Here is a 116,336-nt window from a genome sequence, read left to right as displayed (position 1 = left end):
CTAAAAATATAAAATTTCTAAATTAATTTTAGGCTTAAGTTTTTATTTTATTTTTTTTTTTTTTCGGTCTAAATCTAAAAAGCACGTTTTTATTCCATGTCAACAACATTGGGGACGGAATCTCGTCAACTCGCTCGCCTCCATTTATGGGTCGGAATTAGCTACAAGGAACATTAGTCCTTCAGGCTAAACTCTGCCTGTTTTTAATTCAGGGGTATGCATTTTTATTAATGGTTTTCAATTATAGAACTCTAAATTATATTTGAATATATTTCTTTTTAAATGTAGGTTAACTGTAGTTACAAGTAATATATTTTTTACTGATCTGTATTGTTTTAGTAATTTTTGTCAATTTTAAAATACTGACTTAAAGGGGTGTTGAGGCATAACATTTTCTCAAATCTGACATTGAACAACATAATTTATAACTCAATTTAATTAATATATAAATTTATGTTTTTCTCAATATAAAGTGATTATTGTGGAAGGAATATGAGAATTTTAGCAATTTTTGTGAAAGTTGGGCGGTTTTTCCCCTGCCTTTTTTCATTTTTGGTGGAAATGGTGAAGGACGATTTTAAAGAAAAAACATGTATATACTTGTTATACCTATTAGAAAAAAGTTGGGTCTTTAATTGATCCTCTCTTATTGGAATTAATTTAGAGAATACTTTCTGCTTTCATAGTTTTTGAGACAGTTGGGTCTTCATTAGGAAATTTTTTTTTTTTTTAACAGTTTCTTAAGCGCTATCTTTCTTAAGCATTAAACTTTATTTCCTACACACATAAAATTGGTATCCACATTCTTAGAATCATAGAACTATGCAGAAAATACAAAGTCATTATGTGACTAATTTGAAAAATAAGTTTGGAGTACATGGTAATTGATAAAGTAACATGTCAATTAAGAGACTGATTACACCACTTGATAAAAAAAATTATTACCACCATTTTTTTTAAGCAAAAAATTTTTAACAAGTAATACATGAAGTGGCTGATATTCAAAACTTCTTTTTAAAAATTAGGATTGGCTCACTACTTGCATTTTGGTTGTCATGGAATCCTAAAAAAAAATAACCTCAGCTATTTTTTAAGTTTTTGTACTTTCGAAAATGCTAAGGCTTTTTTATTTATGCACTTATAGCAAATAAATAATACTCTGCTTATTTATCAGTATAGGTTAATACTTTTGTCACAACTTTTAGAATTCCACAGTCTGAAAAATTGCACTCGTATTAGTAAGGGAAAGTTTTAAAATTTGCATACTTTTTTCTATAAAAGATATCTCAATTCATTCATGACTTAAGTTTTTTTTATTACATCAAGTACAAATGCTGGGCATTGTATCATTATTTTAAAAATTAGTAGGCCTACTAGTCTTAAAATAAATAAGAGACCAACAGCATAAAATAATCATTCCTGTGTTAATTGTAAAGCCATAGAAATCTTTTGGTATTTCACTTCATGGTGTCATAAAAATTGTATTTTGAACACATTAAAAATAATTTCTCATTGAAGTTATTTCTTAATCCAAAAATGGACAAAGCATAATAGTGTTTGAATATATCTGTGAGGTATGATACTCGCCCCAACTACTCTGTCGTTTTATGTATACCAAAAGGTCTTGTTTTCTTTTGCACTTCCAAGAACTATTTGATTTCAGATTTCAATTCAAAAACACGATTTACATTTTGTTTGACAGCCAGTGTACTGTAGAAAAGCAGACCCTCGTGATCTATATTAATGTCGTTGCTCAGTTAGTTTAAGGCTCCGGATTAAATTTAATTTAGGGCTTTTTACTAGCAATGGAGTCGGAAGAGTCTTGATGGCGAGGGCATACTGGTGAATTATGCGGTGTTTAGGGAGCTAAATCTTTTCTGTTTTCTGAAAGCCCGATTTTGACAGAAACATAGCGCACCATCCGTACGAACCCCCCACAGCCGTTTTAACCCATTTTAATCATCCCGTTTCAAAAAAACGTATTTATTTTCTCCATGCTATCTTCACAAAATAGCAACTTTTCTTTGCTATCATCTGAATGAATATAGAAAAAGATAAACCGGGAGTGTTTTCCCCTAAACTTTCTCGAATATTCTAATATAAAACTACGAGGGATGGCAACTCAGGACATAGACAATAGGCCTATTTGTAATCTATTTTTAATTACTTAAACTTTTTATAATAGAATAGAATCTCGTAAAAAAAAAAGAATTGCACACCAAGTGAACGCCTAATAAAATGTGCATAATAGTGCGAAATATTATTAGTATTTATAAATTTACATGCGTTTTTTTTTTTTTTAGAAATCGGAAATAGCGTTAATTAGTACTTCCGGTCAACGGAAATTACTCAAAATTTGACAGAAGGTAGAGAATTAGATCTTTTACTTAGATGTGAAATTTCATTTATCGATCTGAAATAGTACTCAAGTTATAGGCTTTTGAAAAATTCAAAGTAGAAAAAGTACCACTTCCGTTAATCGGAAATCGCTCCAAAGTTTATCAGGATCTACGATTTTGATAAAATACTTATATATGAAATTTCATCAACCTTGCTGTAACAGTACTCAAGTTATCGTGGTTACACACAGACACACACACATACGGACAAGATTGCAAAATTATGTTTTTCCGTATCAGTGAGGTGTAAACGTCGAGATTTGTAAAAATCTCGATTATTATTTTTTAAATTATTTTTTTTTTGCACGATTACAAGACTTTCTCTATACTTCTTATATACGAGAAAGTAACAAGCAACTGGGAATATCGAACTGACGTCTGTTGATGTATCAGCTTGAAAAACAAACAATGGTGAAAACTTGATTTCATTAAAAATGTCTTATTTAACATCTACGGACGTGTCTGCTATAATCTGCTGAATAGTATTATTAGGCTGAGATATTTGTTGCATCTTTACTGCACTGGAATCCCCAAAAAGTAACTTCACCATCTTCAACATGCAGGGTTTGATGAGATTTTCTCCTATTGTTTTTGGTTTTTTTTTTGCTTGGTGTTTTCTATCTATTTGATGCTTGCACTAATGCTGTGTTTCCATGGTGAAAACTTCCTGTTCAATCAAATCTCTGACGTTTGCAATTAGCTTCACGTGGACAAAAGAGCTCCTTATCATTTTTGGAGTGTTCCAAATGACTTGTCTCAAATGATGTTTTAGTTTTGAAGATTTCATTGACTCATGACTGAGAACAACTTTGTACAGTACGCATTGGTTCTTCTCTATTCCATTTCCAGTGATGTTAGTAAAGCCGAATATTAGATATTCTTCTAAATATTTGTTTTGTTTTTCATTGCTAAGGTTTAGTATACCAGTTGGCGACCCACCAGAAAGCCCTTTGCGACCCCCAAGGGGTCGCGACCCCCAGTTTGGGAACCCGTGGTATAAGTAATGGAAAAATATAACAACATGGAATTTAATTAATATTTAGTTAAAAAATTTTTTTTAATTTACAAGATTTTAAAATATAAAAATAACAATTTTAGACATTAAAATCCTAGCAGTAATAGCAGTAACATGCACGTATGGAATTACACTACAGTTGAAAATATGTCATTTAATACAGTGGGTATATAAGAGCAGAAGTAAGAATTGAATATTTTATATGCAGAGGCATTTAAGTTTCTCTAAATATATTGCAATTTTCAGCCCAAAACAAATTTCATACCTCTAACCAATATTGGTTTAAAAAAAAGGGTCACACTTTCCTCAATCCACATTAAAATTTAGTGGATGCAACTGATTACCTGTAGATGTAAAAGTTGAAAACATCAAAATTTATTTTGCAGTTGACTTATAGTTTTACTAATCCTGGTGTTTTTCCATTTCTAGTTTTTCTATTAAGTATATTAGGTTTTTTATATTTAAAAAAAAAAATCGTTCCTTAATGTGTAATTAAAAAAACATTTGTAGGCTGATTGTATATTGCTTTTTACTTGCCTATTTTATACTATTAGATCTGCTGTTTTAAATTTATTTTTTAACATGTATTTTGTTTTATAACATTACACAAATAATCATAAGTTTTTTTGTTAAGATCTTAAAAGAGCTGTCAATGGTTGATTGCCACTTTTATGTGTGTATACTCAAATTTGTATGTTGTTTTTAAATATGCTATATGTTTATTTTAAGATATCTGTTGACCTTTTTAAAAGTAAAAGGCTTTTTTGTTCACTCAGTATGTATCAGTGATGAAAATTGAACATAGGTCTGATCAATGAACTCTCTTTAATTTTTAGTCATACCATTATAATATAATTATATAGTTTTAGTAAGCTTAGACGTAGACCAAATTTAAAAATGTTATACTTTTTAGTTAATTTTTTTTTTTGTGATTTATGATGAATATAATAAAAGCCTTTTTCCTTTTAAATTTTTATGTGAGAAATACTTTATTTTGTTGGTTAATATCTTATGTAAAATGTAATCATTTTATGTTTCTTTTTAACTATTACTGTTATATTGAAACGCTTTAAGTATGTTTTTGTTAAATGTGAAGACCCAGTAGCCTTGTAACTTGCCTTAGTGTTTTGTTGTTCTAAAGTCATGTGTGTCTGGAAACCATTCTCCCGGAATTATCTTTGGCCACTACTAATTTCTGGTGGGTCTATGAGTGTGGATGGTCAATAAATCTTTAGCTTCTTAAAATTACTGTTGTATGGAAATTTAAAGGTTTACTGTAATAATAATTTTTTTGACTAAGCTTTTGATCTACTTTCAATTTAAAAATAAATAGTTAACGTATCGATTTAATTTTCACTTTTTTGTGCCATTTGTTTAGTTTCCAGTTAAATGTCAGGGTCAAAGTTCCAACTCTGGTTTAAATTCAGTTAAAAATTTCTGGGTTCTGATTTTTTTCAATTTTGGGGTTGAAACAATTTCTGTTCTGATAAGTTTTGATGCTGTTAATTTGTCATATCTGGTTATGTGTCCAGTTCCCAAATAAATTTCCAGCCTGGGATAAAGTTATCCTTCCAGTCTAATTGTCATTTTCTGTTTAATTGTTTCTAGGTAATTTTGATATTTTTGTTTAGAGAAAGAAAATGCACTATTAACCTAGCACCATTGTATTTCCCCTTAACAGGCTATGTCTCATTATAAAATTTGCTAAAGAAGAGAAATATTTCTTTTTTCCTTAAGTCCTACTTTAATTTTTTTTAATATTGAGTTTCTTATGGAAATTTTAAACTTAGTTTCACTTGAATAAAACGTACATTGATTAGCTAAATTGAATAACTGTTTTAATTTATGTAAACACTTGGCATAACTACTGTTATTGATTAAATCATCATGCTTTTTGGTAATGCATTATAATTTTGGAATCACTGTTAGTAGTACATTATCTTATGGCCATATAAAAAAGCTAATTATGATGGGGGTTCATTTAGCTACTGGAAAATTTTTTTATACAGAAAGGTCCAATCAAGTCATACAAGAGCCACACTTATTCTCATTTAAAAATAAAGCATATGTTTTTTAAGAATTTGAGTCCAGCCCAGCTATCATTACTAAGACACCAATTATAGTGTTTGATTGTGTGTTCATGCTACCTTACAAAGCAGAATCGTGTTGTATCTGTTTCTATTGTTGTCCAAGTGAAAAGGAGAGGTTTAGGATAAACCACAGATTGGAGTCTGCAGCAGTGTTTGAAACTGAACTGTAGAAGAAAAAATTCTATATTGTTATAGCAGCTACTATATTTTAAAAGCCCTGTTAGAAATTTCAGTTTCTGTCGCCAATTTGAACTATTTATCTAGATCTATATAACATGCTAAGGGGCTAAATTATTTAACCTAGGATTATATGCAATAAAACAGTTAAAGGAACATGTAAAAGTTATCTTAAATGTCTAAGAGAAGGCAGCATCTTACCTATTATTCATGTACTTTGTTGTTATTCATTACTTTTTAAATTTTTGCAATGAAAGAGTTGTGTTGTCTAATGCAATTTTGAACCAATAATTTTCATCAAACAACACTTAAAACTTTGTATACTGCAAAATAACTGTGTTTAAGTTTAAGTAGTTTAGAAACTTCAAATTATTGGACACATTTTAATGTACTTTCACTATATGTGACTATTATATTGGTGCTTTGTAAATGTAATTTTTTTGTTTACGATTGTCAACATATTTAATCTTTTCTGTACCCTGATAACTCATATTTAGCAACAATAAAAATAATAGTTTCTTACGTATGTTCAAAAAGTGTGATTTGTCACTCTTATTTGTTTGGCGTGAATGAAACCCCCTCAATAAATGGGTACACCAAGACAATTTTTAAATGTATCACACTTATATTTTAAACAAAATTTTATTATTATTTTTTTAAGCATAATCAGAAAGATTCACAGTATTTAAACAAGTTAATTAAAAAAGTCTAGTGACATTTATGCGCAATTTCCTTATGTTATCTAAAAATAGCTCTGACGTAAATTGCTGGGGTGCGTTCAAGCTAGAAGAAGGATCGGTTTGTAGGTGTTTATGTAATTTTAAAATTTGTGACCGAACGAGAGGATATTTTTGAAAACTTTCTTCGGCAATATTGTTCTAAATTATGGCAGGAATCGATTGGTACATGTTTCAAGTCGCTAAGTGGTCTGGTTGCCGAGATATGGGCCAAAAACTGCATTTTTTTCCGTGGTTTTTTTGGCTTTTCCGTGAAATACATGAAAGAAACCCGGAATTTTTATGGCCTATGCTCATTCTCGTAACTTGTTTAACATAATTGCTTTTGGAACTAGTCATCGATATTGCTTCGTTGAGGAGGAGATACGACTTAAAGCCCGGACACACATTCATCCATACATTCATTCATCCATCCATCCATTCCCAGAAATGACGAGTTAATAAACGCAATTCTCCAGAATGGAAATTGCGCTAAAAATTGTGTCAACCATACCTGGTGGATTTTAATAGGCATGACAAACGGCCGTGGGGCGAAAAAAACGCCGTTGTAGCCCAAATATATATTTCAAATATTTGCTTTTCACTTCATATTTTCTATGATATAAAATCTCGTAAACCTATTAATACTAATAGTTTCGCTGTCTGTCTATCTATCTATCTGACAAGAACGCTCTAGAGAAAACACAAGGAAAATAAAAACATGCACAGTAATTCGAAAAACGAAGTATGACGTCGACACATTTAGCGCACAGAGTAGAAAATAATCTCAAACCCAGAGAGTGCTCAAAGTTATATGACGTCATTGATTTTCGCGTTAACATTGAATAAAAAGGAAATGTTGTCTAATCTTAATGGTTTGCGTGAAGAGTTTCTTGCATACAATTCTTCGGGTAGGGGCGAAGCCCCACCCCCCGCGTAAGAATGTCTGAGCCCCCCCCCCTCGGGGAGGGGGCGGACACTGGAAAAAGTATATAATTATATTTCGTTGAATGGGACGGTAGACATGTTTTTTTTTGGGGGGGGGGGGGGTGGGGGGGTGGGGGGGTGGGGGGTGTGGTGTGTGTGGGGGGTGGGGGGTGGTGTGTGTGGGGGGTGGGGTGGTTTTAGTTTAGACTTTTTCCTCCCCAGAGAGGGGTGGGGGTACTTGAAATTTTCGGGGGCGGGGGTAGAATTTTCGGGGAAGGGGCGGACACTTGAAAAAGTATATTATTATATTTCGTTGAATGGGACGGTAGGCATGTTTTTTTTTGGGGGGGGGGGGGTGGAGGGGTGGGGGGGTGGTGTGTGTGGGGGGGGCGGTGTGTGGAGGGGGCGGTGTGTGTGGGGGGTGGGGGGTGGGGGTGGGGGGTGGTGTGTGGGGGTGGGGTGGGGGTGGTGTGTGTGGGGGGGGGTGGGTTTGTTTTAGTTTAGAGAAAAGAGACAGCACTATCAAGCTAGCGCCCGGTGTATCCTTCCTCAACGGGCCATTTTTCTCGTCTATAATAATAGTTTCGCTGTCTCTCTATCTATCTATCTATCTGTCTGACAAGAACGCTCTAGAGAAAAGACAAGCAATTTAAAAACATGCACAGTAATTCGAAAAACGAAGTATGACGTCGACACATTTAGCACAGAGTAGAAAATAATCTCAAACCCAGAGAGTGCTCACAGTTATATGACGTCATTGATTTTCGCGTTAACATTGAATAAAAAGGAAATGTTGTCTAATCTTAATGGTTTGCGTGAAGAGTTTCTTGCATACAATTCTTCGGGTAGGGGCGAAGCCCCACCCCCCGCGTAAGAACGTCTGAGCCCCCCCCCCCCCCTCCCCAACTCAAAAGAAATTTCTTCATCGATACTCTATAATAAAATTACCGCCTAATTAATGTGTCTAATCTAAAAAGTGGTTTTCTTGCAATTTCTTTAATGCAATTCTTCGGGTAGTGGCTAAGCGCGACACCAGTGTTTCTTTCAGATTTTTCCTCCCCGGAGAGGGGTGGGGGTAATTGAAATTTTCGAGGGCGGGGTTAGAATTTACGGGGAGGGGGGGCGGACACTGGAAAAAGTATATAATTATATTTCGTTGAATGGGACGGTAGACATGTTTTTTTTGGGAGTGGGGGGGGGGGGGGGGTGGGGGGGGGGGGGGTGGGGGGGGGGAGTGGGGGGTGGGGGGGAGGTGGGAGTGGGGGGGTGGGGGGGCGGTGGTTTCCTCATCGATACTCTATAATAAAATTACCGCCTAATTAATGTGTCTAATCTAAAAAGTGGTTTTCTCGCAATTTCTTTAATGCAATTCTTCGCGTAGTGGCTAAGCGCGACACCAGTGTTTCTTTCAGACTTTTTCCTCCCCGGAGAGCGGTGGGGGGTACTTGAAATTTTCGGGGGCGGGGGTAAAATTTTCGGGGAGGGGGCGGACACTGGAAAAAGTATATAATTATATTTCGTTGAATGTGACGGTAGACATGTTTTTTGGGGGGTGGGGGTGGGGTGGGGGTGGGTGGCGGTGGGTGGGGTGGGGGGGGGGCTGGTGTGTGGGGTGGGTGTGGGGTGGGGGGTGGGGGGGTGGTGTGTGTGTGGGGGGGGGGTGGGTTGGTTTTAGTTTAGAGAAAAGAGACAGCACTATCAACCTAGCGCCCGGTGTATCCTTCCTCAACGGGCCATTTTTCTCGTCTATAATAATAGTTTCGCTGTCTCTCTATCTATCTATCTATCTATCTGTCTGACAAGAACGCTCTAGAGAAAAGACAAGCATTTTAAAAACATGCACAGTAATTCGAAAAACGAAGTATGACGTCGACACATTTAGCGCACAGAGTTGAAAATAATCTCAAACCCAGAGAGTGCTCACAGTTATATGACGTCATTGATTTTCGCGTTAACATTGAATAAAAAGGAAATGTTGTCTAATCTTAATGGTTTGCGTGAAGTTTCTTGCATACAATTCTTCGGGTAGGGGCGAAGCCCCACCCCCCGCGTAAGAACGTCTGAGCCCCCCCCCTCCCCAACTCAAAAGAAATTTCTTCATCGATACTCTATAACAAAATTACCGCCTAATTAATGTGTCTAATCTAAAAAGTGGTTTTCTTGCAATTTCTTTAATGCAATTCTTCGGGTAGTGGCTAAGCGCGACACCAGTGTTTCTTTCAGACTTTTTCCTCCCCGGAGAGGGGTGGGGGTAATTGAAATTTTCGAGGGCGGGGTTAGAATTTTCGGGGAGGGGGGGCGGACACTGGAAAAAGTATATAATTATATTTCGTTGAATGGGACGGTAGACATGTTTTTTTTGGGAGTGGGGGGGTGGGGGTGGGGAGTGGGGGGGGTGGGGGGGGAGGTGTGAGTGGGGGGGTGGGTGGTGCGGTGGTTTCCTCATCGATACTCTATAATAAAATTACCGCCTAATTAATGTGTCTAATCTAAAAAGTGGTTTTCTCGCAATTTCTTTAATGCAATTCTTCGCGTAGTGGCTAAGCGCGACACCAGTGTTTCTTTCAGACTTTTTCCTCCCCGGAAAGGGGTGGGGGTAATTGAAATTTTCGGGGGCGGGGGTAGAATTTTCGGGGAGGGGGGCGGACACTGGAAAAAGTATATAATTATATTTCGTTGAATGGGACGGTAGACATGATTTTTTTGAGAGTGGGGGGTGGGGTGTGGGAGGTGGGGGGTGGCGGGGGGGGGGGGGGTGGGGGGGGGGTGGGGGTGGGGGTGGGGGGTGGTGTGTGGTGTGTGGGGGGTGGGGGTGGGGGTGGTGTGTGTGGGAGTGGGGGTGGGTGGTGTGTGGAGGTGTGTGTGTGGGGGTGGGGTGGGGTGGGGTGGTTTCCTCATCGATACTCTATAATAAAATTACCACCTAATTAATGTGTCTAATCTAAAAAGTGGTTTTCTCGCAATTTCTTTAATGCAATTCTTCGCGTAGTGGCTAAGCGCGACACCAGTGTTTCTTTCAGACTTTTTCCTCCCCGGAGAGGGGTGGGGGTACTTGAGGTTTTCGGGGGCGGGGGTAGAATTTTCGGGAAGGGGGCGGACACTGAAAAAAGTATATAATTATATTTCGTTGAATGGGACGGTAGACATGTTTTTTTTGGGGGGTGGGGTGGGTGGGTGGGGGTGGGTGGGGGGTGGGGGGTGGGGGTGGTGTGTGTGGGGGTGGGGGTGGGTGGTGTGTGGGGGTGGAGGTGTGTGTGGGGGGTGGGGGTGGGGGTGGGGGTGGTGTGTGTGGGGGTGGGGGTGGGGGTGTGTGTGGGGGGGTGGGATGGTTTTAGTTTAGAGAAAAGAGACAGCACTATCAGCCTAGCGCCCGTTGTACCCTTCCTCAACGGGCCATTTATCTAGTCTATAATAATAGTTTCGCTGTCTGTCTATGAATGCCTATCTATCTGACAAGAACGCTGTAGAGAAAACACAAGCAAAATAAAAACTTTTATAGTGAAACGAAACATAACGTCACATTGAGCATATAGTAGGAAATAGAAAAGAAAGGTGGTTTCACCTGAAAATCACTTCCGGTTTTACTAAGGCTAGAAATATTCAAACACAAAATTACTAATGCTATAATAGTAATTTATCAAACATTTTTATTTGGATTAGTATGGTCAGGGTGTTGTGGTGATTGGGGATGTTATATTATTTAATATCTATAAAGTACTAGGCTATATTCCATTGTAATAATAAGTAAATCGTAATTAATATCAAGATTTTAATATAGGCCTAATCAATCTAGATCGACCTCTGACTATGGGGCCATCTATTAACGATGTCACATTTTCTCCCCACGCCCCCTGCCCACTCTCTGTCATTACCAAAAGCCAGACCTCCCCCAAGAAAGTAAAACCTAAAGCCCCCCCCCCCCCCCCACTGCTATTTTCTTTTTAAAGCAGCGATTTTTAGAAAATATTTAAACCTATGGGCTTTTCCAACATTTAATGTAGACATATTGATGAATTATTTTATAACAATTTATAAAACAACTTTTAATGCAAATAAAGGCTTAAATTCAGTTTCTTAACATGAGTGTTTGTTGAACATGGAAAAGTGTCATCTTACTTTCTGAACCCCTCCCCCTTGACACAAAGGTCCAAATCTCCCCCACCACCTCAAAGTCTTTTATGGACGACCACTACAGCATTTTGCTATTATTTATAGCAGGGGTCTCCAAACTACGGCCCGCGGGCCGGATGCGGCCCGCGAAGTCCTCTCATCCGGCCCGCGGAGATCTTTTTGTCCAAGGAAAAATCGTTTGTTGGTGATGATGAGGAACTTTGCGCAGAAAAATCAAAGACATGCCTGGAAGAAACTGGCCCCCGAACTGAAATTTGATAGTTAATGCGGCCCTCGGACTGAAAAGTTTGGAGATCCCTGATTTATAGGATATTCATTAATTAGTCATACAAATCCAATTACATTTGTTGTTGTGATGGTATCTCTGTCATTACAATTATTAAATAGTTTATCTTAACTCAACATTTCCCCTAACCTCATTTGCTATAGCTGCCTATCCTTATAGAAAACATCTTTTCCTCAAATATCTGGAATGCATCTGATCAGCAACAGTCTTTTTCTTTTGTAATATATAAACAATTACAAAATGTTCATAAACTTGCACAGCCAGAAAACAGGCAGTGATTATAGTTTGCTGTATTTGTGGTTGATGGTTAGTTATCAGCCATGTTTCTCTAAGCTTGGTCTACATTTATATGCTGGTATGGCTAGAATTGACAAAAACCCATATTCTTGATTCTTCCCTTATCATTATGTTTTACAGCTATGATAGATATAGTACTGTTTTATTTTTAACATTGTAGAAAATTTAAGTAATAGTTACAAAATACCAAAGTTGAAGGTTAAACCATAACATAAGATATTTTAATAATTGTTTGTTTTGAATGAGATATAATACAAAGTTGAAAATTCTAAATAAAAAAATTAATGTATAATTGTTTGCAGACATTGCCCTTTTATTATTATTTGTATAACTATAAGCAAGCTGTCTTATGGGAAATTTTCATTCCTTATTTTCTTCTTGTAATACAATGGGTTTCATATTAGCATGTAGCTTTGGACTAGGAATAACATTAGCAAATGATATATTATATATTCAAATATACTAAAATGTAAATAATATGCAAATGAAAGACTTATAGTGGGGCTACATATTTGTGAAAACATTTGCTAAAGCAAAAGTTCTTGAGTTTAAATCTTAATCCTTTAGGTTGTCTCTGATTCAAATTGAAAGCAGCTTTAACTGGTACCTGACTGGTTATGGACAGTAAAAGCTGTTTGACATTTTCCTGACCATACAATTTATTTATATGGAGAGTGTAATATAGTGAGACTTGTGAAGTCAAGGGAACTCACTCTTCTTGTATTAGTATTATATTTATACTGTTATCTTGAGTGATGCCCCTTATATGTTTATATATATGTTTGACTCTCGTGACTTCCGCTCTCTCTCGTTACCATCATGTAGTTGGAGGCCAATAAACGTTTTATATACAATCACATGCTTCTATCGTCAATCTATTACATCTGGCGACGAGGATAGATAATCCACTAGAAAGAGCATATGCTTACTTAAAAAGGAGCTTGCTAGAGCATATTGGCTAAGTATTTCTAGAATAATGGCGCTATATGGCCAAATAAAAGAATTTGATTCGAATGATGAAACCATTCATGATTATCTAGATAGGTTAAGCTTTTACCTTGAAGCTAACGACGTGATGATAGAAGCCAAAAAGAGAGCTGTTTTGTTAACAGTCATAGGGCCTCAACAATTTAGGCTACTAAAGGACTTATGCGCACCAGCTAGTCTAACTACCAAGAGCTTTAACGAGCTGAGCAAATTGCTAACAGACCACCATGCGCCTGTACCATCAAAGTTTCTATGTAGAGCTAGATTTGACGGTAGGACTCGTCAACCAAACGAGTCAATATCAGAATATGTTGCTGCTTTACGTCATTTAAGTAAATTTTGTGAATTCGGAGACACGCTGTCTGACAGACTATGTGAAAAGTTTGTGACAGGTGTAAATAGCCCTGATGTTCAAAGAAAGTTGCTGCTCGAGTCAGATCTAACATTAGAAAAAGCAATACAACTTGCAACTTCATTCCAGCAGTCATCTGAGGCAGCAAAATCTCTAACGCCTTCAGAGATCCATGCAGTAAACAGCAGGTTAGTCAACAAACACCAACCCCATCAGAGCATTTCAACTTATGCTAAACAGCCTGCACGTTCAAATCCTAGATCTAAATCTAGTAATAATTATCACAAATGTCATCGATGCAAAGGTCCCCATGCATCTCATCGATGCAAGTTCAAGTCAGCAACTTGTTATAAGTGCAGTAGGCAAGGTCACATTGCCAAGGCCTGCTTTGCAAAGTCTTCGCCTGTTGCTAAATCTAGCCAGTCAAGACAGTACCGCAACCAAAGGCAGCACTATGTTAACTCTCACCAAGACTACCTAACCCAACCAATGAACCACTCTACCTGTGAAAATGCTCAAACTGATTCGCAGCCGGATTTCAACCTGTTCTCTGTGAAATCAATAAGTCATGCTCCCATCAATGTACTAGTTAATATCAACGGTAAGAGCATCAGCTTCCAACTTGACACTGGAGCATCTCTAACAGTCATCACAAAGAAGGAATTTGACGCTGTCACAGGAGGATCAGTGCCTCTACAACCATGTCACAAGTGTCTAACAACATACACTGGTGACAATGTTCCGGTAATAGGAGAGTGTATGGTTCATGTAAGTTATAATGGTCAAAGTGTTAAACTTCCTCTTCTTGTGGTTGAAGGAAATGGACCACCATTACTAGGTAGGAACTGGTTAAGTGATCTTAAGTTAAATTGGGAGAGTATATTTTCAGTGATCAAAGCAAGAGAATCTAGTTTTACTTCAATAGATAAAGTTATATCTGAAAATGAAAGTGTTTTTGGTAATTCAGGATTACTAAATGATAGAACAGTGAAGATAAGCATTAAAGACACAAATCCAAGATACTGCAAAGCTAGAGTTCCACCTTATGCAATGAGGAATAAAATTGAAAATGAGCTAAGTAGATTGGAATCTAATGGCATCATAAAGAAGGTAGACTATTCCGATTGGGCAACGCCCATTGTGCCAGTGTTAAAGAAGGATGGTTCTGTAAGAATTTGTGGAGACTATAAAGCTACACTGAATAAGCAAATAGAGCTAAATAGGTACCCTATTCCTAACATTGAGGAAATTTCTTTGAATTTGGCAGGAGGAGACAAATTCACTGAATTAGACTTTAGTCATGCTTACACTCAACTAGAACTGCATCCAGATTCAAAAGTCTATACGACAATAAACACACATAAAGGACTCTACCCATATGAAAGACTATGTTTTGGTATATCATCCAGCCCTGGAATTTTCCAGGCTGTCATGGACAGTATTTTTAAGGATATTCCAAATGTTTGTGTTTACTTTGACAATGTGTACATAACTGGTAAGAATGACACTGCACATCTTAAAACACTTGATAAAGTCTTGAAAATAGTTGGTGAAAAAGGTTTAAAGATAAACAAAGATAAATGTCAATTCATGCTGACAGAAATTAGTTTTCTTGGTTATATATTAAGCAAGCAAGGTATCAGACCTCAACCTGAGAAAACAAAAGCCATTAAAGAAGCACCCAAACCTGAAAATACCCAACAACTAAGAGCTTTTTTGGGCTTAATAAATTACTATGCGAAGTTCATAGGGAATCTGTCTGGTAAACTATCACCACTGTACAAGCTGCTGCAGAAAAATGCAACTTGGCACTGGGGTAAACAACAAGAAGCTGCTTTTAATACAGCAAAAGAAGCTTTGTCTTCTGACACCTTACTAACTCACTATGACCCAGGGAAAAGACTTATATTAACATGTGATGCTTCACCAGATGGTGTAGGAGCAGTCTTGTCCCACATGGATGAAAAGGGTGACAGACCCATTGCTTTTGCCAGTAGATCTTTGAACCAGGCTGAGAAAAATTATTCTCAGTTAGATAGGGAAGGCTTAGGCATCATTTTTGGTGTTAAGAAATTTCACAAGTTTCTGTTTGGTAAAGAGTTCACCATCTTTACAGATCATAAACCATTGCTAGGTTTATTTGGAGAAAACAAACCCCTACCTGAGCATGCCTCACCAAGAATTCAAAGATGGGCTATCACACTAACTGCATACAATTATGAATTGAAATACAAACCTGGATCTGAGAATAGTGCAGATAGTCTTAGTCGATTACCTTTAAAAAACCAAAGCCTTAGCTATGTACCAGAAGATGTATTTGTTCTTTTCACTATCATGGATAACTCCAATATAAATGTGAATGATGTTAATGTGAATGATGTTAAAAGAGAAACACAAAAGATGAGTGCTTAATAAAAGTATATGAGTACTGTAAGTATGGTTGGCCTGAAGAGTCAGTGAATGAGGACTTAAAGCCATATAAAATAAGAAAAATGGAATTAAGTCTAAAAGATGGAGAAGATGCAGTCCATTATCAGTCAGAGTTGCCTAAACAAAGTATTTGTAACTTAATAAATGATTATGGTGATATGGCAATTTCAAATGCTTTTAAAAGAGAATACATTAGTAAGAAGGAATGTGATCATCAAACAACTTTGCTAACATCATTAGCATTTACAGAAACTAAAAGGGTAACATCAAAAGAAAAAAGATTTTTGCCATTTAATACACCCACTTCAAATACTGGATCACAGTTGCAAATTGATATGGTCCAGGATATTACTTTTAAACAGTATTTTTGGTTACCAAAAAGCACTATCAGATTACCTGAGAAAATTGATCAATCAAAGAAATCTATGTCAGTTAAGGATCTGAATAACAGCATAATACTTTCAGATGCCAATTCAAAAATAGTTCCATTAAATCATGACAAAACATGCATTGAAAGAGAATTTGGTGTTAATGAGAATGTGTATCTGAGAAATTATGGGAGAAGGGAAAAATGGATACCAGGTCAAATTGTTCAATGTACAGGACCTGTGTCTTATAAAGTAAAAACAAATGATGGACTTATTGTCCGTAGACATGCAGACCAGTTAAAAATAACTTGTGCAGATAATAAGTGTGAATCTGTCAATCCCACCAAATCTGATAAGTTCACACCAACTCAGTTTGTTCCACAACCGAGTTCTGTTGATATGAGTGAACCAAGTACTCTAGAGTCAGAAAATGTAAATTCTGGAATTAATGATTTAGATCCTAGACCTCCTGAGATAGAGAATCCATATGGTCAGAATCTTGAGTCACCAAATCAAAAGCCACTGAGAAGGTCAAGCAGGACAATCAAAGTCCCAAATAAGTTAGACCTATGATTTTAAAGGTCAAAAGGACTTTGACATCATTGTTTTGTATTTTAATTATGTTGTAACATATTGTGCATTGTTTGTAAGGATGTAATCTACCATAATGTTCATGTTACAATATATTTGGTGATTTAAGGATACTGTAAATTGTTCTATTGAGAGATGTGTTGTGTTTACTAAGGGTAAAGGGATGTAATATAGTGAGACTTGTGAAGTCAAGGGAACTCACTCTTCTTGTATTAGTATTATATTTATACTGTTATCTTGAGTGATGTCCCTTATATGTTTATATATATGTTTGACTCTCGTGACTTCCGCTCTCTCTCGTTACCATCATGTAGTTGGAGGCCAATAAACGTTTTATATACAATCACATGCTTCTATCGTCAATCTATTACAGAGAGGTAACAAAACTAGGTGAAATCTACTTCAGCACCATATTCTTAAAAACTATTTATAGTGCACCAGTTAAAGTTAATTATTAAATTAAGGTAGCAATAATTAGTTTCCGCATACACCAGCAGACACAACCAGTGCTGAAAAAAATAAACATAACAACGTTTATAATTTTCTGTTTTTAATTACCAAAATGATTCAGAACTAATTTTTAAAAAGTTGTTCACTATGAACAAGTTTTCTTGGGTCCAACATGTATCCTTGTATCAGTTTTAAATTGAACTTAATCTTGACTTTTGTCTTCTCTGTATGCAATTGTATAATCCACAGTATCTAAAAAAAACTGTTATATTAAACTCATTATGTTTGCATACTTTCAACTCTTAACTGTATAAATAAAAATATTTGTCTGTCGTATAAAAATCATAAATTAAATCAAAGTTAATCGTGCGACAGGCCGTTAGATATTAAGACGACTTTTTCTTCTTTGTAGCATTGATTAGGAGCCCACAATCCATTGTGATTGTATAATGTAAAATGTTCGTTTGTTGTATTGGTAGAACTACTATCTTGTACTATTTCAGTTTTATGTACATTTACTTCTTTTTGTTTTACATACCAATACGATATTAAACGTGTATAATTTAAATTATCTCCATTGAGTCTTCACAATAGGCTTTAGGAAAAGTAGTAGAACTAAATATTTCTTTGTCAGAAAACATTATCACGACATATTGGAACACATCATCTCTACACTCCAGCAGAACACATCATCTTTACACTCTAATGGAACACATCATCTCTACACTCTAGTGGAACACATAATCTCTACACTCTAATAGAACACACCATCTCTACACTCTAGTAGAAAACATCATCACTATACTCTAGTGGAACACATCAACACTACATTCACTACACTCTGGTGGAACACATCATCTCTACACTCTAGTAGAACACATCGTCACTACACTCCAGTAGAAAACATCATCACTACCTTCTAGTGGAACACATCATCACTACACTTCCAGTGGAATACATCATCTTCACAGGATGATTGAATAAAAAGTTCGTACATTAAGACCTGTGTGGAGATAAAAGAAAGTTATTTAATATTGTATTTTACCTTACCAAATGATATATTACCCTACTTTCTTTTACATAATGAATATGTAGATTGTTCTAAACAATTGTAGTTGGCAGAAAACGTAAGTCTTTGGGACAGAGGATAAAATGAACAGATATGTGAATGTCAATGTTTACTAAAAGCCAAATAATACATGTTGTCTTAGGGGGCGCCAAAACGGGTTGGAAAAATAAATTGAAAGGTTGAGGGGGGGGGGGGGGGTGCAAATCAAAATGTCGAGGGGGGGGGGGTGCAAATCGAAATCTCGAGGGGGAGGTGCAAATTGAAAGTTTGAGGGGGGGGGGTGATAATCAAAATCTCGAGGGGGGGGGGTGCAAATCGAAAAGTTTGTCCCCGGGCGCCGGGAAGGGTCGCAACGCCTCTGACTTACCTACCTACCTACCTACCTACCTACCTTCCTGCCTGCCTACCTACCTACCTATCTACCTGCCTACCTACCTGTCTGCCTGCCTACTTGCCTACCTGCCTGCCTGCCTACCTGCCTGCCTGCCCGGTTTCTCATTTTGCTAGCTTAGTAACAGTGTTACAAAACTCGAAATTTCAAACTGGTTTGGCTTAAGGTTAGTTCATTGATCCTGTTGAGCCCTACATTACATAGTTAATCAGTTTAACAATGTAGATGCCATTGGAGTAGGTGTAAGTCAAAGCCTGATGTTATTATACAACTTCATCTCTCTTTGTTTCTTTATAAAAAGGTTATGGAAGGTTTTTTAAGGTAATTTTCTGAAATGTTTACCGGACGAATGCAAAATGATAAACAACCATAGCTCTTCTGTTATATAGGCTCAATGCAGTGTTTCTTCCAGACTTTTATTACGGGTGGGGGGAGGGAGGGATTTTCGGGGGAGGGTCAACATTTGGGGGGGGGGGGGGGCGCGGAAACTTGTAAAAGTGTATGTTTACTTTATAAATTCCATTTCGTTCGGAGGGGGGGGGGGGCGGTAAAAGAGATGCCTGGTAGAAACTCTGGCTACATGCAGCCTTTTATGCTGTTCAGTGCATGTTTTGGTTGGGGTTAGGATTGTTACATATAAGTATTCGCATAGATTTAGAGTAGCGTCCCTTTTGTTAACATGTTTTTATTACCCTTCAAACAAAAGTCTTTTTAGCGCAATTTCCATTATCATAAGGTTGTCGCAAAATGTAACATATATGTAACATATGTCAATGATGTCAATGAATTTTCATTAAAAAAAAAAAGATGTCTAGTACAGTTTACGACACTAACGATCTTCGCCGATACTTTTTTGGTGGGTAAGTGGGTAGGCGGGTAGGTTGGTAAGTGGGTAGGTGGGTAGTGGGTAGATGGGTAGGTAGGTAGGTTAACATGTGTTTCGACTTGCATATCATGTTTTAAAATGTGTTACGGCTGTCAAATAATGTGTTAACATTTGTTACGGCTGTCATATCATGTGTTAACATGTGTTAAGACTGTAATATGATGTCTAAACATGAGTTATGTCTGTCAGATGATGTGTTAACATGCGTTACGACTGTCAAGTCATGTGCTAACATGTGTTACGGCTGTCTTACAATGTGTTAACATCTGTTATGACTGTCATATGATGTGTTAACATGTGTTAAAACTGTCATATCATGTGTTAACATGTGTTACGACTTTCATATCATGTGTTAAAATGTGCTACGACATTCATATGATGTGTTAACATGTGTTACGGCTGTCAAATCATGTGTTAGCATGTGTTACGACTTTCATATCATGTGTTAACATGTGTTATGCTTGTCATTTGATGTGTTAACATTTGTTACCGCTGTCATATCATGTGTTAACAAGTGTTACGACTGTGATAGCCTGTGTCAACATGTGTTACGACTTTCATATTATGTGTTAACATGTGTTACGGCTGTGATGTCATGTGTTAACATGTGTTACGGCTGTCAAATAATGTGTTAACATGTGTTACGACTGTTATATGATGTGTTAACATGTATTACGGCTGTCATACCAAGTGTTGACATGTGTTAAGACTTTCATATAAAGTGTTAACATGTGTTACGGCTGTCATATGATGTGTTAACATGTGTTAAGACTGTCATATCATGTGTAAATATGTGTAATGACTTTCATATCAAGTGTTAACATGTGTTTCGACTTTCATATCATGTTTTAAAATGATTTACGGCTGTCAAATTATGTGTTAACAAGTGTTACGACTGTGATATCATGTGTCAACATGTGTTACGGCTGTCATATGATGAGTTAACATGTGTTAAGACTGACACATCATGTGTTAACATGTGTTACGACTTTCATATGTGTTAACATGTGTTACGACTTTTATATCATGTGATAACATGTGCTAGGGCTGTCATATCATGTGGAAACATGTGTTACGGCTGTCAAATAATGTGTTAACGAGTCATGGCTGTAAAATCATGTGCTAACATTTGTTACGGCTTATATATCTTGTGTTAACATGTGTTATGACTGTCATATGATGTGTTAACATGTGTTAACACTGTCATATCTTGTGTTAACATTTGTTACGACTTTCATATCATGTGTTAACATGTGTTACGGCTGTCATACTTTGTGTTAACATTTGTTACGACTTTCATTTCATGTGTTAACATGTGTTTCGACTTTCATATCATGTATTAACATGTGTTACAACTGTTATATCACGTGTTAATATGTGTTACGTCTGTCAAATAATGTGTTAACATGTGTTACGACTGTTATATGATGTGTTAAGATGTGTTACGACTGTTATATGATGTGTTAACATGTTTTACGGCTGTCATATCATGTGTTAACATGTGTTACGACTGTCATATGATGTGTAAACATGTGTTACGGCTGTCCTATGATGAGTTAACATGTGTTAAGACTGCCACATCAAGTGTTAACATGTGTTACGACTGTAAAATGATGTGTTAACATGTGTTATGACTGTTACATCATGTGTTAACATGTGTTACGACTTTCATATCATGTGTTAACATGTGTTATAAGTGTCAAATGATGTGTTAACATGTGTTAAGACTGTAATATCTTGTGTTAACGTGTGTTACTACTGTCATATCAGGTGTTAACTTGTGTTACGGCTGTCATACAATGTGTTAACATATGATACGACTTTCAAATAATGTGTTAACATGTGTTACGGCTGTCATATGATGTGTTATCATGTGTTATTACTGTCAGATGATGTGTTAACATGCGATACGACTGTAAAATCATGTAATAACATGTGTGACGGCTGTCCTACAATGTGTTTACATGTGTTTCGACTTTCATATCATGTTTTAAAATGTTTTACGGCTGTTAAATAAAGTGTTATCATGTGTTCCGACTGTCATATGATGTGTTAACATGTGTAACGACTGTCATATAATTTTTAAACATGTGTTATGACTGTCAGATAATGTGTCAACATATGTTACGAAGTCATATGATATGTTAACATGTGTTACGGCTGTCATATCATGTTTTAACATGTGACACGGCTTTAAAATCATGTGTTAACATTTGTTACAGCTTTCATATAATGTGTTAACATGTAATACGACTGTCATTTGATGTGTTAACATGTGTTATGACTGTCATATCATGTGTTAACAAGTGTTACGACTTTCATTTCGTTTGTTACGACATGCATATGATTTGTTAACATGTGTTACGGCTGTCATATCATGTGTTAACATGTGTTACTGCTGTTATATGATGTGTTAACATGCGTCACAGCTGTAAAATCATGTGTTAACCTTCGTTACGGCTATCATATTATGTGTTAACATGTGTTACGTCTGTGATATGATGTGTTAACATGTGTTATGACTGTCATATCAAGTGTTTACATGTGTTACGACATTCATATCATGTATTAACATGTTTTACGACTGACATACACTGTGTTAAATTGTGATACGACTTTCATATGATGTGTCAACATGTCGTATTACTGTCAGATGATGTGTTAACATGTGTTACGACTGTTATATGATGTGTTAACATGTGTTATGACTATTATATCATGTGTTAACATTTGTTACGACTTTCATATCATGTGTTAACTTGTGTTACGGTTGTCATACTTTTTGTTAACATGTATTACGACTTTCATTGCATGTGTTAACATGTGTTAGGCCTGTCATTTGATGTGTTAACATTTGTTACGGCTGTCATATCGTGTTTACATGTGTTATGACTTTCATATCATGTGTTAACATGTGTTACGGCTGTAATACAATGTGTTAACATATGTTACGGCTGTCATATGATGAGGTAACATGTGTTAAGACATTCAGATCATGTGTTATCATATGTTATGACTGTCAAATGATGTGTTAACATGTAAAATGACTGTCAAATGATGTGTTAACATGAGTTAAGACTGTCATCTCATGTGTTAAAATGTGTAACGGCTGTCATATCATGTGTTAACATGTGTTAACATGTGTTACGACTGTCATATGATGAGTTAACATGTGTAATGACTGTCATATGATATGTTAACATGTGTTAAGACTGCCACATCATGTGTTAACATATGTTACGAAGTCATATGATATGTTAACATGTGTTACGGCTTTCATATCATGTTTTAACATGTGTCACGGCTGTAAAATCATGTGTTAACATTTGTTACGGCTTACATATAATGTGTTAACATGTATTACGACTTTCATTTCATGTGTTAACATGTGTTAGGCCTGTCATTTGATGTGTTAACATGTGTTACGACTTTCATATCATGTGTTAACTTGTGTTACGGTTGTCATACTTTGTGTTAACATGTATTACGACTTTAATTTCATGTGTTAACATGTGTTAGGCCTGTCATTTGATGTGTTAACATTTGTTACTGCTGTCATATCATGTGTTAACATGTGTTATGACTTTCATATCATGTGTTAACATGTGTTACGGCTGTAATACAATGTGTTAACATATGTTACGGCTGTCATATGATGAGGTAACATGTGTTAAGACTTTCAGATCATGTGTTATCATATGTTATGACTGTCTAGTGATGTGTTAACATGTGTAACGACTGTCAAATGATGTGTTAACATATGTTATAACTGTCATATGATGTGTAAACATGAGTTAAGACTGTCATCTCTTGTGTTAATATGTGTAACGACTTTCAGATCATGTGTTAACATGTATTTCGACTTTAATAAAGGTTTCAAAATGTTTTACTGCTGTCAAAAATGTGTTAACATGTGTTACGACTGTCATGTGATGTGCTAACATGTGTTACGGCTGTCATATCATGTGTTAACATGTACTACGACATTCATATGATGTGTTAACATGTGTTACGGCTGTCAAATCATGTGTTAGCATGTGTTACGACTTTCATATCATGTGTTAACATGTGTTATGCCTGTCATTTGATGGGTTAACATTTTTTACCGCTGTCAAATCATGTGTTAACAAGTGTTACGACTGTGATAGCTAGTGTCAACATGTGTTACGACTTTCATATTATGTGTTAACATGTGTTACGGCTGTGATGTCATGTGTTAACATGTGTTACGGCTGTCATATGATGTGTTAACATGTATTACGGCTGTCATACCAAGTGTTGACATGTGTTAAGACTTTCATATAATGTGTTAACATGTGTTACGGCTGTCATATGATGTGTTAACATGTGTTAAGACTGTCATATCATGTGTTAATATGTGTAATGACTTTCATATCATGTGTTAACATGTGTTTCGACTTTCATATCATGTTTTAAAATGATTTACGGCTGTCAAATTATGTGTTAACAAGTGTTACGACTGTCATATCATGTGTCAACATGTGTTACGGCTGTCATATGATGAGTTAACATGTGTTAAGACTGACACATCATGTGTTAACATGTGTTACGACTTTCATATGTGTTAACATGTGTTACGACTTTTATATCATGTGATAACATGTGCTAGGGCTGTCATATCATGTGGTAACATGTGTTACGGCTGTCAAATAATGTGTTAACATGAGTCATGGCTGTAAAATCATGTGCTAACATTTGTTACGGCTTTCATATCTTGTGTTAACATGTGTTATGACTGTCATATGATGTGTTTACATGTGTTAAGACTGTCATATCTTGTGTTAACATGTGTTACGACTTTCATATCATGTACTAACATGTGTTACGGCTGTCATACTTTGTGTTAACATGTGTTACGACTTTCATTTCATGTGTTAACATGTGTTTCGACTTTCATATCATGTTTTAAAATGTTTCACGGCTGTCAAATTATGTGTAAACATGTGTTACGACTTTCATATCATGTGTTAACATGTGTTACAGCTGTTATATCACGTGTTAATATGTGTTACGTCTGTCAAATAATGTGTTAACATGTGTTACGACTGTTATATTATGTGTTAAGATGTGTTACGACTGTTATATGATGTGTTAACATGTTTTACGGCTGTCATATCATATGTTAACATGTGTTACGACTATCATATCATGTGTTAACATGTGTTACGACTGCCATATGATGTGTAAACATGTGTTACGGATGTCAAATAATGTGTTTACATGTGTTATGACTGTTATATGATATGTTAACATGTGTTATGGCTTTTTTATATCATGTTTTAAAATGTGTTACAGCTGTCAAATAATGTGTTAACATGTGTTACGACTGTCATATGATGTGTTAACATGTGTTAAGACTGTCATATCTTGTGTTAACATGTGTTACGACTTTCATTTCATGTGTTAACATGTGTTTCGACTTTCATATCATGTTTTAAAATGTTTCACGGCTGTCAAATTATGTGTTAACATGTGTCACGTCTGTCAAATAATGTGTTAACATGTGTTACGACGTTATATGATGTGTTAACAAGTTTTACGACTGTTATATGATGTGTAAACATGTGTTACGGATGTCAAATAATGTGTTAACATGTGTTATGACTGTTATATGATATGTTAACATGTGTTACGGCTTTTTTTATCATGTTTTAAAATGTGTTACGGCTGTCAAATAATGTGTTAACATATGTTACGACTGTCATATGATGTGTTAACATGTGTTATAACTGTTATATGATATGTTAACATATGTTACGACTGTCATATGATGTGTTAACATGTGCTTAGACTGTCATATCATGTGTTAATATGTGTAATGTCTTTCATAACATGTGCTAACATGTGTTTCGACTTTCATATCATGTTTTAAAATGATTTACGGCTGTCAAATTATATGTTAACATGTGTTACGACTGTCATATCATGTGTCAACATGTGTTACGAATGTCATATGATGTGTTAACATGTGTTATGACTGTCATATGATGTTTTAACATGTGTTATGACTTTTACATCATGTGTTAACATGTGTTACGACTTTCATATCATGTGTTTACATGTGTTATAAGTGTCAAATGATGTGTTAACATGTGTTAAGACTGTAATATCTTGTGTTAACGTGTGTTACTACTGTCATATAAGGTGTTAACTTGTGTTACGGCTGTCATACAAAGTGTTAACATATGATACGACTTTCAAATGATGTGTTAACATGTGTTACGGCTGTCATATGATGTGTTATCATGTGTTATTACTGTCAGATGATGTGTTAACATGCGATACGACTGTAAAATCATCTAATAACATGTGTGACGGCTGTCTTACAATGTGTTTACATGTGTTTCGACTTTTATATCATGTTTTAAAATGTTTCACGGCTGTCAAATTATGTGTAAACATGTGTTACGACTTTCATATCATGTGTTAACATGTGTTACGGCTTTTTTTCTGTTATTTTTCCTGTGACTTTTTTCCTACAATCATTTTAAAGGGATGGTTAAAATAGATCTAGAGATCTAGATCTAGATCTCTAAGTATTAGTATACGAATAAAATTTATGAACTAAAAAATTCGTTTTGTTAATGGATGTGTTTAATTGGTTTTGTCCTGTTCCCAAGCAGTGTTTCTTCCAGACTTTTTTCTCCTGGGGGGGGGGGGGGGGGGCACTTGAAAGTTTCGGGGGGGGGGGCGGACACTGTTAAAAGTATATATTTTCTATATCATCATCATCACTCCTTTATGGCCCCTGGGGAGCAAAGGGCTGCAACCACACATCTCCAGCGGACTCGGTTTTGGGCTGCTCCTCTGATCTGTGCCCATGAGAGCCCAGCTGTTTTTGCCTCTTCCTCAACCGTTCTCTTCCATGTTTTCTTTGGCCGGCCCACCCTCCTTTTCCCCTGGGGATTCCAGTCCAATGCATGTTTTGCGATGTTTTCTTTTCTTAACGTGTGTCCGATCCATCCCCATTTTCGGGCCTTAATATCTTTCTCTATTGGCCGTTGCTTTAAAATTTGCCACAGGTCTTTGTTTGATATTTTGTCTGGCCATCTTATTTTGAGTATATGACGTAGGCCAGTGGTTCCCAACCTTTTTCGAGTGGCGACCCCCTTTTATAAAAAGTAAGTGACCCGCGACCCCCATAGAAATAAAAAAGTGGAAATTAATAAGCACTAAAATAAGTTGTGTTGAAAATCCCAATTTTGCTCCGGAGTGACAGGGCCGTGGACCTCCACATCGGGCGCAGCGAGTTGAAGGCACGTCTAGCCTTGTTGATACGGCATTTTATGTCCTCGTCTGCTCCCCCGTCCTTATCAATAATATTGATCACGCTTCCCAGATATGTGAATGTGTTTGTTTCTCGTAAATCTTCTCCATTTAGCTTTATCGGCAGGTCCTGGCTGTTATTGATTCTGATGACCTCTGTTTTGTTTTTATTGATTTTTAGTCCAATTTTGAAGGCTATATTTTCTATATAAAATATATAAATTTCATTTCGTTCGGGGGGGGGGGGCGGTAAAAAAAATTTCCTGGAAGAAACTCTGTTCCCAAGCTTGTAGATCTACATTAAAAAAAAGATAACAGTGGCGAAGCACGCTTATGCAGCTAGTTCTATAGATTTATAACAATCCGGTGAATATACATAGATCTATTATTAGGCCTACATAGAATCTAACTGGTGGGGTTCGGTAAGGCTGCGTTTACACTACACGTCGGCAGACCGAATTTCTGTTTCTGGCAACAAGGCCGAACAACTGGAAAGCAAACAAAAAGTATAATCCAGTACTGTTGGTTACACTAGATCCGAACTCATCGTCCGAGTCTTCAGGCACCTGATGATGAACTTAAAATTTTGTTTCTGTTCTGACGGAAAACACATTCTGATGAAAATTTATCTGGCAGGGATAAACAAAAAAGAAAATGGAGGGCTTCAGTACAAATAACGTTGTTGTGGTACTTGACACGGAGAAGCTTATTTTACTAGTTCAAGAGAGAACGCCACTATGGGATACATCGAACCCATGCTACCACAATAGAGACATCTCAAAAAAATTATGGTCTGAAATAGCTGATGAACTCGGATGTACAAGTTAAGTAACAAATTAAGTCATTGTTGTGATGTGATTCTAGATCTAGATCTAGATCTAGATTCTATATTCTATTCTAAATTTCTATACTAATACTTAACTAACTTAACTGCTTAACTACTAGAATTACTAGATCTAGATTCTTGCTTACTTTAGTTTAGACTTTTAGTAGACTAGCTTTAGACTTTAGCGGCTTAGCCCCACTTTTACTAGATTCTAGATCTAATCTAGAATCTAGATCTACTAGATTTAGATCTAGATTTTAGATCTAGAATCTAGTTACTAGTAGATCTAGATCTAGGTCTAGTACTAAAAGATCTAGTCTAGATCTAGTGATTGATTCTTCTACTCAACTCAATTTTACCACTACTTTTGAATCTAAATCTAATATTTAATAGTTAATTAGTATTAGACTTTAGACTAATACTAGTAATACTAATTAAGTATTATTATTTACATTTAAACAAGGTAGTCTAGTAGAAAAGTCTTGATAGCTATCTATCTACTCTACTAACTTAACTGAACTTAATACTTAACTAAACTAACTAAATGTAACTGATGTAACATGTTGCCTACTCTGTCATTGACTAATCAGTGATCACTAATGAATGATTATTTACTATTTAGTAGAGAAGAGACTAATGTAATTGATTTAATTAAATTACTAATAATCAAGTAGCAAATTACTAGTAAACTAGTAATAAGTAGTAGAATTAAAATTAAATTAAGTAGAATCTATCTATAGGTCTAGTAGGCCTAAATGTAGAATATAGATCTAGCTATTTATTAGTTAACTATTTAACTACTATAGTCTATAGTTGAACATTTTAATTTTTACTGATTAGCATAGCTACTAAATATTAAATATCAAAGATGACTGTTTTATTTAATTATTAAATTAGCCATTAGCTTATGTAAACATTTAATTATCAGCCTGTAGAAAGAATGGTGTCTGAATTCAGAAATAAATATATTAAATGGAAGTTAAAAGCATATAATCTAAATTGTTTTGTTTGTATATTTCAGTGTCACAAGCAAAAGCCAAATGGCAAAATTTACGAGACACCTTTAGGAAAGAGCACACAAAGAACATAAAAAAAGTAACTGGAAGTGCAGCAGCTAACACTAAAGTACCATGGAAATACATAAATCAATTAGCATTTTTAAATGATGTTTTTGTTTCTAGACCAATGCTAAGCAGTTTTCCATATACATCAAGTTCTGAATTTAGTGAAACTATTGTGGCTGAAATAAATTTCAACAATTCGGACTCACTGGACGAAGCTGCTGTGCGAGATCCAGAAATAGTTCTGCCAATTGAAAAACCAAAGCTACAATGCAAAAGAAAGGCAGACAAAGCTGACGCCATTAATCAGTTGATAACATTAGAGAAAAAGAAATTAGAACAAATTGAAAAGATTAATGACAAACAGGAGATCAAGAATGATGATAACTACCATTTCCTGATGAGTTTATTACCATATTTTGAAGATATGCCTAAAAGAGTGAGCTTGTTAACAAGGATGAAGATACAACAAGTTATTTTTGACACAATTGATGATGCAGACTGTGAATGAGCAATGTGTAATGATTAAGAACTTTGTATGTTATCTGTTATTACATAGTCTTCTTTATTCTTGACTAATGTTAATTATTTGAAATTACAAACATGTTATTGGTTATTGAGTCTAATTATATAAAAGTATTTCAAGTATGCAATAATGCTACTAATTTGTTTTATTTCAACTGAATCATCAGTGTTGTTTCAAAACAGTACATTTGATCTTGTGATTTTGTTATACGGGTATTGCTAGAAACTGTATTATTTATTTTTATTCATTGACTTGTTTTTGCTATTATTTATCACTTTGAAATCATTACTTTCAAGTTTGTTTATGGTGAATTTGTGATTCTACTGATATCCAGTTTTTCACTACTAGCTTGTAGTAAGGCTGATGTTCTTTTAACTATTACTTGTAGCCTTAACCATGTAGTCAATGTAAATTATTATCTAATAGTAGTACCTGTAGACTACTAACTAATTAATAATTGCTATAGATTTAACTATGTTCTCATCATACTGTATTCTTAACTCTACTAATTTTTATCCTCATGGTAAAAATAATAGTTTCATTCAAAAGTAATAAATTTGTGGGTACATATAATCCATCAGAAGTTTAAGACCCTATTTGTTATTTTGATAAATAATACGGGTCTGAAATCATGTATTGTTTCATTAATTATTAAAGCTTATTAAATTAATTACTTGATTTTTTGTTATGGCTGTATAAAAATTAAATGTGTTAATAAATTTCTTTTTATTTTATTTAAGACATCTTCAAATGCAGTCTTAAACTTATTTTCTTTTAATGGTAAATTGATGAATTGAAAGGTGTGTTGAAGGATGTTACCTAATAAGAATTCAATGCTAGCTAGAAGGTCTGACAAGCAAGAATATATATATATATATGGTAACTTGACCAATGGTCTCTATATTTTTATGTATGCCAAATATAAATAAAATATAAACAACAGTAGCATAACAACCAAAGAAGTTTATTTCAATTAAATACCAGTGGCATCAAAACTTAAAATTGTTTTATAATATCTTAGATAGTGTAAGTATTTAGTTTATCATATTGGAAGTGTACAGCTCCTTCAGCATTGAAATATGCTTTGAACTGATCTCTAATATTGTAAGCTTCTCTACCAGCTCTGTTATAGCGTTTTGATTTAACACACTCTGCTGCACTGGTAACAATCTCCAAATTTATATTATGCATCATAGTTTCATTAATTCCCTCTTTATCTATAATGATATTGTGCAACAAGCAAACAGCAGTGACTAGTTTGTCTATGTGTTTTGGATCAACTTGTAACTCTGTCTTTAGACATCTCCATTTAGCAACTAGTATTCCAAATGCACATTCTACTGTACGTCTGGCTCTACTATGCCTATAATTGTAAACTTCAACATCATGTGGAACTGTTGCTGGACCTGAGCTGTAGGGGCGCATTAGGTAATCCTTTAAAGGATATCCTTGATCTCCTAGTATAACATAAGGAAGATTAAAAGTGGTCCCAGGTAATTGTCTTGCTTGGGGGAAAGGAAACAAACCCATTTCTATCTGTTTATAGAGATTTGACTCTATAAAAACACCACTGTCACTTTGCCTTCCATATGCTCCAAAGTCTACACTTAAAAATTTATATCTAGCATCTACCAATCCTTGAAGGATGAGTGAGTGAAAAGTTTTATAATTAAAGTATTTTGAACCTGATAATTTAGGACATTTAATTCGAACATGCTTCCCATCAATGGAACCAACACAGTTTGGGAAATTCCATAAATCTTCATAGTCCTTGGCACATTGCTCAAGCATTACTGCTGTTGGTACTGGCATATGCTTTTCAGTGAAGCAGTTCCATATAGCATCACAGGTCTCATAAATAATCTTGGCAATAGTTGAGTGGGCGATTCGATATGAAAAGGCCAAAGATCTGAAGGCTAATCCAGTTGATAGGTATCTGGAAAAGAAATTAATCAAATTAAACACTAAAAGCAGGTAATGACTGTATTGATCTACTCCCCACTACTAGGACATTCCAACCTAATTTAAAGCTTAGTTATTGCTTTTTTAATGTATAGAACACATCTGTTAACTATGGTATTTAGTGTATTAACAGTACTACAGACACTTGCCTCAATGTCACCGCCAGGCGTTCCTCTGGAGAAATGCATTTCCTGAAGCTACTCTGTTTTTCTATGTACGGCCTAATATTGTTGAGTATGTACTCAAAAGTGTCCCTGTTCATTCTAAAGTACTCGTAGAATTTCTGGGGCTGCTCCAGCAGTTTTGGAAACAAAGTGTGAAATTCGCCACATTTTTCTCTTTCAGCAAATATAGGATTAACCCATTCCTTTTCGTTTAGTAATAAAATCTTGAGAAGCATGTTTTCTGCTAAAAGATGAATCTTCATTTGGTCGTCCATTTTTGTTTTGAAAACAATGCCTGCCGGTAGTCAGACATACGTTCTGGCGGGCTACAGTGTAACCGCCGGGGCGCACCCCTCTTCGGCAGATTGGACAACACCTGACGTCAGATGAAAAAATTCGGTCTGCCGACGTATAGTGTATCCGCAGCCTAACCTAAAAGATTCAGATCAACTGAGCCAGTCGGCCTATGAACAGACTTCCGCTTTGTAACAACAGCCTTCGCTTAACTTATCATCACAAGGTCAGAAATCCATTCATATCTAGATTCTAGAATTTAGATGTAGATTAAGTGTGAATAGGAATTAGTTAAAAGTTCTTAGATTAATTAATTAATCTAGATAGGCAGACAGGTCAAGTAGATTAAGATAGATTATATTTGATATCTATTAATTCGGTAATCAAATCTGTCGTTTTTACTTAGAAAAAAATCTAGACTCTAGTTCTAGAGTCTAGATCTAGAGATCTAGATCTAGATCTAGATCTAGATTCTACTTCTAGATCATTGCTAGGCCTAAGATCATGCGTAGTAAAAAAATCGGCTGAGGCTAGATCTAGTCTAGAATCTAGATTAAGATTCTAGAGAGATTCTAGATCTAGAATCTTAGAGCTATATCTAGATCTAGTATTATCTAATATCTAGTCTAGAAGATATAAATATAATTATAAATCTAGTAGATCTAGATTCTAGAATCTAGTACTAGTCTAGTAATGGGTAGATTTTCTGGTAAAACCTTAGTTTAAGTTTAATGAAGCTAGAGTAATGGGCAATGGGTAAAACTCCATAATTTAGCGTATTTTATTCCCCTCTTCACGTTCACCTGGTATTTTATTATATAAACACAACCGAAACACAAAAACAATTATATCATTAAGTTAAGTAAGTGGGGCCTAAATGTAGTATTTATTTCCTTTTAGCAGTCTTTTGATACAAAATGTCGGTAATCTATCGTTTTAGGTACGTAAAATTGCCCGCGGCTAGTAATGTACGAAAATGTTACCTCATTGTCAAGGCTTTAATAGAAGTATATTGTGATATATTTGTGTCAAATATTATAGATAAATGAATAATAAACCTAAATCAATGGGTAGGCCCTAAATATACAAAGTGACTACTCGGAAGAAGATTTTTCTCCCCAACGTCTCCACTTAGTCGGCAAAAGATAGCTCTGCGCATGCACTATGACCTAGGGTTAGGGCTAGAATGAGGGTTAGGGATAGGGTTGGTGTTAGGGTTCTGCGGTTGTAAACACATGCATGCGCAGTACCATCGAAAACATCGCCGCGATGGCAAGTGGTAGTTTCTCTCCATTGCGCATGCGTATCTTATTCCGGCTAGCATCTGCCCTAAATATATCAATATAGGCCTTGGGTTCCCAACCAGGGGGTCACGAAGGTCTTTTTGGGGGGTCGCCAACTGGTATACTAAACCTTAGTAATTTGAAACAAAACCTAAATATTTAGAAGAATTTTTGAAATTCGGCTTCATTAACATCACTGGAAATGTAATAGAGAAGAAACAAAGCGCACTGTACAAAGTTGTTCTCAGTCACGAATCTATGAAATCTTCAAAACTAAAACGCCATCTGAGACGAGTCATTCGGAACACATAAAAAAAATATGGAGTTCTTTCGTCTGTAAGAAGCTAGTTGCAAACGCCAGAGACTTGATCAAACATGAAGTTTTCACCAACATTAGTGCAAGCATCAAATGAAGTCGGGATAGAAAATGCCAAGCAAAAAAAAAAAAAGTAGGAGAAAATCTCATCAAACGCTGCATGTACGTAAATGCTAAACAACACATTTTTATCGAAATTAAGCTTTCACCATTGTTTGCTTTTCAAGTTGATAAATCAACAGATGTGAGTTTGTGTTCGCAGTTGCTGGTCTGTGTCTATATTCATGCGTATGATAGCAAAGAAGAGTTGCTCTTTTGTGAAGATAGCATGGAGAAAATAAATACCTTTTTTGAAACTGTATGATTAAAATGGGTTAGAACGGCTGTGGGGGTTTGTACGGATGGTGCGCCATCTATGTTTAGCTAAAAATCGGGCTTCCAGAAAACAGAAAAGATTTAGCTCCCTAACCACTGCCCTAACCAATCGACATCAAGAGTCCATTGCTAGTATAAATCTTAAATTAAATAAAATCTGGAGCCTTCAAAGAACTGAGCAAAAACATTAATATAGATCACGAGGTTCTGCTCTTCTACAGTACGCTGGCTGTCAAACAAAATGTTGTAAATTGTGTTTTTGAATTGAAATCTGAAATCAAATTGTTCTTGGAAGTGCAAAGGAAACAAGACTTTTTGGTATACTTAAAACGACAGAGTGGTTGGAGAGAGTATCATACCTAGCAGATGTGTTCGAACATCAAGATAAGCTTAACCTGAAGCTTCAGGGAAAATGAACGAATATTATAACTTTCCATGATAATCTCGGGGCATTTTTATCAACGCTGCAAAATTGGTAAAGAAAATAAATCATGGAAATATTGTAAATTTGAGAAACTCTGCGGTGTGGTAGATGAATCTGGTTGTGAGATAATTAAAATTTTGAAAGAAGCGATTTCTGGGCATCTTGAATTTTTGAAAACGGACTGCATTCTCTTCTTCCCTTGATGTTGCCAGCATTCCCGATGAATTACAAGATGAATTCTTTGATTTGCAGAATGATTCCGAGTAAGATGAAAAACTGCAGACACAATTTTGGTGTAGTGTTCACCATTCATACCTAAACGTAAAATTAAAAACTTAACCACGAAGGTTTAGTGAATATTATGCTATTTTACTCATGCTATTAAAATAGTTATCAAGAGTAGTTCATATTGAAAGTCTACTAGAAATTCTTATTTTAGTGCTTATTAATTTCCATACTAATTTCGGCTTTTTAATTCTATGGGGGTCGCGGGTCACTTACTTTTTATAAAAGGGGGTCGCCACTGGAAAAAGGTTGGGGACCACTGATACAGGCAATAGATTAACTTTTAAACAGCAGGATTTGCTATATAAACAGCAGCCATTTGTAAATTAGAGTGGCTTCCCTGAATCTTGCGCTATAAGTTTACAATTTAAAAAATAAACAAGATGGCTGCTATAGTAAATGAGCATGGTTGCATCTGTTGGAAACATCGCTAGTCTTCATTTATTACTGAAAAGTTTTAATTCAATAGTTTAAAAACAGGTACATAATGAAACAAGGAAACATTTTTGTATTTTTCAAAATATAAATCCTCCTCAAAATGTGAAATGATTATTAAAATTTAAGGAGTCACCTGTTTTTCACATTACTAGTCGCAGGCGATTTTACGTACCGAAAACGATAGATTACCAAAATGTCTAATATTTTGAAAACATCGCTAGCCTTTATTTATTACTGAAAAGTTTTAGGCAATTTCAGCTAACTGGAAGTGGAACTTTTTCTACTTTGAATTTTTCAAAAGCCGATAACTTGAGTACTATTTCAGATAGATAAATGAAATTTCACATGTACGTAAAAGATCTAATTCTCTACCTTCTATTAAATTTTGAGTAATTTCCGTCAACCAGAATTAGTAATTTACGCTATTTCCGATTTCTCAAAAATACGCATGTAAAGTACTAATATTATTCGGCACTATTGTGCACATTTATTTCGCGTTCAGTTAGTGTGCAATCCTTTTTTTCTACAAGATTCTATTCTATTATAAAAAGTTTAAGTAATTAAAAGTGGATTTAAAATATTGTTTATGTCCCGAGTTGCCATCCCCCATAGTGAATATTCGAGAAAGTTTAGGGGAGGTCACTCCCGGTTTATTTTCTTATCAAGTTAAGTAGACAATTATTTACAAAACATTTTTTACTATACTATCTATATGTAGGACCTAAGGCAAATAAATAAGTCTAGACAACTCAACAATAACTGACCTAAATTAGTAATTTACTGTATTATATTCTTTTTAAGTAATTTATTCTTACTAGTATACAATGCTATTTTAATTTTAGTAATAGTTTAATTGAAAACATAATGCAGTTAGATCATGAACAGATTACATAAGTTTAATGTTGGAAACAAAATAGTTTCATCCTTTTATATCTAAACAATTATTTTAGTTATTTTAATTTTGGGTGGAGCCTTAGAAGTTATTTTCTGACAATTTGGCTAGAGAAAGTTTAATTAAATAAATGTCATTATAATGTAACGGACGCGAGTGAGAAAGTATTCGAGAGGCCCATCAATTAATTTTAAAATCCTGCTCGGCGAAGTTACAATTAATGTGGTTATAAAATCCTGTCTGTATGGTTTATTTCGGACTTAACTAAAGATTGGATGTATTTGATGTTTTTAATATTTTTGGTAACTAAATAAAAATTTAAAAAAAAAGCAAAAACAATTTGGTTTTCATGTGTAATGGCGACATAAACAATGGCATCCTGCTATTTGATAGGCTTCCATAAATTTTATTGTACACATTGTAAGCGAAAAAAAAAGAAAAACTAGGCCTTGGGGTTTAAATGTGCATTGTTATTTAAAAACTTTATCTGCAAAGTTTTGTAAACAAATAAATATCGATCACGGTTCCTGTACAGCCAATCAATATTTGTCTTACAAAAGTGAAAATTCCAGTTATAACTTAGGCTTGATAAAAATAAATAGAAATGTAGCCTTAACCTCAACAAATTATTTTCAAGTTCTCTGGATTTGCAACTTTTATAGCATTGATTCTAAAAATATTAAATTTCTGAATTAATTTTAGGCTTAAGTTTTTATTTTTTTACCAGCTTTCGTGTGCCACGTGTTACTGCGGTCTTAAAGTTTAAAAAAATAAATAAAGACATTACGAAAGTTATGATGACATTAAATTTACATTTTTATTTGAAACTTATCAATCATTTTAAAAAGGAAGTATTATTACGTTCAATTTACATTTTCAAAAATGTATAAATCAATTTTATATGGAAAAATGTTAAAACATTCAATGTACATTCTTACTATAACATATTTATTATTGTAATATGGAAATATGTTTGACATTCGTCTCACATATTAATTGAAGCATATATAGCATTTTAATATGAACATTCAGTGTACTTTATTGAAATATATTGACAATTTTAGTATACAAATATGATTAACATTCACATTACAATGAACAATAATCTTTTTTAATAATGAAAACATTTAGTGCCTCGTTTTAATTCAATGAGTTTATTTGAGCGCCTGTGGATAAACGATGTTTTTTGTTTTGCCTTCTGGCACGTATACGTATAAATCTGAAGATTTTCCTACACGTAAGCAATCAACATATAAATATAATTGCAAGTTTAAACCACATATTGACCTTGCCCTTTGTTTATAGTCTTGGCAAAGCAAGGCGTACGGGAAATTGTAAGCATGTCTGTTGGTATCATTGGAATTCGTGGCAACAAAACTTGTTCACCCTTGAATTTTCCAGTCAAAATAGTTGCTTCAATGATATTGTGCATCATTTTTTTTTACTTCAAGTCTTGTACCATTGCACAGTCGTGGCGGATTTGATTTATATTTCTAAGGAGAATGATATGCGCACCATGTTTCAGACTTAATATATGCTGTGGCATACCTGGTAAATCCAATGAATTTAAGAATTCTGTAAGGTAACTAACAACTTCGTCTTGATTTATCACAGTGTTGATTGTCTTGTACGTTGTCTCTTATCCTGGTATTCTCTTTTGAATGGTGAAATTAATGGCGTTGACATAGCTGTTTGTAGCAGCTATTATGGCACGTTCACTAAGCTACTGATGGTCTTCAAACTTCTGTGAGATATTTGTGAAAACCTTTTCAATTAAGTCGTCTTGACTTGATGTTTTGGTGCAAATGTTTTCTGGCAAGGTGATATATTGTGACGATCTGTCAACTGCCGTCTTTCCATTCCCAATATCCAGCAATTGTTTAGCGAAATGTTCGGCAGATGCATCATATTGATGTTGAACATGTATGTTAGTTTTCAAGGTTATTTTCTTATCATGTCACCATAGAACAGATGATTTGAGACATGCATTAAGCTCATCAGCCGGTGTTGAACGTGGTATAACTGGCAGAGTTTGTCTAAAATCACCAGACAATAAAATGAGTGCTCCACCAAAGGGCTGTCCATTGTCCCTTAAATCTTGAAGTGTGCGGTCAAGCGCATCCAATGCTTTTTTTGTGCGCCATCATGCATTCGTCCAATATGATCAGCTCACATGTTTGGAGAACTTTGCCCATTCCAGAAGTTTGGTGATATTGCATGTTGGCGTCTCGATGGAATGCAAATTCAACGGTAATTTTAGGGCTGAATGTGCTGTTTGACCACCATCCAAAAGTGTTGCTGCAATTCCAGATGATGCAATTGCCTAGGCAATTTTATTTCTTGATCTTATCGCTGCCAAAATGATTGAAATAAGAAAAGTTTTGCCTGTACCTTCAGGTGCATCTATAAAGTACAATCCTCCGCTTTGATTTGTAACTGCTTGCATGATTGTGTCACAATATGTTGTTCTGGGACCAATTTTGGTAGATTCCTTTCAACAAATGCACCCAAATCATGGACGTAGAAGTCGTTTTCATGTTGCAAATCACGATCATAATTGCACCAATCCTTTGTATCCTCGATACAAAGCAGCGCCTCATCAATAAGCATAGTACTTCATAGCACTAACTTTTCTATTTATCTCATTTGTTTCTGGATTTATCATTTTGATATTGAAATGATACCCATTTTCCCCTTGCCAAAATATTATGGGGTATTGTAAAGCATCATAAGACCGATGCGTTTCACAGACTCGCTGAACATTACCATTTCTGCGATGAAGAATAATATCACACAAGTTGAACTCTTCACCATCTATGACAATCGCGACTTCATTTAAAGTTGGAGCATTATATTGTCTTTCATGCTGTCCGACTGCTTCTCTTACTAATACTTAAAATTTGAAATCTCGTTAGCCAGGGTCAGGTGAATTCTCAAATTATCATTATCAGTGTTTACGATTTTAAATAACTTAACATTAGCGTGAGTAACTTTTATTTCTTTTTTACAGATTTAATAAACATATTCACAATTGGTTTGAAAAATACTAGCTGGCTAGTATGATAAGAAGTTGGTGACCTACTTACAAGCCCTATAGGCCTAATAATCTATAATATAAGCGGCCAAGTAGTGTGTCAGTCAGTCAGTCATTCTTTTTACCTGCATCAGTGTCTTATTATAAACATTGGAGTAGGTTTTATTTATATAACGACTTAAATTTTTTGTATAGTTGGCACAGAGAAAATATTAAATACAAGCACATTGCTAAAACATATTAAACAGATGAATGTCAAATTTCGCTTATGCCTAGAAAAACATTGATACATTTTAATAACAGTAGGGTAGCGTGTCGCCTAAGATTTTCTTCAAGATGACTTAAATAATTAAAAACTGCCTATTCACTAGGCATTTCAGTAAGGAAGATGATTAAATTTTACAATAGCGAAATCCCTGGTTGCCATTCATTAAAACGATATGGTGCTGATTCACATTCACTCTCCATTTTAAAAAAATGTACTCTTTACATCTCAAGGTCTAAAATTATAATGTTTAAGTTAACAAAATTGTACCAGTTTTTAGTTTACTTCTATACTTATTTGTGAAAAAAACATACACCCTTCCATTTAAAATGTAAGCTTTTAGAAACACTCTGGGGCCAAATAATATCAATATAAAATATTAAGAAAACATGTCCATTCACCAATTTTTACTATCAGCCTGCCTGGCCTAATTTCTTCCAATTCCTGAGCTCCCAGTCCCAAACCGATTTTCACTTATCTGTTTATAACTTTGCCTATAACTTTTGAACTGTTTGAGATAATCATACCACATTTGATATTAAGGCTCAGTATCGAACAGGGTTACGTGACGTGTCTTATATGTGGTACATAAAACATAAAAGTTGGATGCGGTTCGACACCTTTTTTGAGTGCCTTGAAGCTTTGGGGAGTTGATGAGAATAATCTACAGGGTTTCTGCAGAGAAAAAAATTACAATTTTATTATGGGGGTTGCAATTTTAGTTAACACACGGTTTGGCGGCCAGAGTTCCTGAGCAACTATTTAAGCACTTGCTATTTGTTAATCAGGCGTCCTTACCAGCAGGTAAGGTGAACTACTATATTCAACGTTAAAACAGGCGCAGCCACTAGCACCATTTCTATTGCGTGACGACAAGTGCCCCGGGCTCGCCTGCGAGCACTATGACCTCTACGTTCATTTTGAAAAAAAAAGGCCATGTACTAACAAAGACACTATGAGCAAAAATGATCTTTGACTATTTTGAATCAGGCGTATCTCCTGGCGCCCCTGGAGGGTTTGTTTTGGCCTTAGGGTAATGGCACCTACGTTTGTTGATGCTATAGACAATAGAGGATGGCGCGTTATTGTCTTTTACAACACTGAATAAGGTTGCAATTTTGGAGCCCAGGGCTATTCCTTGAGCTAGGGCACATAAGTTTGTGTTAAAGAGTGTGATAGAATATGGATGAGAAGTCGTTATAGTTATTATATTATGAATTACGCGTGTATGCCGGTAGGGTGCAATTTGCCCTGGCTATCCTCGGACTTTATATATATATATATATATATATATATATATATATATATATATATATATATATATATATATATATATATATATATTTATAGTGATCATGTCTTTCTCAGGAAACATGGCAAATGTTATTATCTATGACGTTTTGTAAAATCTCATAAATATCCCATACCAAACTTTATTTGATTATTTACTTTGTTTTATATAGTAGTCTAACTAGACCTAGATTCTGCCAAATTCACATACCTAAAAACAATAGGCTACATTTAACTGAAAAAATTAGATGCCCAAACTTGCGAAATATGTAAATTTAATGGAGGCGAGCGAGTTTACGAGAATCCTTCCATAATGTTGTTGAACCGGGAGTGATCTCCCCGAAACTTTCTCGAATATTCTAATATAAAAAAACAGGAGATGGGAACTCTGGATATAGACATGAATTTTAATCCATTTTAAATACTTAAACTTTTTAAAATAGAATAAAATCTCGTAGAAAAAAGAATTGCACACCAGCGAACGCCAAATAAAATGTGCAGAATAGTGCAGAATATTATTAGTACTTTATAAATTTACATTAGTTTTTTGAGTAATCGGAAATAGCGTAAATTAGTACTTCCTGTCAACGGAAATTACTCAAAATTTGACAGAAGGTTGAGAAATAGATCTTCTACTGACATGTGAAATTTCATTTATCTATCTGAAATAGTACTCAAGTTATAGGCTTTTGAAAAATTGAAAGTAAAAAAAGTACCACTTCCGGTTATCGGAAATAGCTCAAAAGTATATAAGGATCTACGATTTTGATGAAATACTTATATATGAAATTTCATCAACCTAGCTGTAACGGTACTCAAGTTATCAGACACACATACACTCACACATACGGACAAGGTTGCAAAATTATGTTTTTCCGTATCAGTGACGTGTAAAACTTTGTATATACGAGAAAGTAAAAAACATGCTTCTTTTTAGATTTAGCAAACCGTAAAAATAATAAAAAAAACAACTAAAGCCTAAAATTAATTCAGAAATTTTATTTTTTTAGAATCAATGGTATAAAAGTTGCAAATCCAGAGAACTTGAAGATAATGTTTTTAGTTTAAGGCTACATTTCTATTTATTTTCATCAAGCCTAAGTTATAACCGGATGTTTCACTTTCGTAAGACAAATATTGATTAGCTGTACAGGAACTCTGTGATTGAAATAACTATTTATTTACAGAACTTTTTTAAAATAACAATGCAAATAAACACCATGACCTAGTTTTCCTTTTTTTTTCGCTTACAATGTGTACAAAATATTTATGGCAGCCTATCGAATAGCAGGATGCCATTGTTTATGTCGCCATTACACGTGAAAACCAAATTGTTTTTGTTTTGTTTTTTTTATTTTTACTTTGTTACCGAAAATATTAAAATACATCCGATCTCTAGTAAAGTGCAAAAAAACCCAGACAGACAGGATTTTATAACTACGCAGACAGGATTTTTATAACGATATTAATTTGAACTACACCGTGCATGATTTTTAAATTAATTAATGGGCCTCTCAAATACTTTCTCGCTTGCTTCCATTAAAAATAATTATGAAAAGTAACATTTTTTTTAGCGCTATTTCCATACTGGACTATTGCGATTATTAACTCGTCAAGGATGGATGGATGTGTGTCCTCAGCTTTAAGTCGTATCTCATCCTCAACGAAGCAATATCGAGGACTAGTTCCAAAAGCAAATATGTTAAGCAAGTTCCGAGGATGATTGTGGGCCAAAAAAATTCCCGGAATTCCTTCCTGGATTTCCCGGAAAAGCCAAAAAACCTCTAAAAAACGCAGTTTATGGCCCATATCTCGGCAACCAGACCACTTAGCGACTTGAAACATTTACCAATCGATTCCTGCCATAATTTAGAACAGGGGTCTCCAAACTGCGGCCCGCGAGGTCATTTCATCCGGCCCGCGGCGATCTTTTTGTCCACTGAATAAATGTTGTTAGAGGTGACTGAGGAACTTTGCACAGAAAATTCAAAACAATTTGAAAATGTAGCTTTGGGTGCAAATACCATTGCCCGCCGTGTTGCAGACATTAGTGAAAACATCGTGACTCAAATAGCGAAATATGCAAGCAAATTCGCTATTTTTCAATTGCAATGGATGAGTCGCTGGACAGTTGTTCCACCTCAACTTTTTGTGTTCATTAGAGGGGGTATAGAAATTGGCCTCTGCTGCAGTCATTTAAATTTTCTGAACCTAAAACGGCATGAGAGAGAAATCTAGTATCTTAGGGGAGGGGGGTGGACACTTGAAATTTGCAAATATTTCTATATAAATTATATTTCGGTGGGGGGGGGGGGGGGGGTAGACGTTCTTCTGGAGGGGGGGGGCCCTCCCCATAGATGTCTTAAAGAAACTCTGGCCCCCGAACTGATATTTCATAGTTAATGCGGCCCTCGGACTGAAAAGTTTGGAGACCCCTGATTTAGAACAATATTGCCGAAGAAAGTTTTCAAAAATATCCTTTCGTTCTGTCACAACATTTTTTTTAGAATTACATTATACATAATACACTACAGTACTATATAGCAATATAAAGATATAGATCTATAGGGAAAGGGATGTGTCAAACATAAGGAAATTGCGCTTAAATTTTCACTAGACTTTTTATTAACTTGTTTACTTTAATAGCCATTATTGATTTTCGTAACACCCATTTTTAAGTGCTAATGTAACCAGTATTTTAAAATGTTTATGGAAAAGGGTAATGTATTTATATTGTTTTTTGTTTTGAAACACATTATTTGTTTTCAGGATCAACAAATACAATTTTATTTTCAAAATGGCTGGGGACTTTGTGCCTGAATCAGAACTTAATCTTAAAGGATGGCAGAAGCATTTCAATAGCTACACATTGAGAGGGAGATTCAATGTGAGATTCACGTCTTAGGTTTAGATTCCAGATTAATATTCATAAATATAAAATAGCTACATTTTTACTGATATTCATATTCACTTCTCTTTTGAAACTAAATTTTTGCTGCAACAAACATATTTGTAGTTTTCTTTCATTTTGCAGTGGGTTGCAGCAACATATGGGTCATTATTTGGAGGCTTTATACTGTACAAGTTACTGAAGAAGAAACCTCAATTGACAGATCACTAGTTTCTTCACAACAAATTCTAGTTTTAGTTACTGTGAGCAAAATAATATTGTATGAGCATTAAAAAATGGTAATAAAAATTTGAAATACAACTTTTAAAATGTATTTTATAATTCAATTATTATACTAATACCACATAAATTTATTGAAAACAAGTTACATGATTATAATTATAGTTAAAGCACAACATAGAAATACATATGGCACTATCGCCCCTCCCTGTAACTGATTTCACATTAATTTTACCTCACTTTAATTCAGAAACAACAGATTTCACTTATTTTAAAAATCAGTGTTTAAAGTAAAAACTGATTTCAACAAGTTTTACATTTGGAATAAAAATTTATTTTTTACTATACTATCAGTTATATTATCAATTTTAGCAGAAAATAAATCTAATTTACTACAAAAAAATTAGAGATCTGTTGAGTAATCTACAGGGTGCAAAAAAAAATGCATTCATTATAATTGTGTTGGTACTTACCTTGTGGGGTCAAGGTGTGAGTTGTCTATTTCTGATATTGCTTCTCATCATTTGTGTAGATTCCCCCGTCATCTCCAGTTGCTTGGAACCCATTGTTCCATTATAATGATGGCACTTAGCATTGTCTCTAATTTTTTGCCTTGTTGTACGTTGGCGGTTATGGCAGCATTAACTTGTTAGACGGAGTGGTCTAGCGGTAGAGAGCTGGACTGCTAACCCGTAAGTCTCGAGTTCGAATCCGGGTTCTAGTCAGTAGACCATCCCTGACTCCACCCAACTCTGATGGGTACTTAACTCACGTTAGGGTAAGTAAAGGCGGCTGGGTATTGTGCTGACCACACTATCTCCTCATATGCTGAGGTCACAGAAACAAGTGAACTCTACTTCACTTGCCCCATAGACCATCAGGTTTGAAAGGGAAACTTTACTTTTTACTTTTTTTAAAGAAAAATAATTTGTTTCCTTGAGGTACTCTGCTGGGTTAACACTGGGCTACACCTTAGATATTTATAGCCTGTAATATGACACTCCCCTCAGAGGCGTAGTGACCCTTCCCGGCACCCGGGGACAAACTTTCAATTTGGCGCTCCCTCGGGAGTAAATTTTTATTTGCAAAAAACTCCCCAAAGTTTGATGACGATCGGATGAACGCTGTGAAACCGCAATCGACTTTTATTTTTACTTACAGTATCTAGAGAAAAAATCGCACCCCCCTGTGGCGCCGCCCTTGCGAAATTAAAAACGATTTTTTGCGCAGAAACCTTTCCAGGAATATTCTCAACATCTTCCCAAAGTTTTATTGCGATCGTAATAATGGTGTCACTGCAATTCACTTTTATTATTTTTATATACCGTATATAGAGGAAAATCGCACCCTCCCGTGGCGCCGCCCTTGCGAAATTAAAAATTGTTTTTTACAGAACCCTTCCCTAGAGTGTTATAATGAACTCCCCAAAGTCTCATGGCTATCGGATGAACGATGTCAAACCAAAATCGACTTTTATTTTTATATACCGTATACAGAGAAAAATCGCACCCTCCCGTGGCGCCGCCCTTGTGAAATTAAAAATGTTTTACAGAACCCTTCCCGAGAGTGTTCTAATGAACTCACCAAAGTTTGATGGCGATCGGATGAACGGTGTCACTGCAATTCACTTTTATTATTTTTATATATCGTATATAGAGAAAAATCGCACCCTCCCGTGGCGCCGCCCTTGCGAAATTAAAAATGATGTTTTTTACAGAGCACTTCGCTAGAATGTTCTAATCAACTCCCTAAAGTCTCATGGCTATAGGGTGAGCGCTGTCAAACCAAAATCTTTTATTTTTATATACCGTATATAGAGAAAAAACAAATCGCGCCCTCCCGGGGCGCCACCCCTGCGAATTTGAAATTTTTTCCCCCGCAGAAACCTCCCCAGGTATATTCACAACTTCCCAAAGTTCGACGGCGATGTGATAAGTGGTGTGGTAATGCATAAAAAGACACCTGAGTTTCTTCCAGTATTTACTTTTTGTAATTTTGCCAAGGGAGGTATTTTAAAAATAAATTCAACTCACGCTAATTAAAAAAAAATGTGAATGCAAAATATCCAAGAGAGAATTATAGTTGGAATAATATAATTAGCAAAACGTGAATGCTAAGTCCGCAGATTTGGCGCCACGGGCTAGACTGTGAGCACTATGCGTTTATGTTTGCATTTTAGTTGTGTTTGTAATGAGTGTTGTTTGTTTTTCGTTTGTGTTTTTTTGGTGTGTTTAAACTGTGCTCAGATATAGTCTGTCATAAATACAGCTTGATGTAACATGTTTTCTCTATCATTAGCAGGTTTACGTCATGGTGCCCCCAGAGCCGGCGTTAGGGGGTGGCGAACGGGGCGGTCGCCCTAGGCCCCGCGCTTGAAGGGGCCCCGCGCTTTAGCACTGTCATTGTTATCTGAATTAGTTTGTAAACTTTAACATTTTTTTTGCTGAATTCAATTGGGAAAAACTAAATGTTCGAATGCCGACGTTTTGGATTGTTATAACTGAGGCCACGGTTGATGCTAGTGAGTTATCACCCACCTGAACTGGGACAGGCCGTAATTCTATACCTCCCATTTGTGTAGGGTACGGTCGCCTCGCATTTGACCTGAGCTGACGAGTTCGCTGTATTGTCAAGTTGTCCTGATTTCTCACACGTCTAAAGTACCGACTTTCACAGCAGCCCGAGCATGCCATCGCGAAACTCATAAATAAGGTGTAGCTGGCTGTCACTCCCTAATTATAGACATGAACTTTCTCTTGTGAGATCGCGATCATGACCGGTAATGTTATACGTGGACGCTCTATAAACACAAACCTTGTTTTGAATGACTCCAGTCAGAGATCCATTAACGGGGTACTTGAACTTGGTGACCCTTTTTTTTTAGGGTATGGCATCCCATAGCCATAGATTTAAATGCAAAGTTATCCTTTACCTCCCCCCCCCCCACACACACCAACTGCCACCCACCCCAATGCTCCACCCTACTGAGCGTCCATGATAACATTTGAGAATCATTTCTTTTGGATATCCATAAACATACAGTTTGCTTTCACGATTCGTAACCAGTGTTTATTCACGACTCGAGCAAAGTCGTAAGCTATAAATGTTTTTCTATTTCTTTTTAACTTTAATTCAGTTTTGTTGATATTATGATTTGTCTAAAATTCTGTGCACTCTCTTTTTTTTAGATACACCTAAATCAATTGACTTTTATATTAATTTAATATCTTAGCAAGGAAAAAAACGACAAAGAACATTGGGTAAAAACGTGGGAGAGGTAACCATCGGTTATTAAAGGGAGAAGTTTGGCATTGGCTTATAAACTCCAAAACATTTATGTGTTATTATGTGTGCACGCATATTATATAGGCATATATATATATATATATATATAATGGATAAAAGCAGGCCCCGCGCGGATGGTTGGCCATAGGCCCCGCGTATACCTAACGCCGGCTCTGGGTGCCCCCATTCTTGTCGGGATTTGTCAAAATTGCTCTTAATACACTATTTCACGCTCTAATTAATTTCTATTAAATTAAGTGGGAAAAATCATTTTTTCTGTATATATTTTGCTTTTTTTTGGGCCTTGGTACCTCCCCCCCCCCCCCCCGTATGTCTGTAAACACGATAACTTTAGTACCGTTATAGCTAGTTCTGTATAAACTTTTCAGCAATTTCCGATAACCGAAAGTGGAACTTATTCTACTTCTAGTTTCAAAAGGCTATAACTTGAGTACTGTTTCAGATTGATAAACGAAGTTTTATATATATCCTAAATATTAGATTAGTAAAAAAAATCCAATAGATACTTAAGTGACTCACGCTTTTCTTTATAGTTATAGTAGTGTATAATTTATTTTATACTTTTTAGTGCATTATTACATAAAAGCTTGTTAAAACGTATAAGAAAAAATATTCATTACTTTAATTGTTTTAGACAATAGTGTTGCATGACTAAAAACCAGTGCACACCTAATGAACGTGATGATGCGTGTATAATAGTGCGGAATAGTTTGACGAGAAAGCTTACTAATTTTGACACAATTTTAATTAATTCATTAAAACATTAATTACGCAACCAATTAAGTAAAATTTAATGTCATGTTGCATTGACTTCATGCCTTGACCCACGTACCAACCGCGAACGGTATCTGTCAGAAGTGCCCGTAATTTCGCTCGGCCGTTTAGATCTAGACAGACTGACGACAGAGAGTTAAATAAAAGCTTGCAAAAAAAAAATTCATAAAAAACGTTTTAATAACAAGCTTTTATGTAATAATGCACTATAAAGGAGAAAATAAATTATACACTACTATTTAAATATCTTTAACAATAATAATAGCTTGTTATTGAAACGTTTGTTATGAATTTTTTTTAGTACTTTACATGTTTTATTTACAATAGAGTTACATGACTAAAAACCATTGCGCACCTATTGAACGTGATGACGTGTGTCTAATTGTGCGGAATAGTTTGATGAGACAGCCTACTAATTTGGACAAAATTTTAATTAATTCATAAAAAATTAATCAGGCAACCAATTAAGTCAAATTTGATGTCATGTTGCATTGTCTTCATGTCTTGACCCACGTACCAACTGCGAACCGTATCTGTCAGAAATTTCACTCTGACGTTTCGATCTAGACAGACAGACTAGGAAGTGAGTTTAATAAAAGCTTGTAAAAACCAAGTGAATTTTATGATCTGCGTCTGATAGTGCGGAAAAGTACTTGGACAGTCTACTAATTTCAGAATATTTTAATAAATTTTAACAAAAAATTTAATGGCAGAAAACTTTACAGGAGACAGAATTTCTTTGTGGCTTTTCTTCAAGGGGGAAGCACTGCTCCTCACGGTCAGTTGAGGTTTGTCTGAAGTATTCTAAATGACTTTCCAATGTTTCATGGCGATTGGATGATTATGTTTATTAATGCTTAAAGGACAGGCATACAATAAAAAATCTTTTAGCTGCCGCATATTGATTAAAAATAAAGTACAACAACAAACAAATTGTGATTAAGGTTAAAACTAGTAGAAAAAATCAATGACAAATTTTCAACAGCATATTTTCCTTGGGCCGCTATGGCTTGCTTACGCTAGCTCTACGGTAGCTATGCCACTGCTTTAGCAGAAAATTTGCATATAAGCACACAAGAAAGAGCCCAAACAATGTCATACAGATAGTGCAGCAACAGAATCATAGCAATATTTTGGGGGTGGAGGCCATGTGGTCCTCAGAAAGTATCTTCAAGTAAAACTTAATACTAGATACTCTTATGAGGCAAACCTTGTTTCCTTGAATTTGGACTGCACGCCACTACTATTTTTTTTTAATTGCATCCTCAGCATAAAAGGGTAGCTGAGCTATATCATGAGTTACTTCTCATATAACTAGTATGGATGCTAGCTTGGATAAACTTCAAATTTTAAAACACCATCATGTAATGTATTAAAAATAATAAAGAAATACCCCTAAGCCAGTAATGTGTTCATGTTTTTTATTCCAAGTATAACCACAGTAATTATTTTTACTCAATTACCTCAATTGAAAAGCAAATATATGCTCCTAAAATCTTGAAAGAATCATTTGTTATCTTCTTTTTTGTGTACTTATGTACAAAACTGAGGAAAATAAAAAATATTTATGAAAAAAAATTCTAAGCATTTAAAACTTTAATGATTAATAGAATAGGTTTATTCCTACCCTTTTCTAAATACATTTACATGTTGCTCTGATTACATAATTCAGTAACACCTATTGAGACTGAACCTATTGAGATTGTGAAGAATTCTCCCATCCACTTCAGGTACAAATATCAATGTTCATAAAGTATGTAGTTTTGTTGACGTACTTATTGGGTCATCCATAAATGAAGTCACGCTTTTTTTTATGGTTTTTACCTCCCCCCTCCCCTCCGTCACTCATCGTCACAAAAAGCCAGACCCCCACCCCTAAAATGTCGTCACACCCCGGCCAACAACCTGACCCCCCCCCCCCTCAAAATTGCAGTTGAATTTTTCGTAAAACATCGATATTTTTTCAAAATCTTGTCTGAACTCTGTCGATATAGAGTATTTTAATCAATTCCTATTACAATTTATTCAAACAGTTTTCTAAAACGCGAAATAACGTCTAAAATTATCTTTCTAACATGGCCTTTTTATAATGCAAAAAGTGTGACGTCGCAACATCTGAACCCTCCCCCATCACACACGGTCACAAAATTACGGACCTCCCCCCCCCCCTACGAGTGTGACATCATTTATGGACGACCCCTTACAATATACAAATAGTTGATAATCATATTTCTAAATCAAATAAAACCTTGAAGGTATCAATTTGGGAATAAGTAAAGTTCCCTTTCAAACCTGCGGTCTATAGGGCCAGTGAGGTAGAGTTCACTTGTTTCTGTGACCTCACATATGAAGAATTAGTGTGGTCAGCACTATGCCCAGCCGCCTTTACTTTCATTAATGTGAGTTAGGTACCCATCAGAGTTGGGTGGACTCAGGTATGGTCTACTGACTTGAACCTGGATTTGAACTCGAGATGTACGGGTTAGCAGTCCAGCTCTCTACCGCTAGAACACTCCATCCCCAATTTGGGAATATAAGAGCAGCAACAGTAGAAAATTATTACTTAAGTGGCTGTAACTTAGATAATATAGATTGCACATTCTGTGATAACAAAATTATACTAAAAAAGCTTTATATATAACATTTTATCAGAGATTTGGATTTTTAATTTATGGGAAGGTTAGAGATTCCAGGTGCAATTTATGTGACTAGGAGGTATTAAAAATGACTATTTCATTTGTGTTTTCATTTTCTTATATTTTAAGTTAACATACGGGTTATACCTGTGCATAAGGTGTACCTCTCTAAAGGTGTCTTTAAAATTCAACCCCCAGCCCCATTTTAAAAAATTAATTTTGTTTTATTAAAAAAAAACATTTCCCCAAACATACTACCTAAAATGTACTGTACTGTCAACCAATTTTGCCAAACATACCATTGTTTCCACGAATAAAAGCATCTCCATATTTGTTTTTTAATTGGCCATTTACATATTCTTCTGTTTGTTCAAGGGCAATATTCATATAACCATCCAGACAGGACAAGACCCCTATAAACAATAAAATAAATCTGTCAGGTATTAAATTTACAATATGAAAATATTTTTTTAAATAAAATCTAGCCTGCTAAAACTATACAAAAAAAACAAACAACTACATAAATTAAGTGCAGGCACAGTTATAACTAACCTTTTACCAAACTGAATTTCACAACATATAATCAAATTAGTTTTCTGAAATTATATACAGCTTAATTGCTAACCTTTCCTCTTTAAGTTTAAGGAGAGAAATATCTTAATATTGAAAAATAATCCACTATTTTGCTACATTTCATTTGTGAAAATCAATCAAAAGATCATTAGCCTACAGCCTACTTAAGCTTTGTAAACTGTGTATAGTTTTATAATTCTTTTTTTTCAAAAACCTATAAAATTTCTTATTTGTCATAAAAATGTCTTAATTAAAATAATTTAGTATGCCTAAATGTTAAGTGTTAATCTTTACCTCTGTAATCTACTCCAGAGTTCAACTTAACAACAACAGGTCGCCCTCTGATTTGGTTCAAAAATTCACTAGGTGTCTGGCGTCTGCTCATGTTTAAAATAATCTGTGAATAGATCTATATATTATTGTAAAAATGTAACTTTATATATCGATGCTCTTGGTCGCAACACGTCTATCTAAAAAAATGTCAATTTTCTGTTTTTTATATAAATCAAAAGCCAGTATAATTCCCCATATAAAAGTATACTTTTGATCAGCAACGCAGTGGCACAATGCAATCACATGATTTTGCACCACAGCAATCAAAGTATTTATAGGTAAGGATATTAGATTAATTAAGTTAAACTATTCTATTGCATTTTATCATTTTAAAGAATAATGGACAATAAGTATTTGTTTAATACAGCATATTTCCTGTTAGATTTTCGAGAACCAAACTGTTTTGTTTGCATTTTAATAGGCTCACAATGCTTTAAAATTTTAATCTAAATTCTAGAATCTAGACAGATTCTAGAGATCAATTTTAAAAATATTGTTCTTATTAAATTTCCACAAACTTGTGCAATAATTATTTTTGATTCATTATTAGCTTTAGATTGAGGGTTTATTTTATAAGGTAAGTTACTAAATGTTTGGCCTACATATTAAACAACAAAATTAAACTACTTGGAACTTAAATTTAAATGTAAAGCGGTAGCCTACTTAATATTGAGATCACTATTCGGCAGTGGCGTAGCTAGGATTTTTGGGCCCCTATACAAAAATTATCAGTGGGCCCACTTTGTCAGCCTTTAAGCTACAATGGAGTTAAACGAAAAAATCAACTGCTACTTATGATGGAGGATATAAAAAAAATAAAAATATTCTGTACATTTTATAATTTATTCGTCCTTATTGTGTATTTATACTATGTTAGTATGTAGTTTGTAAAAATGTTACGGAATTACAGTTAATTTGTTTTTTAAGTAAACAAACACACTAGCGTCACAAGGCGGGGACAGAGGTGCGGTCCGCATAGGATGACAACATTTAGGAGTGGCACCATGACAAGACATTGTAAAATTTACTGTCAAAACTAAGTTGTATAAAATAATAAAGATTAGTGGGAGAGGGTTAACACCCCTCCGAAAATGCAAAATTGTTGGGGACGATGGTGTGACACCTTTAGTTAACACGTAGGATAACATCTGATTTATTTAGATCTGTTTTTTTTCTTCATGCTTTTAATTTTGCAAATTGATTAAGAAGTCCATTGAGATCTACTTCAGCTGCTTCTATATGTTCGATTCTGAGAATGGCCAAGCTACTGACCCAATAGGCATATCTAAAATTTGTTTCATTAAAAATAACATCATCATAATGAGCAAATAATGAGAACCATCATAGACATCACAATCTTCCCGATCACAGTGGAATGTTAAAGAATGTTTAAACAAACTAGCGTAGCTACCGCATTGCTGTGATCTAGTCCCACATACCAGGGTAACAAAATAATTTGTAAGGGTTTCATCAACGCGTTACCAATAATTGTGTATTTTTAGTTGTGTGACCTTGTTTTCTAAAACTGAGATAGGTTTAGTTAAAATGTAACCTTGTTTTCTAAAACTGAGATAGGTTTAGTTAAAATGTAACGCCACTGCTATTTTTTCTTCTGAACTTTGTTGCGGGGGCGCGGGTTGTTCCACACTACCGCTCAGACGCCCCTGGGTGTGCTGTATGAAAGCATTGAGTGTACGTTAATCATCTTCCGTTATTGTGAAGTTGAATACCTTTTGTCGACCGCCTAGGTGTCAGGGGCGTCGCAGGAGTGACTGGTTACACTACCGTATGTAGCCAGATGCAACCTCTGTCCCTTGTAGAATATTTGTGTGATTGGTGTCATATGTATGCCAAGGGCGTCGAAAGCCGCCCCTGTTGCAGTTTGACTGTTGAAACAAGTAGCACCCCTGACTCTGCAGGACGTCCAATCAACGGATCTCGTGCACTGAGGTAGCCGCAGAGAAACTCGGGAGCCCAACCGTTACTACTGCTGTTGCACTAGAGCAGGGGTCTCCAAACTTTTCAGTCCGAGGGCCGCATTAACTATTAAATTTCAGTTCGGGGGCCAGTTTCTTCCAGGCATGTCTTTGATTTTTCGGCGCAAAGTTCATCAGTATCACCAACAAACGATTTTTTCTTTGGACAAAAAGATCTCTGCGGGCCGGATGAGAGGACTTCGCGGGCCGCATCCGGCCCGCAGGCCGTAATTTGGAGACCCCTGCACTAGAGGACACCCCTTATTCGATTTGGTAATCGATTTTAGTATCCCGACATATCCCTAGTGTATGGTGCTCATTAAAACGAATATAGGCGACCGCCGGGGTGCCGGCTGATGCGCCCGTGCAATTTGACCACTTAATCAAGTAGTAACGCTGACTCGCTGCGACGGATACCCAATCAACGGACCCCAGTTGCAGAGATAGCCACTGGAAAACTCTGGGTGGCAAACCACACTGCCTTACTGGCGGGGCACTGCCCTCAGAAATAAGAAAAATTTAATGGCAGAAACCTCCCCAAAAGTCAAAGTTTCTTTCAGGAAAAATGGGGAAAAAAAAAACACTTCCTTTGGCGTATTCTCAACGATTTCCCAAAGTTTCTTGGCGAAAACCAAAAACTTATAGTGTTAATAGCGCCATACTTATTAAAGATTAATTAGATCAACAAATGAAATGTCATTAAGGTAAAGATATAGTGATATTATTAAGGATGGGGCCTGTTTGACCCCCCCCCCTTCCCCACTAAATCCCACTACTTGTAAAGTAAGAAAGGACTGGGGGGCCTTTTTGGAACATTACATTAAACGAGCCGACCCGCGGCGTATCATACGCCGCTATTTAGTTGTTTTATTTTCTACTTTTCAGTAATTCATAATTTGTGAATTCGACAGTACCAATGCTGCCACTGAAAATATTTGCTTTAAAACACTAAAACCCTCCTTTCCCCCTACCCCTTACCCCCCCCCCCCCCCCCCCACACGTGAAAGCAGCCTCCACTTACTTCCCCTAAGTATAAAATAGTTTTAAACTAAATTATCTGCCCCTAATAGCCGTCACTAAACCCGGCTCTACGATGTAAACATTTAGCGTGAACTACAACTCACCAGACCATGTGAATGTGGGGGTGGTTGCGATATGCCTAGAGAGGAAAAGAGGGGACTGCTCGGCGCGCTTATAGCTTGTTTTCTAACGTCTCCCAGAAGAGAATTATATATATATATATATATATATACACATATATATATTATTTCTACAATAGAAAAGAAACGGAATTTTCATTTTATTTTTAAATTTAATTATATAAAAGAAATATTTAAGAAAGTTTTTAAGAGGACAAAGGGCCCCTAAATGCCTTGGGCTCCTATGCCTTGCTTACGCTAGCTTTACGGTAGCTACGCCACTGCTATTCGGTTTAATAAACAACAAGCATACTGCAATAATTACCACATTAAAATTGTGGCTAAGTAATTAGCATACTATAATGATAAGTATTACATGTTGAGATTTCAGATGACTCTGAAATTTTATTTACAGATGCTGCCATACATGAGAGGGAGAAGGCTGCTTAAACTTAGTTGGCAATCTCAAGCTGTGAAGCAACAGACAAATTGTATCATTTCTGTAATCACAAAAACATATAAGTCTGACTTACCAACAAAAGATCAGTTTCATCTTTTAAGATACCAGCCTCTCTCAGCAGATCAGCCCCTCTTAACAGACCAGTCTTATCATACAAGAGTTCAGCCTCTCTCAACAGACCAACCTCTCTCTCAACTGACCAGCCTAACAATACAAGGAGATCAGCCTCTCTCAACTGACCAGCCTAACCATACAAGAGATCAGCCTCTCTCAACTGACCAGTCTTACCATACAAGAGATCAGCTTCTCTTGACTAACTAGTTTTGCCAAACAGGTGATCAGCCTCTCTCAACACACCAGTCTTACCATACAAGAAATCAGCCTCTCTCAACTGACCAGTCTTACCATGTAAGAGTCAGACATCAGTCTCTCTCAACTGACCAGCCTAACCATACAAGAGATCAGTCTCTCAACATACTAGTCTTATCATACAAGAGATCAGCCTCTCTCAACTGACCAGTCTGTCCTTTAAGAATTTAATGCGACAGACACTGCAATACAACCTTGATGCCACCATCTACTTCAGTCAATTAGCAAACAGTTGGCAATATCTAAACTTGGGTTGCAACATTAAGATCCCATCCCTGCCCCTGACCATATATATACACACACACATATATAAGATCTTTTACATATTTTTGCGACCAAAGCTTTTTTGCAAGAAAGCAGATGTTTTATTTTCTTGTTTTCCATGCATTTGTTGTTATAAAGTTTTGTTCATATTTGTTTACTTTTCTACTTTTTAGAGATTCCTAATTTATGAAATAGACATGACTAAAAATATTTGCAAGCTGATCAAACTAACTTGACTGGCTTACAATCGCAAACTTTCAGTGTGAACCACAGCTCAGTGATAGAGTCTAGCTAGTTATTCCGCCTTCCGTTATTGATATAGTAATCTATCAAGTGATTTAATTTTGTTATCTCCCCTTAATTTCAAAACTTTTAATTAATTTTTAATGACCAATATAACATCTTATCAAATTAAAAAACAGATAGACTTGTATTGTCATCGAAGTGAAATGTCTTTGGAAAATTTGAACGAAATCACTGCATTAAAATATGGTCAAAATTGAGTTACAAGGTTACAAGTTTTAGCGGACTGCTCTCGCAAATGCAGCTTTAATTTAAATATTAAATAATATTATATTTTTAGGCCCTACAGTAATTTATTTACAAATCTAAATCTGTACTTAAGTCTATGTATTGGTAATCTATCGTTTTAGGTAGGCCTACATATTATAAAATCAGCCGAGACTACAATGTGAAAAAAATTATTTCACATTTTTAGGTTTTATGTTTTGAAAGTTACAAAAATGTTTCAGTTTCATTAATGTACCTGTTTTTAAACAATTGTATTAAAACTTTTCAGTAAAAAATAAAGACTAGATCTAGTGATTAGTGATGTTTTCATCAGTCATCATATGCAATCAAGCTCATTTTAAAATTTGTTAATCTATCGTTTTAGTTAGGCTAGGTACGTAAAATTGCCAGCAACGGTGACTCCTTAAATTTTAATTATTTTACATTTTGAGGAAGATTTATGTTTGAAAAATACAAAAATGTTTCCTTGTTTCATTCATGTACCTGTTTTTAAACAATTGAATTAAAACTTTTCAGAAATAAATGAAGACAGGCGATGTTTTCATCAGATGCAACCATGCTCATTTACTATAGCAGCCATCTTGTTTAAGTTTCATTTTGTTAAACTTTTAGTTATAGTCTTAGTTATAGGGCCTTGTGGAAGATTCAGGGGAAGCCACTCTATTTTACAAATGGCTGCTGTTTATAGAGCAAATCTTGCTTGCAAACACTGCTGTTTTAAGTTAATTTCTGGCCTATATTGATATATTTAGCCATTGATTTTGGTTTATTATTTAGGTATCTATAATATTTGACACAAATATTTCACAATATACTTCTATTTAAAGCCTTGACAATGAGGTAACCTTTTCGTACATTACTAGCCGCGGCCGATTTTACGTACTTAAAGCGATAGATTACCTAAAATTTTAGCAGCCATATTGTTTAAGTTTTTTTTTAAAATAAAATTATAGTTATTAACTTAGATCTAGTATTAGTTAGAGATTCATGGGTAACTTACAGATGGCCACTTTTTATATAGCTGGCAAATCCTGCTCGCAAACACTGCAGTTTATGAGTTTAAAGTTAATTTCGTGCCTATATATTTAGTATTATTTAGTACATCTATATTATATAAATAATTAATATATTAGGACTATTTTTTTAAAATATTTAGCCATTGATTTTTGTTCATCATTCAGTTATCTATAATATTTGACAGGAATAGATCTATATCACAATATAGTCAATATATAGTGATATACTAAAACTATTAACTACTAGGCCTATATACTATAGTCTATATATATTAGTATAAGTAATTATACTTTTATTAAAAGCCTTGACATTACAAAGAGGCAACTTTTTTCGCACATTAATAAATAATAGACCTAGAGTCTAGATCTAGACTGGGTAAAATCTTAGTTTAGCATCGTAAATTCGACCAAAACTAGTAATGTGAGAGAGAGTGAATTAATGAATATGTCATTAAATATGAGTATATTTTCGTATATTTTGATAAAATATTATAGATAATTGAATAATAGATCACTATTTATGGTTAAATCAATTTAAGTATCCTGAAATTAATTTTTATCAACCATGTTCGAGAATGTAAATTTGATATTAAAACAGCAGTCATCTGAAGAAAATGTTATTTAGAGTAGCTTCCCTTTCATTTCTATTCGTATGAAAATATATTTAAATATGATTGTCTTGTTGTATAGTCCGTATTACAAAGCATTTTTTTTTAAAATTCTGCCCTTTAAAAACTGTATTTCCTAACAAACAACTTTATTAATTCTAGAAGCATTGTGAGATGCAACTTGTATCCATGTATTAAATCACTTTTTTTTTACTAATGCTTATTTGATCTTACTATTACTATATAGTTTGAGTTTTTTCTTATTGTTTGAATGTTCACTATTTTCATTTCAGGTTTTTCTTTTCATCAATTAGTGATTCTATCGTAACTTATGACATTTTTTTACTTCTCTTTACCTTAATTAAACCCCAACCTCTGCCATATTTTTGTTGTCAATGTCACAAGATCTCTAACCATAATTTTGACAACATTAAATGTTTGTTGTCATCACTTATATATACAGAGAGACAAAATGTATTATCCACCAGCTTCCCTCGTAAAACATCATCTAAAACAATGAGCCAGTCCACCCTTTAAGTGCTTGTTGTCATTATAGTCTATCGCAAGTCTCCACCTGCCAGACACATTTTGGTTATCCTTTGTTGTCAAATTGCCAATATCAATTACCCAAGTGAGTGATATGGGGTTGTCCATAAATGATGTCACATATGATTTGCTACGGGAGTGAGTGAAGATTTGTGACGTCAACTCAGACGGCTCCGCAAATTATGACGTGTCGGTATCATGAAAAGAGGTGAATGAGGATAAATACCTAGGTGGTTGACGGAGAACCTCTATAATGCTTTATTCAATCAAAATAACGATAAATAAGTATTAGTATACGTATACCTTGCTCAAAACGAATCATCACAAATGTTGCAAGCCTGCTAGTTTAAGACATTTGGCAAAACGGTGGGGGAATGAAAAGGTGGGGTTCAAGAAATGCGACTCAGCATGCTTTTTTACATTTCTTGACCCTTCTTAATAGTTCTATCGTCCCCACTGAGAAAATGGATCACCAATGAATGACGCGTCATACTTCTACAGCTGGTCTTTCTCCCACAACCATCCCGTTTTCAGAAGAAAAAAAAAAACCTGACCCGTCTCCAAAATCACATCGCTGAGTTCTACTTAACCTCTCCCCACCACAAATCACAATTTCTATCTGAAACAATATGTTCATGTTTGTTCTGTAATAATGCACGCTGTCATTACTATCTTAAGAGCGACGTCAGTTATGAGCGATCTAATATTGATTTGATTACTGGAAATAAACTATAAAGTGTTCAAAAGTTTGACCTCCCAACAATTGTTGTGGTCTTGGATGCACACTATTAAGTCTGAAAAGGTCTATTAGTCTACTGTCTACTATAAGTCATTCATGTCAACTATATTGAAAATAAAGAAAAATTACTATACAGGCATATATTAAAACAATACAAAAAATCATATTAAATCATAAAATCAACACAAAAGACAATTTTTCAAGGGAAACTACTCAATTATTGTTTATGAAACATGGTCGCTGCTTGTATTTACTCATTGTTGTCTCGAACGGGGTAGTTTAAAGTTTATTCCAGGATATTTATTATAAGATATTATCCAAGACCAAACCAGTCATAAATAATATAATATTATTTATGACTGGTTTGGTCTTGGATTGTGATTTGTTATTCAAATTACCTCTTATATTATGTAAAATATGACATAAATATGGCCAAATGAAAGAAATATTCATTAGGTACCTTCATCGCACATTACTAAATCTATTAGCTACGTTGGAATTTACTACGCTAAACTAAGATTTTACCCTAGATTGTCCTAGATCTAGAATCTAGACTAGATCTAGCCTCAGCCGATTTTAGTAAAAAGTAAAAATCATTTTAAATTTTACGCACCAAAACCGATAGATTACCACTACCAGTCTAGATCTAGCTAGAGTCTATATTAGTCTATAATATTAGTATTTGGTAGTCTATATACTATCTATATATATAATTCTCTTCTGGGAGCCATTAGAAAATAAAATACTTAAAAAAAAACTTTTTAAAAAACCACGTTTTTCTTGTGGACTAAAAAGTAGAAAATAACTATTTACATACATTTGATGACAAAAAACGTGGGTACGTTCACCATCAAATTTCCCGACCCATCTGCCCGACCCACGTTTTTTGTCATCAAATGTATGTAAATAGTTATTTTCTACTTTTTAGTCCACAAGAAAAACGTGGTTTTTTAAAAAGTTTTTTTTTAAGTATTTTATTTTCTCCTTTTTAGTCCGTTGCTACACATGAAAAACGTGGTTTTTAAAAAAGTGTTTATAAATACACGGACTAAAAATCTTGAGCGACCAGGATTCGAACCTGGGTTGTCGCGGCCACAACGCGAAGTACTAACCACTATACGATCACGGCCAGCGCGCTCACATCGATTGGGGCCGAAGTAACTGTGTCAATAGGACTGCAGTCTTGTCGGTATCTTTAGAAATCATGTCCTCAATTTTATGGTCCTTGGGGCGTAATTAAATTAAGCTAATTACGGTCACTAATTGCTAGTTTTTATGATTGCATCTGAAATTGTTAGGCGAAAGTAGCATGCATGCCAAATTTCAGGTCTCTAGAGCAATCAGAAGTGGGCTAATTTTCGATGTCAATTTTAACAACAAACATCCAAACAAACAAACAAACGCGAAGCTGAGTTAAGAATAAAATACTTAAAAAAAAACTTTTTAAAAAACCACGTTTTTCGTGTGGACTAAAAAGTAGAAAATAAAATTTTCTTTTGTGCTTCCTCGAGCTGTGCAGGTTCTTGTGATGACTGACAAAAAACGTGGGTACGTTCACCATCAAATTTCCCGACCCATCTGTCCGACCCACGTTTTTTGTCAGTCATCACAAGAACCTGCACAGCTCGAGGAAGCACAAAAGAAAATTTTATTTTCTACTTTTTAGTCCACACGAAAAACGTGGTTTTTTAAAAAGTTTTTTTTTAAGTATTTTATTTTCTCCTTTTTAGTCCGTTGCTACACATGAAAAACGTGGTTTTTAAAAAAGTGTTTATAAATACACGGACTAAAAACTTGAGCGACCAGGATTCGAACCTGGGTTGTCGCGGCCACAACGCGCAGTACTAACCACTATACGATCACGGCCAGCGCGCTCACATCGATTGGGGCCGAAGTAACTGGGTCAATAGGCCTCCAGTCTTGTCGGTATCTTTAGAAATCATGTCCTCAATTTTATGGTCCTTGGGGCGTAATTAAATTAAGCTAATTACGGTCACTAATTGCTAGTTTTTATGATTGCATCTGAAATTGTTAGGCGAAAGTAGCATGCATGCCAAATTTCAGGTCTATAGAGCAATCAGAAGTGGGCTAATTTTCGATGTCAATTTTAACAACAAACATCCAAACAAACAAACAAACGCGAAGCTGAGTTAAGAAAAACGTGTTAAAAACGTTTTAACAAGCTGCAAGCACCTCCTTGCAGTCCCCTCTCTTTCTCTCTATCACTATCACTACCACCCCCACCCCACCCCCACATTGTCTGGTGAGCTGTGGTCACGCTGTTTACATTTTACAATCATAGAGACGGGTTTAGTGACGGCTATTAGGGGCAGATAATTTAGTTTATAACGATTTTAAACTTAGAGGAGGTAACTAAGAGGAGGCTGCTTTCACGTGGGGCAAATATTTTCAGTGGCAGCATTGGTACTGTCGAATTCACAAATTATAAATTACTGAAAAGTAAAAAAAAAAAAAAAAAAACTAGATCTAAATAGCGGCGTAGGCCTATGATACGCAGCGGGTCGGCTTTACTTTACTAAATCTTTACTTACCCAATCAGTGCAAAGTAAGAAAACAGTATAGATCTAGATTCTTCTACCCTACCCTAGTGACCAGTGAATCTCTCTCTGGTAAAATCACGATATAGCGTCGGTTATTATTCCGGAACTGTACAGCAGTAAAAAACAGTAAAACCATGGCGTAGTCTGTCGAGCCGTTCCGGAAACCACTGGAAATACTGTAAACCATCATTTATTTGCCGCCATATTATTTTTAATACATAATGTTTAAAAATGTGCAAGGATTGATTTTAGTTGCATTTTAAATACTGTTTTGCTAATTATTTTGTATTTCTAATTATTTTAAGTGTATGTGCTAATTATTGCTGCTACTAAACATTATTCTAGTTATTCTTACTACTTTTAACTTTAGTTAATCTATAAGTCATGGTTTTACTGGTTTTTTTTTTTGTTGTTTTTACTTTCTCGTATATACGAAGTATAGAGAAAGTATTGTAATCGTGCACAAAAATCACTTGAAATTTTAACAATTTTCACCGTATTACACCTCAGTCCTTCATCACATCCGAAGTTTAGAGGACTTATTTTAATCGGGCAAAAATTATCAATCCAGATTTATCAAAACTAAGAGGTTTTATGCGTAATCCAGTCTGAAAAACCGGGCTTTGCAATTCTGTCCGTATGTCTGTGTGTGTGTCTGTGTGTGTGTCCGTGGGTAAACACGATAACTTGAGTACCGTTACAGCTAGGTTGATGAAATTTCATATATAAGTATTTTATCAAAATCGTAGATCCGTATCAACTTTTGAGCGATTTCCGATAACCGGAAGTGGTACTTTTTCTACTTTGAATTTTTCAAAAGCCTATAACTTGAATACTATTTCAGATAGATCATTGAAATTTCACATGTAAGTAAAACATCTAAGTGTCTACCTTCTGTTAAATTTTGAGTAATTTCCGTTGACCGGAAGTAGTAATTTACGCTACTTCCGATTTCTCAAAAAACTAATGTAAATTTTAAAAGTACTAATAATATTGCACACTATTATGCGCTTTTTTATTTGGCGTTCACATGGTGTGCAATTAATTTGTCTACGAGATTTTATTCTATTTTAAAAACTTTAAGTATTTAAAATGGATTAAAAATCATGTCTATAGCCCGAGTTCCCATCCCCTGTTATTTTATGTAAGAATATTCGAGAAAGTTTAGGGGAGATCACTCCCGGTTTTTTTTAACTGCTGTACAGTTTCGGAATAAGTTGTGGATATGGATATACCCATGCTTCGCTACAGTGTGGATATGGATCTGGATATTACCTCAGAGTCTCCGCACTGAGGCGGATATTTCTTTAGCGCACCGCGCTGTCGGTCTCCTAAGAGCTTACCGCGCTGCGCGCTTCGCTACGGTGTAGATATGGATATTACCGGGGATCCCGGTATCGGGGCGGATATTTTTTCAGCGCACCGCGCTGCGCGCGGGTGTCGGTAGCCCTTTGGTGCGAATTAGGATATTCACGAAAATGAAGCTAAGGTAAAAAAGAATGGAGAGCCAACGCTCTCACGAACGTACCCAGGCCAGTGTTTCTTCCAGACTTTTTTCTCCGGGGGGGCACTTGAAATTTTCGGGGGGGGGGGGGGCGGTAAACTTTCTTCGGGGGGGGGGGGGGCGGACACTGTTAAAAGTATATATTTTCTATATAAATTATATAAATTTCATTTCGTTCGGGGGTTAGGGTAAACATTTTGGGGGGGGGGGGGCAAAGCCCCCCCCCCCCCCCCCCGAAGAGATGCCTAGAAGAAACTCTGACCCAGGCAGAGACTTGAACCCAAGGCGTAATTTAAACCGCTGTCAAACACCACGTTTACTCGGCCGTCCGTGCCCTAGGAGAGACTTTCAAAATATATAGCGATGACGGAATGACTGACACACTGCCAGCCCGCTTATATTATAGATATAACACTGGTGGTAGTGTGTCAGTCATTCCGTTCGTGAGAGCGTTGGCTCTCAATCTTTTTACCGTAATTTAATTTTCATGAACATCCATATTCACACAAGAGCGTTATCGACACGCGCGTGCAGCGCATTGCGCTGAAGGAATATCCGCCCCAATGTGGGGACCCGCAAACTCTGAGGTTATATCCATACCCACACCATGGCGAAGCACGGGTATACGTGCGGCGCTGAATGAATTAAATGATTCACCGTGGCGGAGCACGGGTATGCAGCCCCCTCTCTTCCTCTCTAGGCATATCGCTACCACCCCCACCCCCAAAAGTCTGGTGAGCTGTGGTTCACATCAAATGTTTACAATCGTAGAGCCGGGTCCAATTAGTCACGGCTATTAGGGGCAGATATATTAGTTTGAAACAATTTTAAACTCAGGGGAGGTAACTAAGAGGGGGGGGGGGCTGCTTTCACGGGGATGGGTTAGGGGTTGGGGGAAAGGGGGGGGGGGGGGTTATCGTCCCTAACGAGCTACTGATAGTGTTTTAAAGCAAACATTTTCAGTGGCAGCATTGGCGGTGTCGAATTCACAAATTATGAATTACTGAAAAGTAGAAAATAAAACAATTAAATAGCGGCGTATGCTACGCCGCGGGTCGTCTTGTTTTAAATAATAGCCTACATGTAACTAAAACATTGGTCTTACAGTTCGGATCACACATTTTCCCCACGTTTTCTTTCACTTGCTTTCGTCTCTGTTTGCCTTTCCAATCAAATCTTGCGATCGAAATTTCTGGCACTTCCCAGTTAGCTAGCGCGCTGAAATTTTCAGGGAAGCTTTGTTTTGGATGACAATTGAATATTCAATTGTTATTATTACTAAATTGATCCATGGAAACATTTTATTGAGCATTTTAGACCGCTATATAATCTATATATATAATTCTCCTCTGCGAGCCGTTAGAAGACAAGCTGCAAGCGCCTCCTTACAGTCCCCTCTCTTTCTCTCTATCACTACCACTACCACCCTACCCCACCCCCACATGGTCTGCTGAGCTGTGGTCACGTTAATGTTTACAAACCGTACAGCCAGGTTTAGTGACGGCTATTAGGGGCAGATAATTTAGTTTGAACCGACTTTAAACTTACAGGAGGTAACTAAGAGGAGGCTGCTTTCACCGGGGGGGGGGGGGGGTGTAGGGTCGGTTAGGGGAAAGGAGGGGGGTTAGTGTTTTAAAGCAAATATTTTCAGTGGCAGCATTGGTACTGTCGAATTCACAAATTATGAATTACTGAAAAGTAGAAAATAAATCAACTAAATAGCGGCATCTTTTTACGAGTTGTCTTCGTTTACCCAAAAAAATGTGAAAAGATAAAATTGATAGCAAGATTTTAATGCAAACAAACAGACAAAGACTAAAAAGTAGAAAATAATAATCATTTAAAAAGTTAAAAAAAAAACCCACGTTTTCTGATTGAACTAAAAAGTAGAAAATAAATGCTATACATCACAATAATGCAAGCGATCACTCTACTATAAGCGATCAAAAACGTGGGGCGCCGAAGTAAAAGTTATATTACTATTATTGGAAACTATCATAAACATTGCTATGCATGGATCAGTATCACACGAGAGGAGGCAGAACGAAAACTTCAGGACTATTAAAACATTAAATCAGCTTAATATATATATATATATATATATATATATATATATATATATATATATATATATATATATATATATATATATATATATATGGATTAACATATAATTTATTACGATTCTTTAAAAAAACCGTTTACCTCAGGCATTTCTTGCAACGTTTAGTTAATGTAACTTCCCCCTCCCCCCCCCCCCCCTGTTGCCGAGATATGGGCCAAAAACTGCATTTTTTAGAGGTTTTTTGGCTTTTCCGGGAAATCCAGGAAGGAATTCCGGGAATTTTTTTGGCCCACAATCAACCTCGGAACTTGCTTAACATTTTTGCTTTTGGAACTAGTCCTCGATATTGTTGCGGACACACAACCATCCATCCTTGACGAGTTAATAATCACAATTGTCCAGTATGGAAATTACGCCAACAAAATGTCCAGTATGGAAATTGCGCTAAAAATTATCTATATCTAGAACCAATGAACGTCATTCTCGCAAAACCTCGTTTAGACTGACGTAGATCCATGTATTCGACGGCCATTTTGGATGCTTATTTGTTGTTATTGTATATAGAGTCTAAACCTTCAATAAAAACGCACTAGACTCGAGAAAATATAAGGTTTCTTGATTCGAAGTTACGTATATTTGGACACTAATAGTAATATATATATTAAATTTAGTTAACAGTGAAATGTCTGGTGCATATTCTAGAACGAGCGGACTCATTCAGAGACGAAGTGCTGCTGTCAGTGTGACAAACAACTCATCCGATAATGCAGAGGTGGACGAAAAAGATGAAAAAATAAATTCAGGGGAAGAGGATCTCGACTCAAAAGAAACTCGACTAACTTTAATGGAGGAAGTTTTACTGCTTGGTCTTAAAGATCGAGAGGTAATTTTAATTGTTTAGACTTTAGGCCTACACATGTTGATTTTAACAACAAAATACTCAACTTAGTAAGTCTTAGTTAGATCTAGTCTAGATCTAGAATCTAGAGTCAAGTTCCACGCGCGGTTAAAACCCGGGTGCGGCCATCGCCTGTTTATCGCTTCGTACAATATTTGTTTTGATGTTTTATACGAAACTACCGATATCTGCTGTAAACCTGTCCATTTCTAAATATATCCAGGTCAAATTCTTTTGTTTTTCTCCTTCTGGAAGTTGAGTTTTTAAAGTTTCGAGGTATGACGTCGTAGGCGATTCTAGTTCCCCCGTATGAAAAACACTAGGTCCTGGATGAGATGAATAAACCAACCAATCAAAGCTTTTTATAACTAGGTAAACTATAAATAGCTTCTACAATATGTGCGGGACACTACATACGATAGATAAGGCTAATAAAGCAACCTGATGTGAATAGGGGTGGCCGCAGCTTGGGCGTCGATTTGGGTGGTTTCACCGCGCTGCGTAACCAACGACTTGAGCTAGACTAGCCTAGTTCTAGATGCTCTACATTTCAAGCTAAGCCTAGAATCTGTATAATTTCTATTTTTTCTGCTGTTTTAAATTATTTCGATCATCTACTTCTTCTAAATCTAGTTTGTGTCGCTACATACAAGCATATCTAAGCAAATGTTACATTATGTCTTGTCAGTGGTTGTTATGTCCCTTTGTTATGATTATTATAGTTGCGTCCCTTGAGTCATCACTGGGTCAACTTTTAATGTCGTTAATTAATTTAATTAACATGTTTTTAATTTGGTTTTGAAATCTATTAATTAATAATACAATTAACAACACGTTTAAAAGTGTAAAATATTTATTTTATTTATTAAACTAGGATTAAAACGTATAAAACACGATCGTTACGCAAGCCGGTTCAGATGGCCGCAGGGGAAAAAAAAGAGGGGAAAAAAATATCGCAAGTAGCACGTCACTAAAACATGAATATCTCAAATTCAATGCGTAGGAATATAAAATGATTGATACATATTAAGAGTAGAAAGGCAGAGGAATAATATAGTACTTTGGGTTTGTTTCTGTGTTTAACGGTTACAAAATAGCGCCCGATGAAAGTCGGGAGTTCGCTATGTGTGACCGGTTGTGGAACTTCACTCTAGGTAGAATCTAGAAATCTAGCTGCTAGGCCTACTTTTATAGTTACATAGTAGATCTAGGTTTAATTATGGATTTTTAAAAATATTCTGTTATTTCAAATATACCATTAAGTTCATTACCCTTTAAGAGAACATTTGACACCACATATTTTAAATATCTAGCTTACTCGGTTGACGAGAAAAGAGAGAATTTTAAAATTCGAAGTGACTACTCGGAAGAAGATTTTTCTCCCCAACGTCTCCACTTAGTCGGCAAAAGATAGCTCTGCGCATGCGCAGTGACCTAGGGTTAGGGCTAGAATGAGAGGGGTAGGATTAGGGATAGGATTAGGGCTAGGTTTAGGGATAGGATTAGGGTTACGGATAGGATTAGGGTTGGTGTTAGGGTTCTGCGGTTGTAAAAACTTGCATATCTTATTCCGGCTAGTATCGTCCTTTAAAATTATCCTAGAATAGAACATGAAAGCCAAAACCACGTTCTTGCCCCTCGACCAGCATAACATGACGTCGTGGACTTGTGTACACAAGCTTTTAATTCCTGCCATGGTAATTGTGTCAGCTTAGGTTATTTACTCACCAGAAAATAACAAAAAATAACTGGTTGATAATAAAACTAGATCTAGATCTAATTATTTATTGAATTGGTAAAGGAAAATATGCATTACAAATTCTACTCTACATGTTATTCATACCATTTTATGAAATAATGAACACCTGCATAAATTAAATGACCATAATACATATTTTTATTTCAAATTCTAATTTTGAATATGCTTAAAATAATATGATAAAAATGGATATGATAGTTAATAAATACAAATACATTTTACACTCAATTCACATTATATTGAGTCAACAGTGTGGCAGCTGAGGTTCATACACGGTATTAGTGTATATTTTTTTTTACATTAAATTTTTTTTCATCTTGAAAACATGACGTGTGATTTTTTTTTTTAAATAAAATCTTCCAAACATCGTCACTCGCGTGATTGCTTGCTTATGTTTACTATCCTGTGGGTGAAAAATCCCACCACGGTCGCGGGGTCACTGTGAGTTCAGCAGGTCTATAGTACACGTCATAGAATGAACACGTGTACACGAGATGGTCAGTGTCTTCACTTCTCTCTGAAAAACAGACCTACTTCCCTACTTCTGGTCATTTTTTTTAAAGTTCACATATCAGGCATGCTAGACAGCCAGCTATATAAAAAAAATATTTTTTAAACTAGATCTACGTCTAGCTTAAAAAAATAAATAAATGCTTAAAATGCCCGTAAACAGATTATCTAGCGCCAAAAAAAAAAGGCAGCTGAACGAGCATTTTTTAAAAATACGCAGCAATGAAAAAGGCTAACGGCCGATCAATTAAGTCTAAAAATAGCCCGTTATTAGGCCTAGCTCTGAAAAAGGCCACTGAACGAGCATCGTTAGAAATACTATAAAACGCTTCATACAAATTATATAGACGAATAGGCTACGCAGCGTTGACGAGGTAAAATACCGGTCACGAATTAAATTCAATGTCGGTCCACAGTAAAGAAAAAATCAATATACTAATAAAATTACTTTTTCTGCACACGCTACAATTGAATTATAATTAAAATACTAGACTTAACAGTTCATTCCGCAAAAAACAAAAACTAGTTGTTTCAGTCTGGCAACTAGCGTAGCAATGACGTCACGATACTAAAAATAGCAGACAGAAATGTCTGCATGGGTACCTCATATGGAAATTCGATATAAAAAAGGCGAATCAACATAACTGTAATTACTCATTATAAATATTTCAATTATATATTACTACTTTTGTACTGTGGGTTTCGACCGTGTACCGGGCCGTTTGAAGCGGCAATTCAGTTTTTCCCAAGAGTACTTGACAAGAAATGCGTGTATTAATTAAAACCACATATCTGGTGATTTTTTTCGGTTATTTTCAGGCATGACGTCCATTTATTTAGCATATTGCATTAAAATAATAATGAGAATTTGCGATATTAGCAGTTTTTTCATTTGTCGTGTATAGGACCCCTAAAAAAAACGACGAGTGACGTTTCAGGGTCAGCAGTGAGCCAGACTACATTCTACAAATTAGCTTGAATTATGAAATTTTAAAATCAAATATTCTGTTATTTCACATAAACCATGACAAGCCATACCCTTTAACAGATTATTAGAGGCAACATTTAATTATCTAGCTTACTCAGATGCCGAGAAAAAAAGGATTTAAAATAACCGATGCTAGCCGGAAAAAGATACGCATGCGCAATGGAGAGAAACTACGACTTTACATTGCGGCGATGTTTTCAATGCATGTGTTTACAACCGCAGAACCCTAACACCAATCCTAGCCCTAATCCAATCCCTAGCCCTAACCATAGCCCTAATCCAATCCCAGGGGTGCCACTTCTCCGGGATATCCCGGATTTCCTGATTCGAGCATCATATTTTTTTCCCTTTCCGGATTCGCAAGATTTGAGTTTGAAAATTTCCGAGTTTGCAGTTTAAAAAAAATTAAGATTGTTTTAAGCTTGAAAATTTTGGCATTGTAAAAATCGTTTTTATCGCCAACACTTCGGCTAATGACCCTTTCCGAAAAAAAAAACGAATAGTAAATGACGTCACTGACAATCTCACGCGTACGCCATGGACCAAATACAAATCGGCTGTATCAGATGGGTGAGGCTGTAGACGGAACTTTTTGATGTCGTTTGTGGTGTGGCTGTCTGGTCATTTATGACGATATGGGTTGGGGGTAAATTTCACATTAATTACGTGATGTCATCAATGTGATACCGCTAGGCTGTGTAATAAAATCAACTAAATCCTACCATTACTAGATCTAGCTCACTAGCATCGCCGATCGTCTTTTTTGTTAAAAAAAAAACGAAAGATTTTGCTCCGATCTAAAAAAAAACATTTTTTTTAATATTGGTATTACCAAAAGAAAAGAAAAAACTATTTGAAGGACTATTTTATGTATGAAATAGAAATGCTGTTTTCACTCAGCTTTACCGTCACTTTTTACCACCTCTTACCCGCTTCTGCAAGGTCGCGCTGACCGTAAGACCTACGTCACGAGATCACGCAAGCACAGTCGTGTCTCACGGTCAAGGCAGTTCTACAAGCGCTGTTTAATTTTAACGTGGTTATTTTTAATAAGGGCCTACTTCTAGTTTTAAGAAAAAAAACAACTAGATCTGCATCGTCATTAAACAAAATATGTAGGCCTGCTATAATTTAGTTACACGATCTAGCAGGGTCTACATCTAATTGTCGTTATTTTTTTTTACTTTGGTAAAATGTCATTGAAATGTTTAAAAAAAAACCTTGACGTTCCATGTTTGAGAAAATAGCCACTATCTTTGCCCCCTCCCAACCACTTTTAAAAAAAATCCACTTTTCACTTTGGTGGGCGGCTACATCTCTGACATGAGTATTACTAGCATAGTTACTTCTAAAATTATTTTTAAAATAAACTTAATTCTATTATTCCGCGATATGAACTTAAAACTTCCACGATATTTCTTTACGTCATCATGTATATCAAAGGTGGGGACATTGGGGTCATCCATAAATGACGTCACACTCGGAGGGGGGGTCCGTAATTTTGTGATGAGAGGGATTCAGATGATGTGACATGACACTTTAGCATTATCAAAAACCTATGTTAGAAAACAAATTTTAGCCGTTATTTCACGTTTTAGAATATTGTTTCAATAAAGTGTTATACGAATTGATTAAAATACTCTATGTTGACAGAGGTCAGACAAGATTTTGGAAAAATATCTTATTAAAACTTCCACGATATTTCTTTACGTCATCATGTATATCAAAGGTGGGGACATTGGGGTCATCCATAAATGACGTCACACTCGGAGGGGGGGTCCGTAATTTTGTGATGAGAGGGATTCAGATAATGTGACATGACACTTTAGCATTATCAAAAACCTATGTTAGAAAACAAATTTTAGCCGTTATTTCACGTTTTAGAATATTGTTTCAATAAAGTGTTATACGAATTGATTAAAATACTCTATGTTGACAGAGGTCAGACAAGATTTTGGAAAAATATCTTATTTTAAGAAAAATTCGACTGCAATTTTTAGGGGGGGGGGGGGGTTGTAGGCTGAGGTGTGACGTCATTTTAGAGGGCGGGGTCTGGCTTTTTGTGACAATATGTGAGGAAGGGGAGTTCTACAATAGCACATTATGGAGTAGGCCTAGAGATGGGACTAACATTGTAAACTAATTTTGTTGTATGCACAATCCTTTAAAGATTTTTATTTGGAGGTTTTATTTTATAAATCAATTTTAAAGGAATGTAAATTGAACATAATATGAATCAAATGTCTCATAAAATAATGAAATAATAGTCCATTTTATTTTGAAATTCCGTCAGAAATCAAGTTTCAGAGTTTCAAAAATTTCAAATTTTAGTTTCAGGATTAGTAAAATTGTGGGATTCATTTTCAGGATTCACTTACAAAATGAGTGGCACCCCTGTCCAATCCCTAACCCTAATTCTAGTCCTAGCCCTAGCCATAGGTCACTTCGTTAAAAAAATTATCCAAAATGTAAACATGAAAGCCAAAAACCACATTTTGCCTCCCAGTGGGCATACAGGACCTCATGAACTTGGGTACACAAGTTTTAAAATGCTGCCATGGTAATTGTGTCAACATAGGTTTATTTTACTCACTGGAGAAAAATTAAATTGTTAATAATAAACCTAGATCTAGCTAGTTTTTTAATTGGTAAAGGAAAATATAGGCCTACATTACAAATTCTGCTCTAGATGTTATTCATACCATTTTATAAATATTGAACTTGCATAAATCACATGACCATGAAACATATTTGTTTTTGAAATTCTAATTTTTAATACTCACGCTTAAAATAATATGATAGTTATGATAGTCTATAACAGTATTGCTTGCTAACTTGGAGGTGTGGTCGGTTGCTAAGTAACAACAATATATGGCGTCCGAACTGGTCGCATGACAACCGACAATTTTTCTGCCAATTTCCAGTGACCTTCTACGAATTACTTTAAAAAATGTTTACCACAAGCAAAATGGCCGGGTTTTCACGTTATAACAACAAACTATAGAGTAATTTACTGCTGTGGAACTTCCAACTTCCATGCGGTCTCATTCAGTAACCGCTTAACATAGAAAACAAAAAAAAAGTATCACAACACTCCGCAACCATTCTACTTTAATAATGTGTGTGTCATTTTGTATTCATACGCCTAGAACTATTCTTGTTTTAGTGACTTACATGTGCGCGAACATTTTTTTGCCCTGTTTTCAAAATTTTACATGTGTTCGAACACCTTTACCAGTCATGGAATAGCACATTTTGTTCATTTAGAATAATTTAAGGTCAATTGATTGAATAAAAACATATATTATATGCATTTATATTGTTTTACTGATTGTTTGTGAGGTTATTTTAATAGTTAAAACCTTTTTCCCACACTCCCAAAGCTCATCCCATTCAACCACTGTCGATCTGTTGTGGCTCGCGCAGTTCGCTGCTAAGCCAGCCAAGTCACATCATTTCCCCCCCCCCCCTCTTTCACTGACCACTGCATTCTTGACCTTATTTTGACCCTTTCCCACAACCAGCCCCTTTTAGGCTCTAAATTCTAATATTTTTGTGTTGCCATTAGCTCCCATGTAAGGCCAAAAAAGTTATCGAACACCCCTTTTTTATTGTACAAGTACAAAAAAAACACAAGGGTGGTTGTTATGGAGGGATGTGTCGTAACATAGCTGTGAGGGACAATAAATTTTAAATTAATAAACTTTGGTAAAAACGAACTAAAAACCTCAAAATTAGTGCCTAATGGATTAAATATGGATGTCTATTACTCAGTGATCGTGTTTAAATTGTAAATTGAGTAAATTTTAGATTTAGTGAGAAAATCTAGTCTATAAAAAAAAAATTCATAAAAAAACGTTTTAATAACAAGTTTTTATGTAATAATGCACTAAAAATTAGAAAATAAATTATACACAACTATTTAAATAACTATAAAAAAAAGCGGTCACTTTGGTATCTTTTGGACACCTTATAGTGCATTATTACATAAAAGCTTGTTATTAAAACGTTTTTTATGAATTTTTTTCAGTACTTTACATGTTTTATTTACAATATTCTATTGAATCGAGTTACATGACTAAAAACCATTGCGCACCTATTGAACGTGATGACGCGTGTATAATAGGGCAGAGTAGTTTGATGAGACAGCCTACTAATTTGGACAAAATTTCAATTAATTCATAAAAAATTAATTAGGCAACCAATTAAGTCAAATTGAATGTCATGTTGCATTGTCTTCATGCCTTGACCCACATACCAACTACGAACCGTATCTGTCAGTTAGATGTGCCTGCAATTTTGCTCAGGCGTTTTGATCTAGACAGACTGACGACAGACTGACGAGGAAGTGAGTTAAATAAAAGCTTTTAAAAACAAATACATTTTACACTCAATTCTCATTATATTGAGTCAACAGTGTGGCAGCTGAAGTTCATAGACGTTGATCTCCGAGTTCGAACCCGGGGTTAGCACTACCTGCATTAGTGTCTTTTTTACATTTCATTTTTTTTTTCATATTGAAAACGTGACGCATGATTTTTTAAAAATAAAATATCCAAACATCGTCACTTACGTGATTGCAAGTTTAATGTCACATGGGTAAAGATCACACTTAGGTTGGCGGGGTCACTGTTATTTCAGCAGGCCTATAGTTACGTTACGTTTGCGTGTCGTCCCTATTGGGACATAGGCCACTGACAAGAGCTTTCCAGACGTCTCTGTCCTGGGCTAGTCTCTCCAACTCCAACTGTCCCCAGGTGTATCCAATCTTCTTGGTGTCTTCTTCCAGGTCACGTCTCCAGGTCTTTCTTGGTCTGCCTCTCCTCCTCCTGCCTTGTGGATTCCAGGTGAGGGCCTGTCTTGTTGTGCTGGATACAGGTTTCCTGAGTGTGTGCCCAATCCATTTCCATTTTCTCTGGAGGATCTCTACTTCAACTGCTATAGAACATCATTTCTGGTGGTTTTAAGCCAGCGAATTTGTAGGATCTTTCTGAGGCATGTGTTTATAAATGATTGTATTTTCTTCTTATTTATAGCAGTTATTTTCCATGTCTCGGCTCCATAGAGTAAAACAGGTTTTACTAGTGTGATGAAGATCCGGATTTTTATTCCAAGGGTTAAATCTCCAGAACCCCAAACATTTTTTAGTTGGTTGAAGACTGCTCTTGCCTTGTCCGTCCTTATTTTTATGTCTGCTTCTGTCCCACCCTGCTTATCAACAAAACTTCCAAGGTAGGTGAATCTATCCACTTCTTCTAGGGCTTCTTCTGCCAGTGTTATAGGGTTGCTGTTTGATGCATTGACTTTGAGAACTTTACTTTTCCCTCTGTGGATGTTCAGGCCCAGGCATGTAGAAAATTTAGCAACCCTGTTGGTTTTATTCTGCATTTGCTGTTGTGTGTGAGAAAGAAGGGCCAGGCCGTCAGCAAAGTCCAGGTCATCCAGCTGGCTCCACAGTGTCCACGTGTATACCGTTTCGCGTTTTCTCTGTTGACATCTTCATAACCCAGTCTATGGCCAGCAGGAACAGGAATGGTGAAAGTAGGCAACCCTGCCTTACTCCAGTCCATACTGGGAAAGCCTCTGTAGTCTGTTGGCCATGCACTACTCTACATTTGAGACCTTCATATGAAGACATAATAATGTTGACTATTTTCTGTGGCACCCCGTAGTGTCTCAACAATTTCCACACTTACTGCCTTTCCAGGCTATCAAAGGCCTTCTCATAGTCTATGAAATTAATCTAGAGAGATGAGTTCCACTCTTGGGTCTGTTCAATGATGATGCGCAGGGTAGCAATTTGGTCTATGCATGACCTTTCCTTCCTAAAGCCCGCCTGTTGATCTCAAAGCTGGGGATCTATCGCTTCCTTCATTCTGTTTAATAATATTCTGTTGAAGACTTTGCCTGGTATGGACAAAAGTGTTATCCCTCTATAGCATGCACTAAGATCGCCTTTCTTTGGAAGCTTTCTGAGTAGTCCCTCCTTCCACTCCTCTGGTATTTGTTCATCTTCCCAGATTTTCTTGAAGAGTGTGTATAGTAGTGTGGTGCTAGTTTCTATATCTGCTGTCAGTGCTTCTGCCAGTATACCATCTATTCCAGGAGCCTTCCAATTTTTCAGCTACTTTATAGCTTTATGTATCTCTTCTTTTGAAGGTGGGTTGCAGTCTATAGGGAGGTCACTTTCAGCTGGTGGTATGTCTTGCGTGCACTCTGGTGTTGGTCTATTCAGTAGTTCTTCAAAATGTTCTGCCCATCTCTTCATCTGTCCTTCCGCATCAGGTATTATCTTTCCATCTTTGGTTTTCACTGGCCTCTCTGGCTTACTGTACTTACCAGATATCTTCTTAATTGTATTGTACACATCCCTAATATTACCATGGTACAGTGCTTCTTCCGCTTCTCTTGCCAGCAGTTCCAAATGACTCCGTTTGTCTTTCCTGATGTGTTTCTTGACATTTTTGTTCGTTTCGGTGTATTCTTCCAGTGCTTTTAATTTAGTAGCCCGTGTGCGGCTGTTGTTTAATGTTGCCTTCTTTCTTTTTCTCTCTTCATAATTTTCATGGTATTTGCTGATATCCATTCCTTCACTTGTCTTTTGATAGGGCCTAGCACTTCTTCGCAAGTTGATGTTAATATGCTTTTAGTTTTTTTCCATGTTTCCTCTATCGTCTCTTCTTCTATTAGTTCTTGTAGTACCTGAAACCTATTGGACATATGAAGTTTAAATTCATTGAGTTTAGATGGGTCCTTTAGCAGGCCTGTGTTGTATCTGTATTTCCTTTTGTTGTCCGACATGTTTTTCTTCAGGTTGAGTTTTACTTTAGCTACCAGTAGGTGATGGTCTGAAGCAACATCAGCTCCTCTCTTGACGTGTACATCCTAAAGTGATCTGAACTTTTTTATGATACATATATGGTCTATCTGGTTTTCTGTAGATAGGTCTGGTGATACCCAAGTAGCTTTATGTATCCTGTTGTGATGAAAGAGACTACCTCCAATGACTAAATTATTTGTGGCACACAAGTCAGCAAATCTTTCTACGTTTTCGTTCATCTCACCTAAACCCTGCTGTCCCATACATTCTTCATATCCTCTGTTATCGCTTCCAATCTTAGCATTGAAGTCGCCCATGAGTATAAGGATGTTTCTTCTTGGGTAGTTCTGGATAATGGTCATTAGCCTGTTGTAGAATTCGTCTTTGTCCTCCTCTTTGCTGTCATTTGTTGGGGCGTAGGCCTGTATTATGTCAATTTTTATTCGTCTTATTTTAGTTTTAAAGGTAGCTGATCCGCGGGCAGTGTGCCTCCCATCAAATGAGAGCCCTTTGTGCTTGGTTTGATAGCATGAGTGCAACTCCTTGAGTATGTGGTGCATTTTCATCCTCATCACCTGAGTACAGCAGTAGCTCTCCTGTTATCAGCCTTTTTTGTCCTGAGCTAGTCCACCTTGATTCGCTGACACCCAGGATAGCAATTTTATAGTGTCTCATTTCTGCTGCTACTTGGGTTGCTTTTCCAGCTTCGAACATCATGCGGACATTCCAAGATCCAATATTGATGGTGGACCTGGTGGAAATAATGGTGGTCGACCTGGTAGTTTCCAATACATATTGGCTTTCACCACCCGGCATCATAATAAATTCTCCATCAGGAGATCCATTTTTCCCCTGGTCCGAGCTGTCTTTGTTTCTCTCTGTCTGCGTTTCTGTAGCAATAATTGTTTTACGAGATAAAGTTGCTGACCTTATGCTCAACCCCCAACCTGGAGGACCAGGGTGCTAGTTTTTGCCTAACCCATACCCGCGCAGACCTTCCCAGCTTGGTTGAACCTGCCAGGAGTTAACACTCCTGCTGGTATAGCTCTGGGGGTTGTCAGGGTACGCAAGCTGCCAAGCCACTACAAGGCCCTAGCACCAGATGACACAGCCCCCCCCCCCCCCCAAGCAAATTGAAAAACAGACCTAATTCGCTACTTCTGGTCATTTATTTTTAAGTTCCTATAGGCTTAATAATATAGACTTAGATTTACTATCATGCATGCTAGATAGCATGCATGATACTAAAGAGCAGTTTGATTTAGCTAGATCTAGGACTATCGTCCTGATCTATTTTTTAGATCGCGTGCTACCTAGGGTAAAGATTTAGCGCAACGCAAATTGAACCACGCAAATGCGGCCTAAACCAGTTAATACATTTTAAAATTATAACTGAGTAGAGCCAAACGGATACAAAGCTAAGACTAATTTTAAAACTTAACTTAATTTTCTTTGTCTACACAAAAGGCACTCGTTAATTTTAAACTCTAAAAAGATAAAGCAAATGTAGTTTAATGTAGTAAGGTAAAGTAATTTAAATATTCAATTTCAATATTCAACTTCAACTTGAACTAGATCTATCTTGATAAAATCTGTCAAGAAAAAAAACCACCATACAAGCTCTCTCCATCCTGTACTTATACCAATTGTAATTTTAACAGACGAATAAAATAATTTTAAAATAGATCTAGGCATAGCTAAAAAAATTACGATAAAAAGGCCCGTAAACAGATTATAGCACCAAAAAAAAAGGCAGTTGAACGAGCATTGTTTAAATTACGCAGCAATGACAAAGGCTAACGTCCGATCAATTAAGTCTAAAAATCGCCTGTAATTAGGCCTAGCTCTGAAAAAGGCCACTGAACGAGCATCGTTAGAAATACTATACAACATTTCATACAAATTATATAGATAAGTAGGCTATGCAACGTTGATAAGGTTAACCACTGGTCACGAATTAAATTCAATGCAGTTACTGTCATCTCACAGTGAAGAAAAAAATCGATATACTAAAAAAATTACTAATACAATTAAAATGGCCATAATATTACTTTTTCTGCAAACGCTACAATTAAATTATTAAAAAAATACTAGGCTTAACAGTTCATTACGCAAAAAACAAAAATTGTTTCTATCTGACAACTAGCATAACAATGACGTAATGATAGTAAAAATAGCGGATAGAAATGTCGAGTGGGTACCTCATCTTCTGGTTAGATTTTGGAAACAATAACAGTGTAATTAAACATAGTAAATATCTCAATTAGATATTAATCTAGAGTTAGTTGGGCCGTTTTCCCTGTTGGTGCTCCACTAGAAATCCTCTCATTATTTACAACCACAAATATTGCTATTTTTTTCTGGCATTCTAATACCGCGTTTACACTTGCGACATGTATACTATTCATGGTTAGAAAAAAAACTTCGCAATAAGTGAGTAGGTTCCCCTATTAACTTAGACCCTATAGCGAAGTTTTTTTTTCTAGAAATGTAGCAACATTGGTATGCAAGTATAAAGTCAGTCACAACTCTTGAATGCAATTTACAATGAAACATAATAATTTAAACACATAACTTTGAAAATTTGTATATAAAAAAAACTACTTGGCCTAGAATGATAATTTTTGTATATTTAGAAATGGGTTATAATTTTCCATAAATCTTTGTATATTGTATAATTATAAGCGGTCGGCGTGGTCGAGTCGGTAAAGCTCATGGTTGCTAAACCGAAAAGTCTTGAGTTCGAACCCTCGGGCAGATGAGGCTCGTTAGCTGGGGACATCCACTCTTCTAGGAGAGACTACTCCAAAATCAAACAACTGCTGCCTTGTAGTTTGTTCTTGGTTGGATAAAGGCTATGGAAGCAAATCCAAAAAGAAAAGCAAGCTGAAAGCAGAGTCAATGGCCTCAATGGCGCATAATCAGTTGACACGTATCCTTAATTGTGTTGGAGGGGAGGATCCCTTCCAACACCAATGTTCCCTCTAAGCTGCGCAGTTGCGCGGCCGCGCACTAGTTTTGAGTTGCCGCGCAGTGATTTTGCAAAATAAATATATCATTGTATAAGAATTTTAGAACAGCGCGCATACAAAATACATTTTGCACACTAGCTTTTCCACCTTAGAGGGAATATTGTCCAACACTAAAATTAAGAACAAAGAAGAAGTATTAATACTAATAGTTTCGCTGTCTGTGTATCTGACAAGAACGCTCTGTCTGACAAGAACGCTCTAGAGAAAACACAAGCAATTTAAAAACATGCACAGTAATTCGAAAAACGAAATATGACGTCGACACATTTAGCGCACAGAGTAGAAAATAATCTCAAACCCAGAGAGTGCTCAAAGTTATATGACGTCATTGATTTTCGCGTTAACATTGAATAAAAAGGAAATGTTGTCTAATCTTAATGGTTTGCGTGAAGAGTTTCTTGCATACAATTCTTCGGGTAGGGGCGAAGCCCCACCCCCCGCGTAAGAACGTCTGAGCCCCCCCACCCCCCCCCCTCGGGGAGGTGGCGGACACTGGAAAAAGTATATAATTATATTTCGTTGAATGGGACGGTAGACATGTTTTTTTTTGGGGGGGGGGGGGGGGGTGGGGGGGGTGGTGTGTGTGGGGGGTGGGGGGTGGTGTGTGTGGGGGGTGGGGTGGTTTTAGTTTAGACTTTTTCCTCCCCAGAGAGGGGTGGGGGGTACTTGAAATTTTCGGGGGCGGGGGTAGAATTTTCGGGGAAGGGGCGGACACTGGAAAAAGTATATAATTATATTTCGTTGAATGGGACGGTAGGCATGTTTTTTTTTGGGGGGGGGGGGGGGTGGAGGGGTGGGGGGGGTGGTGTGTGTGGGGGGGGGGGGCGGTGTGTGGAGGGGGGTGGTGTGTGTGGGGGGTGGGGGGTGGGGGTGGGGGGTGGGGTGGGGTGGGGTGGGGGTGGTGTGTGTGGGGGGGGGTGGGTTGGTTTTAGTTTAGAGAAAAGAGACAGCACTATCAAGCTAGCGCCCGGTGTATCCTTCCTCAACGGGCCATTTTTCTCGTAATTATATAATATTCAAGGAGATTTTCCCAATATGCCTACAGCCTACATAAAAAAAAACCTGCACATAAAATAGCGATACTCATTAAATTTTAATTATTATTTAATTTAAACAATACCAATGAAAACTAGAGATCTATCACTAAGCTCATTTGGGGCTAAAATACAGGATTTTAATTATTGGACTTGACAGCTTAGCTGGGACAGCTTTTTGCGTGACAACCATTCTTAGATCTGATCAACAAAGTTGAGATAGCGACCTTGGATGTTCGTAAAGATCATGTGAGGGAGGGGGGAGTGACGGTATGGGTCAATAAAACATAATCAAAAGGATACTTGTAGCTTGGTTATGTAACCTATTTACTATTTTTTTAATTTAGGGGCTAATGAATGATTAAAAAATAATCACTTTTTAAATGTTTAAGAACATAGTGTAGATCTCAACTTTTTAAAGATATTCATATGCATGTTTTATTCAGTTTTGATTAATTAGTGCAGGGCAATTAAAAAAGATAGCAATGTCATTGTAAAATGAATCTAACCCTTCTCTCTCACTGGACTTGAGACCGGTGTGTTATTCACAAAGCTTTGTCCATGCTCAGTTTAAAATATTGTTAATATTTGTATGTATTTGATTTATTTTTTAACACTGCAATAGCATTAAAATTGACCAAGATCGCGAGAAATGCATTCTAAACAGCATCAACCGCAGTACGTGTGACAGACATCTCGCTCACGTAGTTTTGTCAACCAGAAAAGTTAGCCAATCAAATACAATTTATCAGGCCTATAAAATAAAAAGAGGCCTATCGCATTAAAATGATCGCCTATGAGTGAATATATCGGCAAATTACAAAAATCACTAGTCACCCTTTCCGAGTTACATGAGTTAGCAAAATTCGAGTTTAAAAATGGCCGGTTTTGAAATTAGAAACAAAACAATTGGATAGTCTATATGATTCTAGAAATTGTTTTTAGTATTAAGACTCCGGAGCCTTTTTACCATTGATCTGTTTTCCAGATATAGTGAAAGCGTTCATAGTACATCTACTGCTATGCTAGTTTAGAGTTACTCAACATTGGAATGACATTTCAGGATTGTTATGATATTTAGTTTAGGCTACACATAATTTTTGCAGGCTTATTTGAATTTGCAGTAAACTCTCAATGTAGTCTATAGGCAGACCTAAATATACATTATTTAAGGACTAAGATCACACGCGGCACAGTCTTGTTTAATATTATCACCTATTTTAAGAATAATTGTTTTAGCAGACTGTTTCACAGTTAGCCAGTGATACTGAATTTGGGAGAAAAACAAATTCAAAAAACGAAATTTGCGAAATTCTGTGTCATGAAGGAAATTAAAGGCTAATGATGTCACAGACAATATCAAATGTGTGTGGGTCAACCAGTTATTTTGTGGGGATGGGAGATACAATTTTTACCCCAAATAGGCCCACGTGTTGATACAGCTTGTTTGTATTTTTTTTTTAGGGGTTGGGGGAGGGCAATAAAGTAATGTTATCAGCTTTCGCAAATAGCAGTTGTTCAAGTTGTGACGTATGCTTTAGGCCTTCACAATGTGTAAACAAGTTATCAAAGTTAATTTAATCAGTAAAATTTAAATCGCCGGCTCTGCTTGACTGAGGACTACACAGACAAGGTTTCAAATAAAATCTAGAACTAACGCTCTAGATGCCTATATCTACAAATCTAAGCCTCAAAGCAATCCCAACAGCTGAGATGAAGAAAATGTTATTCTTTGAAGGTTAATAAAAATTAAAAGGTAATTATTTTTTTAATTTTAGTAATAGTATAAAAATAGTATAACTACTGTGTAATTTACACTCTATAGTTTATAACCTGCTGCGACTAGATCAAGAATCTAGTTTTGATCAGCTCCATGTAGGCCTACATTGTTTATTTTAAAGATTCAAATCTTATATAAATCTATCTAGATCTAGGCTATAATCTACTAGATCTACTCTAGATTCTAGCACGAGACTAGATTTCATACTATCTAGACTCTAGTGTATAGATCTAGAACTTTTGAAGGCTTATTCATTATGTATTATTTTAATATTTTAGGCTTACTAGCACCAATTACTTTCCTTGTTAATCACCAAAATAAGTACTTTTTATTAGTTTGTTTTGGAGTTGGATAAAACATAATGTTATAATTAGCATGGATTGATAAAGTGCAATGTGGTTGGTAAAAAGGGTATTTTAAAACTACCTTTTAATTTATACACTGAATGTACTTTTTACTAATTATTATGTTTAATCAATAACAGTTTAGAAGCCAACTAGGCCCTGCACTGGCCTCTGTGAAAAACATATCTGTAAAGGACAATGAGTAAATATTAAGTTTAATCAACAGCAGTCTAAAAGCCATTCCTAAATGTCCTCTATGTTAATCTTTATCTTTCCATTTGATGATAAGATTGAATATTATAGTTGTTCACTAAATTGAATCAGGCGTCCTGGCAAGGTGTGATGTGTGCCCCGGGCTATCCTGTGAGCGCTATGATGCATACCTTTATTTAAAGAGTGCATAAGGCTGTAAACAAAAAAAGGGTTACTATATTTGTTCACTAAATAGATTCCAGGGCGTTCCCAGTGCCCCGGCAGGGTGCTATTTGGCGCCCCAAGGCCTTTCCGTGAGTGCTTTGGAGCCTAAATTCACTTTAGGGAGTTCAATAGACTATGGATAATAAGGTGTATTATAGTCATTTACTAAGTTGAATCAGGAGGTTCCGTCGGCGCCCTGGCAGGGTGCCATTTGGCATCCCGAGCTGTACTGTGAGCATTATACGTTAATGTTTGCATTTAAGTTTGTGTTTATGTTCTGCGTTATGTTTGTTTTTTGTGTTTATGTTTTTTTTTTGTTTTTTTTGGTTGGTAGTGCTTAGGGTTAATAAAAAAAGTAATATATTTCCTAAACCCGGGCAATGCTGTGTATATGATGCTTACTAAACACACAAGTCATGGTCCTTTACAGTTAGGTTCTTCACAGAGGCCTGTGAAGGGCCGGGACGGGTAGTATTTTTATATAGTAATACAGCACAATCCATGTAGATTTATATTAATATATTAATGTAGCCTGCTTTATAAAAGAAAGATCTAGATATAGCTTAAGTTAGTATCACTCTGTAGTAGTAGTATGTTAATTTGTATAATTTAATTTTTTGTTAAGATGCTCATGACATTTTTACTGCTCTTTTTAACAGGTTTTTTTTAGATGGTTCTTACAAGTGTCATTAAGGACTATCACACAACATACCTGCTTGAACACATTTTGGGGCTATTGGCAGCTTTGCATAAAAAGATTAGCCAAAAAGATTATTGCCTGGAATATTTAACTGTTAAAATCTCAACATTAAATAAAACAAATATATAAATGCAATGAAAATAAGAAAATAAAACTAACCTTATTTCTGTTTTTGGCACTAAAGTATGTAAAAGATCTCATGAGTGACCAACGGAAAACAAAACAGTTACTAAGTATTGTAAAATGACAGCAATCTGAGGAAATGGCTACCATGAGGGTGGGGAGGGGCAATTCTGCTGCTGGTTGAGGGTAAGGGTAATAGCAGGTGGGTAATGTCTTAGGCCCACTAAAATCTTGCATGTTCTCTAATTTTTTAGATAATTTATTGTTGACTTATTGTAAGCAACATGGCTACACAATTTACCTTTAAAATAATAAAGCTGCATGCCCACTAACTAGATATCAGTGTTTTTCTTTTTGATTACTCTTTCTATTATTTATCATTTAGACTTTATAGTACTTTACCAGATGCTCCAGGTCAAAGGTCATGTTTGTTTTTAAAAATGTTCAGTAACCTGTTCTGTAAGTGTGAAAGCTATAGTATACATGTTCTGTGAAGAAAATGTTCTTAATTAACTTCTGGTAGGCTTTGTGTTCTAAAAATGTATAGTATACATGTCATGTTGTATAAAAGTTTATAGTTGTGGCTATATATCTGCTTTAAAAATCTCTGATTGGATTCATTTTTGCCACACTGGTGATTATAATCTCTGGTGGTGTAAGTGCACTTCTGGATTAAATTCTAGAAAATTTCTAATGGTTGCAAATTTTTCAAATAGTTTTATAGGCCTTAAAGTAGGTATGTCAAACCGCTGTAAATAACACAGTTTGGCCTGCGTCGCCAAATTATAGTAGCTTTTCACTTAATAGTTTCTATAATAAAAAGGGCTCGTATAGTAATAACTTTGGTACCACTAAAAAGTAAATTTTAAGCCCTCAAATTCTACATAATTTTTATAGTTGTTGATATTACACGATATATCTCATTTACCGAGAGGCTCTTTTTGTTCTTTTTCTCTCAGGATGAATGACTTTTTAAAAAAGGTTAAATGTTATAAAAATAATATAAGTGTTTTATAATTAATTTAGGGATACACATCATTTTGGAATGACTGCATATCATCTGGGCTGAGAGGGTGTATACTGATTGAATTATCACTAAGGGGAAGAATTGAGTTGGAGAAAGCTGGCATGAGGAGGAGGAGTTTGGCTAATCGCAAAGTTATATGTAAAAATGATCAAGCAACTGGAGATGTTCTTTTAGATGAAGCACTGCGCCACATAAAAGAAACCCAACCACCAGAAACAGTGCAATCCTGGATAGAATACCTAAGTGGTAACAGTTTACTTATTTCATTAAATCTTTTTATTGAGTACTATTAATTTCATTTTCTTTTTCACTTAGTAGTAGCTAATATTTGCATGGATGGTATATAAAAACCATGTGACATAAAGCCTTAGTTGGCTGTTCTTTTATTTAATATCATCCTGCAAGTACAGAGTGCAGATCCTTTGAAGGTGAAATTTAAAAAAATTGAACTATACATTTTTAAGTTGTTACCTTACAGTGTAAACTCATAAATCTACTACTTATGAGTTTATTAGTTTTTAGAAATTCTCTTGACTCTTATGCTAAAATAAAACTTTTATTTTAAAAAATGTTATGAGAGAAAAGCTGTTAAAAGCACTGAAAAACAGACTAAAAAGACCATCAGTCAATTGGATTGCAGCTTGGAAAAATATAATTTTTTTTATTAATTTATATTTTAATCTTTAAAAGTTTCTACTTTTCTATTTTAAGGTGAAACCTGGAATCCACTAAAATTGCGATATCAGCTTCGTAATGTGCGCGAGCGTTTGGCCAAAAATTTAGTGGAAAAGGGTGTCTGCACAACAGAGAAACAAAATTTTTTGTTGTTTGATATGACAACTCATCCTCTTACAGACAATGTTGTCAAACAGAGATTAATAAAAAGAGTACAAGACTCAGTACTGAGTCGTTGGACCAATGATGCTCATAGAATGGATCGCCGCATGTTGTCATTGATATACCTTGCACATTCATCAGATGTTCTGGAAAATGCTTTTGCCCCTTTGTCAGATGATGACTATGAAGTTGCAATGAAAAGAGTGAGAGAATTGTTGGATCTTGACTTTGATACAGAGAGTATGAAGGAAGGAACAAATGAGCTAATGTGGGCAGTTATCAGTTCAATGAGTAAATGATTAAATTTGTATTGCTTTCTTTCATTATTTCAAATGATTTATGTTTTAATTTCTATCAAATGGGATAACATTTTCTTTAGGTTTTTTAATACTTGATATATTGACATTTAATGAATGAACATTTTATTAGTGTACATAAATTTTCTTTGTTTAAAATATTATATTTTTTCCTTTTAAGATTTTTCAAAAATAATTTAACATGCAGTTCAGTTAACGCACTTTCTTCATGTGTACATTGCTGTCCCAATGTCAGTGTACCATTATTATTATTATAAAAATTCAGTTTTGATTTATATTAACTAAACTTAGTACATTATATTTCTTTTTTGAGAAGACAAAGTAAGATTTAGAAATTTTGAATACTTTTAAAAATAAAGATTTCTTTATAAAGATTGAGGTGTTTTTTCTGCCAATATTGCTGCAATCTTTAGAATCAATCTGGAAAAGCGTTTGAGATAGAGTTACTGCCCATTTTAAGGTACCTTGGGATCATCCATTTATGATCTCCACAGAAGTTTTGGATTTTAGCGAGCCCTCTTTCCCTGCATTCACTTCCAACAACCTATCCCTGGTGTAGAATGTTAGTATGTTTTAAACGTGGGGGCTAGGTTGCTAAAGTATTATTCTTTGTACTTGTACAGTGATGTATTTTGATAATTATTATTTATAGGATTTACAAGTCGCATGGCCTGGCTCATGACCTCTATTTCCGTTTACTTCTTCGCGCCTTACTAAAGAGGTACTATATTCATTTAGGTTCATCCATCAATGACTTTGTTAGATCGAGGATTTCAGAAAATTATACTTTTTTTTTTCCCCATTAATTTAAGCAATTGCTTCCCAATGGTAGCCATTTTTTTTTTTATCTCTATAAAAATTAAGGAAAAAAGCAGACACAGTGTTGACCGAGCTCAGTAAATATTTTAGAATAAAATTGCTGACTTTTTTTGTGGTAGGCTGAGGTGTAACAACATTTTAGGTGTAATGTCCTGCCTTTTTGTGACAATGTGTGATGTTGAAGAAGTTAAAAATGGTTAAATTTCGTGACATCACTTATGTATGACCCCAGTGTAGGAATAAATATTGCACTTTATTTGAGCTGGGATTTTATTAAAAACAGGAACACTGTTGTCTTAATTTTACTTTTAAATACAGGATATAAATTGATAGTATGTTAGTACTTTGATATTAAATCACTAAGCGGCGTCTGTATAGACCCGGATCCTCCTTCCCAGTTCACGATTCCAAAAAAATATATTTTTGAAACCCTCTGCCCCCCCTCCCCCTCTGTGTGGGAATCATAACTGGATAACCCCCCTAACAATTAAATTTCCAACCTGGGATCATGAAATACCATATTAATTAAATTTGTTAATTTCAACATTGTTTAATCTGCTAAATTTGGGCAGTTGGAAAATACATGGTTATTATCTGTGATTTTGTTGTTTTCAAGGTTTTAAAAAAAATCTACTTTGTAAATATTTTGTGTAACATCCAATGAGGGCTTTTTTAATTTATTAAAATAATAGGAAAATAGGTAGTATGTCTTTTTTAAAATCAATTAATTAAACCAGGAAAAAACTACTTTTATCATATCACACATATAATGGCTGGTCATCAGCCACTAAATCTTGTGATAATTTGCTTTTAAAAGCTAAATTTATCTTATAATCTGTCAGCCTACTATTGCTCATGGAACTATTGTTGTATTTTATTATGGTCAAGAGGGAAATGTATAAAAAAATTGAAATTGCATTACACTTTAGTTAAAATTATATTGCTGCTATTTAAAATAATGATGCTGCCTTTTACCACACTAATTTTAAATATGAAAATGACATATTTCATCTGGTTTTGGTTTTTTTTTTTGTCAACAAATTAAATGTGCTGAATTCATCTTTAGTTCTTTGTTTTTGTTTTGTATGTCGTACTACTTTTTTCAGCACTTTGCAAAAAAGTACTTGCATTCTTTTTTGCATGTCAATTAGCTACAGCAATATATATATATATATTGGGACCCCCCCCCCCCCCCCTGGTGCTATTGGTATCACAGAAAATCATGTTAAATAATTTAACATAAACCATGATCTATATGTAACTAGTGTATATGTTGCTACTTTCTAAATTAGCTACTTATGTTACAAAACATTATAATTATATAGTTTTTTTTTAAACAATTACAATAAATGTATTTTTAGACGGACTCATGTGACCATAACAGAAATTTTACTGTTAACAAAGTTGTTGCTATATTTCTTGGCTCTTAGTGTTTGCTGTATGAAAGCATTAAATGTATGTTCATATTACCCCCATCTCCGTAATAGTGAGAAAAGTCACTACTCTGTGACATGCAAGGCGTTCTCTGGTGCAACTGGTTGGATGTGGTGCATGGGCACCAGGTTCGACCCTTGGTTCTGTTTAGTCAGGGAATGTAATAGACCTGTGAGTCCCTACGACAAGGTGCTCTTTGAAATGAATAAGGTACATTAGTGCTCATTTAGAAACACAGGGTGCACTGGGTCATATGACTGCAATTTATTCAATTTAGTCATCGCTTCCCTCTGGGTCCCTTTTTAAAATTAAGTGCTCAGGGGGAAGCCCAGGTGCAGTATGACCGTTAAATCAAGTCTAATCAATATATCTCAGGTGCTAAGATAGCACCCCTCGGAAATTTTTTTAAACACAGAAACCTTCCCAGAAATATTCTCAACTTCCCTAAGTTTTACTGCCATCAGATGAACTGTGTAATAAAAAAAGACGTTTGACATATCCTGAGGGCCTAGTTTTTAAATTTGCTTTATTTTTGTGTTTTCAAAAATTACGAGTTTTTAAATTCCATCTTTAAAATAATTAGTATTAGTGCTTTATTTTTTGCAATCATTCTTAACTACTAAAAATATTAGCTTTCAACCCGCTCTGTAGTTTGCAACCTGAACGTTTAAGTTAAAACAAGTACTGAGTGTCTGGGGGAATCCAACCAACAGTTTACTTCAATCTGTCACAGGGATGATTGAGCATTCACTGCTATCTCCCCTTAAGTTAATTGTAATGATCTTAACATCTTTTTATGATGTAATTCATATTCAATTAAATTTTAAAGTAAGTTTTATTTGTATTATCTTTAAATAGTTTAAAGAGGTATATCTCGAAAAGATTGTTACCCTTTAGTCCTTGTGGTTCATGGGGCTGATTGAGTTCACCTCAACATATGAAGGAATATTGTAGTCAACAGCTTTTACTTTCCCTAAATTGTCAGGTAAAGTTAAGTGTACTCTGGGACGTCCTACGCACTCAAGACTTTCAGGTTAGCAGTTGTACAATCTACCATCTTACGACGCTGCCCGTTATGTATCACTGCAACAAATTGACAGATACATTGTGATTCACACCCTGATAACGAAATTTATCTTTTTTTTTTCAATTTCATTTTGGACACTAGGATTCATACCATGATGGTTGTTTGGGACGGCATAGCCTAGTGGTAAACAATCCTTTACAAATCTCTTAAAAAGAACTAAATATGTATGATGTAAAGCATAATATAAGAGGTAATTACTTTCTCCCCCAATTTATAGCTTAGCAGTTTAAAATTTAGTTCTAGAGTATAGTGATGCTGTGTTCCACCAGAGTGTAGTGAGTGTAGTGTTAATGTGTTCCACTAGAGTTTAGTGATGATGTTTTCTACTGGAGTGTAGAGATGATGTGTTCCATTAGAGTGTAAAGATGATGTGTTCTACTGGAGTGTATAGATGATGTGTTCCACTATGTTGTGATAATGTTTTTTGACAAAGAAATATTTAAGTTGAATGATAGAATCACCACCCTCCTAAACATTACTTATCACTCTCTTAATAAATCCTAAACTGCTCTCTTTAACAATCCTTTACCACTTTCCTAAACAATCCTTTACAACTGTTCTGAACAATCCTTTACCAATCTCCTAAACAATCCTTTACCACTTTCCTATACAATCCTTTACCACTCCCCTAAACAGTACTTTACCACTCTCCTAAAAAAATCCTTCAACATTCTCCTTAACAATCCTTTACAAATCTCTTTTAACAAACTTAACCATTCTTCTTAACAATCCTTTACAAACCTCTTAAAAAGAACTTAACCCTTCTTCTTAACAATCTTTTACAAACCTCTTTTAAAAACTTAACCGTTCTTCTTAACAATCCTTTACAAATCTCTTAAAAAGAACTTAACCGTTCTTCTTAACAATCCTTTACAAACCTCTTTAAAAGAACTTAAACGCTCTTCTTAACAATCCTTTACAAATCTCTTAAAAAGAACTTAACCAATCTTCTTAACAATCCTTTACAAATCTCTTAAAAAGAACTTAACCAATCTTCTTAACAATCCTTTACCACTCCCCTAAACAATCCTTTACCACTCTCCTAACCAATCTGTTAGAACTGTCCTTCTAATAAAAAATGTATAGTTGAGTGAAGCATTAAACTATGTGTCACATTATGATTCCATTTAATGAGTTTGATTTGGGGAACTTGAAAGGGAGAAACATTGCAATCTTTTTCATTTAACAGTCAATTTACTTGACTCCATGTTTGGACATAGTGATTAAACCACTTGACTTTTGGATAATTCTTACTAAATAAAATCTGACAACAAAATATAAGTGCACATTTAGTCTTCAAGGTTATCATTTAGTAACCATTTCAAGGTTATCAGACAGAACCATTTGAAACCAGTTCATTAGGTGGTTATATCAGGGTAATAATAGAGTGCAAGTTTTCTCCCCTACAACATTATTTTACTATAAACATAATCTTAATACAAATCATCTTTCCATCCGGATATACATATAAAATAAAAAGTGATTTAATGGGTAAAACAAATGCAAAATTTATATTTGATGTAAGATAGATCACATATAATTTTAAAAATAATTAAAGAAGAAAATCTTAGCTTTCTTTAAATTTAACTAATTATTGACAAAAATAATGTGACAAAATATTTTTGTGACTAGTTAGCATTTTAATAACATTTTGAAATGACTAGCAGTAAATAAAAGATCACACATCTGATATTCTATTTACAATTTTAGTTTAAAATCATCTTAGATCTTTACTCAAAATTACTCTTAGTATTTTATTCTTTAAAATATATTAATCAAATATAAAAATTGAGAATTAAAGTAACTGTAATGACTCTGTAACATATTGGGATTTGTGAGGTCAGGGGAACTCACTCTTCTTGTATTAGTTATATTTATAATGTTGTTATTGAGTGATGTCCCTTGTATTTATCTATCATTGTTCCTCTTCCGGTTACCAAATAAAGATGGCTACATGCTGATGGCTTCTGTCTCCGTTGTGTATTCCTAATCTATTATATCTGGCGACGAGGATGGGATAATCTACTAGAAAGAGCACCTACTTACGCAAAAAAGAGGTTTGCTAGAGCTTATTGGCTAAGTATTTCTAGAATAATGGCGCTGTATGGCCAAATAAAAGAATTTGATTCGAATGATGAAATCATTCAGGATTACCTAGATAGGTTAAGCTTTTACCTTGAAGCAAACAACGTGACGATAGAAGCCAAAAAGAGAGCTGTTTTGTTAACAGTCATAGGGCCTCAACAATTTAGGCTACTAAAGGACTTATGCGCACCAGCTAGTCTAACTACCAAGAGCTTTAACGAGTTGAGCAAATTGCTAACAGACCACCATGCGCCTACCCCATCAAAGTTTCTATGTCGAGCTAGATTTGACGGTAGGACTCGTCAACCAAACGAGTCAATATCAGAATATGTTGCTGCTTTATGTCATCTAAGTAGATTTTGTGAATTCGGCGATACGCTGTCTGACAGACTATGTGAAAAGTTTGTGACAGGTGTAAACAGCCCTGATGTTCAAAGAAAGTTGCTGCTCGAGTCAGATCTAACATTAGAAAAAGCAATACAACTTACAACTTCATTCCAGCAGTCATCTGATGCGGCGAGATCTTTAGCACCTTCAGAGATCCATGCAGTAAACAGCAGGTTAGTCAATAAACATCAACCCCATCAGAGCATTTCAACTTATGCTAAACAGCCTGCACGTTTAAAGCCTAGATCTAAATCTTTTAATCTAGTAATAATTATCAAAAATGTCATCGATGCAAAGGTCCCCATGCATCTCATCGGTGCAAGTTCAAGTCTGCAACTTGTTATAAGTGCGGTAAGCAAGGTCACATGGCCAAGGCCTGCTTTGCAAAGTCTTCGTCTGTTGCTAAATCTAACCAGTCAAGACAGTACCGCAACCAAAGGCAGCACTATGTTAACTCTCACCAAGACTACCTAACCCAACCAATGAACCACTCTACCTGTGAAAATGCTCAAACTGATTCGCAGCCGGATTTCAACCTGTTCTCTGTGAAATCAATAAGTCATGCTCCCATCAATGTACTAGTTAATATCAACGGTAAGAGCATCAGCTTCCAACTTGACACTGGAGCATCTCTAACAGTCATAACAAAGAAAGATTTTGACGCTGTCACAGGAGGATCAGTGCCTCTACAGCCATGTCACAAGTGTCTAACAACATACACTGGTGACAATGTTCCGGTAATAGGAGAGTGTGTGGTTCATGTAAGTTATAATGGTCAAAGTGTTAAACTTCCTCTTCTTGTGGTTGAAGGAAATGGACCACCATTACTAGGTAGGAACTGGTTAGTTGATCTTAAGTTAAATTGGGAGAGTATATGTTCATTGAAGAATGTAAGAGAATCTAGTCTTACTTCAATAGATAAAGTAATATCTGAAAATAAAAGTGTTTTTGGTAATCCTGGATTACTAAATGATAGAACAGTGAAGTTAAGCATTAAAGACACAAATCCAAGATACTGCAAAGCTAGAGTTCCACCTTATGCAATGAGGAATAAAATTGAAAATGAGCTAAGTAGATTGGAATCTAATGGCATCATAAAGAAGGTAGACTATTCCGATTGGGCAACGCCCATTGTGCCAGTGTTAAAGAAGGATGGTTCTATAAGAATTTGTGGAGACTATAAAACTACACTGAATAAGCAAATAGAGCTAAATAGGTACCCTATTCCTAACATTGAGGAAATTTCTTTGAATTTGGCAGGAGGAGACAAATTCACTGAATTAGACTTTAGTCATGCTTACACTCAACTAGAACTGCATCCAGATTCAAAAGTCTATACGACAATAAACACACATAAAGGACTCTACCAATATGAAAGACTATGTTTTGGCATATCATCTAGCCCTGGAATTTTCCAAGCTGTCATGGACAGTATTTTTAAGGATATTCCAAATGTTTGTGTGTACTTTGACAATGTGTACATAACTGGTAAGAATGACACTGAACATCTTAAAACACTTGATAAAGTATTGAAAATAGTTGGTGAAAAAGGTTTAAAGATAAACAAAGATAAATGTCAATTCATGCTGACAGAAATTAGTTTTCTTGGTTATATATTAAGCAAGCAAGGTATCAGACCTCAACCTGAGAAAACAAAAGCCATTAAAGAAGCACCTAAACCTGAAAATACCCAACAACTAAGAGCTTTTTTGGGCTTGATAAATTACTATGCGAAGTTCATAGGGAATCTGTCTGGTAAACTATCACCACTGTACAAGCTGCTACAGAAAAATGCAACTTGGCACTGGGGTAAACAACAAGATGCTGCTTTTAATGCAGCAAAAGAAGCTTTGTCTTCTGACACCTTACTAACTCACTATGACCCAGGGAAAAGACTTGTATTAACATGTGATGCTTCACCAGATGGTGTAGGAGCAGTCTTGTCCCACATGGATGAGAAGGGTGACAGACCCATTGCTTTTGCCAGTAGATCTTTGAACCAGGCTGAGAAAAATTATTCTCAGTTAGATAGGGAAGGTTTAGGCATCATTTTTGGTGTTAAGAAATTTCATAAGTTTCTGTTTGGTAGGAAGTTCACCATCTTTACAGATCATAAACCATTGCTAGGTTTATTTGGAGAAAACAAAACCCTACCTGAGCATGCCTCACCAAGAATTCAAAGATGGGCTATCACACTAACTGCATACAATTATGAATTGAAATACAAACCTGAATCTGAGAATAGTGCAGATAGTCTTAGTAGATTACCTTTAAAAAACCAAAGCCTTAGCTATGTACCAGAAGATGTATTTGTTCTCTTCACTATCATGGATAACTCCAATATAAATGTGAATGATATTAAAAGAGAAACACAAAAAGATGAGTGCTTAATAAAAGTATATGAGTACTGTAAAAATGGTTGGCCTGAAGAGTCTGTGAATGATGACTTAAGGCCATATAAAGTAAGAAAAATGGAATTAAGTCTAAAAGATGGAGAAGATGCAGTCCATTATCAGTCAGAGTTGCCTAAACAAAGTATTTGTAACTTAATAAATGATTATGGTGATATGGCAATTTCAAATGCTTTTAAAGAGAATACATTAGTAAGAAGGAATGTGATCATCAAACAACTTTGCTAACATCATTAGCACTTACAGAAACTAAAAGGGGTAACATCAAAAGAAAAGAAAAAAAGATTTTTGCCATTTAATACACCCACTTCAAATACTGGATCACAGTTGCAAAGTGATATAGTCCAGGATATTACTTTTAAACAGTATTTTTGGTTACCAAAAAGCACTATCAGATTACCTGAGGAAATTGATCAATCAAAGAAATCTATGTCAGTCAAGGATCTGAATAACAGCATAATACTTTCAGATGCCAATTCAAAAATAGTTCCATTAAATCATGACAAACATTCATTGAAAGAGAATTAGGATATAATGAGAATGTGTATCTAAGAAATTATGGGAGAAGGGAAAAATGGATACCAGGTCAAATTGTTCAATGTACAGGACCTGTGTCTTATAAAGTAAAAACAAATGATGGACTTATTGTCCGTAGACATGCAGACCAGTTAAAAATAACTTGTGCAGATAATAAGTGTGAATCTGTCAATCCCACCAAATCTGAACAGTTCACACCAACTCAGTTTGTTCCACAACCAAGTTCTGTTGATATGAGTGAACCAAGTTGTCTAGAGTCAGAAAATGTAAATTCTGGAGTTAATGATTTAAATCCTAGACCTCCTGAGATAGAGAATCCATATGGTCAGAATCTTGAGTCACCAAATCAAAAGCCACTGAGAAGGTCAAGCAGGACAATCAAAGTCCCAAATAAGTTAGACCTATGATTTTAAAGGTCAAAAGGACTTTGACATCATTGTTTTGTATTTTAATTATGTTGTAACATATGGTGCATTGTTGTAAGGATGTAATCTACCATAATGTTCATGTTACAATATATTTGGTGATTTTAGGATACTGTAAATTGTTCTATTGAGAGATGTGTTGTGTTTACTAAGGGTAAAGGGATGTAACATATTGGGATTTGTGAGGTCAGGGGAACTCACTCTTCTTGTATTAGTTATATTTATAATGTTGTTATTGAGTGATGTCCCTTGTATTTATCTATCATTGTTCCTCTTCCGGTTACCAAATAAAGATGGCTACATGCTGATGGCTTCTGTCTCCGTTGTGGAATACCTAATCTATTATAGACTCAAAGATAATTCTTGCCTTTACAGAAGCAGATAAACAACTGTTCATCTATATAACCAAGTGTAGGTTTTACAACCAGCTTGAATGATGAAAAATTATGAAATACATCAATTCAGTTTGACACTAATTTAGATTACATAACATTTACATGCAAATGACAATTATTTTTGCAGTTTCATATAGCCATCAATTCTACTTGAAGAATGCATGATACAACAAGCAGTATTTTTGCTGTAAAAATCATATGACTACAAACAATACCAAACAAAATCAAACAAGTATGTACACCATTATTAACTCAGACATGAGTACATTTATGGATATTTGCCATTATAATGTAGAAATATCTCTGCTTCTATATTCATTCAAGTAGCTAAACTTTCTAGACACCAGAGAAAAAACCATCTAACAAAGACAATTGGCACAAAATAACTTCTCTACCAGACAGAATACCCATCTAACAAACCATGTGCACAGTTAAACACACACAATTGTACAAAAGTTACTGAGAACTTGTAGTTACAAAATTTCTGTTCAATAAACACTTGACTGAAAGAAAATTGCATAAACATTCTACTTTTGGGGTTAGTGTCAAAGTTATTGGGTTAAAATGTTTAAATTACTAAAGGTTGATTAAAGACATGATGCACATAGATCAATGATTTGATGCCACTTACTATTTAGACCAATGACTTGATGCCACCTACAATATAGATCAATGAGTTGTTGCCACCTACTATATAGATCAATGACTTGATGCCACTAAACATATAGATCAATGATTAGATGTCACCTAATATATAGATTTTAACTGAATTTAACCAATGCAAATGTGTTAAGCATGAGATATGAAGTGGCTTTTGCAGCAGTACAGCATAAGTTAAGGTACTCTAATTGAAACATTTACTTGCTCATTTCTTAAAAATAGTTCAAACATTTGTTAAATAAATGTTAAGTTAAATTAGCTTTTAAAAAAAAAAAGATGGAAGTAATTTTGCTGAAGAATTAACAACAAAATCAATGTATAAATATAGCCTTTTAGAAAATATTTCTGATAAGGTTTCTTTTCTTATTAAACTCTGCTGTGATTGAGCTAGCCCTATCAACAATGTGAAAATAATAGACCTTTTGCATAAAAAACTAATAAAAAACGTTTTGATAACAAGCTTTTATGTAATAACTAGCCGTCCCGGCCAGGCCCAGCACTGGCCTTTGTGAAAAACCTATATGTAAAGGATTATGAATTGTGTGTTTAGTAACCAGCAGATATCCGGCATTGCCCGGGTTTAGGAAATATATTGCTTTTCGAATTAACCCTAACCACAACCAATCAAAACCAAAACACAAAAAAAAACGTAAACATAACACATCACAAATACAAACACAAACGAAAACATAAACGCAAACACAACCATACAGAAGACACAAATACAAACGCAAACAAAAAAGCAAACGAAAAAACAAACCCAAATCCAAACGCAAACACAAAAACAAACCCAACCACAAAAACGCTAACCCAAACCCAAAGAAAACACAAACGCAAACATAAACGCAAAGTGCTCACAGTGTAGCCCGGGACGCCAAATCGCATCATGCTGGGGCGCCGGCGGAACCACATGATTCAACTTAGTAAAAGACTTATCCGCAAACATAGAGGAAATTTAGGAGCTGGTTTCTAAACTGTTATTGATTTAAAATAATATTGTATACAATAAATAAAAGGCAGTATTTAAAATACCTACAACATTTCACTTGATCAATCCATGCTAATTATGTAATTATTTTTTCCCAACGACAAAACAAAGTAATAAAAATTTAATGTTTTCCCCCCGATTCCCTATGAAATGTTTTATTAAAGGGAAGTAATTGCGATTTCCTAATTTTTCAAGGGAAGTAACGAGTGCCAAAGGACTAAAAGTAAATAATTTTCAGGGAGAATTAGAATTTTTGTGAAGGGTGATACATATTCTTTAATTTTGTTTAATGCACATGCTGCCGTCAATTATTACTATAAGTTTGGAAAATGAAACTTGCTTTATAACAGCTTGAATATTAATTTTTAATATAATTAATTTAGATGATGATCACTGCAGATTTATGGCTATCATGGCGACCCACAGCACTACCCTAGAAACCTTTGCAATCACCTGCACTATACTGAGACACTGCACTCCCGTAAAACCCTGCAGTATACTGCACACCCGTGAACCCCCTGCACTATACTGTACTCCCATCAACCCCCTGCAAAAATAAAAAGTGATTTAATGGGTAAAACAAATGCAAAATTTATATTTGATGTAAGATAGATCACATATAATTTTAAAAATAATTAAAGAAGAAAATCTTAGCTTTCTTTAAATTTAACTAATTATTGACAAAAATAATGTGACAAAATATTTTTGTAACTAGTTAGCATTTAAATAAAAACCTTCTAACAAAGACAATTGGCACAAAATAACTTCTCTACCAGACAGAATACCCATCTAACAGAACATGTGCACAGTTAAACACACACAATTGTACAAAAGTTACTGAGAACTTGTAGTTACAAAATTTCTGTTCAATAAACACTTGACTGAAAGAAAATTGCATAAACATTCTTTTCTTTCAGTTAGCATTTTAATAAAAACCTTCTAACTAAGACAATTGGCACAAAATAACTTCTCTACCAGACAGAATACCCATCTAACAGAACATGAGTTGTTGCCACCTACTATATAGATCAATGACTTGATGCCACTAAACATATAGATCAATGACTAGATGTCACCTAATATATAGATTTTAACTGAATTTAACCAATGCAAATGTGTTAAGCATGAGATATGAAGTGGCTTTTGCAGCAGTACAGCATAAGTTAAGGTACTCTAATTGAAACATTTACTTGCTCATTTCTTAAAAATAGTTCAAACATTTGTTAAATAAATGTTAAGCTAAATTAGCTTTAGAAAAAAAAAAGATGGAAGTAATTTTGCTGAAGAATTAACAACAAAATCAATGTATAAACACAGCCTTTTAGAAAATATTTCTGATAAGGCTTCTTTTGTTATTAAACTCTGCTGTGATTGAACTAGACCTATCAACAATTTCTTTATCGGCCTGGTGTAAAATTTGTAAAAATAATATTTTTTAAAATATTAAAATATGTTGTTAAAAATAAAAAATAAGATCACTGTTTGGCTTATAAAAGCATCTACAACAATTTTGAAGAAAATTTTGAGTCTTTTTGCAAAAATAATTTAAGATCACTTTTCATGATCAAAAAGTCATACATTATGAACAACATTTTAGTCTGAATTTCAACCAAACCAGTGTCATATTTTACAAGATATTGTTCTAATTAATGAATAGAAGGGTTTTTATGTATAAAATTTGAATAATATAAAAACGTCAACTTTTCACAAAATTTCTTGACCAGCCAGCTGTAAAATTTGTAAAAAATTAAAAAATTTTAAATCTTAAAATTTGCTGTTAATCATAAGAAATAAGTTCACTCTACAGCTTATAAAAGCATTTACAACTCTTTTGAAGAAAATTTTGAGTCTTTTTGCAAAAATAATTTAAGATCACTTTTCATGATCAACAATTCATAGATTATGTACAACATTTTAGTCTGAATTTAAACTAAACCAGTGTCATATTTTACAAAATATTGTTCTAATTAATGAATAGAATGGTTTTTATGTATAAAATTTGAATAATTACAAAACGTCAACTTTTCACAAAATTTCTTGACCGGCCGGCTGTAAAATTTGTAAAAAATAACATTTTTTTAAATATTAAATTTTGCTGTTAAGAATAAGAAATAAAATCACTGTACGGCTTATAAAAGGATCTACAACACTTTTGAAGAAAATTATGAGTCTTTTTGCAAAAAAAATTTAAGATCACTTTTCATGATCAACAAGTCATACATTATGAACAACATTTTAGTCTGAATTTCAACCAAACCAGTGTCATACTTTACAAGCTATTGTTCTAATCAATAAATAGAATGGGTTTCTGTATAAACTTGAATAATTTCAAAATGTCAATTTTCGACAAGCCCTGGTGTAAAATTTGTAAAAGTAATATTTTTTTTAAATATTAAAATTTGCTGTTAAGAATAAGAAATAATATCACTGAACAGCTTATAAAAGCATTTACAACACATTTGAAGAAAATTTTGAGTCTTTTTGCAAAAATAATTTAAGATCACTTTTCATGATCAACAAGTCATAGATTTTGTACAACATTTTAGTCTGAATTTAAACCAAACCAGTGTCATATTTTACAAGATATTGTTCTAATCAATGAATAGAATGGGTTTCTGTATAAAATTTGAATAATTTCAAAATGTCAACTTTTCATAAAATTTCTTGACCGGCCAGCTGTAAAAGTTGTAAAAAATAATATTTTTTTAAATCATAAAATTTTCTGTTAATCATGAGAATTAAGTTCACTGTACAGCTTATAAAAGCATCTACAACACTTTTGAAGAAAATTATGAGTCTTTTTGCAAAAATAATTTAAGATCACTTTTCATGATCAACAAGTCATACATTTTGTACAACATTTTAGTCTGAATTTCAACCAAACCAGTGTCATATTTTACAAGATATTGTTCTAATCAATGAATAGAATGGGTTTCTGTATAAAATTTGAAAAATTTCAAAACGTCAATTTTCCACAAGGCCTGGTGTAAAATTTGTAAAAGTAATATTTTTTTAAATCTTAAAATTTGCTGTTATAAATAACAAATAGGATCACTATACAGCTTATAAAAGCATTTACAACACTATTGAAGAAAATTATGAGTCTTTTTGCAAAAATAATTTAAGATCACTTTTCATGATCAACAAGTCATACATTATGAACAACATTTTAGTCTAAAATTAAACCAAACCAGTGTCATATTTTACAAGATATTGTTCTAATTAATGAATAGAATGATTTTTATGTATAAAATTTGAATAATTTCAAAACGTCAACTTTTCACAAAATTTCTTGACCGGCCAGCTGTAAAATTTGTAAAAAATTAAAAAATTTTAAATCTTAAAATTTGCTGTTAATCATAAGATTTAAGTTCACTGTACAGCTTATAAAAGCATCTACAACACTTTTGAAGAAAATTATGAGTCTTTTTGCAAAAATAATTTAAGATCACTTTTCATGATCAACAAGTCATACATTATGAACAACATTTTAGTCTGAATTTAAACTAAACCAGTGTCATATTTTACAAGATATTGTTCTAATCAATGAATAGAATGGGTTTCTGTACAAAATTTGAATAATTTTAAAACGTCAACTTTTCACAAAATTTCTTGACCGGCCTGCTATAAAATTTGTAAAAATTTTTTTTTTTAAATCTTAAAATTTGCTGCTATAAATAACAAAAAATATCACTGTACAGCTTATAAAAGCATTTACAACACTGTTGAAGAAAAATATGAGTTTTTTTGCAAAAATAATTTAAGATCACTTTTCATGATCAACAATTATGTACAACATTTTAGTCTGAATTTCAACCAAACCAGTGTCATATTTTACAAGATATTGTTCTAATCGATAAATAGAATGGGTTTTTCTGTATAAAATTTGAAAAATTTCAAAACGTCAATTTTCCACAAAATTTCTTTACCGGGCTGGTGTAAAATTTGTAAAAATAACATTTTTTTAAATATTAAAATATGCTGTTAAAAATAAGAAATAAGATCACTGTACGGCTTATAAAAGCATCTACAACACTTTTGAAGAAAATTATGAGTCTTTTTGCAAAAATAATTTAAGATCACTTTTCATGATCAACAAGTCATACATTATGAACAACATTTTAGTCTGAATTTAAACCAAACCAGTGTCATATTTTACAAGATATTGTTCTAATCAATGAATAGAATGGGTTTCTGTATAAAATTTGAATAATTTCAAAACGTCAATTTTTCACAAAATTTCTTGACCGGCCGGATGTAAAATTTGTAAAAAATATAAAAAATTTAAATCTTAAAATTTGCTGTTAATCACAAGAATTAAGTTCACTGTACAGCTTATAAAAGCATCTACAACACTTTTGAAGAAAATTATGAGTCTTTTTGCAAAAATAATTTAAGATCACTTTTCATGATCAACAAGTCATACATTATGAACAACATTTTAGTCTGAATTTTAACCAAACCAGTGTCATATTTTACAAGATATTGTTCTAATCAATGAATAGAATGGGTTTCTGTATAAAATTTGAATAATTTCAAAACGTCAACTTTTCACAAAATTTCTTGACCGGCCGGCTGTAAAATTTGTAAAAAATAAAAATGTTTAAATCTTAATATTTGCTGTTAATCATAAGAAATAAGTTCACTGTACAGCTTATATAAGCATTTACAACGATTTTCCACAAAATTTCTTTACCGGCCTGGTGTAAAATTTGTAAAAATAATATTTTTTTTTAAATATTAAAATTTGATGTTAAAAATAAGAAATAAGATCACTGTACGGCTTATAAAAGCATCTACAACACTTTTGAAGAAAATTATGAGTCTTTTTGCAAAAATAATTTAAGATCACTTTTCATGATCAACAAGTCATACATTATGAACAACATTTTAGTCTGAATTTCAACCAAACCAGTGTCATATTTTACAAGCTATTGTTCTAATCAATGAATAGAATGGGTTTCTGTATAAAATTTGAATAATTTCAAAACGTCAATTTTTCACAAAATTTCTTGACCGGCCAACTGTAAAATTTGTAAAAAATAAAAAAAATTTAAATTTTAAAATTTGCTGTTAATCATAATAATTAAGTTTACTGTACAACTTCTAAAAGCATTTACAACACTTTTGAAGAAAATTTTGAGTCTTTTTGCAAAAATAATTTAAGATCACTTTTCATGATCAACAAGTCATACATTATGAACAACATTTTAGCCTGAATTTCAACCAAACCAGTGTCATATTTTACAAGATATTGTTCTAATCAATGAATAGAATGGGTTTCTGTATAAAATTTGAATAATTTCAAAACATCAACTTTTCACAAAATTTCTTGACCGGCCGGATGTAAAATTTGTAAAAAATATAAAAAATTTAAATCTTAAAATTTGCTGTTAATCACAAGAATTAAGTTCACTGTACAGCTTATAAAAGCATCTACAACACTTTTGAAGAAAATTATGAGTCTTTTTGCAAAAATAATTTAAGATCTTTTTTCATGATCAACAAGTCATACATTATGAACAACATTTTAGTCTGAATTTCAACCAAACCAGTGTCATATTTTACAAGATATTGTTCTAATCAATGAAAAAAATGGGGATCTGTATAAAATTTGAATAATTTCAAAACTCAATTTTCCACAAAATTTCTTGACCAGCAAGATGTAAAATTTGTAAAAAAATTATAATTTTTTAAATATTAAAATTTGATATGTAAATCATAAGAAATAAGTTCACTGTACAGCTTATAAAAGCATTTACAACACTTTTGAAGAAAATTATGAATCTTTTTGCAAAAATAATTTAAGATCACTTTTCATGATCAACAAGTTATACATTGTGAATATTTTAGTCTGAATTTCAACCAAAGCAGTGTCATATTTTACAAGATATTATTCTGATCAATGAATAGAATGGGTTTCTGTATAAAATTTGAATAATTTCAAAACGTCAACTTTTCACAAAATTTCTTGACCGGCCGGATGTAAAATTTGTAAAAAATATAAAAAATTTAAATCTTAAAATTTGCTGTTAATCACAAGAATTAAGTTCACTGTACAAGTTATAAAAGCATCTACAACACTTTTGAAGAAAATTATGAGCCTTTTTGCAAAAATAATTTAAGATCACTTTTCATGATCAACAAGTCATACATTATGAACAACATTTTAGTCTGAATTTCAACCAAACCAGTGTCATATTTTACAAGATATTGTTCTAATCAATGAATAGAATGGGTTTCTGTATAAAATTTGAATAATTTCAAAACTCAACTTTTCACAAAATTTCTTGACCGGCCGGCTGTAAAATTTGTAAAAAATAAAAATGTTTAAATCTTAATATTTGCTGTTAATCATAAGAAATAAGTTCACTGTACAGCTTATATAAGCATTTACAACAATTTTCCACAAAATTTCTTTACCGGCCTGGTGTAAAATTTGTAAAAATAATATTTTTTTTAAATATTAAAATTTGCTGTTAAAAATAAGAAATAAGATCACTGTACGGCTTATAAAAGCATCTACAACACCTTTGAAGAAAATTATGAGTCTTTTTGCAAAAATAATTTAAGATCACTTTTCATGATCAACAAGTCATACATTATGAACAACATTTTAGTCTGAATTTCAACCAAACCAGTGTCATATTTTACAAGCTATTGTTCTAATCAATGAATAGAATGGGTTTCTGTATAAAATTTGAATAATTTCAAAACGTCAACTTTTCACAAAATTTCTTGACCGGCCGGCTGTAAAATTTGTAAAAAATAAAAATGTTTAAATCTTAATATTTGCTGTTAATCATAAGAAATAAGTTCACTGTACAGCTTATATAAGCATTTACAACAATTTTCCACAAAATTTCTTTACCGGCCTGGTGTAAAATTTGTAAAAATAATATTTTTTTTTAAATATTAAAATTTGCTGTTAAAAATAAGAAATAAGATCACTGTACGGCTTATAAAAGCATCTACAACACTTTTGAAGAAAATTATGAGTCTTTTTGCAAAAATAATTTAAGATCACTTTTCATGATCAACAAGTCATACATTATGAACAACATTTTAGTCTGAATTTCAACCAAACCAGTGTCATATTTTACAAGCTATTGTTCTAATCAATGAATAGAATGGGTTTCTGTATAAAATTTGAATAATTTCAAAACGTCAATTTTTCACAAAATTTCTTGACCGGCCAACTGTAAAATTTGTAAAAAATAAAAAAAATTTAAATTTTAAAATTTGCTGTTAATCATAATAATTAAGTTTACTGTACAACTTCTAAAAGCATTTACAACACTTTTGAAGAAAATTTTGAGTCTTTTTGCAAAAATAATTTAAGATCACTTTTCATGATCAACAAGTCATACATTATGAACAACATTTTAGCCTGAATTTCAACCAAACCAGTGTCATATTTTACAAGATATTGTTCTAATCAATGAATAGAATGGGTTTCTGTATAAAATTTGAATAATTTCAAAACGTCAACTTTTCACAAAATTTCTTGACCGGCCGGCTGTAAAATTTGTAAAAAATAAAAATGTTTAAATCTTAATATTTGCTGTTAATCATAAGAAATAAGTTCACTGTACAGCTTATATAAGCATTTACAACAATTTTCCACAAAATTTCTTTACCGGCCTGGTGTAAAATTTGTAAAAATAATATTTTTTTTTAAATATTAAAATTTGCTGTTAAAAATAAGAAATAAGATCACTGTACGGCTTATAAAAGCATCTACAACACTTTTGAAGAAAATTATGAGTCTTTTTGCAAAAATAATTTAAGATCACTTTTCATGATCAACAAGTCATACATTATGAACAACATTTTAGTCTGAATTTCAACCAAACCAGTGTCATATTTTACAAGCTATTGTTCTAATCAATGAATAGAATGGGTTTCTGTATAAAATTTGAATAATTTCAAAACGTCAATTTTTCACAAAATTTCTTGACCGGCCAACTGTAAAATTTGTAAAAAATAAAAAAAATTTAAATTTTAAAATTTGCTGTTAATCATAATAATTAAGTTTACTGTACAACTTCTAAAAGCATTTACAACACTTTTGAAGAAAATTTTGAGTCTTTTTGCAAAAATAATTTAAGATCACTTTTCATGATCAACAAGTCATACATTATGAACAACATTTTAGCCTGAATTTCAACCAAACCAGTGTCATATTTTACAAGATATTGTTCTAATCAATGAATAGAATGGGTTTCTGTATAAAATTTGAATAATTTCAAAACATCAACTTTTCACAAAATTTCTTGACCGGCCGGATGTAAAATTTGTAAAAAATATAAAAAATTTAAATCTTAAAATTTGCTGTTAATCACAAGAATTAAGTTCACTGTACAGCTTATAAAAGCATCTACAACACTTTTGAAGAAAATTATGAGTCTTTTTGCAAAAATAATTTAAGATCTTTTTTCATGATCAACAAGTCATACATTATGAACAACATTTTAGTCTGAATTTCAACCAAACCAGTGTCATATTTTACAAGATATTGTTCTAATCAATGAAAAAAATGGGGATCTGTATAAAATTTGAATAATTTCAAAACTCAATTTTCCACAAAATTTCTTGACCAGCAAGATGTAAAATTTGTAAAAAAATTATAATTTTTTAAATATTAAAATTTGATATGTAAATCATAAGAAATAAGTTCACTGTACAGCTTATAAAAGCATTTACAACACTTTTGAAGAAAATTATGAGTCTTTTTGCAAAAATAATTTAAGATCACTTTTCATGATCAACAAGTTATACATTGTGAATATTTTAGTCTGAATTTCAACCAAAGCAGTGTCATATTTTACAAGATATTATTCTGATCAATGAATAGAATGGGTTTCTGTATAAAATTTGAATAATTTCAAAACGTCAACTTTTCACAAAATTTCTTGACCGGCCGGATGTAAAATTTGTAAAAAATATAAAAAATTTAAATCTTAAAATTTGCTGTTAATCACAAGAATTAAGTTCACTGTACAAGTTATAAAAGCATCTACAACACTTTTGAAGAAAATTATGAGTCTTTTTGCAAAAATAATTTAAGATCACTTTTCATGATCAACAAGTCATACATTATGAACAACATTTTAGTCTGAATTTTAACCAAACCAGTGTCATATTTTACAAGATATTGTTCTAATCAATGAATAGAATGGGTTTCTGTATAAAATTTGAATAATTTCAAAACGTCAATTTTTCACAAAATTTCTTGACCGGCCAACTGTAAAATTTGTAAAAAATAAAAAAAATTTAAATTTTAAAATTTGCTGTTAATCATAATAATTAAGTTTACTGTACAACTTCTAAAAGCATTTACAACACTTTTGAAGAAAATTTTGAGTCTTTTTGCAAAAATAATTTAAGATCACTTTTCATGATCAACAAGTCATACATTATGAACAACATTTTAGCCTGAATTTCAACCAAACCAGTGTCATATTTTACAAGATATTGTTCTAATCAATGAATAGAATGGGTTTCTGTATAAAATTTGAATAATTTCAAAACATCAACTTTTCACAAAATTTCTTGACCGGCCGGATGTAAAATTTGTAAAAAATATAAAAAATTTAAATCTTAAAATTTGCTGTTAATCACAAGAATTAAGTTCACTGTACAGCTTATAAAAGCATCTACAACACTTTTGAAGAAAATTATGAGTCTTTTTGCAAAAATAATTTAAGATCTTTTTTCATGATCAACAAGTCATACATTATGAACAACATTTTAGTCTGAATTTCAACCAAAGCAGTGTCATATTTTACAAGATATTGTTCTAATCAATGAATAGAATGGGTTTCTGTATAAAATTTGAATAATTTCAAAAAGTCAACTTTTCACAAAATTTCTTGACCGGCTCGCTGTAAAATTTGTAAAAAATATTTTTTTTAAATCTTAAAATTTGCTGTTATAAATAACAAATAGGATCACTATACAGCTTATAAAAGCATTTACAACACTATTGAAGAAAATATGAGTCTTTTTGCAAAAATAATTTAATATCACTTATCATGATCAACAAGTCATACATTATGAACAACATTTTAGTCTGAATTTCAACCAAACCAGTGTCATATTTTACAAGATTTTTTTTTGATCAATGAATAGAATGGGTTTCTGTATAAAATTTGAATAATTTCAAAAAAGTCAACTTTTGACAAAATTTCTTGACCGCCTCGCTTTAAAATTTGTAAAAAATATTTTTTTTAAATCTCAAAATTTGCTGTTATAAATAACAAATAAGATCACTATACAGCTTATAAAAGCATTTACAACACTATTGAAGAAAATTATGAGTCTTTTTGCAAAAATAATTTAATATCACTTTTCATGATCAACAAGTCATACATTATGAACAACATTTTAGTCTAAAATTAAACCAAACCAGTGTCATATTTTACAAGATATTGTTCTAATTAATGAATAGAATGATTTTTATGTATAAAATTTGAATAATTTCAAAACTCAATTTTCCACAAAATTTCTTGACCAGCAAGATGTAAAATTTGTAAAAAAATTATAATTTTTTAAAAATTAAAATTTGATATGTAAATCATAAGAAATAAGTTCACTGTACAGCTTATAAAAGCATTTACAACACTTTTGAAGAAAATTATGAGTCTTTTTGCAAAAATAATTTAAGATCACTTTTCATGATCAACAAGTTATACATTGTGAACATTTTAGTCTGAATTTCAACCAAAGCAGTGTCATATTTTACAAGATATTATTCTGATCAATGAATAGAATGGGTTTCTGTATAAAATTTGAATAATTTCAAAACGTCAACTTTTCACAAAATTTCTTGACCGGCCGGCTATAATATTTGTAAAAAAAATTTTTTTTTAAATCTTAAAATTTGCTGCTATAAATAACAAAAAAGATCACTGTACAGCTTATAAAAGCATTTACAACACTTTTGAAGAAAATTATAAGTCTTTTTGCAAAAATAATTTAAGATAACTTTTCATGATCAACAAGTCATACATTATGAACAACATTTTAATCTGAATTTCAACTAATCCAGTGTCATATTTTACAAGATATTGTTCTAATCAATGAATAGAATGGGTTTCTGTATAAAATTTGAATAATTTCAAAACTCAATTTTCCACAAAATTTCTTGACCGGCCAGCTGTAAAATTTGTAAAAAAATTATAATTTTTTAAATATTAAAATTTGATATGTTAAATATAAGAAATAAGTTCACTGTACAGCTTATAAAAGCATCTACAACACTTTTGAAGAAAATTATGAGTCTTTTTGCAAAAATAATTTAAGATCACTTTTCATGATCAACAAGTCATACATTATGAACAACATTTATTCTGAATTTAAACCAAACCAGTGTCATATTTTACAAGATATTGTTCTAATCAATGAATAGAATGGTTTTTATGTATAAAATTTGAATAATTTCAAAACGTCAACTTTTCACAAAATTTCTTGACCGGCCGGCTGTAAAATTTGTAAAAAATAAAAATGTTTAAATCTTAATATTTGCTGTTAATCATAAGAAATAAGTTCACTGTACAGCTTATATAAGCATTTACAACAATTTTCCACAAAATTTCTTTACCGGCCTGGTGTAAAATTTGTAAAAATAATTTTTTTTTTAAATATTAAAATATGCTGTTAAAAATAAGAAATAAGATCACTGTACGGCTTATAAAAGCATCTACAACACTTTTGAAGAAAATTATGAGTCTTTTTGCAAAAATAATTTAAGATCACTTTTCATGATCAACAAGTCATACATTATGAACAACATTTTAGTCTGAATTTCAACCAAACCAGTGTCATATTTTACAAGCTATTGTTCTAATCAATGAATAGAATGGGTTTCTGTATAAAATTTGAATAATTTCAAAACGTCAATTTTTCACAAAATTTCTTGACCGGCCAACTGTAAAATTTGTAAAAAATAAAAAAAATTTAAATCTTAAAATTTGCTGTTAATCATAATAATTAAGTTTACTGTACAACTTCTAAAAGCATTTACAACACTTTTGAAGAAAGTTTTGAGTCTTTTTGCAAAAATAATTTAAGATCACTTTTCATGATCAACAAGTCATACATTATGAACAACATTTTAGTCTGAATTTCAACCAAACCAGTGTCATATTTTACAAGATATTGTTCTAATCAATGAAAAAAATGGGGATCTGTATAAAATTTGAATAATTTCAAAACTCAATTTTCCACAAAATTTCTTGACCAGCAAGCTGTAAAATTTGTAAAAAAATTATAATTTTTTAAATATTAAAATTTGATATGTTAATCATAAGAAATAAGTTCACTGTACAGCTTATAAAAGCATTTACAACACTTTTGAAGAAAATTATGAGTCTTTTTGCAAAAATGATTTAAGATCACTTTTCATGATCAACAAGTTATACATTGTGAACATTTTAGTCTGAATTTCAACCAAAGCAGTGTCATATTTTACAAGATATTATTCTGATCAATGAATAGAATGGGTTTCTGTATAAAATTTGAATAATTTCAAAACGTCAACTTTTCACAAAATTTCTTGACCGGCCGGCTATAATATTTGTAAAAAAATTTTTTTTTTTAAATCTTAAAATTTGCTGCTATAAATAACAAAAAAGATCACTGTACAGCTTTTAAAAGCATTTACAACACTGTTGAAGAAAAATATGATTCTTTTTGCAAAAATAATTTAAGATAACTTTTCATGATCAACAAGTTTTACATTATGAACAACATTTTAGTCTGAATTTAAACCAAACCAGTGTCATATTTTACAAGATATTGTTCTAATTAATGAATAGAATGGTTTTTATGTATAAAATTTGAATAATTAAAAAACGTCAATTTTTCACAAAATTTCTTGACCGGCCGGCTGTAAAATTTGTAAAAAATAATATTTTTTTAAATATTAAATTTAGCTGTTAAGAATAAGAAATAAAATCACTGTACAGCTTATAAAAGCATTTACAACACTTTTGAAGAAAATTATGAGTCTTTTTGCAAAAATAATTTAAGATAACTTTTCATGATCAACAAGTCATACATTATGAACAACATTTTAGTCTGAATTTCAACCAAACCAGTGTCATATTTTACAAGATATTGTTCTAATCAATGAAAAAAATGGGGATCTGTATAAAATTTGAATAATTTCAAAACTCAATTTTCCACAAAATTTCTTGACCAGCAAGATGTAAAATTTGTAAAAAAATTATAATTTTTTAAATATTAAAATTTGATATGTAAATCATAAGAAATAAGTTCACTGTACAGCTTATAAAAGCATTTACAACACTGTTGAAGAAAAATATGAGTTTTTTTGCAAAAATAATTTAAGATCACTTTTCATGATCAACAATTATGAACAACATTTTAGTCTGAATTTAAACCAAACCAGTGTCATATTTTACAAGCTATTGTTCTAATCAATGAATAGAATGGGTTTCTGTATAAAATTTGAATAATTTCAAAAGTCAACTTTTCACAAAATTTCTTGACCGGCCGGCTGTAAAATTTGTAAAAAATGATATTTTTTTTAAATTTTAAATTTTGCTGTTAAGAATAAGAAATAAAATCACTGTACAGCTTATAAAAGCATTTACAACACTTTTGAAGAAAATTATGAGTCTTTTTGCAAAAATAATTTAAGATCACTTTTCATGATCAACAAGTCATACATTATGAACAACATTTTAGTCTGAATTTCAACCAAACCAGTGTCATATTTTACAAGATATTGTTCTAATCAATGAATAGAATGGGTTTCTGTATAAAATTTGAATAATTTCAAAACATCAACTTTTCACAAAATTTCTTGACCGGCCGGATGTAAAATTTGTAAAAAATATAAAAAATTTAAATCTTAAAATTTGCTGTTAATCACAAGAATTAAGTTCACTGTACAGCTTATAAAAGCATCTACAACACTTTTGAAGAAAATTATGAGTCTTTTTGCAAAAATAATTTAAGATCACTTTTCATGATCAACAAGTCATACATTATGAACAACATTTTAGTCTGAATTTAAACCAAACCAGTGTCATATTTTACAAGATATTGTTCTAATCAATGAATAGAATGGTTTTTATGTATAAAATTTGAATAATTACAAAACGTCAACTTTTCACAAAATTTCTTGACCGGCCGGCTGTAAAATTTGTAAAAAATAATATTTTTTAAAATATTAAATTTTACTGTTAAGAATATGAAATAAAATCACTGTACAGCTTATAAAAGCATTTACAACACTTTTGAAGAAAATTATAAGTCTTTTTGCAAAAATAATTTAAGATAACTTTTCATGATCAACAAGTCATACATTATGAACAACATTTTAATCTGAATTTCAACTAAACCAGTGTCATATTTTACAAGATATTGTTCTAATCAATGAATAGAATGGGTTTCTGTATAAAATTTGAATAATTTCAAAACTCAATTTTCCACAAAATTTCTTGACCGGCCAGCTGTAAAATTTGTAAAAAAATTATAATTTTTTAAATATTAAAATTTGATATGTTAAATATAAGAAATAAGTTCACTGTACAGCTTATAAAAGCATCTACAACACTTTTGAAGAAAATTATGAGTCTTTTTGCAAAAATAATTTAAGATCACTTTTCATGATCAACAAGTCATACATTATGAACAACATTTTAGTCTGAATTTCATCCAAACCAGTGTCATATTTTACAAGATTTTGTTTTGATCAATGAATAGAATGGGTTTCTGTATAAAATTTGAATAATTTCAAAAAGTCAGCTTTTCACAAAATTTCTTGACCGGCTCGCTGTAAAATTTGTAAAAAATATTTTTTTTAAATCTTAAAATTTGCTGTTATAAATAACAAATAGGATCACTATACAGCTTATAAAAGCATTTACAACACTATTGAATAAAATTATGAGTCTTTTTGGAAAAATAATTTAATATCACTTTTCATGATCAACAAGTCATACATTATGAACAACATTTTAGTCTAAAATTAAACCAAACCAGTGTCATTTTTTACAAGATATTTTTCTAATCAATGAATAGAATGGGTTTCTGTATAAAATTTGAATAATTTCAAAAGTCAACTTTTCACAAAATTTCTTGACCGGCTCGCTTTAAAATTTGTAAAAAATATTTTTTTTAAATCTTAAAATTTGCTGTTATAAATAACAAATAGGATCACTATACAACTTATAAAAGCATTTACAACACTATTGAAGAAAATTATGAGTCTTTTTGCAAAAATAATTTAATATCACTTTTCATGATCAACAAGTCATACATTATGAACAACATTTTAGTCTAAAATTAAACCAAACCAGTGTCATTTTTTACAAGATATTTTTCTAATCAATGAATAGAATGGGTTTCTGTATAAAATTTGAATAATTTCAAAAGTCAACTTTTCACAAAATTTCTTGACCGGCTCGCTGTAAAATTTGTAAAAAATATTTTTTTTAAATCTTAAAATTTGCTGTTAAGAATAAGAAATAAAATCACTGTACAGCTTATAAAAGCATTTACAACACTTTTGAAGAAAATTATGAGTCTTTTTGCAAAAATAATTTAAGATAACTTTTCATGATCAACAAGTCATACATTATGAACAACATTTTAGTCTGAATTTCAACCAAACCAGTGTCATATTTTACAAGATATTGTTCTAATCAATGAAAAAAATGGGGATCTGTATAAAATTTGAATAATTTCAAAACTCAATTTTCCACAAAATTTCTTGACCAGCAAGATGTAAAATTTGTAAAAAAATTATAATTTTTTAAATATTAAAATTTGATATGTAAATCATAAGAAATAAGTTCACTGTACAGCTTATAAAAGCATTTACAACACTATTGAATAAAATTATGAGTCTTTTTGCAAAAATAATTTAATATCACTTTTCATGATCACCAAGTCATACATTATGAACAACATTTTAGTCTGAATTTCAACCAAACCAGTGTCATATTTTACAAGATTTTGTTTTGATCAATGAATAGAATGGGTTTCTGTATAAAATTTGAATAATTTCAAAAAGTCAGCTTTTCACAAAATTTCTTGACCGGCTCGCTGTAAAATTTGTAAAAAATATTTTTTTTAAATCTTAAAATTTGCTGTTATAAATAACAAATAGGATCACTATACAGCTTATAAAAGCATTTACAACACTATTGAAGAAAATATGAGTCTTTTTGCAAAAATAATTTAATATCACTTATCATGATCAACAAGTCATACATTATGAACAACATTTTAGTCTGAATTTCAACCAAACCAGTGTCATATTTTACAAGATTTTGTTCTAATTAATGAATAGAATGATTTTTATGTATAAAATTTGAATAATTTCAAAACGTCAACTTTTCACAAAATTTCTTGACCGGCCTGCTATAAAATTTGTAAAAATTTTTTTTTTTAAATCTTAAAATTTGCTGCTATAAATAACAAAAAATATCACTGTACAGCTTATAAAAGCATTTACACACTGTTGAAGAAAAATATTAGTTTTTTTGCAAAAATAATTTAAGATCAATTTTCATGATCAACAATTATGTACAACATTTTAGTCTGAATTTCAACCAAACCAGTGTCATATTTTACAAGATATTGTTCTAATCGATGAATAGAATGGGTTTTTCTGTATAAAATTTGAAAAATTTCAAAACGTCAATTTTCCACAAAATTTCTTGACCAGCAAGATGTAAAATTTGTAAAAAAATTATAATTTTTTAAATATTAAAATTTGATATGTAAATCATAAGAAATAAGTTCACTGTACAGCTTATAAAAGCATTTACAACACTATTGAATAAAATTATGAGTCTTTTTGCAAAAATAATTTAATATCACTTTTCATGATCAACAAGTCATTCATTATGAACAACATTTTAATCTGAATTTCAACTAAACCAGTGTCATATTTTACAAGATATTGTTCTAATCAATGAATAGAATGGGTTTCTGTATAAAATTTGAATAATTTCAAAACTCAATTTTCCACAACATTTCTTGACCGGCCAGCTGTAAAATTTGTAAAAAAATTATAATTTTTTAAATATTAAAATTTGATATGTTAAATATAAGAAATAAGTTCACTGTACAGCTTATAAAAGCATCTACAACACTTTTGAAGAAAATTATGAGTCTTTTTGCAAAAATAATTTAAGATCACTTTTCATGATCAACAAGTCATACATTATGAACAACATTTTAGTCTGAATTTCAACCAAACCAGTGTCATATTTTACAAGATTTTGTTTTGATCAATGAATAGAATGGGTTTCTGTATAAAATTTGAATAATTTCAAAAAGTCAGCTTTTCACAAAATTTCTTGACCGGCTCGCTTTAAAATTTGTAAAAAATATTTTTTTTAAATCTTAAAATTTGCTGTTATAAATAACAAATAGGATCACTATACAGCTTATAAAAGCATTTACAACACTATTGAAGAAAATTATGAGTCTTTTTGCAAAAATAATTTAATATCACTTTTCATGATCAACAAGTCATACATTATGAACAACATTTTAGTCTAAAATTAAACCAAACCAGTGTCATATTTTACAAGATATTGTTCTAATTAATGAATAGAATGATTTTTATGTATAAAATTTGAATAATTTCAAAACGTCAACTTTTCACAAAATTTCTTGACCGGCCTGCTATAAAATTTGTAAAAAATTTTTTTTTTTAATCTTAAAATTTGCTGCTATAAATAACAAAAAATATCACTGTACAGCTTATAAAAGCATTTACACACTGTTGAAGAAAAATATGAGTTTTTTTGCAAAAATAATTTAAGATCAATTTTCATGATCAACAATTATGTACAACATTTTAGTCTGAATTTCAACCAAACCAGTGTCATATTTTACAAGATATTGTTCTAATCGATGAATAGAATGGGTTTTTCTGTATAAAATTTGAAAAATTTCAAAACGTCAATTTTCCACAAAATTTCTTTACCGGGCTGGTGTAAAATTTGTAAAAATAACATTTTTTTAAATATTAAAATATGCTGTTAAAAATAAGAAATAAGATCACTGTACGGCTTATAAAAGCATCTACAACACTTTTGAAGAAAATTATGAGTCTTTTTGCAAAAATAATTTAAGATCACTTTTCATGATCAACAAGTCATACATTATGAACAACATTTTAGTCTGAATTTAAACCAAACCAGTGTCATATTTTACAAGATATTGTTCTAATCAATGAATAGAATGGTTTTTATGTATAAAATTTGAATAATTTCAAAACGTCAACTTTTCACAAAATTTCTTGACCGGCCGGCTGTAAAATTTGTAAAAAATTAAAAATGTTTAAATCTTAATATTTGCTGTTAATCATAAGAAATAAGTTCACTGTACAGCTTATATAAGCATTTACAACAATTTTCCACAAAATTTCTTTACCGGCCTGGTGTAAAATTTGTAAAAATAATTTTTTTTTTAAATATTAAAATATGCTGTTAAAAATAAGAAATAAGATCACTGTACGGCTTATAAAAGCATCTACAACACTTTTGAAGAAAATTATGAGTCTTTTTGCAAAAATAATTTAAGATCACTTTTCATGATCAACAAGTCATGAACAACATTTTAGTCTGAATTTCAACCAAACCAGTGTCATATTTTACAAGCTATTGTTCTAATCAATGAATAGAATGGGTTTCTGTATAAAATTTGAATAATTTCAAAACGTCAATTTTTCACAAAATTTCTTGACCGGCCAACTGTAAAATTTGTAAAAAATAAAAAAAATTTAAATCTTAAAATTTGCTGTTAATCATAATAATTAAGTTTACTGTACAACTTCTAAAAGCATTTACAACACTTTTGAAGAAAATTTTGAGTCTTTTTGCAAAAATAATTTAAGATCACTTTTCATTATCAACAAGTCATACATTATGAACAACATTTTAGTCTGAATTTCAACCAAACCAGTGTCATATTTTACAAGATATTGTTCTAATCAATGAAAAAAATGGGGATCTGTATAAAATTTGAATAATTTCAAAACTCAATTTTCCACAAAATTTCTTGACCAGCAAGCTGTAAAATTTGTAAAAAAATTATAATTTTTTAAATATTAAAATTTGATATGTTAATCATAAGAAATAAGTTCACTGTACAGCTTATAAAAGCATTTACAACACTTTTGAAGAAAATTATGAGTCTTTTTGCAAAAATGATTTAAGATCACTTTTCATGATCAACAAGTTATACATTGTGAACATTTTAGTCTGAATTTCAACCAAAGCAGTGTCATATTTTACAAGATATTATTCTGATCAATGAATAGAATGGGTTTCTGTATAAAATTTGAATAATTTCAAAACGTCAACTTTTCACAAAATTTCTTGACCGGCCGGCTATAATATTTGTAAAAAAATTTTTTTTTTTAAATCTTAAAATTTGCTGCTATAAATAACAAAAAAGATCACTGTACAGCTTTTAAAAGCATTTACAACACTGTTGAAGAAAAATATGATTCTTTTTGCAAAAATAATTTAAGATAACTTTTCATGATCAACAAGTTTTACATTATGAACAACATTTTAGTCTGAATTTAAACCAAACCAGTGTCATATTTTACAAGATATTGTTCTAATTAATGAATAGAATGGTTTTTATGTATAAAATTTGAATAATTAAAAAACGTCAATTTTTCACAAAATTTCTTGACCGGCCG

At 33.6% G+C, this 116,336-nt stretch overlaps 5 protein-coding genes across 20 annotated transcripts; 3 read left to right on the top strand and 2 right to left on the bottom strand.

Moving 5' to 3' along the window:
- The first annotated feature begins 17,118 nt into the window (after positions 1 to 17,118).
- LOC131946611 (ATP synthase membrane subunit K, mitochondrial) lies at positions 17,119 to 48,895 on the top strand. Of its 10 annotated transcripts, none has more exons than XR_009387725.1 (4): positions 31,817 to 31,908; positions 43,054 to 43,171; positions 43,319 to 43,473; positions 48,764 to 48,895. XR_009387725.1 is itself a non-coding variant. In XM_059307512.1 (3 exons), exons 1-3 carry the CDS (start codon positions 19,484 to 19,486, stop codon positions 43,403 to 43,405), a joined length of 258 nt encoding a protein of 85 aa, XP_059163495.1. In that variant the 5' UTR covers positions 19,431 to 19,483; the 3' UTR covers positions 43,406 to 43,756. The 10 variants fall into 10 exon arrangements, 2 of the variants coding, with proteins under 2 accessions (XP_059163495.1, XP_059163496.1); XR_009387726.1 differs by lacking the exons at positions 31,817 to 31,908; positions 48,764 to 48,895 and adding exons at positions 31,915 to 32,061; positions 35,062 to 35,150 and having other exon boundaries at positions 43,319 to 43,758; XR_009387730.1 differs by lacking the exons at positions 31,817 to 31,908; positions 48,764 to 48,895 and adding an exon at positions 17,119 to 17,143 and having other exon boundaries at positions 43,319 to 43,753.
- Positions 27,327 to 29,967, top strand: LOC131946608 (uncharacterized). The gene is made up of 2 exons (XM_059307504.1): positions 27,327 to 27,672; positions 28,697 to 29,967. The coding sequence occupies exons 1-2, from the start codon at positions 27,504 to 27,506 to the stop codon at positions 29,245 to 29,247; spliced, it is 720 nt and encodes a 239-aa protein (XP_059163487.1). The 5' UTR covers positions 27,327 to 27,503; the 3' UTR covers positions 29,248 to 29,967.
- On the bottom strand, positions 30,211 to 31,807 carry LOC131946606 (uncharacterized). Its single transcript, XM_059307501.1, has 2 exons — positions 31,374 to 31,807; positions 30,211 to 31,198 (listed from the first exon to the last, which is right to left on the bottom strand). Exons 1-2 carry the CDS (start codon positions 31,661 to 31,663, stop codon positions 30,280 to 30,282), a joined length of 1,209 nt encoding a protein of 402 aa, XP_059163484.1. The 5' UTR covers positions 31,664 to 31,807; the 3' UTR covers positions 30,211 to 30,279.
- A 6-nt stretch (positions 48,896 to 48,901) lies between the features above and the next one.
- On the bottom strand, positions 48,902 to 61,396 carry LOC131946609 (U6 snRNA-associated Sm-like protein LSm6). 6 transcript variants are annotated; one of them, XM_059307505.1, is made up of 4 exons: positions 61,289 to 61,396; positions 50,998 to 51,100; positions 50,430 to 50,543; positions 48,902 to 49,039 (listed from the first exon to the last, which is right to left on the bottom strand). In XM_059307505.1, exons 1-4 carry the CDS (start codon positions 61,379 to 61,381, stop codon positions 49,008 to 49,010), a joined length of 342 nt encoding a protein of 113 aa, XP_059163488.1. In that variant the 5' UTR covers positions 61,382 to 61,396; the 3' UTR covers positions 48,902 to 49,007. The 6 variants fall into 6 exon arrangements, with proteins under 6 accessions (XP_059163488.1, XP_059163489.1, XP_059163491.1 ...); XM_059307506.1 differs by having other exon boundaries at positions 61,237 to 61,381; XM_059307508.1 differs by having other exon boundaries at positions 50,998 to 51,112; positions 61,237 to 61,360.
- Positions 61,397 to 65,304: 3,908 nt separating this feature from the next.
- LOC131946607 (Golgi phosphoprotein 3 homolog sauron) lies at positions 65,305 to 87,278 on the top strand. 2 transcript variants are annotated; one of them, XM_059307503.1, is made up of 4 exons: positions 65,305 to 65,424; positions 65,517 to 65,697; positions 84,246 to 84,492; positions 84,958 to 87,278. In XM_059307503.1, the coding sequence occupies exons 2-4, from the start codon at positions 65,659 to 65,661 to the stop codon at positions 85,380 to 85,382; spliced, it is 711 nt and encodes a 236-aa protein (XP_059163486.1). In that variant the 5' UTR covers positions 65,305 to 65,424; positions 65,517 to 65,658; the 3' UTR covers positions 85,383 to 87,278. The 2 variants fall into 2 exon arrangements, with proteins under 2 accessions (XP_059163486.1, XP_059163485.1); XM_059307502.1 differs by having other exon boundaries at positions 65,307 to 65,697.
- Positions 87,279 to 116,336: the final 29,058 nt, after the last annotated feature.

The sequence above is a fragment of the Physella acuta genome, unplaced genomic scaffold (genome assembly GCF_028476545.2).
Source record: "Physella acuta isolate Inbredline_101_S28 unplaced genomic scaffold, ASM2847654v3 ptg000565l, whole genome shotgun sequence".
In the NCBI taxonomy this organism is placed as follows: Eukaryota; Metazoa; Mollusca; class Gastropoda; family Physidae; genus Physella; species Physella acuta.
This window is presented reverse-complemented; position numbering and strand designations above follow the sequence as displayed.

What these genes read in the sequence shown, in the direction of transcription:
- LOC131946611 (XM_059307512.1), top strand. Translation starts at nt 19,484, where the DNA reads ATGTCTAGTACAGTTTACGACACTAACGATCTTCGCCGATACTTTTTT. An exon ending in CGCCGATACTTTTTTGGTGG is followed by an intron (nt 19,537 to 43,053) that starts GTAAGTGGGTAG and finishes ATTTGTTTTCAG; the next exon opens with GATCAACAAATACAATTTTA. An exon ending in CATTGAGAGGGAGATTCAAT is followed by an intron (nt 43,172 to 43,318) that starts GTGAGATTCACG and finishes TTCATTTTGCAG; the next exon opens with TGGGTTGCAGCAACATATGG.
- LOC131946608 (XM_059307504.1), top strand. Translation starts at nt 27,504, where the DNA reads ATGGAGGGCTTCAGTACAAATAACGTTGTTGTGGTACTTGACACGGAG. An exon ending in TGATGAACTCGGATGTACAA is followed by an intron (nt 27,673 to 28,696) that starts GTTAAGTAACAA and finishes TGTATATTTCAG; the next exon opens with TGTCACAAGCAAAAGCCAAA.
- LOC131946606 (XM_059307501.1), bottom strand. Translation starts at nt 31,663, where the DNA reads ATGGACGACCAAATGAAGATTCATCTTTTAGCAGAAAACATGCTTCTC. An exon ending in CGCCTGGCGGTGACATTGAG is followed by an intron (nt 31,199 to 31,373) that starts GCAAGTGTCTGT and finishes TTTCTTTTCCAG; the next exon opens with ATACCTATCAACTGGATTAG.
- LOC131946609 (XM_059307505.1), bottom strand. Translation starts at nt 61,381, where the DNA reads ATGGTTTTACTGTTTTTTACTGCTGTACAGTTCCGGAATAATAACCGA. An exon ending in GAGATTCACTGGTCACTAGG is followed by an intron (nt 51,101 to 61,288) that starts GTAGGGTAGAAG and finishes ATCTATTCACAG; the next exon opens with ATTATTTTAAACATGAGCAG. An exon ending in TTTTATTCGTGGAAACAATG is followed by an intron (nt 49,040 to 50,429) that starts GTATGTTTGGCA and finishes TATTTTCCTCAG; the next exon opens with TTTTGTACATAAGTACACAA.
- LOC131946607 (XM_059307502.1), top strand. Translation starts at nt 65,497, where the DNA reads ATGTCTGGTGCATATTCTAGAACGAGCGGACTCATTCAGAGACGAAGT. An exon ending in TTGGTCTTAAAGATCGAGAG is followed by an intron (nt 65,698 to 84,245) that starts GTAATTTTAATT and finishes TAATTAATTTAG; the next exon opens with GGATACACATCATTTTGGAA. An exon ending in CTGGATAGAATACCTAAGTG is followed by an intron (nt 84,493 to 84,957) that starts GTAACAGTTTAC and finishes TTCTATTTTAAG; the next exon opens with GTGAAACCTGGAATCCACTA.